The sequence below is a fragment of the Manihot esculenta genome, chromosome 13 (assembly GCF_001659605.2).
Source record: "Manihot esculenta cultivar AM560-2 chromosome 13, M.esculenta_v8, whole genome shotgun sequence".
Taxonomy (NCBI): Eukaryota; Viridiplantae; Streptophyta; class Magnoliopsida; order Malpighiales; family Euphorbiaceae; genus Manihot; species Manihot esculenta.
The window spans coordinates 7,079,005-7,221,628 of record NC_035173.2 but is presented as its reverse complement, the minus strand read 5'-3'; the positions used below and the strand labels follow the sequence as shown (position 1 = coordinate 7,221,628).

The 142,624-nt window shown below is 31.3% G+C and overlaps 15 protein-coding genes, 3 long non-coding RNA genes and 1 pseudogene across 25 annotated transcripts; 9 read left to right on the top strand and 10 right to left on the bottom strand.

The window, feature by feature from the left end:
* The first annotated feature begins 526 nt into the window (after positions 1-526).
* Positions 527-2,448, top strand: LOC110628961. Its single transcript, XM_021775778.2, has one exon. It carries the CDS (start codon positions 1,515-1,517, stop codon positions 2,229-2,231), a length of 717 nt encoding a protein of 238 aa, XP_021631470.1. The 5' UTR covers positions 527-1,514; the 3' UTR covers positions 2,232-2,448.
* A 6,282-nt stretch (positions 2,449-8,730) lies between these two features.
* Positions 8,731-10,006, bottom strand: LOC110629171 (annotated as a pseudogene).
* A 3,607-nt stretch (positions 10,007-13,613) lies between these two features.
* Positions 13,614-14,733, bottom strand: LOC110627444 (nuclear transcription factor Y subunit B-3). Its single transcript, XM_021773750.2, has one exon. The coding sequence runs from the start codon at positions 14,525-14,527 to the stop codon at positions 13,928-13,930; it is 600 nt and encodes a 199-aa protein (XP_021629442.2). The 5' UTR covers positions 14,528-14,733; the 3' UTR covers positions 13,614-13,927.
* A 7,751-nt stretch (positions 14,734-22,484) lies between these two features.
* On the bottom strand, positions 22,485-39,832 carry LOC122721616. The gene is made up of 3 exons (XR_006348309.1): positions 39,240-39,832; positions 38,121-38,122; positions 22,485-22,495 (listed from the first exon to the last, which is right to left on the bottom strand). It is a non-coding gene; the product is annotated as an uncharacterized LOC122721616 (long non-coding RNA).
* On the top strand, positions 36,027-37,575 carry LOC110629113 (fasciclin-like arabinogalactan protein 2). Its single transcript, XM_021776018.2, has 2 exons — positions 36,027-36,606; positions 36,715-37,575. Exons 1-2 carry the CDS (start codon positions 36,085-36,087, stop codon positions 37,378-37,380), a joined length of 1,188 nt encoding a protein of 395 aa, XP_021631710.2. The 5' UTR covers positions 36,027-36,084; the 3' UTR covers positions 37,381-37,575.
* An 11,517-nt stretch (positions 39,833-51,349) lies between the features above and the next one.
* LOC110629170 (probable jasmonic acid carboxyl methyltransferase 2) lies at positions 51,350-52,789 on the top strand. The gene is made up of 4 exons (XM_043949403.1): positions 51,350-51,503; positions 51,608-52,015; positions 52,090-52,344; positions 52,411-52,789. Exons 1-4 carry the CDS (start codon positions 51,429-51,431, stop codon positions 52,765-52,767), a joined length of 1,095 nt encoding a protein of 364 aa, XP_043805338.1. The 5' UTR covers positions 51,350-51,428; the 3' UTR covers positions 52,768-52,789.
* A 2,569-nt stretch (positions 52,790-55,358) lies between these two features.
* LOC110629650 (nudix hydrolase 2) lies at positions 55,359-60,112 on the bottom strand. Of its 3 annotated transcripts, none has more exons than XM_021776724.2 (10): positions 59,775-60,112; positions 59,513-59,554; positions 57,556-57,758; positions 57,230-57,295; positions 57,016-57,153; positions 56,857-56,934; positions 56,678-56,728; positions 56,564-56,598; positions 56,329-56,437; positions 55,359-55,659 (listed from the first exon to the last, which is right to left on the bottom strand). In XM_021776724.2, exons 1-10 carry the CDS (start codon positions 59,908-59,910, stop codon positions 55,483-55,485), a joined length of 1,035 nt encoding a protein of 344 aa, XP_021632416.1. In that variant the 5' UTR covers positions 59,911-60,112; the 3' UTR covers positions 55,359-55,482. The 3 variants fall into 3 exon arrangements, with proteins under 3 accessions (XP_021632416.1, XP_021632415.1, XP_043805397.1); XM_021776723.2 differs by having other exon boundaries at positions 55,363-55,674; positions 59,775-60,107; XM_043949462.1 differs by lacking the exons at positions 57,556-57,758; positions 59,513-59,554; positions 59,775-60,112 and having other exon boundaries at positions 55,365-55,674; positions 57,016-57,142.
* A 2,586-nt stretch (positions 60,113-62,698) lies between these two features.
* Positions 62,699-64,211, bottom strand: LOC110630089 (nitrile-specifier protein 5). Its single transcript, XM_021777405.2, has 2 exons — positions 64,051-64,211; positions 62,699-63,838 (listed from the first exon to the last, which is right to left on the bottom strand). The coding sequence occupies exons 1-2, from the start codon at positions 64,078-64,080 to the stop codon at positions 62,885-62,887; spliced, it is 984 nt and encodes a 327-aa protein (XP_021633097.1). The 5' UTR covers positions 64,081-64,211; the 3' UTR covers positions 62,699-62,884.
* On the top strand, positions 63,737-66,762 carry LOC122721575. Its single transcript, XR_006348272.1, has 3 exons — positions 63,737-63,873; positions 66,447-66,499; positions 66,579-66,762. It is a non-coding gene; the product is annotated as an uncharacterized LOC122721575 (long non-coding RNA).
* LOC110630090 (nudix hydrolase 7) lies at positions 65,849-68,966 on the bottom strand. Of its 2 annotated transcripts, none has more exons than XM_043949749.1 (8): positions 67,910-68,966; positions 67,739-67,804; positions 67,498-67,596; positions 67,171-67,248; positions 67,045-67,095; positions 66,893-66,927; positions 66,601-66,709; positions 65,849-66,352 (listed from the first exon to the last, which is right to left on the bottom strand). In XM_043949749.1, exons 1-8 carry the CDS (start codon positions 68,096-68,098, stop codon positions 66,164-66,166), a joined length of 816 nt encoding a protein of 271 aa, XP_043805684.1. In that variant the 5' UTR covers positions 68,099-68,966; the 3' UTR covers positions 65,849-66,163. The 2 variants fall into 2 exon arrangements, with proteins under 2 accessions (XP_043805684.1, XP_043805683.1); XM_043949748.1 differs by having other exon boundaries at positions 67,459-67,596; positions 67,910-68,954.
* A 5,970-nt stretch (positions 68,967-74,936) lies between these two features.
* Positions 74,937-77,986, top strand: LOC110629636 (disease resistance protein RPM1). The gene has a single exon (XM_021776704.2). It carries the CDS (start codon positions 75,029-75,031, stop codon positions 77,789-77,791), a length of 2,763 nt encoding a protein of 920 aa, XP_021632396.1. The 5' UTR covers positions 74,937-75,028; the 3' UTR covers positions 77,792-77,986.
* Positions 77,987-86,516: 8,530 nt separating this feature from the next.
* On the top strand, positions 86,517-93,494 carry LOC110630588 (acetyl-CoA acetyltransferase, cytosolic 1). The gene is made up of 15 exons (XM_021778134.2): positions 86,517-86,643; positions 87,315-87,357; positions 87,564-87,662; positions 87,766-87,939; positions 88,054-88,159; positions 88,247-88,385; positions 90,523-90,600; positions 90,683-90,748; positions 91,066-91,151; positions 91,688-91,787; positions 91,889-91,999; positions 92,084-92,125; positions 92,355-92,441; positions 92,598-92,702; positions 93,323-93,494. Exons 2-14 carry the CDS (start codon positions 87,321-87,323, stop codon positions 92,685-92,687), a joined length of 1,215 nt encoding a protein of 404 aa, XP_021633826.1. The 5' UTR covers positions 86,517-86,643; positions 87,315-87,320; the 3' UTR covers positions 92,688-92,702; positions 93,323-93,494.
* A 261-nt stretch (positions 93,495-93,755) lies between these two features.
* On the top strand, positions 93,756-94,815 carry LOC122721618. The gene is made up of 2 exons (XR_006348310.1): positions 93,756-94,021; positions 94,183-94,815. It is a non-coding gene; the product is annotated as an uncharacterized LOC122721618 (long non-coding RNA).
* A 1,552-nt stretch (positions 94,816-96,367) lies between these two features.
* LOC110630322 (protein NOI4) lies at positions 96,368-101,061 on the top strand. 4 transcript variants are annotated; one of them, XM_021777759.2, is made up of 3 exons: positions 96,368-96,434; positions 98,810-98,995; positions 100,309-100,564. In XM_021777759.2, the coding sequence occupies exons 1-3, from the start codon at positions 96,405-96,407 to the stop codon at positions 100,417-100,419; spliced, it is 327 nt and encodes a 108-aa protein (XP_021633451.1). In that variant the 5' UTR covers positions 96,368-96,404; the 3' UTR covers positions 100,420-100,564. The 4 variants fall into 4 exon arrangements, with proteins under 4 accessions (XP_021633451.1, XP_021633453.1, XP_021633452.1 ...); XM_021777761.2 differs by lacking the exon at positions 100,309-100,564 and adding an exon at positions 100,717-101,061 and having other exon boundaries at positions 96,390-96,434; XM_021777760.2 differs by lacking the exon at positions 96,368-96,434 and adding an exon at positions 96,900-97,085.
* Positions 101,062-101,943: 882 nt separating this feature from the next.
* LOC110630443 (transmembrane emp24 domain-containing protein p24beta2) lies at positions 101,944-103,506 on the bottom strand. The gene is made up of 4 exons (XM_021777949.2): positions 103,136-103,506; positions 102,790-102,976; positions 102,583-102,690; positions 101,944-102,474 (listed from the first exon to the last, which is right to left on the bottom strand). Exons 1-4 carry the CDS (start codon positions 103,349-103,351, stop codon positions 102,341-102,343), a joined length of 645 nt encoding a protein of 214 aa, XP_021633641.1. The 5' UTR covers positions 103,352-103,506; the 3' UTR covers positions 101,944-102,340.
* A 2,114-nt stretch (positions 103,507-105,620) lies between these two features.
* LOC110630527 (ribulose-1,5 bisphosphate carboxylase/oxygenase large subunit N-methyltransferase, chloroplastic) lies at positions 105,621-111,279 on the bottom strand. The gene is made up of 12 exons (XM_021778064.1): positions 110,816-111,279; positions 110,499-110,662; positions 110,311-110,394; positions 110,109-110,166; positions 109,651-109,704; positions 108,354-108,425; positions 108,169-108,249; positions 107,507-107,679; positions 107,145-107,247; positions 106,930-107,061; positions 106,439-106,561; positions 105,621-105,961 (listed from the first exon to the last, which is right to left on the bottom strand). Exons 1-12 carry the CDS (start codon positions 111,200-111,202, stop codon positions 105,875-105,877), a joined length of 1,518 nt encoding a protein of 505 aa, XP_021633756.1. The 5' UTR covers positions 111,203-111,279; the 3' UTR covers positions 105,621-105,874.
* A 591-nt stretch (positions 111,280-111,870) lies between these two features.
* Positions 111,871-114,851, top strand: LOC110629495. The gene is made up of 6 exons (XM_021776484.2): positions 111,871-112,334; positions 112,509-112,654; positions 113,077-113,245; positions 113,745-113,843; positions 114,164-114,246; positions 114,333-114,851. Exons 1-6 carry the CDS (start codon positions 111,954-111,956, stop codon positions 114,463-114,465), a joined length of 1,011 nt encoding a protein of 336 aa, XP_021632176.1. The 5' UTR covers positions 111,871-111,953; the 3' UTR covers positions 114,466-114,851.
* A 179-nt stretch (positions 114,852-115,030) lies between these two features.
* On the bottom strand, positions 115,031-122,536 carry LOC110629494 (long chain acyl-CoA synthetase 8). Of its 2 annotated transcripts, XM_021776483.2 has the most exons (13): positions 122,393-122,528; positions 122,018-122,120; positions 121,264-121,896; positions 121,079-121,159; positions 120,674-120,949; positions 120,099-120,230; positions 119,852-120,025; positions 119,453-119,682; positions 117,002-117,119; positions 116,558-116,689; positions 116,282-116,416; positions 115,996-116,202; positions 115,031-115,573 (listed from the first exon to the last, which is right to left on the bottom strand). In XM_021776483.2, the coding sequence occupies exons 3-13, from the start codon at positions 121,810-121,812 to the stop codon at positions 115,409-115,411; spliced, it is 2,199 nt and encodes a 732-aa protein (XP_021632175.1). In that variant the 5' UTR covers positions 121,813-121,896; positions 122,018-122,120; positions 122,393-122,528; the 3' UTR covers positions 115,031-115,408. The 2 variants fall into 2 exon arrangements, with proteins under 2 accessions (XP_021632175.1, XP_021632173.1); XM_021776481.2 differs by lacking the exon at positions 122,018-122,120 and having other exon boundaries at positions 122,393-122,536.
* Positions 122,537-130,116: 7,580 nt separating this feature from the next.
* On the bottom strand, positions 130,117-134,118 carry LOC110629413. The gene is made up of 3 exons (XM_021776377.2): positions 133,509-134,118; positions 133,070-133,258; positions 130,117-130,567 (listed from the first exon to the last, which is right to left on the bottom strand). Exons 1-3 carry the CDS (start codon positions 133,755-133,757, stop codon positions 130,487-130,489), a joined length of 519 nt encoding a protein of 172 aa, XP_021632069.1. The 5' UTR covers positions 133,758-134,118; the 3' UTR covers positions 130,117-130,486.
* Positions 134,119-142,624: the final 8,506 nt, after the last annotated feature.

Sequence of the window (142,624 nt, the reverse complement as noted above, 5' to 3'; positions counted from 1 at the left end):
TTTATAACAAATTAAATATGGATAAATTTAATCCAAAAATGCAAGAATAATATTTTTAAATTATTACTTACTTTTTGAAAAATTGAATTACTATATAATTCTCTTTACAAACTAAATTCAACTACAAAAGTGTAGTTTAAAAGATAGATTTTAATTAAGTCAAATGGAAAGCTTTGGATTCTATGATTTGGAGCAAGTACTCAAGAATATTCTACCTTTCTGTTATTTGCCTGTATTTTTTCTTTATTTTTCGTAGAATTTATTTTATAAGAAAAGAATTTAAATGAATTTTTAAAATTATATAAGAATTCAATCTCTTTCAAAATTAAAAATTCTTAAATTAAAAAAGTTAAATTTGTTAATATTTCAGTGATATTATAATTAGTTTCTGTTGTTACTCAAACTCTAAATTATTCTGTTTCATAAGTAGAACTTCTTCAACTGTAATCAGAAACGCTAGAAAATGGGATCCAACGGTCCAAGTCAAGTCTGTCTCAGGTTTCCAAGCCATAGCTAGGTCTCTAGGGTTTTGTGTATGACAGCAGAATCTGACATAGGTTTGTTATAACAAATGGTATACAGTGGACATGTGAATACTAGCTTTAGTCTTTTTGTGATTGTACAGCCTTTGCATTGCCACTGAAAAAGGTGACGAGGGAAACACAAGAAAAGAGTTTCTGAGTTTTGACTAGCCATGGATGATCTTGATTTGAGTTTTATTTTATTAATCCACAAACAGAAATTTTGAGGCTTCCAGAGATGAAACTGGAGTCATCTTCTTAAACTCTTTCAAATATTTTCCTTTCAAAGCCAGTTTCTTTTGATAGAAATGAGAAGAATTCATGTAGAGGGAAGAAATGTTAATGGGTAATGCTTGTTTCCCATCTTCATTAAAGCTTTGATTTAGGGTTAGTGGAGTGAAGCATGGAAATGGCTGAAGGGGAACAATTAATATAATATTTATCTCGTGTTCTCTGATTCTTTTTTTTAAATGTTTTTCCTCGTCGAAGTTGGAGGCAAACTGCCATGTGGTGAGCTCAGATGTGAGCACATGGCTTCTCTAATATCCAGGCTCTGAGAGTGTAAATCAATTGGGGAACACCTGGGGTTTTGGGCGTTTCAAGAGAATCACTGCAGAGGAAGAAGACCATCTGATTGCTGTTATATGAGCAAAAAACTAAGTTTCTTTTCATGTTTTATAACAAATGCTTCTTCTTGTTCATTCTTTCTTTGGTTCCTATTTCTCTCCTCTGCAAATTCTCTTTCTTGTTTGATTGTTTCATGTCCAGAAAGAACAAACTCACCAGTAGATCTTCCAGTTTCTGCATTCTTTTTTTGAATCTTACTTAGTTCTATCTTTCATAGATCTAACATTTCAAAAAAAAAAAAAAAGTAGAAAATCACCTTCTTTATACATTTTCTTTTATTTTTTATTTTTAAAGAATTGATCAGAAAGGAGGTGTTAACTCGTAAGTACATAATTAAGAGGAGATACAAAAGCTGATCAGGATCAAATGCCTTCTCTTTTTTGTTTCTTCAAAAACCCTTTATCATGGATATCTGTTCTTGTTCTAGTTCTTGCTGCTTTTCTTGGATTTGGGTTCTCATCATCCGTCCTTCTCACATCAGTATTAACTTTATCTCCTCTTTTCTTCAAGTTCTTCAAGCAAAAACCAAAGTTGGTAGGTAAATCAGTCACCCCTGATCAGGAAACTACACCGGAATCACCTCGCATAGAAGAAAAAGAAGAAGAAGAAGAAGAAGATATTGTCTGTAAAGAACGAATGCCTGAAGATGAATCCATCAAAGAAGAGAAAGAAGATCAGGAAGATGCAGATATTGGCCAGATTGATGAGCACATAGCCAGATCAGAGAGTGACTGCTGCCTCTACCGTTCATCAACTAGTGATCAGGATTCTGAAGCCGACTGGCCATTCCAAGACAAGACATTTCAGATCCCGGATGTCTTGTCTGATGGATCTATTTCTGATGAGGAAAGTCTCATTGAGATTGCGCTTCCTGGCGGACACTACATTTGTAATAAAGAAGAACCCAAGTTTAATCTGCAGAAGAAATTGCCAGATTTCACAACAGCAGGTTCATTCTTTAAGCAACATACTCTAATGGAGCTTTTAGCAGAACTAAATGAGATGAACGAGGAAGAAAACTTGATTGAGATTGATATATCAATGGGCTCCATCAAGTGTCCAAGGTTTGAGATTGAAGCTTAATTAAGCATAATTAGTTAGCCACTTTATTACAGTAACTATATATAATCAAGTTTTTGATCCTACTGGGATTTGGAATCAACAATCAATTAAGGGTAAATTATAATTTCAATTACATATTATGCTTGTATTTATGTTCTTAAAATCTGTGAAGTTTCTGAGCTTATGTTTGGTCTTCGATCTTTTACAAGAAACTTTGGATTCCCATTAAAGCTCTTATGCTATGACCTTTATTTTCTCTCAATGCTCAATAAAGTAGCAAAATGTTTTAGGGCCTTATGGCTAATTGATGGAACTCCATCCTTCTCTTTGTTGCTAAGTAAAATTATAGAGATATAATAGTAATTATCTCTCATTTCATTATGGCCATGCCAAGTTGGGATCATTATATTGCGAAAAAATAAAGATTTTGATAAACTTTTGGCTTATCTATTACGAAGTGTCAAGCTTCAGCTAGCAGAAGCTTTTTCACAAATTGAGAGAAGAATCATGCATAAATGAGGCAGCCTGATTACATCCTCTTTTAGCAAAGGAAAAAAAAACCTGGTTGATCGTAGGATTTGGCGATTTCCCATATAAATATCAAGGATGACATCTTGAATCTTAAACCTTGAAGAGCCTGGATCACTGTTTCAGAATCTCTTTCTACAATTACAGACTTGAAGCCTAACAGCTAGCTAGGAGGATAGCCACACGGCAGGCTATACATTCCAGAATCAAGATATCAGAATCGTGGCTCTCAATTCTCCCTGTCCAACGAGGCAGCAAAATCCCAAACAATTTCTCCAGGTAAATTCATATCTGGGCTCATAGATTCAAGATACATATAAAATATTCATATTATAATAAATTAATTTAATTTACTGAGCTATAAAATAAAAATCAAAATATTGTATTACAGAACTAATGAAATATAATTTTAAAAATTTTGAATTATACTTATTAGAATTATTATATATTTATTTTTAGCAATGCATAAAGGAGTGCAACTATATATCTTAGCAAAATTTATTAGGTAGGAGAAAGTTATATGAGAGGTTTGAGAGTTGTAAACATTTAAGTGTAAATTTTAATAAAATTAAAAAATAATTTAATCTAACAAATAAGCAATAAAAACAAGAGTATCTACTCCATGTGTCTCTGAATCGAAGCAACTTCATCAATGTAGTTTGACTATATTTTTTGCAATAAATTAGGTTTTTGGTTTTCCCCGAATCCATGCTCTCATTTATTTATTTTTGCCAAGGTAATTGATAATGTGTAAAACATACAACCTACCAAAGATCATAATACGTGAATATGTGATTTGAAAGAAGCGTGTAAATTTCTCTATTTAATTTTTCTATTTAATTAGATTGGATTATATAAAACTCGATTTATAGAGCACAAATGTCGGACTTTTAACATAATTGACTTTCCAACGCCTAAAACGAGTATACCAATTAATCCAATGCTCGTACCACACATAAAAACTTAATGTGGAGACCACCGACTTTTATAAAGACTATACAAACTAGAGACGACCTGATAGAACCAGTATGAGATATCGACCTCTTATATTATAAACAATAACTTTAGTTTTCTCTGAAACATTAAATAAGTGTGCAGAAAATCGAATTAACGTGATACGATAAATAAGATATAGATTAAACTTGTCTTTTATTAATGTACGGCTGCCGAAATATTAAATAAGTGTACAAAAAATGTCATTAATGTGATACGACAAATAAGATATGAATTAAACTTGTATTTTATTAATGTGCGGCGCGCAAGCCACAAGGGCTCACGTTAAATCTTGTAGGACTGAAAGCCAAACTAACCAATTAGTATATATATCATTGATCTAATTCAAAAAGAAAATTTTCACTGTGTTAGAGAACTAAGAGATTAGTTCTCTAAAAGTTAATCTCTCTCCCTCATATATTAATTTTTTTATAATTTAAATCTAATAATAAAATATGATAAATTTATTAATTCTCATCTTTATAATTTATAAATTAGATTAATCCTATTTTTATATTATAATAATATGTGTTAATATCATATCAATTCTATTATTATCTTTGCATATATTAATTTTTATTTTTATATTTCTTGTATATAAATATTCATATAATAATTTTTTTATAATTTTAGCATTTTAAGCCGTAAATTACAACGAAAATTGTGTCAGAGTTATAAATCTCTACGATCAAAAAGAGAAATTCGTCACTTATGAATAATTATAAGAGGAAAAAGTTATATATCACTATAAAATGGAGAAAAAATCGTGTATTATTATAAAATTAATAAGAATGTTTTATTTTTAAATCATCTGAATAGGTAATATTATATTTATTTTTTTAATAAATTATTTTTTTATTTATATATTTTTAATTTTTATTATTATAAATTGATTTATTATGTATAAATAATAAATTAAAAATTGATTGAGTTAATTTTATATTAATTTTTTATAAATAATATTACAATATTAATATTTCATCATGAAATGAAATGATAAAATATACCTTACCTAAAATAGACCGTAAAGTAAAATTAGTATAAAATTAATTTTTCTTAATAGCATGTGTTTTTTTTTATATATAATATATATTATGTATTTTATTTTATTTATTTTATAAATTAATTAATTTTTTCTCGTAAAATTAATTTTAATAATAATATTATTTTAATTAATAATATATAATATATATAAAAATGAGAAATAATGAGAATTTTTGAACTGCTCTTACTTATTTAATAATTACTAATTGCACTCTAATTTTGATTCGTTAAGAAATAATATAAAACTTTTGTTATTTTAAAAATTAATCTTTATTTAAATTTAAATTATATTTTTATGCATAATTTAATTTTAATTAGTTATTTAATTTTAAAATTTATATAAATTTAAAGTCTTTGTATTACTTATATTTAAATTCAACTTTAAAAAATTTTATTATATAATTTAAAATAAATTTTATAAAAAAAGCTAAAATTATTAAATATTTTTCTAAAAAAATATTATTTCATACTTATAGTTTGAAAATTTATTAATTTAAAAAAATCCTCGTTTTTTAAAAAAAAAATTAATGTCCATTAAAAAACGTATATTTGCAATAAAGCAGTAAATTTAATTGTTATTAAATTATTTTAATTTTTATCCTTATTTAAATTATTTAGTGAGTTTGTATAAGTTTTAACTTCTTATCATATTTATAATTTTTTAATTAAGTTTTTATTATAATTTAAATTGTTTTAAAAAAGTTAATACTTTTTTTTAAAATTTTAAAAATAAAATATTGAATTTCTGTAACTTAATTCTGTTTTAAACAACAACTAAAAACTTAAATATATAATCTTTATTATTAAATTAAGTAATTTTATAATATTTTTAAAATTAAAAATTTAATTTAATAAATTTAAAATAAAATATAATTTTATAATCTATGATATAAAAAGAAAAAAAAAGGAATAGTATAATTGTCAAAAATATCATAATACTTTTTAATTATTTAGAATTTATAATTTTGTTTAAATCTTAAATTTATTCATATATTTTATTATTTAAATAAATTTTATAATTAGATTAAAAAATATCAAATTTGGAGATATATATAATTATAAAAATATTAAATTTTAAGATATGAACTATTAATTAGAATATTATATCCAAATATTAAATAAAATAAAAAAATACTATAAAAAAAATTTTCAATTTTATATTAAGATAATAATTTTAAATTTTATTAATTTATAAAAATTATTAAAATAAAATATTTCTTTTGAAATAAATAAAATCTTCACAATCTTATAAAAAAGAACTGATATAAATGCATTATTCTTAATTTTTTAATTTTTTATAATTATATTTAAAGTGAATTGTAGTTTTATCAAATAAACTAATTGTAAAATTATCTGAAAATTTTAAATTTTAAAATATATATTCTATATTACGCTATATACAAAAATGTTAAAGGATGTGATAGTAATGAAAATGCTAAAAATTATTCATTAAATTATTTAATAATTATAAAAGAATATTTTAATTTATTTAACTAAAAAATTAATACTTTATTATTATTTAAATTTCATAATCCAATTGATTAAATAAATTTTCTCATTAAATCTAAATTGATTACACATTACCTACTTAACTATGCTATGATTTTAAACAATTACAGAAAAATTAATACTTTATTATTATTTAAATTTTTTAAACTAATTAATTAAATAATTTCATATTAAATAACCTTTTAAAAAATTTAGTGGTAAACATTTTATGATGAATAATAATGAAAATTTATGTAAAATCTTATCTTTATAAATAAATTTAATTGTTAATATTATTATAATTAATATTAAATAAAAATTAAAATTATTTTAATAATAATTCTAATTATACCAAAAAGCTCTATTATAATTTATAATTTAAAATTTAAATAATCTTATCATTTATCGAGATACCAACGGCTATCATACCCTTACTACGTCCTTCAAGGCATATGAATCCAGCATTCCATAATCTGAAAAGTCCATGCAAGCAAAGTAACAGAGAAAAAACTAACTAAACAATAACCTAAAAAAAACACAGAGAGAAATCCATGGCAGTCAAGAAAACCCTTTCAAGAAGCCTCATTGCCAACAAAAGACCATCCAAAATCTTTTATACACCCCAATCAGTGGTGTGGAGGAACAGGGGCGGAGGGAAGGTACAGCAAGGGGCACGTGCCGTACCGGTGACTGGAAAATGCTTTGAAGGGAATGAAGGTGCCGCAGCGGCGCAATCGGTGCCCTACCAAAGGAAGCGCCTGACTCCGTCACTGAGGAGGAAGACCCATAACCGGGTCAGGAGTAAGGACGGCTTTTCTTTGTCTAAAAAGGCAAGAAAGGCCACACAAAGTGGCAGATGGCAGGCTAAACCTCAGAAACTCAAGGCAAAAACGCAGAGAGAAAATTTTCTTTAAACAAGAGAGAAGCCTTTTTCCTACTCTCATTCAGCAGCCTAGACACCCAGATGATGGCCAAATCATTATTGGCTTTGCTCCCGGATTGTTGGGTTGGGGGGAGGGTCGGAAAGGATTTGAAAAGCCAATTCTCTAACTTGCATAGCATTAATTCCTTAAACTTATAATTAAAATATGAAAAAATTGCTTTTTCTTTCTTAATTTATGTTTAAATTAATGAATATAATTACCTTACCGGCATTTTGAGTTTCCCACTCACTCTCCGCCATGGTATTTAATTTGCAGCTGTAAAATTTCATCTTCTCTCCTTATCCGCTGCTTGCCTTGTCCTTTCTATCATACAATCTCATCCCATCCCTAGAACTAAGCAGAAGTCATCTCAGATTCCCTGTTCTCATTCTCAGGTTGCTTCTCCGCCCATTGCCGTAACGGTAGTCGAGTCTCGACTGTCATAGCACTTAACACTAATATAAATTCTCAGGTTATCAAAGGAGGTTTAAATTAGTCACAAGTTATAAATCTAAGCAGACATAATCCTTAATTAGGCATAAGCCAATTGACATAGAAAGTGTGAAATTATGTCCCAAATACCTGAATTGGTGATTTATTTAAAAAAAAAAAGTGTCAAATCATCATTTCCATACTTATTAGTTGGTGGTTTAATACGAGAATTGCTATTCCAAAGAGAAAAGTTCCAATCAATGATTAGTATGGATTGCTGATGATAGACAGCTCTGGAATTCTTGTACTTCTTAGCGGGAACAAGAATGTTTTTTCGTTCATCAAAATCATCGAAAGCAGCTCAGACACACGTATATGACAATAGGTTACAATGGATTTTAGGGAACTAGTCTCAGGGTTTTGTTCGAAATATCTCAGAACTGTCAGAGTGGAGATGAATTTACCAATTTCAGCTTGTTATTGAAATTGCCACATACTTCTACTCATTCATGCGTAAATGCATTTTAGAAAATTATACAACATATTTTAATAATAAAATAATAAATATTTTAATTTCTGGTAAATTAATTAATTTTTTTATTTATAACTGCAAAATAATGCTTAATTATTTGAATTTTTAAATTAATTAAAACTTAGTTATCCTTAAAACTATCTCCAACGCTACACACTATTTTTTACACTATTTTAATGCAAAACATTAAAATAGCGGAATATCATTTTTAATTTTCTACACTGTTTTTTAAAAAAAAAATATTTTATTTACATTTTTCTCTTTCTTTAATATTATATTATTTATTTAATTTTAATTTTATTTATTTATTTCATTAAAACAATTCGTATAATTTTATAGATCCACCCAAATATTTATATATTTTGCATTTTCATTCAATATTCAAATATTCAATTATATTATAGATAAATAAAAATATATTAATTATAAAAATGCATTAATTAAATATTAATTAAACATTAATTATAAACATACATTAATTAAACATTAATTAACAAATTAAAAATAAAATAGACTCATACATATTAAATTATCAATAAAAAAATACAAGCTAATTTAGATAATCATTTGAATTCGTATATTACTCCCATAAATGTTCTATTGATGCATTACGAAGTGCAAAATGGATATCTTTATCCTTAATTTTTTTGTGTCGAGCTAAAAATTGTTCAAATCGAATAATTTCATCGACAACCATTTCAAAAGTTGGAGTTGAAAATTCTGTACCATCTTCAATAGGTGCACTAAGGTCACATTCATCCTTGATTATCATATTATGCATGATAATATATGTAGTTAATATTATCATGCAATACTTTTTTTTTCCAAAAACGTGATGGCTCTGCAACTATTGCAAAACGTGACTGTAACACTCCGAAAGCACGTTCAATATCTTTTCGACATGATTCTTGTTTAATTGCAAAATATCTCTTCTTCCTTGTTTGTGGTTCACGAATAGTTTGCACAATAGTTGACCATTTTGGATATATACCATCAGCTAAATAATAACCTGTATTATATACTTTTCCTTAAATAACATAACGAGCGGGAGGAGCAATACCTTTAGCAAGGTCGAAAAATAAATATAATGACTCCAAAACATTAATATCGTTATTGGAGTCAGACATTTCAAAATATACATGCCATATCTAAAGGTCATAATCAGCTACAGCTTCTAAAATGATTGTTTGCGATCCACTACGACTTATATATTGGCAAGCCCATGCAGTAGGATAATTTTTCCATTTCCAATGCATGCAATCGAGACTATGTAACATTCCAGGAAAGTCACGTTGCTCACTAATATAAAGAAGTCTTGTAACAATCTCGGCAGTGGGTGATCTCAGATACTGCTCACCAAATACCTCAACGGTAGCTCGACAAAATCTCTTTAGACTTTCAATTGCAGTGGACTATCCAATTTTCATATATTCGTCGGTAACATCCACCGATAAACCATACGCTAATATTTGAAACACAACTGTGATTTTTTGAAGAGTAGATAATCCAATTTTACCCATTGCATCTCTTTGTTTTTCGAAGTGCATATCATGCGCTTTTATTGCATCCACAATACGAAGAAAAAAATTTCGAGACATTCTATATCGTCGATGAAACATTACATCGTTGAATCGTGGATTATCTGAAAAATAATTCAGAAATAAATTACGATCAGCCGCTTCACGATCTCGATTGATTATTAGATGACTTGGAACATCGCCACCTCTAGAAACTCGGTGTTGATCTTGTATTTGCTGCAAAACTATCTTATTTCTAAGAAATTGTTGATTAACTGCTTGTGCTTCCACTGCAAACTTACATCCTAGTGGTGCTTCAGAGCTAGATCTGGTGAGCATTTTTTTGGTAATTACTTTGTACATAAATCTTAGAATTTTCCTTAACATTTCTCAAATTATGTAGCTCAATCAAACGAAAACTTTACTTATGCAAGATCCAAGCTACAAAAAGGGATTCAAATTTGATCATGTTTCAAGCATGATAAAAGATGTTGAGAAGTTCAAAGATAGTTGCTCTAAAAAAAATAGTTTAAAATCAAAGTTCCTCTTGTGTGTCCTCAGAGTTGGACAATCTTACTCCTGACTCACCTATGGTACCATATTCAAACTTATCATCATTTTCAATTCATTTAAATGAGGATATTGCAAGAGAGTATACATCATCGGATCGACCTCTTGGTGTTAAAAAAGTAAAATTGAAGAAAAAACTTAATAAATCTTTTTCATCCGCTCTGAAATGCTTACATACTAATAATGAAAAGTTTGTGAAATTATTGGCGAATGCAACTGCAAAAAGGAAGAAGGGAAGGCTAATGAGAAATAGAGCTTTGGACTTAAAGAAATTTAAAGAAGAAAATAAAATTTTACTTTTCAAATTAAATTCTATTTCTGACTCAATTGCTCGTGAAACATTTCGCCAAGAAAAAATTTGAATATCAAATAAAAGAGCCCAATATCAATAACCACTACCGTCATCTGCCTCTGATGTATATAGTCAATATTTCAATGATACCGAACTTCCGGAATATTAAATATTTAGTGTGCTATTGTTGATTATATTTTTAATTAATATATATTATTTAATTATAATATATGTGTCACTCCACTTATTCTATATAATATATTATAAATAAATTAATTTATTATAGATATTATTTATAATTGAGAATATATTAATTTAAATTAAATTTTTATAATTATAAAAATATAATAAATTATGAAAGTGAAAAAATTAAGAATCTAATTAAAAAATTTTAAATACTCAAATAGTAAAAATGACTTTTATGAAAAAAAAATTATAAATTAGCACAGTATTAAAATTCCATTAAATTTTGGACCAGCGTTGAAGATAGCGTAGTATTGAGATGAGCTAAATTAATTATGCATTCACTTCAAAAAAAAAAAACTGTAAAGTTTATAATAACTATTAGCTTATATTTTAAAAGTTAAAATAGATTCATTATCTATAATACTTTTATCATTGTAAATATAAATAAATTCATTAAAATGAAAGAAATTATTTTTTTAATTTAATTAAATTTCAATTTAATTATTTTTTTATAAATAAATTATGCCAAATAAAAGATAAGTGATTAATAATTTAAAGTTAAATGATTTTAGATCAGGTAATTTTAAGGTTAATCTTGTATGGAATTTTGAAAAACTCACTTAATTGATTATATTTTTGAAAACATTTTTTTATTTTTTCATGAACTTTTTTTCTTTTGGCTTTTATATGTCCAAAAGCATAAAGTCACACTTAAAAAAGATGGTATTAAATGCAATTTTACCATGAAGAAATAAACAACTCATATAACCAATTTGGAAAAATAAAATCTTATTCATTAAAGTGTTATAATTTGGGGCGGAGTATTCGGTTCAAACTGAAAAAATCGATCGCACTGAATTAATTTTAAAATTCAGTTCGGTTTTTTATTCAATTTAATTCGGTTCGATTTTTAATTTTAAAAATTTTAATTATTTCGGTTCGATTTGATTTTGATCAGAAAAAATAAAAAAACCCGAACTGAATCGATTAGTGATAATAATATGATATTTTCAATAATATAGAGAAATTAAATTATATTAAGATTAAAATATTTTAATTAAATTTTAAAATATTAAAATAAAGTGTAAAAAATAAAAAAATTTATTAAAAATCGAAACCGATTAAATCGAACCGAATCAGACCAGTTCGATTCGATTCGGTTTCTGATCAAAATCAATTCGATTTGATTTTTATAAATATTAAAATTTTGATTTTCAGTTTATTCAGTTTGATTTGATTTTAAATTAAATCGACTGAATGTTCACCCTAGTTATAATATAATGGCCAAATATCTATTTTGTATAGAAAAATGTTATAATTCAAACTTTTGACACAAAAGAAAAATTCTAATATTTGCAATTATTTAAGCTCTTAATTTGAGTTAATTTTTTTGATTAATAGTAAATTATCTTATTAATAAAATATTTAGTATTAAAGAATAGAAATTAAATTTTTATTAAATCTTAAAAATTATATTGTAAATTATTTTTTCCAAAATTTACTTCTGTGGTTTCAAATTATTATTTATTGAATTCATCTATTCGCAACTAATGTTGAAATTATTATTCACAATTAGACTAATTTCAAAACACAGCTATTTTAAAATAATAATTTTTTGATGCTCGCAATTCATAAAAATAATTAAATAGGTATAAATTTTTTAAAATATAAAACTAAATAATAATTAAAAGACATGAGGTCAGTTTTGCTTTCATGTACGACTCTAGTCAATAGTCAATATATTTTAAGCTGGAGAGAGAGAGAGAGAGAGAGAAGTATAGAAGTCTGTCGTGGTACAGTGCAGGTGTTATATATCAGTGAAAAAGAGGCAGCTTTTGCGGAAAGGTCATGTGCTTCCATTTTCTCCCTGATGATAGCCCACATCACAAAACGACATCTTCCACTAACAAAACTTTATTAAATAGCTCATTATCCACTCAAAACGACACACCACTCTTTTAATTACCCCCCTTTTTTTTGGAACATTTCTACTTTATCAATGGCCTTTGACAAGTCTTCCACCACCCACACCAAGTCAATCTGACTCGTCCTTTGCTTCTTCTCTGGTGCGTTAAGTAGGTCCCAATCTTTTTCTCATCACTACTTCCTTTCATCTAGACTCAAGAATTCCAAAATACTTATTTAAACTGAATTCAAAAGTATCTATAACGTAAAATTACCACCATCAGAAGAAACTCCAACTACGGACAGTAGTAACCACTGTCCAGGTCGAAGTGTCCTTTGGAATGATGCTCTAATCAGGCCTGTAATTAAGCAGCCATGAAGGCTCCAAAGATACTTCTTTTCAGGGTAAAAGATTCCTGATCTCCAACAAAAGGAAGGAAAACGCTTCAGGTGGACACACAATGGGAGACAAGAATGACGTCCAAGGACTCGAGTAAATTTTGATAATTGAACCTGCTGGTGGCGGACTTTAACGTTTCTGCTTCCAATTTGAGTTGCTGCATCTTATAATGACTCTTAAATAATACATCACGTACAGGCTCCAGAAAACAAGAAACATAAATAAAATTTACTACTCTGGGTCAGATTTAAACAGCAAGCCGAAATTGAAAATCGTTGATGCCCTAAAAATGGAGTTACCAATAAAGGAACGTTGGTGAAATCTATGAAAGATTTTTCTGGATTTAGAACTGAATGGAAACATCTCTTGTTATGAGTACTGGGTTTCAAAACATAGACAACTGACAAATGGCAAGCTTACGACATGAACTCGTAATCTTTCCTCAGAAAGAAACGTGTCCATTGTCAAAACAAACAAACTTGTTAAAATTTTCCGTTCCTTTTCTTTACCAAGTCAGAAACAGAGAACTCAAAGCCTTTCACTTCAAACTATTTCCCAAATTTGCCCATCTGCCGTTTCAGGAAACAAAGAACAGCGCAAGAAACAACCTTTTTATTTCTTTTTTCTCCAAAATGTGAAAATTAATGCTTATCATACAAATAGGTTTTTGAAGTTCTACCTCCTCCAGCTCCCTCCTCAAATTAGAACTCTCTCTATCATTAGATGTTACGTACATATAGCAACTATCCAATATTACAGTAATTATATGAACTCTGGACATTCTCCCACCAAGAAAATTAACAGAAGACCTAACTAAAAACAGAAAGACCTAAACTAGTTAATCAATCCTTTCACAACAAGGAATTTATAGTAAATACTAAAAACGATCGATCATCGTCGCCAACACCTACCTTGAGTTGCCAGAGCCACCTTTTCCAACACCCATCTGATGATGATACCCACCGGCGCCGTACACGTGCCCTTGATGATGACCCATCATCATCATCCCTCCATACATCCCTTGACCGCCACCATTAAACCCTCCTGCACCGCCTGAACTAACCCCTCCACCAGACCCACCACCGCCAGCAGCGGCACCACCTCCACCAGACCCACCAGCACCATCCTTCTCTCCTTGCCTACCCATGGAGCTCTTCTCCCCCTCCATCTCCCTATATTTCTGCAAATAAATCTTCAAAGGCTCAACGTACTCCTCGAACCCTAGCGTGGTCATGGCCCAAAGTAGATCATCGCCGTTAATTGTCTTCCGCTTTTCGCGCTGGCACTTGTCCGAAGCCTCTCCGGTAATAAAGCTGATGAATTCAGAAACGCACTCCTGTACCGTCTCTTTGGCATCTTTGGAGATCTTAGCGTTGGCCGGGAGAGCTTTCTTCATTATTCTGCTAACGTTGGCGATGGGTAGGAACCTGTCTTGTTCGCGGGCCGACAGCTCACTGATTGCGTTGCTATTGTTGTGCCCTCCTGATTCATTGTCTGAATCCGCCATTAAAATCAAAATTCAAGCAAAAAAAGCCTAATTAGATCTCACTTTTACCAGGGTTTTACAGGATACAAGAGGTATAACTTAGCAGGAAAGGGGTAAATTGGGAAACGAAGAAAATCGCCGGCAAATTGGAGAAGACGACTGCAGGAGAGAAGAGAGAGAGAGAGATGCGCGTATCGGGAGAGAGAGAGACAGAGAAGGAGGAGGTGATGAGATCCGTTGGATTAGATAACTAATGAGATATTGTGTATGACACGTGGGTCATTATAGACCGTTTATTTGTCGATAAGAGTGGACGGACGTGGAGGTTGCGGGAGGGTTGGATGAGAAGTAGGCCCATGGAATTTGGACGGTGAAAGATACGACACGTGGTGAGAGGAGAATGTTGTTGTTGTGCTTATTAGAGATTCTTTAGGCGGGTTGGCGCGAGCCGAGTTTTGCTCGAGTTGCGTTGTCCTGTTGGATAATTGTCGGCATATTTAAACCGTTGATCCAGTAGAACTTTATTCAGATATTCAATTTTTTCAAAAAACAAATGTTTGATTTTGAGATTCTTTTTTAATCTAAAATATAAAATTATATTACATGATTGGCAAAGTTATTAATTAACTCATTATAGCTGATAAAACGATGTAGTTTTACTTGTATGGTGTTAATAATATATTAATATTCAGAGAACATGTGTACGCTATATAAAGCAAGATTATCCTGCTTCATCAATATACGAGATTTTTCTTCTTTTATTCACTCACATGGCATTAAAGCAGGAAAAGAATTAAAATAAATTATTATAAAATTATATAAGATTTATATTTTGTAAAATGAAAAGGAATTAAATTTTTTTATTTTAAGTTAAAAAAACAATTAAATTGAATTTTTTGTGTAATTAGATAATAATATTGTAATATAGATTTATTTGACAACCTTTTTATCATATTTTTTGGTAAAAGATTTCCATTGATGGTAAAGGCTTCAAGCCTAATACAGAGAGGCGCAAGACCCAAGCAGCTCAACCAGAAAAGAAATACATTCAACCTATCAAGGAAACCCAGCCCACCAAACTAAAGCCTAATTATCCGAAAGATGCAATCTGGATGAGAGAACACAACGGGAGCCTCCACTGTCCAAGTGTACAACGAAGCTCAAGAATGTTGTTGTATGGAGCCATTGAGACACTGGGGAAGCTCATCCAACAAGGGCACAGGTGGTGAAGGAGAATCAAAGAATAAAGCACAACAACGAAACAAGAGCCTAAGAAGCATCTACAATATCGACAAGAGGTTGGGCTAGCTTTCTCTAGTGAACCTTCGAACAAAAGTTATAGATTCCATAAACAGCATAAAAGATCACCAGATTTGATATGAAGCTGCCATGCAGGAGAGCCAAGGACACCATAAAAGAGCAGAGACAAATTATTTCATTACTAAAAAAGAAATAAAATAACATATACAAATTATTTATAATTTCTGCAAAATTAAGATTTCTCACATCCCTAAAAAAATAATATCAGAAATTAAATTAATTTAATTTTATAATTTGATAAATTATCCAACTCATTTTATTACTAACCGGTTACACATTTAAATTGGAAAATCTTTTAATATCTCTACATAAATTATTTGATTCTTTTTTCTAAATATATAAAATATAATTAAAGGTGAAAAGTAGAAATTAAGGTAAAAAAATAAGACGAACAGAGATGAATCATAAGCTTAGCAAGAGTGAGATAGAGTTTCTAGCCATCTCAAAAACTCTTAAGCTTTAAGGAACCAAATACCAATACTTGCGGCACCGCGAGCAACCCATAAATCAAAATCTCAACCCTTGGAAGACCCAGTAGCTTAAATCTGAACCACAGCTAAAGAAAGCAACTATCTTCAATCGCATGCAAATTTTGATTCAAATTTATATTGAATTACTCAAACCTGTCATAAATCCTGTTGTGGCCAACTGCTTTTATTTCCCACGTCGACAGATTAAGAAGGATATATAATTAGCTAATAAAAACTGTGTGCCACTCAATAAGAATAACAGTCTAAATTAAGATGTGTATAAAAATATAAAAATAAATATTAGAAAATAAAAATCAAACACAAATAGAGAACATTTATATATATATGGTCTAGCAACACAAGATTTATATAGAAAAATATTCAGTGTAGAAAAATAAATCACGGGCTAAACTCTAAATCAAAATTTACTATTAAAAAAGTCAATCTCTAAACAAGAAATACCCAAACTACTTTCCGCTCACAAAAAAAGATTGCACTTTCAATTTCCTTATAACCTTTACCTACCCTTTTACAAGTTCCAACGACACACTTTTCTATTTTTACTAGTTTCAATGGCACACTTGCACATGCACCTATTCACATTATTTTCTTTTTTTATTAATGAGCTGCACTCCACTTTATAATTAACAATCTCCCCTTTTAACTCATGGAAAAAATATTATGTATTTTAACAAGTGGAGGCAAGTTCTACTGCCTTGGAACAGAGCAGATGTTTGTCTCAAGTCACTACCTTAGTTAATATGTCAGCAACATTATTATCAGTGTGAATCTTCTTCAATTCATCACGAAGCCAGTGATATCTTATATCAATATGTTTGGTGCGACAATAATATGTGGCATTCTTGCTTAAATCCAAAGCACTTTGATTGTCACAATTAATCACATACTCATCTTATTTCAAACCCAACTCCTAGAGAAATCTTTTTTAACCATAATAACTCTTTTGTAGTTTTAGTAGTTGCAGTGTATTCTGCTTCAGTTGTAGACAAGGCAACACACTTCTACAATTTAGATTGCCACGATACAGCTCTTCCTACAAAAGTAAACACATATCTAGAAGTAGACTTTCTATCATCAAAATCACCTGCTATGTCTGCATCTGTAAATCCTTCCAAAACCGGTTTTGAACTGCCAAAACATAAATACATTTTTAAGCTGTCTCTCAAATATATGAAGATTCACGTTACAGCTTTCCAATGCTTTTTTCCTGAATTAGAAAGAAATCTACTGACTAAATCAACTGCGTATACAATATCTGGTCGAGCATAAACCATGGCATACATTAAACTCTCAACTGCAGAGGAGTAAGGAATAGTTGTCATCTTCTTCTTCTCTTCTTGAGTAGAAGGGCAACTCTTTCTATTAAGTTTGAAGTGATTAGCTAGAGGAGTGTTAACTGGCCTAGCATTCTTCATATTAAATCTGTTTAGGATCCTCTCAACATGTTTTTCCTGTGACAACCACAACTTCTTTATTTTTCTATCATGGACAATTTTTATACCCAAAATTTGTCGAGATTGGCTTAGATTTTTCATGTCAAGAGAACTAAATAATTCTTTTTTCAATCCACTAATCACTTTAGCATTTTGCTCTACTATCAACATATCATCCACATAGAGTAAAAGGATAATGAAGTTACCAGCAGGAAATAATTTAAAATATACACAGTGGTTTGTATCTGTCCTGGTGTATCCATGACTTACCATGAAAGAATCAAATTTCTTATACCATTACCTAGAAGTTTGTTTCAATCCATACAAACTCTTATTCAATATGCAAACCATGTGCTCCTTTCCTTTCACTTCAAATCCTTCTAGCTAAACCATGTAAATTTTCTCCTCTAAATCACCATGAAGAAAAGCAATTTTCACATCTAACTATTCAAGTTCAGGATTCAAACTTGCAATTAATCTAAGAATCATTCTAATAGAGTTCATCTTTACAACAGGAGAGAAAATTTCATTAAAATCAACTCCCTTCTTCTGATTAAAACCCTTCACAACTAGACGAGTTTTTATGCATAACAAGATTATCACCATCTTTTTTCAATTTAAACACCCATTTGTTTTTCAGTGGCTTATTGCCTTTTGGAAGTTCAACCAACTCATATGTATTATTCTTCTTCAAGGAATTCATCTCCTCTTATCTTGATTTCATCCAATGAACATTTTCCTTATGAGTTTGAACTTCTTAAAAGCTTTCTAGCTCTCCTTTTTTAGCACAAGTAATATACTCAGAATTGGGATATCTAATAGATGGATGATGCCCTCTAGAAGATCTTCTAAGTTGAGACCCTTCAACTTGTGGTGAATGTGGCTGCTCCCCCCTGCTCAACATTCTCTACATGTTCACCATCTACATTAATTTGTAATACCCAGCTAGACTCCGGTATCGAAATTCCTACCGTCCGATGGAATCTCGGATGTCGGAAACCTCTAGTAGGGTAAAAATCATGTTTTCATGAAATGTTTTAATGTATTTTATGGTTTTAAGCAAGAAAGAAAATGAGTTTTGTATGAAAATAGCCTTGGAGGAAGACCCAGGTTCGGCCGCCGAACATGCATGCATTTCGGGAGTGCTTTAGGCCCCCGAAGGCATTAGAGAGGGAAGTCCAGGTTCGGCCGCCGAACCTTATGTTCGACCGCCGAACATGGCATGCATGCGGAGGCACGTTAGACCCCCGAAAGTGGCCTGGCCAGCCACCTATAAAAGGGTCCCCATGTCCGAACGGGTGAGCTTTTTTCCCCGTTTTCGGCCAAGGTGAGTCCTCCGCCGTCCCTCATTGATTGTGAGCTTCTTCCTTCGAATCTTCATGATTTTCTTATGAGTTTTCACTTGGTTTGAAGATATTTGAGCAAAAGAGCAAGTTTTGAAGCTTGGAGACTAAAGAGTTAATTTCTCCCCATCTCCAAGCTAGGATCGTCTTTCCTCTCGATCTTCAAGAGGTAAGCTTAGATCCAACCTTCCTTGTATGTTTTAAACAAGTTTTATGAAGATCTATAGGGTAGAAATGCATGTTCAGGTTATTTTGAGTTTATGGGTTTTATGTTATGTTTATGAGCAATGTGAGTTGTATATGCATGTTTGATGTGTTGTAGTTGGGGTTTAGGATAGTTTGAAGCCCCTAGGAGCTTATGTATGTGTGTATGCATGTTGTAGAGTAAGGAAATGCATGTTTGAATGTTTTGGGAGGCTGCCGAACCTGCCTGTGGAGGCCAGCCTTTGGCTGCCGAACCCTGCCCCCGAAAGTGGACTTTCGGCTCTAGAGGGGAGATTCGGCCGCCGAAGGTGCCACCGAACATGCATGAGTTTCGTCTCTGGAGGGAACCTTCGGCCGCCGAAAGTGCCGCCGAAGGTGCATGACTTTCGGCTCTGGAGGGACTTTCGGCCGCCGAACCTGCCGCCGAAAGTGCCCTGTTCAGCCTTTTTTGCATGATTTATGTGATTGTTTCATGGTGTTTTAGGGGGTTTTTGGGGAGTATTTTAAAGTCATGTTCATGTATGTTTGGTCCCTCATTTGAATCCACCTGTGTAGGTTCGGACCCGAGGAACTGAGGACCCCAGCAGTGAGTCAGCTGCTTCAGAGTCTTGTCAGAGCTAGCCTAAGGTGAGTAGAATGACTCTTTATGTTTCAAAGTAAATAAATCAGTTTTAGAGTATGTTCATGCATCAAGAATGCTATGAGATATATTAGGTTGTTTGCACTAGAATTCACGAATATGTTGCATTGCATAATATGATGATGATGTGGATGGGTGTTGGATGACCCTTTAGTCCTCGTATGATATGATGTGATATGGTATGGTATGGAAGTCCAGGTCGAGGCCCATTCTACGCCCCTGGCACTATGTTAAGAGAAAGATCAGGTCGAGGCCCATTCTACGCCCCTGGCATTATAGAAATGTTATGTTATGTATGTTATGTTAAGAGAAAGACCAGGTCGAGGCCCATTCTACGCCCCTGGCACTATTGGATATGTTGAGGACTATTGGTGACAAAACCATCCTTGATGTGATTTGTCTGTGATGTGATTTGTCTGTGATGTGATGCATTCCATTATAGCATATGATTTAAATGTTTTATTATTCTGCTCACTGGGCTCTAGTAGCTCACCCCATTTCCCTAATCCCCCAGGTTTGCAGGTACGGGATAGATCAGGAGGTCAGCTAGAGTAAAGTCATGGTCATGTAATAGCTAGTGGTGGACATGATAAATATTGAAATGTAATGAATAGTATTAAATAGTTATGTAATGTGATGATGTTATTGAGGATTATAGTTGTGCTTGACTCTAGTATGTTGTTAATCACTTTGTTTACATGATCTTTCAAATGTAATGGTTTAATGATGTTTTAAGTAAGCCAAACTCACTATATGTTATGTTACCCCATTGGAGCATTTGATGAGGACTCCAGTGTGGGGTTGGTGATTATGTATATGATTAGTGCATGCACAGGTTGAGTTTGGTGAATGAATGGAAAGAAAAGTTCAAAAATTTTATGTATGTGTTGATCATGTATGAGATTAAACAGGTATTCAGGATGAATGTTTGGCTTGCTACGGGTCCCGGCGGCCTTAAGCCGATCTGGATCCTAGCGCCGGTAGCGGTCCGGTTTCCGGGTCGTTACAAATTGGTGTTGGCTCATCATCCATCACAAGTTCTTCATTCAATTCTCCTCCTACGGCATGAGTAGTTGAGGGAGATACTAGTGAATGAGCAATTATAATATACGCACTTGACTTCTTAATTGCCTCAGAATCTGGAAGGATATCATGCTTATGAAATACAACATCTCTTGATCTGACACTCTTCTTCTTAATAGGATCCCACAGCCTATTTTCGAACTCAGCATCTCTATAACCTAGAAAAATATACCAAGTAGCTTTATCATTAAGCTTTTGTCTCTACTCCTTTGGCACATGCATAAAGGATTTGCACCTGAACGCTTTCAAATGAGAATAGCATACCTCTTTTCCAGTTCACACTCTTTCAAGAATGTCATAATCCAACGAAACTAATGGAAATCGATTAAATAGATAACAGGCTGTGAGTAAAGCTTCTCCTTAAAATGGCTTAGGTAAATTTGCCATCTTCAGCATGCCTCTGACCTTCTCAATGATGGTTCTATTCATTCTTTCAGCCACACCATTATGCTGTGGGATGCCAGGAACCGTCTTCTCATGTCTAATGTCATGCTCAAAGCAATAGGCTTCAAACTCCTTTGAAGTGTATTCGCCTCTATTGGCACTGTGGAGACACTTCAAAGAGACACATTTTTCACTTTCAACTATGGCATGGAATTTCTTAAAGCAATGAAAAATCTAGTCTTCTATTTTTAAAACAAACACCCACAACTTTTGTGAAACATCATTAATAAAAGTCATAAAAAATCTACTACCTCCAATACTTTCAGTCTTAATGGGACCACATATATCAGAATATACCGAATCAAGTACTCTTTCTTTTCTTTTAGAAGTGCTACTACAAGAAACTCTATGTTATTTTCCTAATAAACAAATATCACAGGAGTTTAAATTTATACCTTTAGTAGAGGGAATGAAAGACTTCTCTGCCAAAATCTTCAACCCTAGGGAATGAAAGACTTATGTGCCAAAATCTTCAACCCTTTCTCATCAATATAAGCCAATCTTCTATGCCATATGTCTGGTGAAGTATCATCTTCAATTGTATTTAAATTTAGTATCAAGCAGCTTCAGTTGAGTCTTTAATAGTCTATTAAAAGACTTGCTTCTGGCCACCACTATAGAACCCTTGTTCAACTTCCATTTTTTATTGCCAATGTATGGTAACAATCTAAATCCAAAGAATGAGTAAACATCAAATTTAATCGCAGATCTGGTACATATCGCACATCTTTCAATTTCAATATGCAATCTAAATCAGTTTGGACACGCACATTACCAACTCCCACTATATCAGCATAGCTTGTATTGCCCGTCTTTAATCGGCCAATTTTTCTTGGTCTGTATTCAGAAAAAATATCCCTCATAGGTGTAGCATGATAACATGCTCCTGAGTCAATAATCCATTCAATGTAAGGATCTGCAATAATATTACATTGATCGTCTTTAAAGAAAAGCTCTATTAGTTCTGCATCTTCATCGCATACTCTGGTAGCTGTATTTTTATCATCTGACTTCTTTTGATTCTTCTCATTCTTCTGAGTCTTTTCATCATTTTGTTTCCTTTTGAAAACCTTACAATTTCTCTTGATATGACCCTCCTTGCCACAATGATAGCAACTAAAATTTTCTTTCGTCTGTCACTTGCTTGTGGATTTACTACGCCCCTTAGAACCTCTACTCTTACTTCGATCCCTGTTTTCTGTGACAAGAGCCTGTGAAGTATCTAAACCCATGTCTTTGCGCCTGATCTCTTCATTGTGCGTGCTGTCTTTGACCATCTGCAAAGTTAATACACCATTGGGAGCAGAGTTACTAAGTGACACTACCATAGTCTCCCAACTATCTGGCAAAGAACTCAAGAGAAGTAAAGCTTAGAGTTCATCATTAAGTTCTATCTTCATAGTAATTAACTGATTCACCAAATCTTGAAATCCACTCAAATGATTTGCAATAGAGTGCTTTTCTCTGAACCTTAAGTTCACTACCCTTCTGATTGTAAAGGCTTTATTTTAAGCATTTTTCCTCTTGTACATGTCTTTCAATTTCTTCCATAAAACCTGTGCATTAAATTCATTGCTGATGTGAGGATAAATACTAAATTCAACCTATTGTATGATATTTTCCCCAACCTTTCTGTGTAGTTTCTCCCAGTCATCATCAGATTTTCCATCAGGCCTATCAGCACCCAATTTAATGGGATCGAATAAATCCTTGCAATAAAGATAATCCTCCATCATTGGCTTCCAAATTTAATAATTTATAGCCGATAATTTGTTCATGGAACCTGTTGAGTGATCCATCTGAATTTACACAGCTATACCCACAGCCAAACAGTCAATTGGGCTTTGATACCACTTGTTAGAGGTCATTCAACAAGAATAACTATGTAAACTAAGATGCATATAAAAACACAAAAGAAAATGCAAAAAATAAAAGATTAAGAACAAATAGAGAACATAAGATTTACGTAAAAAGCCCTCCAGTGTAGAGGGAAAAACCACGGACCAAACTCCAAATTAAAATCCACTATTAAGAAAAGTCAGTACAATCATTCTCCTGTTGCTTACAAACAAGAGATCTCCAATACAAGGAATACCTAAACTATTTTCCCACCTACAACACAGTAGAAGAATATTTTTTCAAATATGCTTGAATACTTATACTTAGGGGTGAGCATTCGGTCGGTTCGGTTCAAAACTGAACCAAACCGAAATAATCGAAAATTGAATTACAGTATTTTACATAAACCGAATCGAACCGAATAAGAGAGATAACTGAATCAAACTGATTTGATTCGATTCGGTTCGGTTCGATCGGTTAAACCGATTTTCAAACTTTTCATTATTCTTTTTACTCTTTTTAGATTGATTTTTAGTGTTCTAAAATTCAATCTAAAAAGAGTAAAAAGAACAATCAACAGCACACAAATTCAACACACAAATTCAACAATCAAACATTCAACACACAAATTCAACAATCAAACGTACACAAATTCAACAATCAACAGCAAATAACACTTGCCAAAATAACACTTGCCGACTGAGGGCTGTGGAATAAGCACTTGCCGACTGTCCGACGACGCGTGGAGAGCCGATAGAGTGCAACGACCGACGCCGATGGTGAATCAGTTCAATCGAGAGGAGAGTGGAGGCACAGGTGCGAGAATCTCACGGCGAGATGAGAGATGGAGCAGAGCATAGAGATGAGAGATTGTCGACTGCCCGACGACGCGTGGAGAGCCGATAGAGAGCAACGGCTGACGCCAATGGTGAATCAGTCCAATCGAGAGGAGAGTGGAGGCACAGGCGCAAGAATCTCGCGGCGAGATGAGAGATGGAGCAGAGCACAGAGATGAGAGATGGAGCAGATGGAGCAGAGCACAGAGATGAGAGATGGAGCAGGAGCACTGGCGGCACGCACGAAGAGATAGAAATTTGTTTTAGATTTAGAGCAGGGAAGGGAAGGGAAGGGAAATAGGGAATTAGGGAATAGGGAACTATTAAAACGACGTAGTATAGGTGATTTCGGTTCGATTCGGTCTAATCGAAATTTTTACGTCTAAAACCGAACCGAACTGAAATCACCGATTTTTTAAAAATTTCAAACCGAACCGAACCGAAAAAAAATAAAACCGAACCAAATTTTTGAAATTAATCGGTTCGGTCAGTTATTTCAGTTTAAACCGAATATTGCTCACCCCTACTTATACTAGCTAAACTCAATAGTAACAAGAAAGATTACACTTTAAACCTTCCTTATAACCTTTATGCAAAAACTCTAGAGAATAAAATCCATTTAACCTTCCTTTTAACCTTCCTTATAACCTTTCTTGTACTAGCTAAACTATTTTCCCCTTTCAAAAGTTATGCACACTCTCTCTGAATGAAACAATTCGTCTCTGATTGAATCAATCTATGTTTGATTTTCTTCTCCATCGTTCAACATCCTCCTCTCTTATATAGATCTTATCTTGAAGCAAATAACTAAAAAACAAGGACTTATGGAGAAAAAGTCTACCACCTTCACAAGTCCCAATCGAACATTAATGCTTGCAATGAGTTTCAAAGGCACATTAATGCATTTTGCAAGTTTCAAGGCATGTTTACACACTTTTTTATTTTTATTAGTTTCAACAGTATGCTTGCATATTTATCTATATTCACTAGTTTCAAAACCACACTTGCATATGCACATCTTCACATTCAATTATTCTTTTATTAATAAGCTGGACCCCACTTTATAATCAATGAAAACTACTAAATAATTTAGAGTAAGCCAAATGAAAAGTGAGTTTCAAAAGTTATTTGGATTAGAGTCACCTTTGATCAGAGGTTAAATGTATACTTACACACCTGTATTTTAGTCGTGATCTATTCCATGGTTTTAAAGTGTATTTAAAATTAAATTTTTAAATCCATAATTTTAAAATTATATTTAAAACTATATATTTTTTTTAAAGTTTAGGTGTTTAAAATAATTTTTTTTTTTACAATTTACATGTTTAAAAATAATATTTTTAAAAATTTAGGTGTTTATTAAATTATCATTAAAATTGATATATCTAATAAAAAATACTAAAATATACGTGTACAAATATGCATTTGATCAAATAAATTTATGTCATTTAGTTTGGAACAGGATGTTGCAAATTGAATTACTATCACCTGAAAAATACTTGAACTAGTTTTATAATGTTTAACTTTATAATTTACATAAAATTTAATTTAAACATTAATTTATATTTTAAAATAAAATATTTAAATTTTATTTATTTCATACACAATATGTATAAAAAACATAATATTATAAAAATATATTTAATTATTTATTTATATAAATTAGTACTATCCCATGCATAAAATTCGAATCTATTATAAATATTATATATAAAATTCCAACCCCTTTCAAATCTGATTATATAGTATTGAAACTCTTTTTATTACGATTCGGTGGAATTAGATGTTTGTAAAACGCTAATCTTCGAACATGTTAGTTAAAAGAAAACTCATTTTGAAAATTAAAAATAGATAATTTTTATGTTGAATTTATATTTATTTTAATTGTATTAACCTAAATTTCAAATATATTATCGAGTTTATAACCTCCATAAATCGTCTGATGGATGTAATCATTCTTAATATCTGCGGTGCTACAATACTTTGTTTTTTTGACCTTAACTGAAATTGCATTATAAAATTGTATAAGGAGCATAAACTATTACATCATAACAAGAGAATGACTCATCAAAAGTGTTATGAAACTAAGAAGGGAGGAAAATTTTGTATCGAATAAACTCTCACAACTAAATTAAAATAAATATTTATAAAGCAGAAAATAAATCGAAAAGAGATTCGTTGAATACTCGAAAAATTGAAATCGCAATAATTTCTTAAAATAATAGTTAAAAATATTTATTATAATTAATTACAGTGGAAATTATACAAGATTTACCATAATTAATTATTGTAATAAAATCGTAGTATATACAACTATTGTATTGTAAAAATATGAAGTTGAAATAAAATTTTATCTCAATATAGTAATTTAAGTTTTGAATATAAATAGTTTGGAATGTGTTTCAATGAAATAGAGTTAAAAGAATAAAAATAAAAATAAAAATAAAAATATTTTATTAATATATTTTTAGATTGGATGTATTGGGATTTATTGTGAGTTTAGCTTAAAGTGGTTTTGTTATTTTTTTTTTGAATATTTTATTAATATAAAAAATACTCTTCTTTCAAATTCTATTAAGCTAGCTTCACAAAATGCATGATGAGAAATAATTTAATTTTATTGTATAGAATTTTCTATTCAACTATAGTAAAAATAATTATCAATTAATAAAAGGTAAATATAATTTGATAAATTATCCAGCTTAATTTTCTATCCAAATTGGTTTAATAAGTTTAACACCTAATCCAGCCCCAAATTTCAATTAAAATTTATATTGAATTACTCAAATCTGCCACAAATCTAATTACATTACTTGAAAAACACTTGAACCGTTTAGTTTTATAATGTTAATTCTATATAAAATATAATTTGAAAATTAATTTATATTTTAAAATTTTAGAAATTAAATTTATTTCATTACTATAAAAAATATAAATATTATTATAAATATATTTAATTATCTATTTATATAAATTGATACAAATAACAGATATTCAATATATAAATTCATTGAATTTAAATTTTATTTTTGTTAAATTTTTTTTATATATAATTACAGATTTTCAAATTAACATAAATTTTTTAAAAAAAATCTTTCTTATCATCCATTTTTTAATTTTTCTCTCTTTTTAGATTTTCAATTTTTTATTTATCTCAATTTAATTTAATTTTTAATTTCAAAAAATTCAATTATTTCAATTCAATTCAGTTTTAATCGAAAAAAAAAACGAATCGATTACGATAATAGTATATTATTTTTTATAATATAGAAATTAGATTATAATTAAAATTGAAATGTTTTAATTAAATTTTAAAATATTAAAAATAAGGTATAAAAAATAAAAAGTTTAGTAAAAAATCTAATCGATCAAATCGAATCGAATCAAACTGAATTAAATCGATTTAATTTTTATTTAAAATTAATTTAAATTTTATAAATACTGAAATTTTAATTTTTAATTTATTCGATTCGATCTAATTTTGAATTAATGTTAGATACTATTTCTCATTGTGCAGTCAAAGAAAATCAACTAACACTAATAAGTAAAAGGGGTTAATTTGAATGTGAGTTTAAACTATACATGTTTCTCAATAAAAACATTATTTTAATATTTATTTTACCACCTTGAAGTTACATCTCACAGTGTTATTGAGATAATGCTTATCAATTAATCATATTATTTTTATTTTATTATATTTAAATAAATAATTAAAAATTGACATAATAATTAAATTAAATTTAAAATATATATTTATCAACATAATTTAATTAAACATATAATTTTAAATTAAATTTATTTACTAAATTAATAAAATTAACATCAAAAGTAATATTTTTATCGAAATAATTAATAAATATATTAAAATAAATTATGAAAATACTAAAATAAAAAAAAATAACTACGTATACAAGACAAGATGCGTGGAAAAGAAATAATAAATCACATTAAAATTTTCAGTAATTGCAGAGTAACTTTTGTATATACTCAAACATATATACTCCATTAATCAATAAATTAAATATCATAAATACATGTTATATAAGCAAAACCATTTTATTGTGCTTAAATGGAGAGCAAGACATCAACGTGAGGAGTGCAGTGAGGCTTCACAGCCATATGATGTATTTTGTTGTACTACAAAGATGTAGGTGGAAGTTATGATCACTAGGTCAATGGCAGTTAGGCCGTAGTCGAGCTCTTGTAAAAAGGTTATACCCGAAATCCATTAGAGTTTACTATGCAAACTGACTTATTATCGCACAATCCAGTCCACAATCGAATAGACCGAATTGATCAAGGGTCCGGACTCATCAAAAAGAGATTCAGCTCATCTAACGTGACCAGGCAATAGAGGAACAGACTCAGCTATACCACGATCCTATCAGTACGAGTGCCGGAAGAGAATTTAATGGCTGCCTGACGATGATGAGAATGCAGGTACGTTCGTATATACAGTTTTGTACGATAGCAACAGGTGACACCGTAACAGAGTAGCGATTACGCGTCACTAGGCAACAAGAGAAGAAAAATTAAAAGAGAAAGTTCTAAATCATTCAGATTAAGTTCACTCACACAGAAAAAAATCTACTTTTAAAATAATAAAAAAATTCTAAATCATTCAAATTAAATTCACTCATACAGAAAAAAAACCCTACCTTCTTCTGAATCTGAGATGATCAGAAAGTAAACAAAATATATATATGAATTGGGTTCGAAGCATATGCTTTTTATCTGTACTCATTTTTCGTTTCTTGTTCTATATCATCAACACTTGCAAATGAGGTATTAGAGAACAAGGTTGGCGATCTCCGAGTACATAAACTTGGTGCGAGTGAGGCAGAGTGAGAAACAACTGCAGTAGAGACTGTAGGAGTTCACTCAGATAGATGAGCAGAGGACCATAGAGCTACAGGAGATGAGGAAGACGTTGCTTCGCATCATGGTCCAAAGTCATTCATCCCAACTTGCTACTTCAACAGATCAATTGAGCATCTTGAAAATATAGTCTATATCAAACCAAAACCAAATATTAAAGAGCCCAAAATTTTATTCATACAGGTAATCCTTTTCCATAAACTATATCAAAATTTTTTAGTGCACCATACCCTAGCTCCGTCGGTGGTAATAGTACATATATTAAGCAACGGAAAATGTGTCACTAATTTACAACAATCTAAAGTAGATATACCATAACAATAAGATTAATAACAACATTGGCCTTTGCCATAACAGCCTTAATCCAATTTTAAATGTTCGTCAAATTAAGTACAGAAGCTAGCATTTAGTCCCTGAGGAACAAAAGGAAAATGATACTGAAAAAGGAAAGAAAAATATGCTTGCAATTTGCTAAACTTTTTTCCATTTGAAATGAAATTCCCTAACCTACTAAGGCATAAAGCCTCTCATTCACCACAACATTAAGTAATGAAATTCCCAAAAAAGCGATCATCGGAATCCAAGACGATCTGGAAGCGGAAAGAACAAGATTGAATCATAAAATTTGGAAATTAATAATTAGCACTACATTCAATTTTCAGGACGTATATTATGACATATTGATGAAGACTGAGATATGCATAAACAGGATCCTGAAAATTGAATACAAAAACGAGGTTCACCAGGTTGCGTGCGGATAGGAGCTGGTTGCGAGATTGTAAGCCATTGCTGGTCGCGCGAGTCAATGGTCGCAACTCGTGCAAGTAGCTGGTTGCAACTGGTTGTGCCGGAGATGGTCACGCGCCTTGCTGCCCACCACTGGTCATCGCGCATCTCACCTCGGTGGTTGCCGCATCCATCGAGGGTTGGAGGAGAGGAGAGGAGCTTTGTGGATTTTGGCAAAAGGAAGTTGTTATGGAGAGAGAGGTTGTGAGAGGTGGCAGCACAAAATGGCTATCATCTTCTAGGGTGTTCTTATTTTCAAGGGCAAGTGGATTGGCGACAAAATAAGTTGTAAATTTTTTCTTTCAGACAGATTAAAATTTCGTCACAATTTTGTCGCAGATGTCATGTTTTTTTAGTAGTATTTAAGTTGATCCTTTCAATAAATTTTGGACCACATAAATTTATTTATATAAAATTTCAAACACATAATAATAGTAAATTAATTTATAGTCAACGTGTACGAATAAATTTCCTTCAGAATCGGACTATTTTCTCATAAATATGAAGTTGAAATGAAACTTTATGTTATTATAGTAATTGAAGTTTTGAATATAAATAGCTTGCAATGTTTTAATGAATAGAGCTAAAAAAATAAAAAAATAAAAAAAAAATAAAAAAATTCACTAAAATTATATTGTTGAAGATGAATATGATTTCCAAGAAATTAACATTTATTTGTTTGATTATTTTAGTATGGATGCTATTGGCAAGAGAAGCAAATGCAAAGCTAATCAGCAATGATGCTATGCGACGTAATATTATTCCTGGATGTAGTCCAAAGTATCCTCGTCAATGTCATAAGCAGCAGGTAAATCCTTATCAAAGAGGTTGTCCAGGCAATTTCAGATGTCGCAGCAGTAACTCTAAAACTCACAAGGTTAACTCTAATACTTATCAAGAAGAACATGAACTTACTGATCAATATGAACATGAACTTGAACAACAAAATCATGAAGATATGTGAGGAACGTGAATATCAATGATGAAGTCTTGCTTATACCTCACTATTGACAAAGGTACAAATACACCTCATTATATTATAAACCTTGAATCACGAATGGCCATGCAAGGTTATATTTCACATATCTCATATTGATAAAGCATTCATACAAATTATCACTTTATTTTATTATTTTATTTATTAAATAATGATATAGTCTTGGATTAAGAATCCTAATAGGAATTAAATTAAAATTAAAAAAAAAAGTTAATTAACAAAAACACAAGCATCCACAAATATGTCTCTATAGTTCTCTTTTTGTTTTTTAGTATATGTGGTCGATAAATTCCTTAAAATTGTCGACCGATTTAATTATTTTAAAAAATATCTGATTTTATTTCGTGATTGGTCAAACATTTCACTCTATTTCAGAATGTATATCAATTCTGATTGATTATTTTTGCTTCTTTGTCTTTGATTTAATTTACTTATACTTTATTTGATATTTTATGTTATTTAGGTTTTTTCGCTTAGACATCAGAATTTATTGTAAATTTAGGCTTTGTTATATTTATCCTGAATAATTTATTAATAAAATTTTTACTTATAAAAAAAATATTCTCGTTACTTCACAAAATGCAGGATGAGAAATAATTTAATAGTAAAATCTGCAAATTTTTTTTTTTAAAAAAATGTAAAAGGAAGAGTTTGCTTTCCATTTCTCCATGGGCTTGTACAGGAAATCGACTCTCTTAGGGCCAACTAAAAAGTATAAGAAAACTGGCAAAATTGATATTTCTTTTAAGCCTATTCTCTAAGCTATAATAAAGATTCTAAAATTTGTTTATTTATGTTTGATTTTTGTTAAGGCCCAGTTTTTCACTGTCCACCTTGTGCAGAAAACATGAAATCATATATTTATTTGTTAAAACTAAATAATTTTTCAAATTTTAAAAGTTCAAAATCATTTGTAAATCATTTTCATATTATAAGTATTTTTCGTATTAAAGAGTTCACAATTTAATTACCACTAAAAATATGAAATAAAATGACTATTTAATATTAAATAGAACAATATTAAAGAGTGTGGATGGAATCGAGTTTTTTTCGAATTAGATGTTGAGGTAATTGTGATGTCAGTTAATGGATGATTTATCGTATTTTGATCTTTTGATTCAAGATTGTAAACTATTTCTATCTAGTTATGAGGAAGCAAATTGTGTTTTTGTTCATAGATCCGCGAATGATGTCGCTCATTTTTTAACAACATCGGCTCATTCTAGTCAGGTCAAAGAGTTTGGATTGATGTCCCTTCTCCTCATATTATTTCTTTGTTTTCGAAATAGAACAATATAGGACCTATTTTCAGGATCAATTTCAATAAAAATTTTAAACTTTAAAAATATCAAATTTGAAATGAAAACAATATATTGCTATAATACTAACTAAAAACAAAAGAGTATGAAGCCGAGAGAGAAAGCGAAAGGGATCAGGAAAAGGTACAAGCTTGGTTTGCCGATTTGAAAGCTTTGCTCGGCTTGTTCATCGTAAGTGTTTTGGTGCTGTTGCGGTTGGGAAAGGTTTTGTACCTATTTTCTTTTTGTTTTGTTGTCGTCTCTTTTGGTTTCCATCACCATGGCTAGAGAAGGCAATTTGATTTTTGTGTGGTTGTCTTGTTTTTCTATTTTGCAGTTGTCTAGCGGTTATTAGAAAGGATTTTCTTTAGATTTGCTTTTGGAGATTGCTCTGATTCTGCTTTTTAAGGAGAGATCTCGCATGTGTGACCAGTGGCCAAAGTAAAATTTCAATTTAAGAGGCACAAATTTTAAAAGTCTCTATCTCATAATTACAAATTTACTTTAATTTCTCGTTTATTATAAATTTTTTGTAAAATGTCATTTATTAATATATTCTTATTTAAAAATAAAATTAATTAATTTTAATTTATATTAATACAAGTCTTTATTTTTTTAAGAGAAAATGAGTTTTTTAAAAATTAAAAAAAATGTGGGTAAATATTAATTTAAAATTTTAAAATTTTAAAAAATTAATAAAAATAAAAGAGGACATAAATACAGGCTGGAGTGGGACCGGGATCCATTGGTGTAGTGAGGAATAAGAGTGATATAAAATGGGAAACGTGAAATTACATGAATTGATGGAGATCGTCGGTGGGGGGTGGGAGGAATCTGCTGCTCAAGTGTCACTATTCAGCGTCGCTATCCACGTGGCCCAATTTTATACGCCAACTTAATTGCCAGTTTGGCTCTTGTCTTTGTACGTTGCTACCGACACGTGTGGCTCCCACTGCCTAACTACTTCTATAATTCGTCAATATTAATTGGTCATTTACAATATACTCCATCAAATTTAATAAAAATGATCATTTAGTCTTTATCTTTTTAATAATAAATAATTTTATTTCCGAGTTTTCATTATATTTACAAAATAATGTTTCTATTAAAATTTAAATCAATCATAAACAGAACAAGTGAATCTAAATTGAAAATATTAAAATTATAAAAATCAAATCACTGTAAGAAATTAAATTTTAAAAAGTAAATTTTTATATGTATTTATATATATAAACAAATTTGATAACTGTTATATTAAATATGTAGGGATGTAAACGGGTAGAGTACCCGCGAAAATTAAATTATCCGAATTCGAACTCGATTTATATTAGTAATATCCGAATCCGTTTCGAACTCAATTAAAAATTAATTTAAATTATCCGAATCCGTCCCAAATCCGATTATTATTATCCGAATAAAACCCGAATCCGTTTAATCTTATATATTTTAATTAATAATTTATATAAAAAATATTTTTCATTAATAATTTTTATTTAAAAAATCTAATATTTCTAAAGAATATTTAAATTTAAATTTTTAAATAAAAATATATAAAAAAATTTATAAATATTATTGTAAAATATATTTTTTATATTAAATTAATTATTTATATAAACGGGTTCAGTAGTGGGTATCCTGTACATAAAATCTGAATTCGATCCGAACCCGCAACGGATATTATTTTTAAAATCCGAACTCGTCCCAAACTTGATTATAACTATCTAAATCCGTTCTATTAGGGTTCGATCGGATCAGGTATCCGAAAATATCCGATCCGTTACCATCCCTATAAATATGTAATTAATATTTATATAGCACTAATTAATATATATATATATATATATATATATATATATACACACAAAAATCTATTTTTAAATATTTAATTTGATGGTTGTCAAAACTTCTGGTAAGTTGTGAAATTCTAAAGAACCTTTTTTTTTCATTTTTAATTCAACAATTAATTAATATTTATTATAAACAGCTGAGTTCTTCCCTTTTTCTTTTTTTTTTTTTAATGATATTTTCCCTTTTCTTATTGTCCCAAAGAACAACATATTTAGTTATATAGTTTAAAACAATTGAAACTATAAAAAAAATATTAAAACTATAATTTCTTATAATCGAGTTAAAAAAAATGTAGAGGTAGATGAGATGCCAACAAGCTTGCATAGAGTGTTTTTCTTTCAAAGAGCAGAGCGTTGAAAATATCTGAAAATGATATTTAAAAAAATAAAAAACAATTAAATTTATTTTTAAGTTATAAATTCAAGAAAAAGACACATATAACTCAGTTTTAAGATCTGAAGAAGAAGAAGAGATACCTCCAATTGACGCAAAAAAATCAAAAAGACTTGAAAAAAGAAAATCTCAAAAAATAAAGAAAACTTTTGTCTACTAGAAAAGAGAGAAATAATTGAAACTCAGTCTACTAAATTGGACAAGCATTTATTTAAATTGAGCATAAAAGTTGATGTTAGGTGTATATAAATTCAATTTATATAAAAATTTCTGTAGTCAAAGGAAAAAGACTTTTTTTAACTTGGCTATATGAATTTAAGACATAAATTTATGGTAGTGTTGCATAAAAATTATAAAAACCACATGTCTTATATTTTTTAAGTTTATAAAAATTTGGAGTAGAGAAAATTAAATATTCGAGTGTCTTTCCTTCCCTATATTAAAATCCTTAGTAAGAAAAAAAAAACTATATAGCAAAAAAAACTTTTGTTTAGTTTAAAAATAAATTATTAAGAAATTAAATAAAGAGAAGATTACTATATAATCTTATAGAGAAATTTATTAATTAATTTTTTTAATTTTAAATAATATATTAAAATATCATTAAAATTTTAAAAAATTCATTAATTATTTATTTTATTAATTTTAACCTTTAAATATTATAATACACTATAATTTTATAAAATTAAAATATCAATTAACGAGTTTTCTCGTACCATAATAATTAATAACTAAAATTAATCTAATAATTAATTAGTAAATTTTTTAAATTTTAAAAATATTTTAATATATTTTTAAAAATTAAAAAGTTAATTAATAATTTTTTGCATAACACAAAAATTAAATTATAAATTTCTCATAAATAAATCAAAATTATGCTATGAGACGTCAATTTGCATGCATAAATTGCAAAGTACTAAGAATTTAATAGATTTAAATTGAAAGAAAATAAATTGAAGAACTCTCTAGACAGAGGCGAATTATTATTATTAAAATAACAATAAAAGCAAGCATTACAGCTAACAGATAATATTTATTCCTGTTAAAAAATTTAAAAAAAAACATGATATTTGTTCACGATGGAGTCTACATTTGTCTTCTCTCTTACCTTTAATGAACCCAAATACAGAAAAAAAAAATTTTTAAAATACTAATTAAAGCTATTCACCCTATTCTTAAGGGGTGAGATGAAATGATATTGATTCTTTCCTTTTTTTAATTAAAAATATTAAGTTTGAATTTTAAATTTTTTATTTTTAAGGGATGAGATGAAATGATTTCAAGTATGAATTTTAAATATAGAGTAATTTTAATAAATTTAAAAAAGCATTTTAATATAAAATTAAATTTATTTTAATTATTTTTTTAAATACATCGTATAGAGTACTTTATGACAAATTACTTACCTAGCAATTTGAGACAAAGCACTTCATATACCTCATGTTCACATGGTATTACCAAGTTTTGATGCTACCTATTGTGATTAAGTTCTGCCCAAACAGCGGGATAACAATAAGAATGTATAGCTAAAGTGCAACGGGACAGTGGCTGCTCAAATGAAAAGGAAACTAAATAAAGTTGCCTTCGACGGGACCCACCATATGTGGGCTCCAATCTCCACCCACCTGGTGCCAATCTGGCATTGCACCAAAATTTCCCACTATGTTCCGCTTAAAAACAACCCTTTTCTTCATTGCTCGTCCCCATCACTCCACTCTCCTGCTCCTTCATTGCTCCACCGACACATGGCGACTCAAACGCCGCGGCTTACCACCGCCGTCGTTCTCACTCTCTCAATCCTCCTCCTTGCCTCCACCACCTCTTATGCCCACAACATCACTCGCATACTAGCCAAGCACCCTGCGTTCTCCACCTTCAACCACTATCTCACCGTCACCCACCTCGCCGCAGAAATCAACCGCCGCCAGACCATCACTGTTCTCGCTCTAGACAATGCTGCCATGTCGTCTTTATTAGACAAACAACTATCCGTCTACACTCTCAGGAACGTTTTGTCTTTCCATGTTCTTGTTGACTACTTCGGTGCCAAGAAACTTCACCAGATTACTAATGGTACTACCTTGACTGCCACCATGTTCCAATCCACCGGTGCAGCTACCGGCTCTTCAGGTTACGTCAATATTACCGATCTTAAAGCCGGAAAAGTGGCGTTTGGATCGGAAGAAAACGACGGGAAGCTTGATGCTGTTTATGTGAAGTCTCTGGTTGAGATTCCATATAACATTTCTGTTCTGCAAATCAGTCAGGTTAAGCTTACAGTTTCTTCTTTTTCGCCGGAATTTTCACAACTTAAAAAATCTCACAGTTCAGGAGAAATTCAATACTAATTTATGATCGAATTTTTAACTATGCAGCCTCTGAATTCTGCTGAAGCTGAAGCACCGACTGCGGCACCGACGTTGAATCTAACGGCAATCATGAATAAGCAAGGCTGCAAAGCCTTCTCCGACTTGTTGATAGCTTCCGGAGCTAAATCGACATTCGAGGAAACTCTTGACGGAGGGTTAACGGTGTTCTGCCCTCCGGACACCGTCGTCAACGGCTTCATGCCCAAGTACAAGAACTTAACAAAAGCTCAGAAAGTCTCGTTACTGTTATATCACGGCATTCCAGTGTACCAATCCTTACAGATGTTGAAATCCAATAACGGAATCACCAACACTCTGGCTACTGATGGCGCCAGTAAGTACGATTTCACCGTTCAAAGTGACGGAGAGGACGTAACTTTGGAAACCAAGGTTATGACGGCGAAGATAACAGGGACGGTAAAGGATGAAGAACCGTTAGTAATTTACAAAATTGACAAAATGTTGATGCCTAGAGAATTGTTTAAGCCTGCTCCAGCAGCGGCGCCTAAGGCAGCGAAGCAAGCAGCGGATGGACCAGAAGCAGATGCACCGACAGATGATTCGGAAGATCAGACGGCAGCCGATGATGAGAATGGTGCCATCAGGAAAATGGACGGTGGGAGATTGGTGATGATATTGTTAAGCTTGTTTCTAGGGTTGATATTTTTTTAATTTGATTACACAATCACAGCTTTGATTTGATACCACATAAGGTCTTTGGATAGCACATGGGACATTTTTAAAGAATGTAATAATGGGTGCCACGTGTTTTTGGGTGTTTTCTTTGTCTTGTGTAATTATTTTTGTGTATAATGTATAATTTGTTTGCTTATCTGTAAATCAACATTTCCCAACTTTTTTTTATTATATTTAGGTGGATACTAGATCTTATGTTTTGTGCATATTTAGTAATTTTAATTTTAGTATAAATTATTTATATTTTAAATAAAATAAAATAAATATAATGCATAAAAATGGTGTGAGTACAAGATATTATTTGCAGCTTTATAGTTATTTCTGGGCACTACTAGTTATTTAATGCTTTTAATATTATGTTTAATTTTATTTAATTTTAATATAATTAACGCCATCAATTTTTATATTTTTAAAATTAAATTTTTAATTTTTTTATAATTTTATTTTATTTTATTATATACTTCATTTAAAAAAATAATTTTTTGTCAAATTATGTAAAATTCTAAGAAAATCTTTTAAATTAAAAAAATAAATTCTTTCATTAAAAAATAATTATTTAAAAAAAATTACTTGAATTAAATTTTTATAAAATTTTTTATTCCAAACGAAAGATATACAAATTATAATTCTAAAATTTCTCCCCCATATGAGTCATCAGCAAATTCTCCCCAGTGAACACCGTGCTTAGCCCGCAAGATGGTGCACTCCAGCTGGACCACTGCTTCCATATGGGTAGAGCTCTGGGACAATCTTTTTCTCTTCTAATTCCTTCAGCAATGGTGTGAATACTCTCCAAGCTTCTCAAGCGCGGATCCATGCATGGCCAAGGGGCATTGGCCCTGGGAACTTTTTAAAAATTATATAGGATTATTATAGTAATTTTTTATTAACTTGAAATAGATAATTAAATTCTTATATTTTTTAAAAAATTCATTAATTCATTCCATTTCAAAGTTATTCAATTAAAATATTAAAATGATATTTTCATTTATTTTGAAGTTACTATTTTTAATATTAAAAAATTTTATTTAAGTCCGATCCATGTGAAGCAAGTATGTTAATCAATTTGAGGAAGATTTGAAAGCATTTTGAGTTGTCGCTCTCAAGAAATGATAGAAGGAGGCCTCATATTGTGTGATCACAATCTATGGGAGAGATGATGACTATGATTCATCTTCCGATGATTATACACCAAGTCCTTGGGAATTACTCGGGATTACACTAAATGATATGGTCTTGGAGGTAATGGATGATTTTATTCTTTTGCTTTTATTTGTCACTTTTTAAAAGTCGTTTTGTTTGAAATTATCTGTCGTTTTGAGATTAGTAGAGAGAATAATTAATATTAGATTAATTAGGTGAAATAAAATGTAATTTTGTCAAATAAGGAATTATTTTTCCATTTAGGTGATTTTTTAAGTACTGAGTAAAAACCTGAAAATGAAAAAATAAAAATGGACAAAATGAGTATCAATGATTCACTTTATTATATACAAACATTCACACATCAATTTGAATAATTAAGTTTTGATATTTTATTTGAGTACGGAAAATATTGTTAAGTTAATATTTATATTATTCTAAAAAATAGATGAAATAAAAGTATTTTTGAAATTTAAAAGTAATTAAGCACTTTACTTTTTAAATAAATTTATTTGAAGCGTCTGTTAGATTTGTGAATTTTGGACATGGAATAATTTAAATAAAAAATTATATATTTATATGAAAATTTATAGCCCATTGATCAAGCACAATTTAGCCACATTTTTATTATCCCTTTTATTGCTTATTTACACATTTTCTAGCTTAATTTATGGTTTTTATCTTGTTTTTACAGAAAAGGAAGAATCTGGAAAATGGAAGAAAAAGTGCAGAAAATTTGCAAAAGGATGATTTGCCCAGTGATTTGCCCAAAAATCTGCTCCAATCACTGCCCAGATCAAGCTAAAACAGATACCCAGAGGCAACTGACAGCAGTGACATGGGCAAGCGATTTGACCAAGACAATCGAGGATCACTGGCCAAATCACTCGCAGAGGCATAGAGGACTGACTCACAGAGAAGCGATTTGCCCAGTGATTTGCCCAAGAAACTGGTCAAATCGCCGGGCAAATCACTTTGACAGCAGAAAATTACAGCAGAGCGGGAAAATGGACAGCAAACAGAAATCCGAATTTTCAGAAGTCCAAATCCAATCCAATCACTTCCAGCACTTATCCAAGAGCCACGAAAGAGCTTCTCATCCAAGGAAATCCAATTGCAATTAAATTCAACATCAAAAGAGGAGTCCAACACCAAATCAAAGAGGGATTTCAAAACCCTAGATGGATAAAATTCTGCAACTATAAAAGGAGAGCCTCCAAGCCAGCAATCTTATCTTCTGATCAGCCTCATCCAGCATCTCTCCCTCGCCAGAAACTCTGCAGTTGTTCTTCCTTTCTTTCTCTTTTCATCTTTTTGTGTATTTAGTCCACTATGAGTGGCTAAACTCCTTATTTTCTAGTTGAAGTTGAGAATATTCAGATTTGTTATGAATTGGGAGGTTTAATACTCCATTGTTGAACTCTTATTTGTTTCAATATTTATGCAATCTGATCTTTTCTACAAGTATTACTTTGCTTTTAGAATCAATAAGGGCCCATTGCTTTTAAATTGCTTGAGTAATATTGTTTGAATGGTTTAGGTCCGTAATTGCTTGGATTGTTCAAATACACATTCAATCAGGTTGCATAATCTAAACTTGACCACGCGGTTGGCAAGGATAGAATTGGGTTTCTCTAAGTCTTAATGCAATCAACAGTTGTTCGATGCTACAATGCCCCAAGGACGTTCCTTGGCAACTTGTTGATTAGTGTTTGATTAGCGAACGTTTCCTAATCAAACTAGAACTAAGGAGGAATTTGGATTGTGAGAAGCGTCTTCCACAACCAAAACTAATTTATTGAAATCAAAAAGGAGTCTTCAAATAATCAATGATCAATTCTGAACAAACTGAATTAGACTCATACTTCAACTAGAAGCCTTTCTCTTATTGATTTATTCATCTTTAAATTACTGCTTTCTTTTACTATTTAGTGTTAATCCATCAACTCAAAACCCCCCTCTTTTATTTACTTGTTATTTACTTTACCTTGGTCATTATTAGGAAGGTCTTTAGTGTCAATTCCCTGTGGTTCGACCCTATTGCCACTATCTGCAAATTTATTTGTTGATCGTTTAATAGGTTTATTTTTGACGGCTTCGACAACCGCTTATCAAAAATTGGCGCCGTTGCCGGGGAATTGATTTAAACTAACGTATTTTCCCTTTATGACCAGGTCTGGCCGTAAAGACACTCTTCTTTACGACCCGGAGATTGAAAAGACTGCCAAGAGCTTAAGGAAGCAAGCAAATTTGAGGAACCAAGCCTCAAGACCATCTTCATCAACAACTCCACCTCACAGACCACCTACTGCCCCTGCTGAAGAAATTTCTGCACCAGCAGAAACTTCCATCACCGCACCTGCTACAGCAGAATTTTTACCAGAAACTGAATTCCTGGTCATGGCAGAAAATCCAGCAATGGCGGCACCACCTGCTGCACATGTACAAGCTGAAAATCAAGCCAGAAACGTGCCCATCCAAGCACCTCAGCCACGGGAAAGAACTCTTGGAGAGTTAGCTGAACCAGCAGGAGATCTAGCACCCTTATGCATTGCATATCCCCCATTGACAGCACCTTTTGAGCTTAAGACAGGTCTGATCCATCTCCTTCCCAAATTCAGAGGCTTAGAAAATGAAGATCCTCACAAGCATTTGAAGGCATTCCATGTGGTGTGCTCCACCTTGAGACCCCAAGGTATTCCAGAAGAGGATATCAAACTTAGAGCCTTCCCTTTTTCCCTTGAAGACTATGCCAAAGAATGGCTATTCTACTTGCCACCCGGATCCATCACATCATGGGCTGATATGGTGAGAGCATTCTTGAAAAAATTCTTCCCTACCTCAAAAGCCATTGGCATCCGTCGAGAGATAAGTGGCATAAGGCAAAAGCACTCTGAAGGCTTGTATGAGTATTGGGAGAGGTTCAAAAAGTTATGCACAAGCTGCCCTCAACATGATATTTCTGACCAATCTCTCATTGAGTACTTCTATGGAGGTCTACTACCCTCAGAAAGAAAGTTTATTGATGCAGCCTGTGGAGGATCAACTGAGAGAAAATCACCTCGAGAGATGAGGGACTTAATTTCCACCATGGCCGCAGCTTCTCAGCAATTTGGAGATCAAGAGCTGCCAACAAGGAATGTAAATGAGGTGAGTAATTCCACTTTATCATCCCAACTTTCTGAACTCACCAATGCTGTCCGTAGCCTTGTTGTGAGTCAAGCCCAACAAGTCCAGCAGATTCAGCAGCCCAAGACATGTGGAATATGTGCCAACAACCACCCAACTGATCTATGTCCTTCCCTTCAAGAGGACGACCAGCAAATCAATGCTATTGGAGGCTTCAATGGGCAAAGAAGGTATGATCCCTATTCTAATACTTATAATCCAGGCTGGAGGGACCATCCCAATTTCAGTTATGCAAGGGGACAGCAATATCCAAGCTACCAGCAAAGAAACCAAGCTCAAGTTGCACCTCAGAATTCTAATGCATCTCTTGAAGAGATTGTGAAAAATTTGGCACATACTGTGCAGAATCTTGAGAAACAAATGGGGCAAATGGCTTCATCCTTGAACAAAATTGAATCACAAGGAAAGCTACCTTCCCAAACTGAGATAAATCCAAGGCAAAATGCTAGTGCCATCACATTGAGGAGTGGAAAGGAGTTGCAAGACAATAGGGCTGAAAGGTTGCAAAAACAGGCCATGAATGAGAATCTGCCAGAAAGTGATCAGGGCAGTGATTTGCCCAGTTCACCAGTAGAAACTGACCCGATTGCTGGGCAAATTGAGCTGCCCAGCAGTGATTTGCCTAAATCACCAGAGAAGGCAGAAGGTGATCTGCCCAAATCAACAGACCAAGCAGAGTCAAGTCAAAGGCAGAAACAGCAAACTATGGAGAAATTCAAGGTACCTCCTCCCTTCCCAAAGAGATTTGCAAAGTCCCAAAAGGAGAAAGAGGAAAAAGAGATATTGGAGACACTCCGCAAGGTGGAAATCAACATTCCCCTACTTGATGCTGTAAAGCAAATTCCAAGGTATGCTAAGTTTCTCAAAGAGCTATGCACCAACCGAAGGAAACTTGCTGAACGTGAAAAGGTAAGTGTGGGGGAGTGTGTTTCAGCTGTCATCCAAAGAAAACTACCAGTCAAATGCAAGGATAGAGGAATGTTTGCGGTTTCATGCAAAATAGGCAATGTGGGAATAAAGAAGGCCATGTGTGACCTTGGAGCTTCAATCAATGTCATGCCTTTGTCTATTTTTAACTTGTTGAATGCAGGCACACTAAAGGGCACCAGCATTGTGATCCAATTAGCTGACCGGTCCATTGTCTACCCCAAGGGAGTACTTGAAGATGTGTTGGTGCAAGTGGACCAATTAGTCTTTCCAGCAGACTTTTATGTTATTGACATGGAGGAAGACAAGAGCAACACCACCTCTGATATCTTACTTGGGAGACCTTTCTTGAGCACAGCAAGAACAAAAATTGATGTGCATGATGGCACATTGACAATGGAGTTTGAAGGGGAAGTTATCAAATTTAATGTTTATGATGTCATGAAATTCCCCAATGATGTTTCTCCTGTTTATGGCCTTGATATTATTGATAATTTAAGTCAAGAAGTTTTTGATTTTGATCAGGAAAACTTACTTTATGAAGGTCTTTGCAGGAGAGAAGAAGTGGACAGCAACATCTCTGAAACAGACAAAACAGCAGACTGCTGTAACTTGCTGGATGTGGGCGATTTGCCCAGTGATTTGCCCAAAAATCTGCTCAAATCACAGCTCAAATCGGACAGCAGGCAGACAGAAAACCAGCAGACAGCAACTACACCAGAACTGAAACCATTGCCCAGCCACCTCAAATATGCCTACTTGGGAGCTGGAAATACACTTCCAGTAATTATTTCCAATCAGCTAAGCCAAGATGAAGAGGAAAAGCTCCTGGATGTGTTGAGGAAACACAAGAAGGCAATTGGGTGGACATTGGAGGACATAAAGGGTATCTCGCCATCAACATGCATGCATAGGATTCTCATGGAGGATGAATGCAAACCTGTTCGTGAGGCACAAAGAAGGCTGAATCCACCTATGATGGAGGTTGTAAAGAAGGAGATTGTGAAACTCCTAGACATTGGGGTAATCTACCCCATTTCTGACAGTAAGTGGGTGAGTCCCGTCCATGTGGTGCCAAAGAAGACTGGGATTACCATTGTCCCTAATTCTGAAGGAGAGCTAGTACCCACTCGTGTGCAAAATGGGTGGAGAGTTTGCATGGACTACAGGAAGCTCAACACAGCCACAAGGAAGGACCATTTTCCCTTGCCCTTCATGGACCAAATGCTTGAGAGACTTGCTGGAAAAAGCCACTACTGCCTCCTTGATGGATATTCTGGATTTTATCAAATCCCAGTTGCACCAGAAGATCAAGAAAAGACCACTTTCACATGCCCATTTGGCACATTCGCATTCAGGAGGATGCCCTTTGGTCTTTGCAATGCACCAGCCACTTTCCAAAGATGCATGATGAGCATTTTTTCTGACTATGTGGAGAGGATCATTGAAGTCTTCATGGATGACTTTACGGTGTATGGCAACTCATTCCATGAATGCCTAGCCAACTTGGAGAAGATACTTCAAAGGTGTCTGGAGACAAACTTGGTTCTCAACTATGAGAAATGCCACTTCATGGTCAGCCATGGCTTAATCTTAGGCCATATTGTTTCAGCAAAAGGGATTGAGGTGGACAAAGCCAAAGTTGACACCATCAAAAATCTGCCCTACCCAACCAGCATTAGGGAGATTCGATCATTCCTTGGACATGCTGGTTTTTACAGGAGGTTTATCAAAGATTTTTCTAAAATAACTCAGCCTCTTTGCAGATTGTTACAGCAGGATGTACCCTTCAACTTTGATGACAGCTGCAAATCAGCCTTTGATCTGATCAAATCACTCCTAATTTCTGCCCCAGTCATCCAGCCACCTGATTGGAACCTTCCATTTGAGATAATGTGTGATGCCAGCAACTTTGCTGTAGGTGCAGTATTGGGACAGCGTATAGGTAACTCTCCTCATGTTATTCACTATGCCTCACGCACCCTAGATGCTGCACAATGCAACTATTCCACCACAGAAAAAGAATTGCTGGCTGTTGTGTTTGCATTGGAGAAGTTTAGACCCTACCTACTTGGGACAAAGGTGATTATATACTCAGATCATGCTGCACTAAGGTACTTAATCAAGAAAAAGGAGTCCAAACCTAGGCTGGTGAGATGGATATTGCTGTTACAAGAGTTTGATTTGGAAATCCGTGACAAGAAAGGCAAGGAGAACCTTGTAGCTGATCACCTCAACAGAATTCTGACTGAGATGGAGACATGCCCCATCAATGAGACCTTCCCTGATGAGCACCTCTTTGCTGTCCAAGAAGAAGAACCATGGTATGCTGATATTGTCAATTTCCTTGCTATAGGTGATTTGCCTACTGATTTGCCCAAACACATAAGAGACAAGATCAAGAAAGAGGCAAGGTATTATGTGTGGGATGAGCCCTACCTATGGAAGCATTGTGCAGACCAAGTCATAAGGAGATGCATCCCAAACCATGAGATCACTTCTGTCCTAACTTTCTGCCACTCTTACAGCTGTGGAGGACACTTTGGGCCACGCAAGACAGCCTTGAAAGTCCTTGAAAGTGGATTATTTTGGCCTAACATCTTCAGAGATTCTTATTTATTTTGTAGGTCATGTGCAAGATGCCAACAAACAGGAAACCTTGGCAAAAGAAGTGAAATGCCTCAAGCACCCATCATGGTGTGTGAAATCTTTGACATATGGGGTATTGACTTCATGGGACCATTCCCACCTTCCTTCGGCAACACCTACATACTACTTGCTGTGGATTATGTGTCCAAGTGGATTGAGGCCAAAACAACAAGAGCTGATGATGCAAAAACAGTGTGTGATTTTGTAAAATCCCACATTTTCTCAAGATTTGGACTGCCCAAAGCCATAATCAGTGACCGAGGCACCCATTTTTGCAACAAGGTAGTATAAACTCTCCTCAAGAAGCACCATGTCATCCATAGAACATCTACTGCCTATCATCCTCAAACAAATGGGCTGGCTGAAGTATCAAACAGGGAGATCAAGTCCATCTTGGAAAAAACGGTCTGCCCAAATCGCAAGGACTGGAGTACACGCCTCAATGATGCATTATGGGCATATAGAACAGCATATAAGACTCCAATTGGGATGTCTCCATATAGGCTGATTTATGGGAAAGCATGCCACCTACCTGTGGAACTTGAACACAAAGCCTATTGGGCTGTGAAGAGCTGCAATCTTGATGTAAAAGAGGCTGGAGTTCACAGAAAATTACAGATTCAAGAGCTTGAAGAGATTAGGCATGATGCATATGAAGCTTCATGGGATTACAAAGCAAGGACCAAGGCCTTCCATGACAAAAACATCTCCAGAAAACAATTCCAGGTTGGTGATAAGGTTTTGCTTTTTGATTCAAGGTTCAAACTATTCCCTGGAAAGCTTAGGTCAAGGTGGATTGGACCATTCTTGGTTGAACATGTCTACCCACATGGAGCTGTTGACATTCGGAGCCCACAAACAAGCAAAGTTTTCAAAGTTAATGGGCATCGTTTGAAGAAATTCTATGAAGGATTTACTGTCCATGTTGTGGAGGAGGTTCCCTTGGATCCCCCCTCCCAAGATTGCTGAACAAGACACTGAAGTCCAGCCCAAGACAGAAAACAGGGCGCTACTGGGAGGCAGCCCAGAGGCAGTGATTTGCCCAGTGATTTGCCCACGTTTTGCTCAAATCGCCGGGCAAATCGACTGAATGTACCATAATCACAAGTGATAGGGGCAGTGATTTGCCCAATTGCCCAGATACAACTGACCAGATCACCGGTCCAATCGCAAGATCGAGCACGCCATCAGCAAAAGGCGTGAACAGTACCAGTACAGCAATTGCAAAAGGAGAGTGATCTGGCCCAGTGATTTGCCCACTGCTTGCCCAAATCACTGGGCAAACCACCATGTCAATAATCAAGAGGGCCAACATTAAATGATCAGGGCAGATTCACATACCCAAATCACTTTAAGTAGTCTTTTCTTTTATATTTTATTCTTTTACTTTTTACGCTAACTACTGTTTCCTCTTCTTCTTCTTCGAGCTTTCTCTTCTCCGACCACCACTCAGCCACCGGCAAACTCAAGACCACCATGGTAAGAATCAAGATGAGGGCCACCGGCGGACCATTCATGTGGAAGAAATTAGGGCTACCCAAACCACCCACTCCCTCTGACAGTGACGATGAAGCGTGGGACGCACCTCCACCAGCCACCGCCAGCGCCGAAACACCACCGGCCACAAGCACAGGAACAGGACGCACCGATTCACCGGCCGCCCAGATATATCGCAGGCAAAAGAAACGGCCAAGAACGCCGCCATCCACAATAGCCCCGACAGCAGACCCTGAGGGCAAAAAGTTCCCCGAAACCACCACTCCTACCGGCCACAGCCAGAAACGGCCAAGAACTCAGTCGCCACCGAGGTCCGAGACAGAACCGGAACTTACCATCGCCAAAGACACTGATGCGCCAACTGATTCCACCAGCGATGTGCCCAACGCTGTGCCCAACGCTGTGCCCAACGCTGTGCCCAGCCATATGCCAAGCAATATGCCCAGCGATGCGCCAACTGATTCCACCAGCGCTATGCCCAGCGATGCGCCCAGGGACTTACCAAGTGATGTGCCTAGCGATGTGCCCACAGACACACTCAGTGATATGCCCAGCAATTTGCCCAGCGATTTGCCCAGGCCAACACACCCAGATCACATCGTCAAAGCACTGACATTCAACAAAATTTCTGAACGCACCAGGCTGCTTAAAATTTCATCCCTACCATATCATCCAGGTAAGTATATCCATCATGCCACCCTTGGAGCACTGAGACTCCATTCCCAGGTACGTTCTCTAATTTCTGCAATTGGCTGGGACTCTTTCTTTTTCCTGCGCATGCCATCCTTCCTGGAACTTACACAAGAGTTTTTCACCACATTCTATTTTGATAAACCTGCCATGCACAACATACACACACCTGGCACCATTGGATTTAGATTGTTGGGGAAGCGATTTCGCTTATCCCTGCAGGAGTTCGGCATAGCCATGGGCTGTGCATGCCCACAGTCAACCTGGAACTTCCCTGCTGAGTTTGATCAAAACTCTGCGTACTTGGAACTCAGTGATAATCCCCCTGACTCATACTCACCCACTAGGTCCAAGGACCTATACCTCAGCAACCCCAGCCTGAAATACCTTCACAGATACCTGGCCTACACGTTCTCTGGGAGGAAGGATGCCTCCAACATCCTGACCAGAACTGAGTTGTATTTCCTTTGGTGCATGCACAGGGGCAGGAAAATACATCTTGGATATTGGGTTGCCACCCAACTCTCCAGCATTATACAATATAATAGGCCCTTGATTTTTGGTCCTTTGATCACTGCCATTGCAGTGAATCTCAAGCTATTGCACCCCGCATATACTGACCTCTCCCCCACCCCCAAAACAACCCCCTTGGACTTACGCACATTGGATGATATGGGGTTGCTTTGTAAGGTGGGGGACGTTTTTTCTATTGCACCTGCAGGTCCAGTAACGCCACGCCATGAGCGTGTTTTCAGAAGGAAGCAAGTCACCATAAGCACCAGCACACAACAGCCAGCCTCCACAGCAGAACCAGTAAATGGGGCAACCCAGGCAATAGGCCAGGGACTAGCAAATGAGCCACCACCAGCAGCCCCTCAGCAGGATGCTCCTCAGCCACGCGAAGACGAAGCCCCCAACCAGACAGTCGAGGCTCGTCTCAGTAGGATTGAGGACCAAATGCAGAGGATGGAGCACTTGTTGAACCTGCTGGTGGACCACTTTCTGCCCCAGCACCGTCACTGATAGCGATCTGCCCAGTAATTTGCCCAGTACTTGCTCAAGTCACTGGTCAAATCACCCCCAGGCCAGGAAATACCTTTCCCTTTTCTCCTTCATTTTTCTATATATTTATGCTTACACATTGAGGACAATGTCTAGAATAGGTGTGGGGGTGTTTAGAGAATATTTTGCACAGATTTCACCATATTTAGTTTTCTTTTACAGATTTCACCATATTTAGTTTTTTTTTTTTTTTTTTTCTCCAGAATTTTTGCTTTCCTTTTCTCTTCACACTTTCTGCACACACACAGAATTTTGTCTTAGCTTTTGCTCTACTCAACATAGATAACAAGGTTGAAAGAGTGCCCTTATCTCATGACCCCATTGATTATCCAACCCTTTAAACCTAAATTGAACCATGCACAGTGTGTAGCCTTTACTTAGGAAGTTTTTCTTCTTAAATTGAGTTCTTGAAACTGCTGTGGCCAATAGGAAAGGAAAATAAAATACATGCAATAAAAGTTAATGTAATTCTCTTTGAGTTGATTTGCCCAAATTGATATAAAAAGGAAAAAGAAAAAGAAAAACTCAGCAAATCAAAAAGCACAACCTGTTCCTATGATCTAAGGCTATGAACTGAGCTAATAGTCACTTGGACAAGTGACCAACTGAGTAACCGGAGGTGTATTACCCATGTGCACCGTCGCGTAAAAAGGTTGGTGACTTTTCAAGCATAAAATAAAGTTTCGATGGTCTAAGATTATGAACAGAGCTAGTAGCCACTTGGACAAGTGACCAACTGAGTAACCGGGGGTGTATCACCCATATGCACCATCGCGTAAAAAGGTTGGTGACTTTTTCAGGCAAGGATAAAAAGTGCTGGTAATTAAAAATGCTTAAAATAGGGCAAGTCACTCTTGAGGGATTGCATTAAACCTAATATAAATTAATAAGCATGATCAAATAAAAAACTTTCCCTTGGCCATGGTGAGCGATAGGAAACAAGGAAAGAAGGGGACAACCTTAGTACATGCATCCTACACTGTAGTGTTTCAATTTAGGAGTCTAGGGGGGCTGATTAAGTGGTGCTTAGGTTCTAAGGAAAAAGGGACTTGATTGGCTAAGTTATTTGTTGCTTGAGGACAAGCAAAAAGCTAGGTGTGGGGGTATTTGATCAAGCACAATTTAGCCACATTTTTATTATCCCTTTTATTGCTTATTTACACATTTTCTAGCTTAATTTATGGTTTTTATCTTGTTTTTACAGAAAAGGAAGAATCTGGAAAATGGAAGAAAAAGTGCAGAAAATTTGCAAAAGGATGATTTGCCCAGTGATTTGCCCAAAAATCTGCTCCAATCACTGCCCAGATCAAGCTAAAACAGATACCCAGAGGCAACTGACAGCAGTGACATGGGCAAGCGATTTGACCAAGACAATCGAGGATCACTGGCCAAATCACTCGCAGAGGCATAGAGGACTGACTCACAGAGAAGCGATTTGCCCAGTGATTTGCCCAAGAAACTGGTCAAATCGCCGGGCAAATCACTTTGACAGCAGAAAATTACAGCAGAGCGGGAAAATGGACAGCAAACAGAAATCCAAATTTTCAGAAGTCCAAATCCAATCCAATCACTTCCAGCACTTATCCAAGAGCCACGAAAGAGCTTCTCATCCAAGGAAATCCAATTGCAATTAAATTCAACATCAAAAGAGGAGTCCAACACCAAATCAAAGAGGGATTTCAAAACCCTAGATGGATAAAATTCTGCAACTATAAAAGGAGAGCCTCCAAGCCAGCAATCTTATCTTCTGATCAGCCTCATCCAGCATCTCTCCCTCGCCAGAAACTCTGCAGTTGTTCTTCCTTTCTTTCTCTTTTCATCTTTTTGTGTATTTAGTCCACTATGAGTGGCTAAACTCCTTATTTTCTAGTTGAAGTTGAGAATATTCAGATTTGTTATGAATTGGGAGGTTTAATACTCCATTGTTGAACTCTTATTTGTTTCAATATTTATGCAATCTGATCTTTTCTACAAGTATTACTTTGCTTTTAGAATCAATAAGGGCCCATTGCTTTTAAATTGCTTGAGTAATATTGTTTGAATGGTTTAGGTCCGTAATTGCTTGGATTGTTCAAATACACATTCAATCAGGTTGCATAATCTAAACTTGACAACGCGGTTGGCAAGGATAGAATTGGGTTTCTCTAAGTCTTAATGCAATCAACAGTTGTTCGATGCTACAATGCCCCAAGGACGTTCCTTGGCAACTTGTTGATTAGTGTTTGATTAGCGAACGTTTCCTAATCAAACTAGAACTAAGGAGGAATTTGGATTGTGAGAAGCGTCTTCCACAACCAAAACTAATTTATTGAAATCAAAAAGGAGTCTTCAAATAATCAATGATCAATTCTGAACAAACTGAATTAGACTCATACTTCAACTAGAAGCCTTTCTCTTATTGATTTATTCATCTTTAAATTACTGCTTTCTTTTACTATTTAGTGTTAATCCATCAACTCAAAAACCCCCCCTCTTTTATTTACTTGTTATTTACTTTACCTTGGTCATTATTAGGAAGGTCTTTAGTGTCAATTCCCTGTGGTTCGACCCTATTGCCACTATCTGCAAATTTATTTGTTGATCGTTTAATAGGTTTATTTTTGACGGCTTCGACAACCGCTTATCACCCATCCTAATTTAACACAAAATAATTTTTTTGAAAAAGAAAAATCCAGATCTGTATTTTTTATATATATAATAATAAAACTTAAACGGCTCAGATCTGTATTCTGTTGGTGTGGGCGGAGATAAAATAATATTAAAATATGTTTAATTTAGCCCATAAATAAAGCCTGAAACTTAACTATCTATGGGGGGACGAACAATTTTGTTTTATTAGGCATAAATCAAAAGATCACAAAAAAGCCATGGAAGTTCCACAAGTTCTTCACATGAATGGAGGAGATGGAGAAGTCAGCTACTTCCAGAACTCATCATTTCAAGTCTCTCCCTCTCTGAAACATGTCACATTATTTTCACCATAAATTTCTCTATGCACTTTATTCCGTGAAGAATCTCATGATATTGCTTCGTTTTGTTGATGCAGAAGAAAGGAATTTTAGCAGCCAAGCCAATATTACAAGAACGCATAGCAGAGCTATTGCGAGCAAACGCGCTGGAATGTCTAAAAATGGCAGACATGGGATGCTCTTCAGGGCCCAATACTCTGCTCCCACTGTGGGAAATCATCGAAACAATCGATTCAACTTGCAGTAGATTGAATCAGAAATCACCCATTTTGCAGGTTTTCTTAAATGATCTTCAAGGGAATGATTTCAACACCATTTTCAGATCACTGATACCCAAATTCCATAAGAAACTTGAGAAAGAGAAGGGCAGCAAATTTGGACCTTGTTACATAGCTGCAGTCCCTGGAAGTTTCTATGGCAGACTCTTTCCACCACATTCCCTGCATTTTATTCACTCTTCTTACAGCCTGCACTGGCTTTCTCAGGTCCAACTTCTTGAAAATCATTCAATCTCGCAGAACAATCAGATCCATGCTAATATATTCAGCACCTGAATCAGGTACCTCAAGGGATTCAACTGAACAAAGGAACTATTTGCCTGGACAAAACAAGCCCCCCAAGTGTTCATCAAGCATATAAGGATCAATTTGAAAGAGATTTCACAATATTTATGAGATTACGATCAGAGGAGATGATCTCAGGAGGTCACATGGTTCTTACGTTTCTCTTACAGAGCAACAACAATCCTCACTGCAAATATGGCATCGAGATTTGGCAATTACTAGGTTTATGTCTGAAGGAGATGGTTGACGAGGTATATTTTATGTCCCTTGATTTTGTTCTTTAGGATTTGATTTGAATTCATGAAAATTTGATGCAGGGTTTAGTTGAAGAATCAGCATTAGAGACTTGCAATCTTCCATTGTATGCTCCTTGTGAAGAAGAAGTAAGGTGGTTGACTCAAAGGGAAGGTTCCTTCAAGATTTCAAGATTAGAACAGTTCGAGCTGAGTTGGGACGTTGAAGATGGCGACGAAGAATTGGGTGGTGATAAATGGGAGAGAGGTAAGATTGTAGGAAGCCGCATGAGAGCTGTTGCAGAATCCATAGTAGCTAGTCATTTTGGAGATGCCATTATTGACGATTTATTTATTAGATTATCTTTAAAGGTGTTAGATTGCCTTGAAAAACGGACTGGTTTGTGCAACAATGTAGTCGTTTCCATGATAAAGAAATGAAATTGGATCTTGAATAATGTTATATTGTTTGTGTGGATCACCAATAAATAATATATAATTTTAAAATAATTTACTCTCTTAATACAAAATTAAAAAAGCAACATAATTATGAGAGTGTTGCACTTATATATTTAATTTAATAATAAATATATTTAAATAAATTTAAAAAATTCGGTCTTCGATTTCTATTTTAAAAAAAAAATCTATGAAAGAATTTGTATACAGACATAATATGACATGAATCTTGAGGTAAAATTATATATCATCAAGAGTTTTATTAAAATGATTTTTTACTTGAATTAAATTTTTTTTTTTTGAAATGGTTGAATTCAATACTTATAATTTGTATATATACGTGTTTGTCTTTCTATTAAAAGAATAATTTACATATATTTGCTTTTTTATATAATTTTTTAAATAAAATAATTAATTATAAATTTAGAATGTTGTTCATATTATTTTTTTATCAGATATAAACCTGTAAAATAAAATATAATAATGAGTAGATTGATTTGATAATGTCTCTAATACTTAAATTAGTATGAGTATTAAATATATGATTAAGTTAAATTAGTATGAGTATTAAATATATGATTAAGTTAACTATTACGAAAATAATATAAATATAGCGACCGTGAATTTATTATATAGTGTATTAAATAGAATTTAAATATAATTAAAAGTATATGAAATGAAAAAATTATATATAATAGAAATATGAAATTCTACAACATAGGATTGAATCTAAATAAATTTATTCCTTCTGCAATATGCATAAATCTTTAAAATATTTTTTTATATATAAGATATATATATTAGAATCTAGAAAAAATTTAATATGGCACATCCCACTAATTCAGAAATCTAAAAACACCTACATTTAGGCGTTTGCATATTAAGTGAAAAATTTTGGAAAACACTAAAATACAGATTCAAAAGCCACAATCTTAATTAGTCAAAATAAAATAAACGATTAGAAGAGAACATGATACAGAGCAATTAATTTTGAACTTTACGGCAGAGTTAGATCGGATCTAATTTTTATTGTCGACATCTAATAAAGATCCATGATAACTTTTCGAAAAGAAAATTTCGAGATGTACATCTTTCAGTAATTTGACAAGGGCTATAGACCTATCACAAAGTTCGAAATAAAAATTTTACCGTTTAAAAAGTTAATTTTACATTTTAATTATTTTTTCAGATATTTTTATAATTTTATATATTAGGATTTATTCTATTATAAATATTTAAGACTCATTTTTTAATTTTTTAAAAATTTTAATAAAATTTTTTAATTTTTTAATTTTTATTTTTATATCGTCTTAATTAAACGATATTAGTTAAAATTTTTTACGGAATCTGATAGCCTTTACTGAACAAAAGAATAAAAAATATAACAAAAACACGAAAAACATCTTCTTGGTCTGCATATTATTCTAGAATCAGATTAAAAAATTACTAAAAATTCTGCAGGAGAAAATAGCAGGGTATTGGTGGTAGGGGTGAGCATTCGGTCGGTTCGGTTCAAAACCGAATCGAATTGAATAAACCGAAAACTGAAATTTTAATTTTTATAAAAACCGAATCGAACCGATTTTGATCAGAAACCGAATCGAACCGAACCGATTTGATTCGGTTCGATTTGATTCGGTTCGATTCGATTCGCTTTAATCAGTTTCGATTTTTAATAATTTTTTTATTTTTTACACTTTATTTTGAGTATTTTAAAATTTAATTAAAATATTTTAATTTTAATATGATTTAATTTCTCTATATTATTAAAAAAATATATTATTTTTACTAATCGGTTCGGTTCGGTTTTTTCGATTTTTTTTTATTAAAATCAAACCGAACCGAAATAACCGAAATTTCTGAAATTAAAAACCAAACTAAATCGAACCGAAATATATAAAAAATCAAACTAAAATTTCAAATCAATTCGGTTCGATCGATTTTTTCGATTTAAACCGAATACTGCCCACCCTTGATTGGTGGTGTACTGCTGCGAAATTATAATCTTAACTAGCCTATCATGCTTCCACTGATAAAGATTCACACCACTTATAACAGCAAGGAGTTGGGCAAAGAGCTGCAATTCCCAATCCCACATACTTCTACGCCAAACAAATTCCCACATTCATTTCCTATCTTCTCAATAGCCAAAATCACAAATCAAACCATCTTAATTTGTATTTAAAAATTTTTAAAAAATTCATAAAAATATCTTTTAATAAAATAATTTATTTTTAATATTTAATTTTTAATTTAAAAATAAAAATATATTAATTTATATGTGGAAGTATTAATAAGGGTTTCAAATTAAGAAAATTACTTTTTCTTTCAAAAATATAAAATTTATTTTCTTGATTAAAATTTTCTTTTCATTAAAAAAATATTTATTAACTAATTAAACTGAGGGTCTCAAACACTAAAAAGCATAAAACATATTTTCTGTGGAACGAATAGAGCTTAATTCATTTAAACTATTAAACTTTTAAAAATTATAAAATATAACTATTTAATTCATAATTTATTTGTAATTATTAAACCCTTAAAAATGTATTTATATACAAACATTTTTCCGTCAACAATATTTAACTCTGAATTTTTAAAATATAATTACAGCAATTTATAAAAAAATTCAAAATTGAAAAAAAAAAAAAAAAACTTTGTTTTTGAAGTAGGAGCACAAGGATTTACGTAAGGAAGGTCTTATAATTTGTTAAAATTGAGGTTGTTGAAATACAAGTAGGTATTTTTAGCAGAAGAAGATGTGGATATAGGCATGGCAGAGAATCCAACATATGCTCCCTCTGACTTATTTTTGCATATTTCAGCAACATATTTGAAGGCCTGGTGTTCTTTATTATAAGCTTGATCCACATACTCCTGTATTGGCATCCACTGGTGCAAATTCAGAAACAAGTTTATTAAATAAATATTAAATAATAATTCTAATAAAACTGCTATGATCATCATGGGTTTAATCATCAAATAGAAAATCATGCATTAAGACATCGAATATAAAAACATGCATTAAAACATCAAACCACACAAGTTATTATGGACTCATTATTCTTTAATATGAAGATTCGTGTTCGAATATAAAAATAATAATTTAAAAGGAAGCGTTTTACCCTTAGTTTGGCATAAATCTAGATTAGATAAGTATATGGTATATATTAAAAGTGAGCAGTATTCAGTTCAAATAAAAAAAACTGATCGAACTGAATTAATTTAAAAATTTAGTTCAATTTTTTATTTATTTTGTTTCAGTTCAATTTTTAATTTCTAAAATTTTGGTTATTTGGATTCGATTGGTTTTGATAAAAAAATCAAAATATCAAATCAAACCAATTAATGAAAATAATATATTATTTTTAATAATACATAGACGAGATCATATTAAAGTTAAAATATTTTAATTAAATTTTAAAATATTAAAAATTTTAATTTTCGGTTTATTCAGTTCGATTCGATTTAAAATCAAATTCACCCAATGATGCACCCTAGTATATACCAAAAGAAAAAGAAAAAGAAAAAGGAAGAAACAAAAACCTGAGCAGCTTGGATCTCTGAATCTTGCTTTTGAATGTCGAAAGAGCGTGGTCGTAGCATGCAAATGAAAAATAAATCTGATTTGCGAAAGAAGGATTGATGGGTTTGCCTGTTTATGAATAATAAAAGTGAAATTTTAAAGTGGACACAGAGAACAGAGTTCAGAAGCAAATGAATTCTTAGAATGCAAGAAGGTCTTTTTTTTTTTGGGTGTTTTGTAAAGACAAGTTCTTACCTGAAAGCTAAAACTTCTCCAAAGTCTGTTTCAATCTGATACAAGATAAAACCCAAATCAACTTAATTTTTCTTGGCATGTCTATGACTTTATGATCTATGAATTTATACTCACACCTGTCTCTTCTTTAACTTCTCTTACTGCAGCTGCACAAATATCTTCACCCTGTGGATTGAACACTTCAAAATCATGATAATCAAAAGTTTCATAAAAGATAGGGAGAATTCCATAACGTAGAGACTAAATGGTAATTTTTCCTACGTTACCAAAGTTCATAATTGCAATGCACTCACCTCATGAACTACCCCAGTGGGTAATTTCCAAACACCAGTACCTCTAAATCCACCATTCTTCTCCTTAACTACAAGTACCTAATTAACAAATAAAAAGAGTTGGACTTGAAATTTAAAAAAAAAACAATTTGGGAGGAAAATGTAATATAAAATCAGTACCTCTCTATTATTATTAATTACAAAAGCCCCAATTCCAACTCTATGAGAGGCATTTTCTGGAAGAGTATCAGGAGTATTGGGTATCCAATGCACCAGCATCAAGTAATCTGATTCTGCATGATGATACCTGAATCCTTCCTGCATGATTTCCTTTTCATTTTTCCCAGAAATTCTTTATCAATACTAATTTTCTTGTTTAAATATTGTATTTTACCTGAACCACAGGTTCTACAAGGCTGGAAAGTTGAATGGGTAACTTGATCCAGACACCCTTCTTCCCCTAAAAAAATTTCGGAGAATAAAAAAGTAACATAATTTGAATTAGACATGAAAAGAAATAGATACAAGAAATTTACGTGCATGGGTAAAACAGATTGCAGAACTTCCATTTTTTTTTTCTCTAATTCAGGTGACATGCAGAACTTTTCGGATCGAATCACAATCCGCTCATAAAAAAACATATCCAAAATTCAAGTTGAGCTTAAAGTTTGCAGGATCATAAAAAATGGGTGAGGGAGGGATATGGTATAAAGAAAGTACCTGTTGCCTCCATTTTGACATGGAAGCTCTGAGTAACGAAACAAAAACTTCAGATTCCATAGGCTCTTTCATTTCTACAGTAACTCCATCATATAAATCTTCTGTTGCATTGAGTAATCCAATCTCCTTAGCTCTGTTAACAGTCAATGATGCTGTTGAAGCTGAAAAATTCTTGATCAAGGATGAACCACTGTCGCTGCAACCTGATAGACCCATCGTTCTATCATTATATTACTAATATTATGGTAGTACATATTTATAATGAAAAATCTAATGAGACTTTGACTTTTTAAAAAAAAAAAAAAATTCTCGTCTCACTCTTAATCCTAAAATATGGAATTAAGTGAATTTTAAGATCCTAGCCAACATCAAAATTGAAGGAAAAATAGGAATAGTTGAGGGTGCTATTTGTCAGGGGCTTACAGTTTTAGAAACTAAAATTATAATTTTTCTAATTTTGGAGTGTTTATGTATTTATTTGAGCATGTTATCTAAAACATATTAATTTCTCCTCTTATCAGAAATTATTTTATTTTTAAAATTTTTTAAAAAGAGTGACCAGTTCGCCATTAGTGAAAACTGTGCCCAGGTATCATCATTGGTTTGAAGTGTTTCCGAGTTGTGCCTCTACTCCTTGTAGCCATCCCTTATATACAATTGATATGAGAATTATTATAACGATTGTATTGATGTAAATATATACTTACGATCTTACTTCCGAAATAAAATAAATAATATATTTATGAGTTTTCTTAATTAGTTTTTTTTCTCTTATGATTTTTGTGAGGCTTATGAATGTATATCGTCTAAGAGTTCTATTTTTTGCTTATTTAATCTTGACTATCAAAATCGTCTCAAATCATTAATTATAGAGTGATTCTTAAAATTGGTTTGATTTAAAGACGTTTAAATCAAATATTATACGGTTTCAAACCTAAACACTATTATACTTTTTTTTATAAAAGTTAAAAGATTAAATTTACATAATCGATTTACTTAAATTTATTAAATTACATATACTAACACATTTCAAATAATAAATAAATCATTTAATTGATAAATTTTATTATTATTTTTTATTTTATTATCGTAAAGTTCAACCGTGAAATAGAGTGATTATGAAATTAAGGATGCATTAGACTTTTTTTTTCTGATAAAATTCAGATTAATTTATATATTCAGCGTATTCTCAACTCTTCTTTCTCTTCAAGTTTATATCTAAAAGTTAATAATTTAAGTTTTTGAATTTATTTTAGCCATAAAAAAAAAAACCCTTCTTTTCTTGTTTACTAGGAATATATCAATTTATACTTAAAAATTTAACTAATTCATTAATAAAAACAATTAATAAAAATATAAGAATATTAAATAATAATAATAATTTATACTTGCATATATGGTTGCCAAAACTGGAGTAGACTGGGTCAGGCAAGATTTTGATAAAAAAAAAAAACCCAATTAGCAGCAGTTCAGTTTAGACTTAACACCATAACACCCTAGTTTTCTAGCTATTGGAATTGACTTGGTCACCTTAGCTAGAAAGTTAACGGACCAATCAACTGAGCTGAAGTGTAATTAGGTGTATATATTTAATAAATTAACTACTTTTATTTTAGCTAAATTGCAATGCTGATCAATATGAAAATATATAGAGAGAGATATTAATTAATTGGGTGTTTATATAATCTTGATCAGACCTTGTTTTAGTTTCCATTTTTGTTGGGTGTTTTGGTCAAGTTTTGATTTTTTTTTTAGCTCATGTAATTTTTGTTCAATTGTGAGGTGAATTCTCTAAATAATTTCGCCATATTTGATTCTTTAGAATGATTCAATAATCAAGATTCAAGATTTTATTTATTGTATAATTGGCTCTGATCGAAATTTAAATTCCAGAAATCTTATTCCTATTAACTATAAGTAAAAAAGAGAAAAAGCAGCAGAAGTAAAAAGATCTCACTCCTCATCATGGAGAGCAAGAGAGAGGCCAGAAGAAGTGTGCCTGCATTTAACCCATCAAGCCATTTCCATTATTGGATAAAATGTTTAAATATGCAGCAACTCAAAAAAACGTATCTCAATTCTTCTTCCTCTTTTCTTTTTTCCAATAATTTCACCACCAATTTTCCGATAGAAATAACCCAAAAACAAAATTCTGATGGAAGGCAACACCAAACACAACACAAAGCTGAAATCTCTGGAATTTTATATCAAATTCATACCTGTTGAAAAGGCAAGACAGGAAGATACAGGAGAGAGACATCTCCTCATTCTTGGAAGATGAGTGAATGAAGAAGATGGTGGTAGAGATGTGTTACTTGCAAGACGACGCAGTTTTATATTTCTAAGCGTCTGCATGCCCAAACAAATGAATATAACACTGCTGCTGTTTTCTTTCTTTTTTTTTCTCGGAAAAGGGAAGAGCTTGTGTGGTTAAAACTTGTTGAAGTTCTTTGAATTTATAGAGCTTTTGTTTGCATCCAGCTTGCAAATTCCTAGCAGTTGAGGAGCTGAAGACTTGGAAATCTTGACTCGTTCAAGTTTCCAGGCAAAAGAAGAAGATTTTAAATTTTCATTGTCAAGAAAGTGGAACACCCAAAAATAATTTGACCCAATAAAATAAATATATGGTAATCAATGGAGATGGAAGGGGAAAAGGAAACTTCCTATGAATTGTTTTTCTTGTGTAAAATGAAGAAATAATGCACAAGTTACTTTTTCTTTATAGTTACTTTCTACTGAATCAAACTAAACCTACTTCATTTTTCTATAAAAAATAAAAATACCATGCAATTTTATTAATTTTTTACTTCAAGATTTATAGGTCAATTTGTATTAACAAGAGCAAGTCGTATTTAATTCAAACTATAAAAACTAATTGAATTGAATTAATTTGAAATTTTGATTTAATTTTTTATTTATTTTAATTTCATCGATTTTTAATTTTAAAATTTTTATTATTTCAATTTGATTTAATTTTAATTAAAAAATTAAAAAAATAGAACCGAATATATTAATAAAACTAGTATATTATCTTTTATAATATACAGAAATTAAATCATAATGAAAGGTAAAATATTTTAATTAAATTTTAAAATATTAAAAATAAAATATAAAAAATTAAAAATTTAATCCATCAAATCAAATCGAGTCATATCTATTCGATTCAAATATTTTTTTTAAAATTAATTTAATTTTTATAAATACTAAAATTTTAATTTTCTATTTATTTTGTTTGGTTCGGTTGAACCAAACCGATCGAATGCCTATCCATAATGTTGATATGAAAATCAATACTAATTTAACAGAAATTAAATCCCGTATTTTAAAATAAAAATGGATGAAATAGGATGGTATTTTTTATATTTTTATTTTTTAATTAATAATTATATTTTATTTGAATTGTCATATTTATTAACTACAATATTATTATAAATACTATTTTGATATAAATTAAATTATTAAATTAAAAAAATGAAAATCAATGAAATTAATTAATATTTTTATATTTTTTCTTTTATTTTAATCCTCAATGACATATGGATAAACTTGTTTTAATATTATTAGTATACAATTAAATTTAATATTGCAGGTTTTTTTTATCTAGAGGAAATAGTAAAATAATTAAAGCAATATTAAAATTATATACATCCATATATACTTTAATTATGTTAAATTGTCAAAGTTTTTGCAACCTTGTAATTTTTTTTCTATAAATTTAATTTTTTTAATTAAAATTGCACCCTTTAATGTGGAATATTCCATAACTATATCCCATTTAATAATTTTCTTAGTTATTTTCTTAATTTATTACAAAATATTATATATGTGTTTATTTACAGTAAAAGACTGAAAAGGCAATTAATGAAATGTTATTTATGTATTTTCAGCAAATCTTTGCACTGACCTTACATGTTTTGGGAGATAAAAGAGGCTTCCTTTCTGCGACGCCTCCTTCCCTTCTTCTTCAGCCCTCTTAGTCTACATGCACCTCAGAACAATTCTAATCTACTTTGACCGTAGAAGGGTGTGTTCTTTATGTTAATGTTGAAATTCTTGAGAATCTATAGCCGTTTTTGCATTTTCAAATGAATGATCTTAAAGCCCAAAATTACCGACGAGCTCTCTCTGCATCCCCTTTCATAGCTCAAATGAAGGCTTGACCATGTTTTGTATGTTTCTTACTTCTGTGGTCCTTGATATAGCTGGGAGCAGCTTCTAGTTGGTCTTATGCTTCATTAGGTGTTCTTCTCATCTTCTCTAGCGACCTCAGCAGCCCCTGCTCATTGGCATCTATCTTGTGGGCGGCTGTGAAGAGCCCTCTCATTCTCAGCAAGCTAAGATTATCTAGTGGGTTAAGCTTTTGATCTCTTTTGGGCTTTGGGCCTATTTTCTTGGGTTTGAATTTTTTTGATTTTAACTTTTTATTTCTTACACTTAGAAGCCTTTATTTTGGTCTGGTGCTATGTTCTAGGTCTAGGACCCTTTTCCTTAACAGTGTTTAGATTTTATTATTATTACTAACAAATCACTTTCTATATTTTTAAAAATTTATTAAAAAAATTTTATTTTTTCTCTCCATCAATAAAATAATTATTTCATCTATATTTATTTCATTTATATTTACTATTAAAAATATAACAAAAATTTAAATTACCACATTCTTTTTCTCCTCCTCTTTTTCTTTCTCTTTTTCTTTTTCCTCTTTTTTTTCCTTTTTTCCTTTTTTTTCATCCTCTTTAATTCTTCATCAAACTTTTCTTCCTCTTCTTTTTTCTCTTCTTTTTTTCCTTTTTTTTCTTCCACTTTAATTCTTCTTCGAACTTTTTTTCTTCTTAGAAGAGGAGCAAAATGCAGCAATTTTTTTTCTTTTTCTTTTTCATTATCTTCTTTCTTTCTTTTTATTTTTATATTTTTTAAGAAAATTATTGACTATTTCGTTGAAAAAAATAATAATAATAATATTTTAATAAATATAAAAAATAAAAATATTTTAATAAAATTTTTAAAATATAAAAACTGATTTGTTAATAATAATAATATTTAAAAACTAAATAAAAAATTTTATTTAAGAAAAAAAACTAAATAACAAAAACATTTCATTAAAAAAATATATTAATAATAATAATATTTAAAAACTAAATAATTACCTTAAAAAAAAAAAACTCAATGTCATTTCATTTTTACAATATAATTTATTATTCACTTGCAGACAAACACTCCCCTGTTAATAAAACAGGGAGATCACATACTCTTAACAAACCTCACATTACCAAATAAAAAATTAAAAAAAGCACACACAGATAATTACCAAAATACTCCTTTAGTTCTTTTAATTTGCATCTAGGCGACAACTGAGGAAGAAAATATCATCCAGCCGGTCATTGCTCGGAGAGTTTCCTCCGAGCACCAAAAGCCCCTCTTTTCCATTCAACCTACCCGAACCAAATGCACACCACCCTCTTGCCCCTGGATGGTTCGCTTCTCCCACCGCATCATCTATCCTCTGCCACCTTAAAGCCTCCGTGTCCAGCGCCCACACCTCGCCGGTGAACTTCCCGGCGCCCAGGTGTCCCAAGTCACTGGGGTCCACTTCCCCACCATATATTATTATATATTTTCCAATCCCAACTGTTGAAAATACACTTCTCGCCGTTGGTTTCTCCCTACTTATCTCCACTTGCTCCCACTTCCCCTCCGCCGGATCAAAGCAATGAATATCATCCGTCTCTCTTCCGGCGAACCCATAAACAACCCATATTTTTCCTTGGGCTACGACCAGCCCCGGCCCACCTCTTCCCTTGCAGTTTTCTCCTGCTGTTGGATGCTTGATCCATTTTTCTTCCACCACATCATAGGCCCATAGATCATTTAATCGACCCGAAACACCACATCCACCAAAGATATACACGTGTCGATCATCGGAGGTGGTTGAATGGTAGCTCCGGTGAGGAGGGCCGATGTCGCTAGCAGATAGTAGAGTCCACTTGTTTGAAAATGTGTCAAAAGAGTAGAGCTCGTTCAGCTCTTTGTGTGTAGCGTCCCTGCCACCAAACACATAGATAGTTTTGCCGACAGCGGCCATTGTGACACCAACCCTCGGTGGAGGAATATCGCCGGTGACTACGGGGATGGACCATGTCTGGGTCTGGAGATCGAAGACGTAAAGGTTGTTGTCGACGGGGACACGAGGAGTGAATTCGCCACCAAATGCATAGGCCTTGTCACCTACGAGAGTAATTGCATGTGAGCTTCTGGCTCCAGGACCAGCTCCATTTTGATCAAGCTGAAACACGCAGAGAACACAACCATCAATCTAAGGTAAGATAATTTAGACATGAATTTCTTCTACCAAATTGGAAACCTCAAACCCATTTCAAGAATTTCAGGTTTTTTGAAAAAAATTTCAAGAAAATCACCAAATTGAATGAAATAACAAGAAATTGAATTCCCAAAAAGCGTGTTCATGATAAGAACAGAGAGAAAGAAAGGAGGAACCTTGAGCCACTCCGCTCTCACTACAGCCATCGGAAACTGGACAATGACGCCAGGAGCCTCTGTGGAACCCTCAGTGCTGTATAGCCGAAGATTTTAAAGGAACCCCACTCCATCGATAACTGAGGGAGGTTCAATTATAAAATAACTTGGGGAGGTTGGAATCTCTTAAATAAATTACTATAATTTTGTTGAAATTAATTAGTCGGTTTATTTCAAAATCATTCCATTGTTTATAAATAATTTTTAATTCTCATGTTAAAAATATCGTTATCGTGTTGAATTATTTATATTATTTTATCTTTATTTAATTTTTATAATTTTAAATATTTATAATAATTATTTTATTTAATTAATATTAAAATAAATTAATTAATAATTTTTATAAAAAATAAATAAAAAATTTAATTTTATAAAACATATAAATATTTTAATTGAATGATTTTAAAATAAAAATTAATTAATTAATTTTTAAAAATTTATAAATTTGATAGTAATTCTCTTTTACATTTTAATGTTTAAAAAAATTAAAATTATTTTTTTATTCACTTTTAAAAATTTGAACATTTCTCAGAATTAAAGAGTCATTAATGCACTTAAATCGAAGATCGTCAGTTTTTCATGCTTTCCCATATCGGACACTTTCCAATTATTAAGCTTCCATTTATTTTATCGAAATTAATTTTCGAAAAATTTTTATAAATTTTTTGATATTTAAAATATTTAAAAATTTTAATTAATAGAATATTTAAAAAAATTAAATTTATCATAATTTTTATATATAAATAAATATAAATTATATTTTTTAATGTTTTGAATTTATTGTATAACAGATTGATTCTTTGATTTTATATTTTACAATAACAGAATTTATTAATATTTTTTTAATTAAAAATATTTTAATATATTTTTTAAAATTGAGAGATTTATTAGTTGTTTTTTTATATTATAAAGATTAAGTAATTATTTTTTTAATATATATAAAAAATAAAATAAATAAAAATTATAAAATAAGTAATATTTTTTAATTGAGCAGAAGGATAATACAATACAATGACGGTTATAAATATAATAAAAATACTGAAAATATCTCTCCATAAACAAAACTACGAGGTGGTTGTTTTGGTGGCATGAAACGTGCCATGCTGACATCACATGTTTATCTATCCTATTTAATATTAGTGTTACTGATTTAATGATAAAATTAATTAATCTTCAGCATGTTATTTTATTTAAAATTACTGTAATTTTATTATTTATTTTATATTTTATAAATAATATTTCAACTTGGCTTATTGTCAATTTTAAGTTTGGTTCCTCCGTTCTAAAACGTCATTGTGTGTAAAATAAACTCTCATGCTATTAGGAATATAATTGACACAACCTCATTTTTTTCTCGATATAACTACAGATATTATTTTATTTATAGTGGCTTGGTCCACTAAAAAATAAAATATTTTTAATAAATATTTATTTTATTTAGTGTCAAATTCTTAATTCGACAAGTTTATAATGTATTATTGATTTTATGGATTATATTCTAGTTTAGAATTTTTTTTTTATCTTCTATATAATCCATTTATTGGGAATTTGACTTTAGGGGCTTTTCCATGAGAACTCGAAAGTACATTTTACCTTTTTTTCCCCAAATTTCCTCTTTTTCTTTTTGACATGGTCTTTTATTTTTTAGATATGAAAATGACAGAAAGGAGAAAATTTCAACAAGAAGAATAACTCAGCAGCTCTATTTCTTAAAGGCCCTTTGCCCTTATTCTCTTAACTTTTAAATTAAAAGAAAGTCTCTTTAAACTCCATACTTCATAATTCACATACAAAATACTGGAGAAATATGCGTCCGAGTCCCTGAGTAACAGTAAAACTAGGTATAATATGTCTATTTCAACACATCAAAACAAAAGTGTCTCAATCAGATACTAAACTATGTTATCATGGATAATTTATTACAACAATAGCTAAAATTACATATTTTTGTTTTCTTCTAGAGGCTCTTTCATCATCTCTCAATTATCCGTCCACTAATGAACGTTACTACTGACCTCAGAATCTCAACCACCACATTTCATTGTAAGACTCACAAAATTCCACGGTAAAGGCCTTAGAGTTTGCTAAAATCACTACTGTTGAAGTATAAGTAAGTCTTTTTACCAGAAGCTGTGGTTGTAGGAAATGCAGAAAACCCAACATAGTTGCTCTCTGACTTAGTTTTGCATATTTCTGCAATAAGCTTGAAGAGCTGGTGTTTTTGATTATATGGTTGATTCACATAGTCCTCCATTGGCATCCACTATGTAAAACAAAGATAAGAAATAAACAAATTACTATGATGTAAAGTAAAGAGTCCTATTTTTTCTTTGATACATCTTTGGTTTGTGATATAGGATGTAACCTAACTAGAAGATATATTATTACAAGGTTACAGCCAAGCAAGCAGGTAATCGTAAATTCATAGATAACATAATAGTTTTTTTTTTCATTCATCACAGGAACTAATACAGTATTGTGATCAGCAGGTGATTTATTAAGAAATGGTACCTGTGCAGCCTCAACTTCTGATTCTTGCTTCTGGATGTCAAAGGAGAGTGGTCGTAACATACAAATGAAAAATAAATCTGATTTGCCAAAAAATGAACGGTGGCTTTGTCTGTGGATAAACAATAAAATGAGATTATGAATGAATCAGCCTTTAAGGGAACACTATAGGAGGAGCTAGAGTTTTTATATTCTTTGACAGAAAAATCTCAATAGCAGAAAGTACTAAATGATTTATATACAGCACAAGAATCTAGAGATCGATGAAGTAGGAGTTCAATAACAAATTTCTTACCTGAACGCTAAAATTTCTACAAATTCTGCCTCAATCTGATACGAAATAAAGATTAAAGACATCAGATTTACTATAGCTCCTAAGGATTTAAAGATACATTCCAAGTCATGTTACTTCTTCTAGTCTATACAAACTATAAACTTATTACTTACTCCAGTTTCTTCTTTAACCTCCCGAATTGCAGCTTCACAAATATCCTCGCCCTGTAGATAGAAATATTCAATTTATTATGGAAAATATCTTAAAACCAGCAAATCGACAGTCCTAATAAAACTCACCTCGTTGACTACCCCAGTAGGCAACTTCCATAACCCAGTACCTTTGAATCCACCACTCTTTTCTTGAACTACAAGCACCTATCGGAAAAATTTAATGCCAAAATAAGAAGCAGTAGCTACCAAGCCGCTAGGTTTCACAAATTACAAACAACAATAGGAATTCAAAAATAGAACCCGGATAAGCTTAATCCTTCCGGTTAAGAAAAAGAGGAATTTTCCTCCATGAGAAAACTTGATTAAAGAAACCTTAGAATGGAGAATCTAAGTTAAACAAGAAGATGTGAATACCTCTCCATTATTATTCACTATAAATGCTCCAATACCCACCCGATGTGTTGCATTTACTGGAAGAGTATCAGGAGTATAAGGTAGCCAATTCACTAACATCAAGTAATCTGGTTCAGCATGGTGGTATCTAAACCCTTCCTGCAAAATTAACAGAACATGGTTACATGATATATAGGTTGATAAGAAAATTAAAAAATTTTCTAACTAATTAGTCCTAATACTCTAATATGCGTAGCAAAATCCAGCAGCTTACAATATGCCATTTTTCTGATTTATTTACCTGAACTACAGGATTGACGAGATGAGAAAATTCAATTGGCAATTTGATCCAAACACCCCTCTTCCCCTAGCAAATAATACATAATAAAAATTAGCAAAACAAAAATAATGATTAAATTGCAGCACAATCAAGCGGGTATAGGACAAACAAATTTATATGATTAAGAAGTACCTGTTGCTTCCATTGTGAAAGTGAAGCTCTAAGTAAAGGAATAAAAATACTGGAGTCGATATATTCCTTTATTTCTACAACAACTCCTTGGTACAAATCCTCAACTCCATTGAGCAATTGAACCTGCTGAACTTCATTTTCGGGAACCGTCTGCTTCTTCATGGGCACCGAACTTGTTGAAGATGACATGTTTCTAATGAAGAACGAAACCTCACTCCTATAACCTGAAGGAATTAGGCATCAACTGCATAATAAGCAAAAACAAACACCAAAACATATGCCAACTTCACTCGATCAAATCTAAGCAACTCATGTCAGAGATAACAAACATCAAAGCATAGGCCAAGTTCCGCCGATCAAATCGAAGCAACTTATTTCAGAGGATAGTTGACCAAAAGAAATCTGGGAAATATCGCAGATACTCCAAATTTGGAGGATAGGTGGCCAACATTATGGCTAGACTTAATTCTCGAGGAAAGCAACTCATTTCTTTACCATTCAACCAAAGACTGAGCACCCAACAAGTCTGCTACCTAATAAATCGATTATCAGAACCAATAACCAGTTCAAACAATAACCCTTAAACGAACAGACGTCAATCTATCAAAGCAGCCAAATCACAAGCACGTGTATATACCTTGCGGCAGACAAAAGAAAAGGAAATCATGCACAACCAAGAGAAGCGCTTTTTGAAAGCGATGGCCCGGCGAAATAAAATAAGGGTCGAGATCTTCTGTTTGGGAGAAAATGTATGAAAAGCTTAGTGGAGCTGAATCTGCGATTCTTCATGAAACAGGAATCACTAGAGACAGATTTCTGCAAATATTCCTAGGGAAAATTAAATAAAGAATCTGCTCTGCGGGACTGACAGGCTGTGGTTTTCTATGAGCTTATGGTGTTCGACAAAATTTTCAAATGGAAGGGAGGGGAGAGTAGGAGTAGCACGGGTACTCTGTGATCGACTTCCACAAACAAGCTTTGACAAATCCATCATCCAGCAACCACATGAGCCCGCTTAAATTACTTTTTCATCCTCAACTTATCTAAATTTAACATATCTATTCTTTGAAAAATTACTATCAAATCCTTTTTTTCATGAAAAAAATTTTTATTTTATAATAAAAAATAAAAAATAAAATATTTATTTTATAATTTTACACTACAAATTTATATAAATATTCAAATAAAAAATTTTTCCCCATACATAAATTTAAATGTATGTAAGCTTTGACGCCGACCGGCCTGAGATTGGCACAGGGATTCCTTTTATATAGAGGGAGAGTTGATTATAGGGATGTCGCCGAACGACCGCCGATTTTGATTCAATTTTACGAATAATACCTACGAAAAGTGACATTTCGATGTTTTGTCGCTGTCTCTTTTGGCGACATAAATACTCTATCCTTTTTATCATTTTTGTTTATTTTATTTTTATATATATTAAAAAATATATTTTTTATTAATTTTAAATTTTATTAAATATTAAAAAATATTTTTTAAATATAAAATAAAATTAAGTAAGTTATAATAATTAATTTATATATTATTATAATCTAAAAAAAATAAAATTAACAATAATTTAATAATAATTAAAAATAAAATAAAAATTATAAAACAGATTGAGTATTATTTAAATTTATTTATTTCACATGAAATATAAAAAATATTTTTTATATTTTTTAATATTTAAGGCACTTTATAAAATTAATTAATAAAAAATATTATTATATTAAAAAAAATCATTTTAAGCAAAATAACTTTCTCTTTTTTAAAAAGAAATCATATTTTAAATTTTAAAAATTCTATTAAAATTTTTATAAATATAAAATTAAAATTAAATAATGAAAACAAATTATTTTGTAAGGAATTTTTTACATGAAAAAATATTTTTTAAATATAAATTATTTTTTCAAAAATAAACAGAGTTTTATAATAAGTTTATTACAATTTATAATTTTTTATTATTTAAGGAAAAAAATAATTTTAAAATATTTTAGAGTTTGAAAAAAATATTTTAAATTTACTAATTCGATGAATTGAAAATAAAGGTTTCCCACTTTAAAAAACTTCATACACTCCCATATACATGTAAAGATTTTTAATCTTTAAAAAGTTGAAAACTCCAACTTAATAAGGAATATAAAAAGATAAAAAGAAATATTGATTAGAATATATATTTTTAAGATTTCATTTGAAAACTGAGGAAAAAAAAATCAAATTAATACTTACAAAATTATACATATTTTAATTTCTTTTAAATAATAAATTTTTAAATTAAAAAATTCTCTTATTTCAAAAAATAAAATTAATAAAATTTAATTTTTATAAAATTCTTAATTCCCATAAAAAATAAGTGATATAAAATTTTATAATTTATCAAAGTATTTTATGATAAATATAGACATTCAAATATTAAATATTTTTTTAATATTATTAAACAGATTTAAAATTTAATAAAAATATGAGATTGAAAAAATAAAATTTGAGATTTCTCATATTTATTCAAATACATTTATCACCAGATTAAATATGTGCATATATACAATATTTATATCATAAAATTTTTTGTAAACACATAAATTCATTCGAATAAGAAGTAAATTATGGATATAATATTAAAAAGTGAAAAAAATATTAAATAAAAGAAATAATTTGCATGGAAGGATACCTTATATTTCCTTACGGGTTTTGGAGAGGAAGAATGCTTTCCTTAGTGAAGAGATTATGCACAATGATATATATATATATATATACACAATCACCATTCAATATTGTTCCAAAAAGAAAAGAATGGGATGGGGAGTACGACGTAGTTTCGGGGCATGGATGTACGTAGTTTCGTTAGGGTTGTTAAATTTTATATTTAGCAGAACTTCATAGTACTGAAATGATTGATAGCTGAAAAGGCGAAATAGATCTGCAAGGTAAATGTGGTTCGGCGTGTAAAAAGTTTTACTTTGACTTTCTGGGTTTTTCTGCGCACTGTGGTCTCGTTTTCCTCTCTACTTCTCTAAGTCTTCTTTTATTATTATTTCATTTCACTTTCAAAGGACTCATGATAAATTCGGACAAAGCCCAGTCAACGAGAAAAACGACCGAGGAAAATAAAAAAGAGAAAAATGACAAAAAAAATTTTGTATTTATATTTAACTCTTCTTATTCTAATCTATAATTTAAATTTTAACCAATTTAATTTATGGTATATGATTAATTAGAAGTAAAAAATTATTTAAATGGATTTAATTAATATTTGAAAATAATAAATAAATAAATAAAATATAATAAAATAAATACATTAATTTAAATTTAATTAAAATTAATTATAAATAAAAATTAAAAAAATTTAAATTTAATATTTAAAATTTTAACTAAATATAAAGTATTAGACTTTTGTATTAAATTAAATATATCATGTCAAAAGTTGTGAACTCTAATGTATAAATTAATTCAGCAGCAAAAATGTTTGAACAGCACAACATGTGACGAGGGTTTGACAGCCGCATAATTAAAGGCTAACGTCATGGTAAACGTGGAATTTGCTGTAGGCGAGGCATGTAGGGGAAGCGTAGAACACTATCCAGGAAAACGAAGAAAATGATATATGAAAAATATTTATTTAAATATTATGAATGATAACAAAGAGATTTTTAAAATATAAATAAATGAATTTTATATAAATCAAAAGTAAAAATTTATTTTATTATTTTTGAAATTCATAACGTAACAAGTCCATGAATAATTCACCTCCACACATTCCTCATTTTCCGCACATTCCTCATTTTCTAGTAAATTTTCGACCATATCAATGCTTTACACTCTGTTTAATTACTTTTGTTATTATTAGCGATGAACGTCGGAATTCATGCATTTTAAAAGAAAGTTGACTTATAAAAACAGTATTGATTCAAAATTTATAAAGGTTTTTTGGCGAATTGGTCCAACGCCTCTGATCTTGATCTGAGTCCACGGAACAAATCGAATCACTCGCAAGTTCGGATTTATCAGGAGGAAGTTCAGTCCGATGAGGTGACAAAAAAAAAAAAAGACAACAGATTCAGTCACTTTTTAGTCCTGTCCACATGCACGCCGAGAGAATTAAATGGCCTACTGACGTGGAGAGAGCATCTGACATTTTTGTACGTACGGACCTGCGTGATAAATACAGGTGGCACTGTAGTAGAAAGTCAGTTAGATATCACTAACATATAGAGAAAAAAGAATAAAATGAGAGAAATACCATCCAATCCAGATGAGTTTACATAACTACTCTAAACCTATTCTTTACATCTAAAAACATCAATAAAACAGTTTTTTCTGATTTTATAATTTATTTATTTTTTATATTTTTACCTTACAATGGATAATTGCATTTAATATGCTCAATGGGCTGCATCACAAGTCCATAAAAAGCAAAAGAAAAAAATAATTGATAAAAGAAAAGCAAAGAAAAAATAAATTGAAAAGAAAGATTATTCCATACAACTATTTTATATATTTCAAGAAAATTTATTTTTTGAAAATAGAATATAAATATATTTAGTATATAAACTAACTTTTTAAATAATATATATTTACTAAATTATAAAAGATAATAATATCTAATATCATTTAAAATTAACAAAATAAAGGATAAAATTATTTTTAAATTTCATTACATTAATTAAAGAAGTAAATTTGGTTTGATGATATAAACCAAAGCAAAGTGTTTTTTTTACATTTTTTGGGAATTATACTTCCTTAATTTAATATAGGTGGAAAATATTTTCTATAAAGTTTTTTTAAAAACTTTTATTATTTAATAACAATATTAAAAAATGATAAATATAAATTTATAAGTTCAAAATTTAATAATATTAATTAAATTCTCAAAAATAAGGAAAAATACCTTTTTTATAAAGTTATTTTTTAAAAAATAATTTAATTTTATACCGAAAAAGACTCAATAATTACATCATTTTATATTTTAATCTAAAAATTCTAATTTTATATAAATTAGACCAATATTTATATTTGAAATATAATTTTAATCAAATTTCAAAATTAAAATTAAAAGATAAGCAATATTAAATATGAATTGTCTTAAAAATTAAATATATCAATAAATATGAATTAATATTATTTTATATGTGAAATTAATTTATATTTAAAAAATAATAAAATATATGTTGGCTTATCTCCTAACCTCTCTCACTTTGATTTTTTAAAATTGACAAAAATTATAATTAAATGTTGAACCAACTCATTTAAAATTTAAATATTTGAATCTTTTTCAATATATTGGCTTTTAATTTTCCAATTACATATAAAAAAGATTCAAACAGATTCGCTTTTAATTTTCCAATTACATATGAAAATATTTTCATTGATCAGATCCTTTGAATGTTCAAAAATAACATAAACACAAAAAAGATTTTTTGAAAAATAATTTCTCCTAAATAAGAATATTATTCCTTTTTCATTGATTCATAGCTATAGTACAAGGAAAAGCATCAATAGCATTATTTCATACAATTGAAACCTCTAATATAATTCATCTAAATTCTAAATCTTAATTTTAAATATTTATTATTTTACTATTTAGTCTATATAATATGAAAATTTTCATTAATTGATTTTTTAATTTTATAAAAATATAAATTAAGAATATCTCAGACTTTTTTCATTATTTAATAATTAAATTAATAGAAAAACTATTAGACTCCTTTCCCTATAAAGTTGAGCTTATATTAGACTCACTCTAAAGTAAAAGATTTTCTATTAAATTGAAATGGAACTTTACGAATTAAACTATTATTAAATTATTCAACAATCGGAAGTTAATAATGCAAGTATGAACATCTAGTAAATTCAAGGGCATGAGAGTGGGCTAATGAAATTTCAACATCCAACCTAGCATAAAGTAGAAGATGAGATTGTGAATATCACGACTTCATATGAGAATGAGGTTTACCGACTATTAATTGAATATTTATATATAGATTTTATACATAAACTATATATAATTTAATTAAATATACATAAATCTCGATATAAAATATTTAATTTAATGATTATTAAACTCGTTTGCATGAGATCGAACTTATGTTGGACTCACCCATTGACATGGAACTCTAAGAATTAAGTGATTATTAAAGTATCCAACAACAAGAAGTTAATAAATTTTGAGTTTATCATATGAGTTGAACTGACCAAGCTAATGAACTCCCAATGCAATCCCTCTTCCTCCATTATGAAACAATACTAAAATATAGGAACTTTCCTGGAAACCCTTTTAACAGGAAGAAAAGCTTGACCACTTAATATCCAACCAACCAAAGAGGACTTGTCAAGGGACCACAGTAAGCAACTGCCAAGAAGCACAAAGCAATTGAACAAGTCATATACGCAACTTAATCACAAAATTTCCAATGTGAACCAAGAAATCAATCATAATTACCTGTGTGATTAACCTTAAAGAAAGTTATACTGCATGTATGTGAAATATTTAACAAAATTCAAACACATTGCTGAGAAGCTTTACCTCTGTCAAGCCAATATTTAATTTGACAGCAAAATGAGATACATTGCTCTCAATGCACACATCTGCCTATGTCATAGACTAAACTATATGAGAAATAATTACATGCATAGAATTGGCCTTTATAATTTTCAACTTGCACAATTCATCACCTGCAATGTTTACATGGGGGGATATTCACTACATGTACTGAAAAATAGTGCATTCTCCATTATATTTATGTAGGATTCTTTTCTTACAGTTTCCAGTAAACTCTGTTTGTGTGTAAGATGTCCTTTGTTCTAACAAATTGCTCAATCATTATGAAGATCAGGCAAGTTGCGTTTTTCATTTATGTTGTTGAGTAGGCAGCCAGGCAATAAAAATCATCGGCCATGCTACAATTTTGTGTTGCATTTTCAGCCGCTTAAAGTCTTCCTCAAGTCAACTTGGCTCAGTCAAAACTATTAAATGAAACCTAATTGCTTCAACTTTTGTTTCCAGCTTCCTCTCTCCTTAGAAAACTTAAAAAAAAAAAAAAAAAAGAAAAAAGAAAAAAAGGAACGGAGATGAGATGCAGAGCAGAAGAGTAAGGGGGATAAGGAAAAATTTGCAAAGTAAATATGGCAGATGGTGCTGTGAACTTCTTACTTGATAAACTAACCACTGTTCTAATGCAAAAAGCATCATTACTTGGAGATGCTAGCGATGAAATTGAAGAAATAAAGCTTGAGTTAGAAAGCATGAGATCATTCTTAAGAGATGCAGAACGAAGAAAGGAAAGGAGTGAGTCAGTAGAAACATGGGTGAGTCAAGTGAGAGAAGTTGCATATGAGGCTGAGGATATAATAGACGAGTTCATTCATCTCAAAAACAGAAAGCGGATTAAAAATGGATTCAAGGTTGTACTCCAAGATGTGGTCAACTTCCCCAAGAACATGACCACAAGGCATCAGATTTCTTCTAAGCTACAAAAGATCAAAGCTAAGGTTCATGAGGTTTCTGAGAGAAGCAAGCGGTATGATTTTGATCAGCATGAGGAGGGGAGGACTAGAAATGTGGCTAGTGGTAGGTGGAAACACTATGCAGAATCATCATCTTTTGTAGATGAAGATGAGATAGTGGGGATGGAAGAGAATTCTGAACAGTTATTTGGATGGTTGACAGAGGAGGAACCACGCCGAACAGTTATTTCAATCGTGGGAATGGGTGGCCTGGGTAAGACCACTTTAGTCACAAGGGTCTTCAACAATCAGGTAATCAAGAGACATTTTGATTGTGGAGCATGGATATCTGTGTCCCAAATATATGGAATTGATGAGCTATTGAGAAGCATGATCAAAGAAATTTTTCATACAGCACAAGTTCCAATACCAAGCAACCTGGGTTCAATGAGTTACAGATATCTTATCGGATTGCTCATTGATTACTTGCATCAGAAGAGGTATGTTATTGTCTTAGATGATGTGTGGAGCATAGATCTTTGGAGCAAAATAAGAGGTGCATTTCCCAATAATAGATATGGAAGCAGAATTGTGCTCACAACAAGGGATGGGAATGTGGCTGCCTCCATCGGTATTGGAAGCCATGTGCATCACCTTCAGCCTCTTCAAGAGAAAGATGCTTGGGCTCTCTTCTGCAAAAAAGCATTTTGGGATGACCCAGAGCATAAGTGTCCTAGAGAACTTCAACCTTTAGCTGAGGCTATTGTGAAGAAATGTGAAGGCTTGCCTCTAGCAATAGTGGCAGTTGGAGGTCTAATGTGTTCAAGAAGCAAGAGAATTGGTGAATGGAAGACTGTTTTTGAAAGTCTCAATTGGCAACTCAGTTACAATCCAATGCTTGAACGAGTGAAAGGCATCTTGCTGTTGAGTTTCAATGATTTACCATTCTACTTGAAGCATTGTTTCTTATATTGCTGCGTTTTCCATGATGGTTACCCAATCAAGAGAAAGAAGCTAATTCGGCTGTGGGTGGCAGAAGGATTCATTAAGGAAAGAAAAGGAATGACAATGGAGGAGATAGCAGAAGAGTACCTCATGGAACTCATTCTTCGAAGCATGATTCAGGTCACTGAGACAAATGATGCTGGGAGGGTGAAGACATGCCGAGTCCACGATGTTATGCGCGAACTTGCATTGACAACATCTGAAAAAGAGAACTTTTGTGCAGCATATGATGGAAGTCAATCAAAGTTAGAAGGAAGAATCCACCGTCTATCAATCTATAATACTGGTGAAACCATCCAGTTGAGCAGTACAATGTTGCGCCATCTTCGCTCTTTCTTCGTGTTTCCAACTGATATGTACTCATCATTTTCCCTGAATGCTTTTTCATCAAAGTTCAAGTTACTGAGGGTACTTAATCTAGAGGGAGTTCCTGTTGAAACCATACCAACGACATTGGTTGAGTTGTTCAATTTAAGGTACTTGAACTTGAGGGACACCAAGATTAAGGAGCTTCCCAAGTCAATGGAAAGGCTAAACAATCTGCAGATGCTGGATGTCTGGAAAACCAATTTGAAAAGAATGCCAAATGGGATATCAAAGTTATCAAATTTACGACATCTATTTACGTGCAGCAAACAAGACCCAGATTCTGAGTCAATAAATGTTCTCAGTGGCATGCAGGCTCCAAATGGTATATGGAATATTCGGACCTTACAGACATTAGCATGCATTGAAGCAGAGACAGAGCTGCTGCAACAAATTGCGAACTTGGCTAATCTCAAAAGGTTGGAAATTACAAAGTTGAGAGCGGTTGATGGGCCAAAGTTATGCTCCTCAATTGAAAGGATGACAGGCCTAATCAGATTAGGTGTGACGGCAACTAAAACAGAAGAACAACTTCAGTTAGAAGCATTAACTACGCCTCCATCGTTTCTTCAGAAACTGAAATTGGTGGGAAGATTGAATAGGTTGCCTCCCTGGCTTGGGTCCCTAGCTAATCTAACTCATTTATATTTGGGATTTTCAAGTCTAGAAGAAGATATACTTTCTTCTCTCCATGTTCTTTCAGGTCTAGTGTTCCTGGAACTCAAGAACGCTTATGATGGGAAATTCTTGCACTTCAAGGCAGGATGGTTTCCCAGACTCAACAAACTGACTTTTCTACAACTCGCACGGTTGAATAGCATGAAACTAGAGAAGGGTTCACTACCAAGCATCCGGGATTTGTATCTAGTTCGCTGTCAGGAGCTAAAGGTGTTGCCTCACGGCATTGAGCATCTCACTAGCCTTCATAAGCTGCATTTGGAAGAAATGACAGAAGAATTCATAGAGAGGCTAGAAAATGGTGACAGTGAATATCAAGAAAAGGTAAGGCATATACCCCTAATCAAACTTGTATATCTAACAGGAGAAACCCGAGTGGTTGAAACACTTTGAGGATGGTTCTCCAATTACTTGATTTTTTATTTAATTTTTTTTTTTTTTTGTCAAGCTCCAATTACTTGATTCTTGTATCACTTTGCTGTTTTGCTCATGCAAAACCATATCTAACAATGGCAGTTCAGTTTGAATAACCCATACAAGCCAAGTACATAACCAGTTAAATCAGCTAAATAAACTAATACCTGAGAGGCTAGAAGATTAGGAAATGCTCATTCCTCGAGTATTTTGTCGGTTGTCTGTATCTGTATCGCCATGATAGATTATGGGTCCGCATTATTTGTCTATAAAAAATAAGTGAATAACAAATCTTTTGGGCATTTTTACAAACACCTAAAAGGGCCTTAAGTCAAGTGCCTTCATATGGTGGTGAGATCCATGTAGCCTGTTCAAGTATAAGATCTTCCAGCAATTCAGGCCATTAAATTTTGGATGGAGCCTATGACTCTTTGTTCATGTAAAATAATAAATTAAAAAAGAAAAAATTATTGTTTCATCCTAAAATTTATTAATTAATTTATTAATTTTATAAAATATTTTAAAAATTTATTAATTAATAATTTTATTAATTTTAACCGTTAAATATTGTAATAAAATTTAAAATATTTTCTTACAAAAATTAATTAATAAATTTATTTTATAAAATTGAGATATCAATTTATTTTTTTAAAATATAAGGACTAAGCTTCTATTAAATTCACAAGAAAATATTTTTTTAAAAAAATATTTTTATTTTTTAATATTTAAAATACTTTAAAAGAAAAATATTTTTCAATAAAAAAATTAAGTTATTTTTCATATATTATATTCTTATTAAAATTTCTATATATAAATTTATTAAAAAAATTATTTTTTAAATTAAAATTAAGTATAAAATTAAATTATTTCGTTCAAAAATATATTCTACACAAAATATTTTTCAATACAAGATATTTCTGCAAATAACAGAGTTTAAATAATAAAATATTTAACGGTTAAAACTAACAAAATAATTAATTAATAATTTTTAAAATTATATATATATATATTTTTTAAAATAAAAAAATTAATTAATAAATTTTTTTCATAATATATAAATTAAATAATAAATTTTAATAAACACAGCTCCCGACTAAGGTATAATTTATTAAGTTATTATTTATTCATTAATTATATTAATTTATATATATAAACATATACCAAAAATTAGTCGAAAATGAGATGGGAAAAGATTTTAAAAAGGAAAAAAAGGCGTGCAGGTGGTGGTAAATAACAATTTATTACAATATATAATTTCATTCATTTATTTTTTTTTTGAAAGATAATTTCATTTATTTAAATACGTAACATCATTCAATATTATATGATATTCTTTTATATTGTATTGCTTTTGTATACATTATTAAGTTTAAAAATTAAAATTACGTTAATTATCTAAAAATAAATAGGACGAATTCATAAATGTTTATTTTATTAACCAATTTAACTGAATAATTTGGTTGAAAAAAATATGCTTTAAATTTTTTTTAAAAAAATTCTTTGCTAATGTGTAAGTTAAAATTTTATTTTTTGGTCATAAAATAAAATGCTCTTAGTGTACCTTAATCATAAAATTAAAGATAATAAAAATTAAAATTTTAGTTTAATTTATTAAGTATTTACTCGATAATAAATATTTTAGTTTAAATTACTAATTTATTAAAAATATAAATTATATTATATTACCAATATAATTTATTTATACCATTCAACATAATAAAATAAATAAAAATAATAAATAAATAAATTATATTATTAAAAATAAATTAATGACAATATTTAGAAGAGAGTTGTGCTGTGGATAGCTAGACTTGTAAGAAAAAGAAGGTGAAGTAGTAAATTGAATTATAATATATTAAATACTTAAATTTATAAATACAAATTAATCATATATTTTAAAGAAATATAAAAATAAATATTCTATTTATTGCTTATTATACTTTAAATTTTATTTATTATATTCTAATTTTTATAAAATAAAAAATTTACCCTCAATAAGTTTAAAGAGATTAATTAATAAATTTTTTAATATTTTAAAGACTTTTTAATTTTTTGAAAATATTTTAATATATTTTTTAAATTAAAAATTATTAATAAATTTTTAATATTAAAGTAATTAAATATTAATTTTTGCTATTAAAAAATGTATTTGTATTAGGAGTGAGCAGTATTTGGTTCAGACCGAAAAAATCAATCGAACCGAATTAATTTTAAAATTCAGTTCGATTTTTTATTCAATTCTGTTCAGTTCGATTTTTAATTTTAAAAATTTCTGTTATTTCGATTCGATTTGATTTTGATCAAAAAAAATTAAAAAAATCGAACCGAATCGATTAGTGATAATAATATGTTATTTTCAATAATATAGAGAAATTAAATTATATTAAAATTAAAATATTTTAATTAAATTTTAAAATATTAAAAATAAAGTGTAAAAAATAAAAAATTTATTAAAAATTAAAATCGATCAAACCGAACTGAATCAAACTGAATCAGATCGATTCGATTCGGTTTCTAATAAAAATCGGTTCGATTTAATTTTTATAAATACTAAAATTTTAATTTTCAATTTATTCGGTTCGATTCGATTTTAAACCAAACCGACCGAATACTCACCCCAAATTCCTATTCTACCCAGAAGTCAAAATGCCCCGAGATTTCTCCCAAATAATAAATAAAAAATAAAATAAGCAATATCAGAGTCGCTTTGCCCATGGCTTCTTCTACTTAATCAAATAAAATAGGCAATATACAATAGTGTTATTATATATTTGTATAATAAAAAAAATTTATTTTTAATTCAAACAAAATTATCCTAATTTTTTTTAAAAAATTTAAACAGTTAATCGGTTACTCATACATATTTATCTGAAATAGTATTTATTCAAAAAAGTCTTTATAATACATATATTCAAATATATTTATTTTAAAAAGTGTGTGTTACGGTTATAAATCGATACTTCAAAATTCATTTATTTTTTATTTTATCACTTTAATCTTGAATCTGAATTTTTTTAAAAAAAATTATAAAATTATTTTATTTTTTTAAATTTTATTATATTCTGAAAAAATATTATTACATTGTGAGACAATTAACTCGTAAAAAAAAATATTATATTTCATATTTTAAAATCAGTTTATATGTAATATTCTAATAGAATTGAATATAATATTTTTTATTCCAAACTCGAATACGAAATATTTATAATCAAATATTTTTATAGTTAAATATATTAAAAGATTAATTTTTTACTAAATTTTAAAATTAATTTATTTTCCTATATATTATGATTGAGCAATAAAAAAATATCTTTTAAAAATAAATTATTTTTGAACATAATAAATTATTTTATCTAAAAGTTTTTTTCATAAATATAATTGTTATTTTGGATGGGAAGAAAGTAAAGTATTTTATTAAAACAAAATATTTTCATAAAAATAACTATTGAGAGCGCAAGAGAGAGAGGTCAAAGAGTCAGACTTCAACCTAACACCTCACGAGCAGTTGAATCACGAGACGAGATTTTATGAGATTCAGAATTGTAGGTGGTTGGTATAGAAGTCTATGCTATTTTTTTAAAAAAAAATCAATAAAAAAATAAAATATTGAATAAATAGCAATTTAATTAAATAAATTTATGAAAATTTTAACATATTAATTGAATTTTACCTCAGCCAACCTAAGACTTAAAAGTTAAATTTAATATTTTCTTTTTTCTATTATTAATTATTATAATATTATGTAATTTTATTTTATTTTCAAAATATTTTTTATTAATTATTATTTTTTAAAATAAATATTTATATTTTTTATACCTTTTATACAAAATCAATAATTAATAACAATATTTAATGAATTTTAATAAGTATAGGGTTGTATTTATTATAAAAACTATAAGTGTTTTACTATTAATAATAAAAAAATAATAATAAAAGGTTCCTTGTGAGTTGTCGTCAATCTTATTTAAGTCAAGCAGTGAGTTCGTTGAGAATAATTAATAACCAAAAAAGGACAATATCATTATTTTTTTCACCAAATTTTGGTAGGTAAGAGGAAAGAGTTGCACAGTTAAGCATTAAGTGGTATTTTAATAAATATGCAATATTTATTATCTATTAATTTTTTATTTAATAGTAAAATATTATAGTTAAATACTGTATGATAATTTTTCTTAAAAAAAAAATACTGTATGATAATTAAAAAAAATTAAATTTCCCCTTTAATTTTTTTTTTAAAATTCAAGATAAGAATATGTAAAAATTTTTGTCTGCATTGACACCGGTGACGAAGCCAAAGGAGGGGCCCTGAAAAGTTTCATAGAAGTATTTAGATAATTTTAAATATGGGAGAAAAAATTATTATCAAATTTTTATATTTTAAAAAAAATTATTAGTTAATTTTTATTTTAATATTATTTAATTAAATATTTCATATTTTTTAAAATTATTTTTTAAAATTTTTTATTAAATAAATTTTTATTCACTTTCAATACTATTTAATTTTGATTATTATTTTGAGAAAATTACTTTTTAATCCCTGAACTTTAACGTAATTAACACTTCTGTCACTCTATTTTGGCGATCCAATACTTAAGTCCCTCACTTTCTCTTCCGTCCAAATTCGTAGTCCTTCCGTCAATTTAAACCGTTTGGTCAAAGAGTCAAAGGTGAGAGGTGATAATTTTTTCCAAAAATATCCCTCTCAATGTGAAGTTTCTATTTTTTTCTCTTTCATATTTTCTCCGGTTGCAGAAAGGGTAGGAAGAAGAATGTTTTCTCCAGTTGCAGAAAGGGTAGAAAGAAGAAGAAGAAGAAGAAGAAGAAGAAGAAGCTGCAGAAAGGGTAGGAAGAAGAAGAAAGAAGAGGAATAATAATAATAAATTGCAAAAAGGGTAGGAGAAGAAGAAGAAGAATAAGAGGCATTTGGGTTTGCGTTTTGTTATTTTGAAATAGCGGGATTTTTAGTGAGGGTTAATTTTGTCAATTCACGTGTCCCAAACGGCTATTTTAGATGGAAGGACTACGAATTTGGACAGAAAAAAAAGTGAGGGACTTAAGTGTAGGAAGAAGAAGAAAGAAGAAGAATAATAATAATAAATTGCAAAAAGGGTAGGAGAAGAAGAAGAAGAAGAAGAGGCATTTGAGTTTGTGTTTTGTTATTTTGAAATAGCGGGATTTTTAGTGAGGGTTAATTTTGTCAATTCACGTGTCCCAAACGGCTATTTTAGATGGAAGGACTACGAATTTGGACAGAAAAAAAAGTGAGGGACTTAAGTGTTTGGTCGCCAAAATAAAGGGATAAAAGTGTTAATTACGTTAAATCTCAGGGACTAAAAAGTAATTTTTCCTATTATTGTATTTTATTTTTCTCATTCTCTATTTTTTAATCTAAAAAATTTATTTTTCATCTTTAAAATTTCTAACTCCAATATATATTTTTTTAAAAATTATATATAATTTAATTTTATACACTATTTTTATTATTAAAAAGTAATTATTTCACTTAATTAATTTCTAATTTATTTATATAATTAAAATTATTTATTAAACTATTTAAATTTAGATAAATAAATTTAAATTTTTTATAAATAAAAATATTGTATGTGTAATGTTTTATTAATTAATGAGTTTTATGGACTATTTAAATTTAAAAAATAATTTAATTTTAAAAAATATAAATTTAATGAATAATAGGTTATATGATTTAAATTTAAAAATATTTAAATAGAAATCAAATATTATTTTCATAGATAATAGGTTATTATTTAAATTTAAAAAAATGAAATGAAAATATTATTTTTATAACTAATGAGTTAAATAATTTAATTTAAAAAATAAATAAATTTTATAATAAATATTATATTAAATTAGTATATTACTTTAATATTATTATTTTTTATAAGTTTGCATGTTATAATTATAATAAAAAATATTTTTCTATAATAAATATTATTAAAAGTAAATGATAAATGAATTATTGATCGATGGTTGGAAAGCTATATTTACAAAAGTTGTTATTAATATATTTTAATCAATAAAAAATAAATAAATTATAATTTAATTATAATATTTTATAAATTTTTTAATATATACTTATTTTATATATTTTATTTTACATATTTTATTTTTATTAATATTCATTATATTTTATACTTTATTTACGCATAATTTTTAATAATTATTTAGATTAATTTTATAAAATTACAAAAAAATTTATATTTTTTGAATTTTTGATGTGACTGAACAAAGTTTTATTGCCATTAATTTGCAGAATATAATAAAAGTTGATTTACATTTACGGCAACGTTTGAATTAGTAAATTGAAAAGAATAATTATAATATAATATTTTGAATTTAAAAATAATTATTTAAAAATTATATACTTTAATTTTTATTATTATTCGGTTTTATATTATTAAAAGATAGAGTTAATTATTATATTTTAAATGATTGAATAGCAAATTTAAATTTTATTCTAATTAATTATTACAATATTTATTTATTTTTCACATGAATTAAAAATTATAATTAATAAAATTAAAAAACAATGAATTTTATTGTATTTACTAATTTATCCTCTATTCATATTATTCATTACTAAATAATTTATAAATTAATAAAATTTTTTTTTTAATATGTATTAAATAGAGATATATTAAAATTTTAATTAATAAATTACTATAAAAATAGATAAAGTAAATAAATCTATTTTTTGTGATGGAGGTATTAATATTTAAACTGTTTGCGCCCGTGGAAGTTTGGTTGTTGAATTCAACTAAATCTCAATAAATTCTGATGTACCATTTCGTCCAATTAAAATAAAAATTTTTAATTTAACTAATTAAATTAATTTCATTAAACATGACTCTCCTAATTATTTTTTTACTAGATTTTTCACTAATTCGATTCGATTAATTTAGAGTTAAATTATTATTAAATTTAAATGAATAAAATTTTTTAATTAATTTTTATTTTTTTCATTCAGAAGCTTATTGAATTAAGAAAGTTGGATTAACTAAATAATAATATTTATATTATTTATTTTCTAAATATATAGTTAAAATCATACCATCTAAAAAAGTATAATACAATATTTAAGTTAAAAATTTTTAATTATTGAATATTTAATATTTAATATTTTATGATATTATATCGTTAATAAATAGTATAAATATTTTTTTTAATTAGAAATAGTATAAACATTAAAATTTAAAAAATAAAATTATTATAAAAGTATAATTAAAATAAATAAATTATTATATTCTAATGCTTAAAATTTAATAAAAAATTATTTTATTAACAGAATAAATTGTTAGAAACTCATTTATTTAACATTAAGAAAATAAGGAGTAAATTATATTTTTTCAAAAAAATAAATCTCACCCTAAAATTAAACTAAAAACAGTCTATCATATTGTTAGGTGTGCAGTTATTACAAAACTGATTTTTTTATAAATATATTTTGCTATTATTTATTCAAATATGACACTTAAAATTTTATATATTGTAGTAATTTTATATAATTAAAATACAAAAATTAAAAAATATTTTCTCATAAAGCTCAATTTATAGTTATATACAAGTGATTTAATATAAGGCTGGATTTCTGTTAAACAAAATAATAATATTACTTAAATAATTATATTAAAAATTAATAAAATATCTCGTAAAAAATTTATTTATTCATTTATATTTTGTAAATTCATTTTTTTTATTTTTTAAAATAAATTATTTATTAATTTATTTAAAACTTTATAAGATCAAAACAATATATATATAATTAAAACTATAGAAACCGAATATTATAAAAATTTAAAGGTGAGTAACAGCTTTTTTTTTAAAATAGAAGAATGAACAAATTTGATTTTACAGCAATGAGTTGATTTTGAAATTGAAATAAATTAATAAGTTTCTAAAAAATTAAACGTCTCATATTAATTTTCTAAATAATTTATATAAAATTAACTAAAATATATAATACATATAAATATTTATAAATATAATAATATTTAGTTTAACTTATAAAAATGAATTTATAAGTAATTAATATTTATAAATTATTTTTTTTGAAGTCAATATTTATAAATTATTTAAAATTTTTAATTTTTTAAATGTGTTTAATTAAAATATTAATAAATAAAAGATATACTTTCAAACATCTAATAATGAGGATATTAAATAATTAATAATCGATGATACTGTACAGTCACATAATAAAAATATAATAATAAAAAATATAATATAAATTAAAAAAAATTTAAATATTTTAATATTCAATTTATTTTAAAATTTTATTTTTATAAAATTATCGTTATTAAATATAATTTAATATATTTTTATTACGTTAGTAACAGTTTCGTAAATAATATTATATATATATATATATAATTTTATTTAAAAAAATTATAAAAATAAAAATACGGTGTATTGATTTGAGCATTAGCTGTACACCGCATAATTTTTTTACGTTTATATTATAAATTTAATCTTTTTATAAATATTAATAATTAATTGTTAAAAATAAATAAAAATAATACTGTAATTTATTTAATTAAATAAATTTATAAATTTAGCACGTATGAAAATTAAAATAAAAATTGACCACTACCACTATTTGTTTAATTTATAAACTGAATTTATAACCAGGTAAAATGAAAACAAATCGATAAATTAACTTATAAATTTTGAAGTAAATTTAAAACGCCCCCAAATATATTTAGAGCTGCAGCACGATGTTCCGATTTATATAGACGCTCTAGCTCTGCTTAGTAGCCAAAAGAACATCCGTCACATCTCTCTCCGCCATTGTTGCTACCTGCTCTTCTTCCCAGGTACTTTCTAATTTTCCTTCTTCGCCATTTTCCCTGCATTTTCTTTCTCCTTTGTGTTGTGTGTGCTGTTGCTGTGCTTTTGATATCAGATTCCTCACCTATCATCGATTCTTGATCCCTATCTTTTCTCTTATATTTTACAACCTTCACTGGCACTGTCATTCTTTTCAGATTTCTTTTTTCTTTTTTTTGCTTTTTACCTGTTTGGTTGCTGAGAAAATAAGGCTGCAATTTCAATCTTTGTGGTTTCTCTTTCACTCTCCCGCTCTTCTTTTTCTCATAATCTTACAGCAACCTCATCTTAAAATGCAAGACTAGGGAAGTAATAGGTCTTTTTTTTTTTATGTGGCAGTTGAACTTCAATTTTTTTAATTCAGTAGAAAAAAATCCTTGAAGTTAGTCTTGCTATTTGTCCAAGAGCGTGAAACAGAGGCTTAATCTATGGAGAGTTGAAGCAGGGGATCATAATATCTTAATTGCTAATTAAATATCTAATATCACGCTTTTGCTGTGCATTAGTAGACGATGAGCACCCATTCCTTTTCGACGGGGAGCTCTTAGAGCTTGTGTTATGCTCACTTATTGGGGAGCTCCTCCATGCTCTCATTTTCATTCTTATTTTAATTGGCTTAGCAAACGCTAATTCGTTTTGTAATATTTCGTATTTGCAGTAATTCATGGCCCCAGCAGCACCAGCAGAAATAAAGCCTCGAGGTGCTCTAGTTCTCTCTCTTTTTTTTTTTGATAAGTGTGGTAAATATTAATCAGGTGAACATGGATTACTGAGTTATTTCTGGTGTGATAGTGTTGGGGTTGGGTGGGTGAGTTATGGAATATTTTAGAGATCTATCAACAAATCTATTTTATGAACCTGGTCGAAAATTTCATATTTTCTATGCTAACTAGATTGTTGAATACAGATGTCTGCATTGTTGGTGTTGCCCGCACACCCATGGGTGGATTTCTTGGTTCACTATCTACTTTATCTGCCACCAAGTTGGGATCTGTAGCCATTGAAGGTTAGAACACAAACTGTGGCGTCTTTTGTTATGTTTGGGTGAGTTCTTTTTCAACAATATTTATTTTTATTTTTCCTAAATGTTCTTTTTGGTCAACTTGTAGCTGCTCTTAAAAGGGCTAATGTTGATCCATCACTTGTACAAGAAGTTTTCTTTGGAAATGTTCTCAGCGCTAATTTAGGGCAGGCTCCTGCTAGACAGGCTGCATTAGGTGCGGGAATTCCTAATTCAGTGGTCTGTACCACTGTTAATAAAGTTTGTGCTTCAGGGATGAAAGGTGCAGAACTGATTGTTAATGTTATTTTCTTGATTGTTCTTATTATTTTTCAAGAATCATGATAAAAACATGTTGCGTCTCTCTCTCTCTTTTTTTTTTTTCTGGAAATTGCAGCAACTATGCTTGCAGCCCAGAGTATCCAGTTAGGCATCAATGATGTTGTTGTTGCTGGAGGAATGGAGAGCATGTCTAATGCACCTAAATACCTAGCTGAATTGAGGTAAGTGTCAGTCTTCCTGACATTTCTGTTCTGTGCTTTTCTTTTGAAAAAAAAAAATAATTGGATGTGTTTTGATTCAATAATCAGAAAGGGATCTCGACTTGGACATGATTCCCTAGTTGATGGAATGCTGAAAGATGGGTTGTGGGATGTTTATAATGATGTTGGCATGGGAAGTTGTGCTGAAATATGTGCAGATAATCATTCAATAACGAGGGAGGATCAGGTATGCATTACGTCAATCCATTCCATTAATCTCATTGTTTCATGTGGTGTTTTGGTTCCTATTCTCCTCATCTTAAAAATATGTGCATATATTAATTCCAACAGGACTAGAACTCTTTAGTGCCTAATATTATCTAAATACTAATATATTCATCTTTTCTATAATATTCTGTGAATTTTCACTTGGGATAATTCCCAGTTTTGGTTGGAAATTGTCATGCAGCTTGTTTGCTGCCTTGTTTTCTGCTTCCTTTCTATAAACTTCTATGAAAATACAGTTTTGGCAAAAGGCTTTTTAAGCTCTTGAGAAATTGGCCAAAAATCACTTAAACGGTTAAACCTTGATTAAACAAAATGGTCTATTTAGACTCTTGAACATTTTATAATAGCTATTTGAGCACTTAAATTCTATAAATAGCTCGAAAAAAAGATCCAAAACCTAACACAGTTAAGTCTCCATCACAAAACAATGGACATTAACGCCTCAACAAATATCCTGATGGTCATTTAAGTCCCTTGAATAAATAAATTTAATATTACACTTTAATAATTAAGGTTATAAATAAATTATATTAATTTATATTGTTAATAATGTATATTACTAATTTTATAAAATCCATTAAACGAATAAAATATTATTTAAAAGTTTTATGAAAAATTAAATTAAAATTTGTTCAGAAGTGAATTAAAAGATCCTTTATTTGAACTAAAACCGTAAATAATTCAGATTTTCTTTTTTTATTAATAAACATCAATATTTAAACTCAAAACATCCTTTAAAAAATTTTAAAATATCTTTAAAAATACAACTATTATGATATATGTAACAACTACAAGAAAAGTCCTGAATATTAAAAATTCTCAATTTAATTTTATTATGTAGATATAGGATTTAAATTATGCTATAAATTGAGAAAATCTCTTATAGTTTTTTATTAGCATTTATAATTTCAATGTATTTTTATGGTTTTTGTTATTTCCCTTACATATATAATGTTATGTATAATTTTAGTAAAATTTATTTATTTTTAGTGACACTTTACAAGTTTTAAAATAAGATGTTAAGATTAAAATTTGGTCTTTGGTTGATGGAAAAAAAAATTAAATTCTTTTTTTAAGCGAATTAATTTTTTTATACTTTGTATTAAAATTTGAATTTAAATACTTGTAAATTTTCTTATAATATTCTATTTATTTCATAAAATTATTATTATTTATTTTTAACAATATAAATAAGTATAATTTATTTATAAACTTAATACTGAAGTTTTAAAATTAAATTTATTTATCCAATGAGAGCTTAAACGGCTATTGGCTATTTTTTAAGGGCTTAAATATCCAATTTTTTCAATTCACAAATGGAGGCTTAACAGTGTTTTTGGGCTTAAGTGGCTGTTTTAAAAAGTTTCTGAATTTAAATGACTATTATAAAATGTTCAAGGGCCTAATTGGACCATTTTATTTGACTAGAGCTTAAGTGGTTTTTTGCCAAATTCTCAAAGGCTTGAAAGAGCTTTTGCCTACAATTTTCACAATGCTAGTTTTCCTACCACCGCTAGTTAGGTGTAGGTGGTGCAATCTTAGGATAATAAGGTGTAAAGAATTAATTAAGATAATCTCCACCATAAAAATATGAACATGTTTGTGGGTTCATGTTTCATGTATGGATAAAAGGAGAGCAGCCCAAAAACATGAGCTGAAGTGGTAAGAATTGTAAAGACAGCTCAAAAATGTTTTAATTCTAAAAGGTTCCATGTATCTCCAACTAGTTTGAGATCGAGTTGAGTTGAATGCTACTTGTGCCCTATATCATTGGCTAGCAGTCCATTCATATGAGGACAACCTAGAGGGCTCATTTATAGTTATGGAGGATGTAAAAAATTAGAAGTTGTGGATAAAATTGAAAACCGCGCAAACTTGTTTGGCTCTCTGGTCATTCAGCCTAAAATTAATGTATCGCCTCAGAACTGCATTAGAGTAAGCACTAACAAGTAGTCTCGCCGTTGATCATTTTCTTTTACTGATAAATTCCACAGATCAGTATTTTCCTCCTCCAACTTTAAATCCCAATTACATAGACTACATAGTTGTTTGTTTATTTATTTTTCATTTTAACAGTATATTCGTGATTCTGGCAGGACAACTATGCTGTTCGGAGTTTTGAACAGGGTATTGCTGCACGAGACAGTGGTGCCTTTGCATGGGAAATTGTTCCGGTTGGACATCTACTTTCAAGTTAATTTAAAGTACCTTTGCATTTGTTGTGAATATTGTTTATCTCCATTTGGTACCTTGCAGGTTGAAGTTTCTGGTGGAAGGGGAAAACCTTCAACAATTGTTGATAAGGATGAAGGCATAGGGAAGGTATAAACCTCCCACAATGTCAAACAGCCTTCTCTCTCTTTCTCTCTCCCCCCCCCCCCCCCCATACGTTGTGGTGCTTTGAATATTCAAAAACTTTCTCCCATATTGCTTAAGAATGAGTTTTCTTGGGAGAAGTAGAATCTTTTTATTGCGCTTGTAAAAACCAAGTAGAAGAGCTAGACTCGCGTGTGCAAGGTTGGACCAAAAATTCTAAATTGTGCACATATTGATTGATTCCCACCCCTGTGCGTGAGAAAAAGTATATGCCTCTGATTTTCCCTGCTGTTGCATTCTATCTTGCTGTCATGTTTTGCCAGTTTGACCCTGTAAAATTGAGGAAGCTCCGACCCAGTTTCAAAGAGAATGGAGGCACGGTCACTGCTGGCAATGCCTCTAGCATAAGGTGTATTATTTTGTACTCTCAATTTCCTTAATGTTCTTTGTTTACTCGTATAAACACGATAAAATACCATAGAAGATCTAACTGTATATTGTAATCATTTTAGTAGAGTTCTACCTCATAAATGTCCTTAAAAATTTGTCCGTTTGGCATTATTGTTGAGCTCTGTTGAGGGAAAAAAAACATCTTCTTAAATAGGTTAGTTAGAAGGTATTGAAAACCGGTTTAGTTAAATTGACATGTTTTAGTATTAAGAACCAAGGAAACTTGGGGCTAATGAGGTGATTGCTTATTTGGATAGCAATCCTTCACCAATTTTGCCAAGTCGGCAAAAGTGGATTCAACGCTAAAGTTTAGCAATTCAGTATAAAATGATTTCATTATCACTTGGAGGGTTTAATAGCTAAGCTACCAAGTTCAGGGGTGAAATATGGGTTATTCCTAACTATAAGTGGTCCATTTCGTGTAAGTCTATTGAGTGGTTTTCATGAAGACATGGGCCTAAGATTTTTTGAATGTGAAATTGCCCTAATCAACAGTGATGGTGCTGCTGCTTTAGTTCTCGTGAGCGGAGAGACTGCTCTTAAGCTTGGATTGCAAGTGATTGCAAAGATCACAGGATATGCTGATGCTGCACAGGTTATTCTTGAATATATGTATTTGATATCGTGTAATTTAATTCCTGTCTTTTGAGTGTCAAGCATCATGCTGCTCGGTGATCATTTACATTCACTGTTCAGGCACCAGAGTTGTTTACAACTGCTCCAGCACTGGCGATACCTAAAGCTGTAACAAATGCTGGCTTGGCTGCCTCTCAAATTGATTACTATGAAATAAATGAAGCATTTGCTGTAAGCTCTTGTACTTATTAATCATTTGATTTGCTCATCAGTATAGGGATAAAAAATCTCAATTTATGATGCTTTTACATGCAGGTCGTAGCTCTGGCCAATCAGAAACTGCTTGGAGTTAATCCAGTGAGCACTGCAATTTAGACTTCTTCTGTCTGTGCTAATATGTGCAACTAAATGTGCATTTTTCAGATTTTGGCTTATGAATTATATGAATTAAATGCTCAGGATGAGATGCATTTATCTTTTCATTCATTCTTTCTGCCTCTTCGCTTTCCACTTCAGTTACTGTTGGTAGCATAAGTAGTGCGTTTCAATTTTTGATGTTGAAGCACTTCTTTTGAACTGGTTACAGGAAAAGGTTAATGTACATGGTGGAGCCGTATCCCTGGGTCATCCATTAGGTTGTAGTGGAGCTCGTATCTTGGTCACACTTTTGGGGGTAATCTTTTTTCTTTGAAACTTTATTTTGTTTCTGTGCAATATTTGCTGAATATCCCAGTATTTCTGTCAATATGTTGCGTTCCATCATGAGAATACGTGAATGCGCATAAGCAAGTCTTTCTTTTTCTTACCAAAAAGTGTAAGGGTATTATAGGTACTGAGGCAAAAAAATGGGAAGTATGGTGTTGGTGGTGTTTGCAATGGTGGAGGAGGTGCATCTGCTCTTGTCGTGGAGCTTCTGTAAGCATTTTGATATTTGGTAAGTCATAAATTACACATGCACATAATAGTCATGAATCATGATCCACTCGCCTAGTGACATGTCACTCGTTAGATCTACTTGCACAAAAAATTTTTTACATGAGTAATTGCTACACCAGTACCTTTGCTTCCATCTACTTGCTAATTTGGATAAGAACATGGGCATCATTTGATTTACGAAGTAATACGGAATATGACGAGGATATAATAGTTATATTAACTTTGCTTCAAATTTGAGTAATTGAAAAAATCTCAACTTTGGCTGAAAATTCATAATAATTATTATATAAAATTGATTCAAAGAATACTAATTCTACAAGTAAGTGAAGAAATAAGTTATTCCATTTCCATTCCATGCCCATTTTTGTTCTATTCTGCAAACCAAAATGAAGCAGTGTGGTGAACCAGAGAATGAATAGGAAAAACATTACTTACTGCTATTGCCAAAATTTGTGCTGGTGTAATCATGAGAATTAAATTCTTCACTCAACCTTGATGACTCTTTCTTGATTGCTGGGTATGGGATTAACTTGGGATTTCTAGTTTACAATAGCAACATATTGAACATATCTAGTTTACTATCTACATGAATATGACAGTTTGCTCTGTTTCCTTCAGGCTAAACACGATGGGGTGACCTCTTGTGCACATGATAAAACCACCTGTGATGTCCAATTTCAATGTTGTGAAAAATTTACTTTGTTTCCTTTTAATTTTTTGCTTTCTTATCTAATGAACTAGAATTGTATTTAGCTTTGGAAGGAAAATATATCCTCAATTTTATGCGCTCTCCTCCCCTCCCTCCTCTTTTTTGGCCTACGAGAATCGTTAGATCCGGATGTATATGAGACTATTATGTTTGTTGAGATGGTTGGGGGCTCTAAGGTAATCAGAATACTATATTTAAAGAAAGAACTTTGCAATTCCATCAAGATCCCTTTCAAAATTCCTAGCTACGACTACAATTACTGCTGCTCGGTGGTGTTGCCTTGTTTCCATGCATTTGAATTTGATTGAACCTTTACGTACAGGAGGTATTTTTAAGGTGATAAAAAGTATAGGTTTTGAAAACCTTCAAATATTTTAAGAAATTTTATTTTCTTTCTAAATAAAAAAATAATTAAAATTTAAAATTATAAAAAAAAATTATATTATAAAACTATATCTTAAAAAATCTTATTTTACTCAGGCTATGCATTTCCCTCGAGAGAGTTGATTTATATTCAATCTTGGAGGCATTGTTTGGCTCAATTCTTTTATGCTCCTGGAAATACTCAAGGCTCTTGGTAGTGGGTCTGGAGGAAGAATTCATATTAGGTCATTGGAGTTTTTACTACTTAGTCATTTTAAATTTGATTCGTTTGATTACTGATATAAATATTTAAAATTACAAATGATGAATTTGTAAATCAAACATAAACATAAGGTTTGGGCTTGCATGTTGAACCGTAGAATCATATTCTGCCTTTTTGTGCTAGGTCCCTGAACATTTGTTCTCTAGATTGTCTACACGGATGCGTCATGCAAAACTTCTCGTGCTTCGGCTTGTTCCATTCTCTGTCCTCCTTTAAGCTTTAGCTATCAATGGCACAAATGTTGAAGATTGCTCTCACAAAAGGAATACGATAATGGGTTTGAAGACTTCTAATGTCAAAGAAACACAGATGAAGATAAAGGAAATCCCACATCATACATGCAACAGATTTAGCCATCATAGAGAGTATAAAGGAGAAACCATGCTTTGAAGGAAGAAGAAGAAGATTTAGGGTTAGGGAATTATAGAAAAATATTTTCTTCCAACTCCTATAAAAATAAATCATCTATAAATTACTAACCTTTCAACGTATTTATTAAAGAGCAACCAAGTGGAACACATGTCTCACCAAGACACGTGACACTTGGACGAGAGAAGAGACTATTGTCTCCGAACTTTGTACACCTCCTATTAAGGATTTGTTTGGTTTGAAGAAATTTAGTCAAGGTTTGAAGAAACTTAGCTTAGAAATTTTTTGAAAGTGTTTACCAACATTTTGAAAAATTTAATTACTTCATTATAGAGAAAATTCATTAGTATTACCCTAGAATTTTAAATAAAAATTTCTTTAGCTTTTCATTTTGTCTTTACTATTTTTATGCCTTTTCTCCTTTTTCCATACTCCTTGATATGCTCGATAGTATACAAGCTTTTTTCTTCTTTAAGCATCCATCTCTGCTGACATTTTTTAATTATTATTTTGAACTATTAAATTTGAATTTAATTTTTTTTTGTTTTGTGATTTTATTTTAATTTTAATTTGATTTGATTTTATTTATAATTTAAAAGTATTTTAAGTAAATGTAAAAATTTTAATTTTAATAATATTTTATTGAAATAGATAATGAAAAAATTTTATATTAATTATCATATAATTTAAAAATTGAACATCATAGAATATATTATATTAAATTAATAAATTTTTAATTTAAAATAAAAATATTAATATCATTTTTATTATTATCTTTTATTCACACCGTTATTATCATAAAATTTAACATATCAACCAAATAAATTAGATCATGTTTCTCAAAAAAATAACTTTCTCGTAAATACACTTTTCGAAAAATGAACTTTCTAAAAGATACGAGGCCGTAATCACATGGCTTCTCAAACTTTACCAAGAAGAAGCCTAATTTCTCTTAGGTCCATAACCAATTCCTAATTAGGCTAGGACCACCTTTTAAAGGAATAAGGAAAATGAAAATTCCACTATTTCCTCTTAGTTTTTTTTTTTTTTTTTTTAATTTTATATCCAACATAAAATAGTTCCATTTAATACTTAAATGGTTGGGCTTAATATTTATCCCATGAAATTAATTCTCCTCTTTAATTAAGAATTATTCTCCATTCATTTTATAATTTTTATTCGCTTTATTTTTTTTATACATATTAAAAAAATAATTTTTATAATTTTTAATTATATTTATTTAAATACTCATTTAAAAATAATAATAAATAAAAAATTATTTTAAAAATATAATAAAATTAAATAAAATTATAATAGTTAATTTATATGTTATTATATATAATATAAAAAAGTAAATAATAATTTTAAAATAATTTAAAAAATAAAAATAAATAAAAATTATAAGGCGGAATATCTCGCACATAAACATATAAATTTATTATTGAATTTAATTTTAAATTATACTATAAATTTAATTTTAAACTAAATTTATTAATTTAATTATTTTTTTCATTTTATAATTTTTATTTTTTTTATTATTTCAAAATTATCATTATATTAATATATAAATTTATTATTATAATACTATTTAATTTTATTTTATTTAAAAAAATTTTAAATTATTTTTTAATATTAAATTTTTTAATATTTAATAAAATTTAATATTTTTAAAATAAATATAATTAGAAGTTTATAAAATTATTTTTAATATATTTTAAAAAAATAAAATTAAAAAAAATTATAGAATGAAAAGAGTAATTAATTACAAATTAAATTTATTACTTTATAATTGTCATTAAACAACGTGTAACATTGAGTTTTTCGCCTTATTAAATTGCAATGTATAATTAATAAATCGGAAAAAAATATGTATAATTAATGAATGGACATTGGACGCCACGTGGTCATTTAGGCCATGTTTTTCAACAAATACCCAATTTTTGTATATGCCCACTTTCACTTGCAACTTTTCATAGATGCTCTGCCACCATCCGCCCTGTCTTCAGGTGAGGTCCCCATTTCGTGCTTACAACTCATGTGCTTGATACCTACACTGCCCAACTGCATTCAAAAGCCGATCTTTTGTTAAATCAATTCAATCATATTTCTAGTTGGTAAGCCTAAGTACTGTTTACCATTTCAGTAATTGTCTCACCCACCAACTAGATTGACCCATAAACAGAAGAGATAAAAGCCCAACAGGATGATGTTACATTGTTAAGAAGCATAAGAAAGTAGATGTGTTGTTTGGTTGATAATATGAACAAGAACAAGAAGTAGAAAATGGCCTTTGGGGTTGGTTGGGGACTTTTGTCAAACACCTATAGGCTATAGCTCTAGCTACAGGTTACAAAAGTGGGAAACTGTTGGGGTCTTTGCCAAGCTGGAAGAAAAAAGCAAACACCGTCTTTAGCCGTTCAAACTTGTGGGCCCTCTACAACCTACCTTCTTTTAATAACTAGGTTCCTCTTTCTTCGTGGCCCAATTGGCCCCGTTTACCTCTCTCTCCTCTTTTTATCTTCCATCGAGTCTATTTTCAGATTCATCACCTCCTTCTCTTTCTCTTTCTCTTCCTCTTCCTCTTCCTCTTCCTCCTCCTACGCGATAATCACTAGCTAAGGAGGAGAGACGATTTTTTTTCTCTTCTAATCATGGCGGTAGGGTCTCCTTCTCCTGTGTTGATATTATGTTTGTATGTGTTTGTTTTTGTGTTTGTGTTTGTGTTTGATTTGAGATTGGACCGATATGAATGATTGCTTTTTTTCTTTTGGGTTTTGTGTTAGGTTAAAATTTGCGTTGGTTTGGTTCTCAGAGGCTTGATATTTATATGATTTTTAATTGTATAGATTTTGATACAAAGCTTGTTCACTTATCCATCTCCTTTGCTATTAAATGATAAATTTTGCTATGTTTTTGGGAATTCTTATCTTTCTTTCTTTGCAATTGGGTTCTTTTATAAGCGGATTGTTTTAGCTCTTTTTATATAATTATTCGTGGGCTTGATTTTAATTTATTGCCATGATGCTGATACCATCTTTCCGTTTCTGGTTCTCCCCGATTTTTTGCGGAGTATAATCGGTAGAGTTTCATTTACGTAAGGATTCAATATTTCTATTTGAAATCACTTTACTGTGAAAGGAGGTTTCTAAGCACATGAATACATGATATTAGAACTCTAACATTATCATGTGATTGTAATTTCAATTTTCTTTGGAATGTACAGTTCTTGGTTAGATTATGAGAAAGTAAAATGAAGTGTCATAGATCACCACAATACCTCTTGTCTAGATGTATTTTATGAATATAAATAAATGCATATATTAAACAATGAAGTTCATCATGATAGTCATGCTAACATAAAATGTAATTATTGTTCCGGAACACACAAGTTGATCTGTAATTTTCCTAATATTATTATTATTCTGCAGTAATATTGAACCAAAATGGATTGGGAATGTTGATCTGTTCAATTTGAAGTCAGATGTATTTCTTACCCTCTTACTTTTCCTCATTGTCACACAAGTGTGGAAGTTGATTGAAACTACATGATATGTTGATAGGCTACGTTCTATTTGTCAAATTTGCCATAAGAAACCACTAAGCACTGTGCTTAAATCAGCTCGCTCTTTCTTCACCAATATATTTTATTTACTTAGGTCTATTATTAACATGTTAAAATTTTCTTCTGTGTCATCGTTTGAAGATGCATGTAATAGGTTTAAACTTGTAATTTGCTTTGTGAATAATTGAATATGGTGTTATCAAATAACAGACCCTAGCTTTATACTGGGAAGCATAGATAGACGAGATTTTATTGTTGCTGAAGATCTGAGTGACTATTCTATCCTCGGACAATAGTTAATGATGAGGTTTTGACCATAAAGTCTTTATTTATCAGTTTCTCTCAAATGCATAACACCTTTGTTGAAGCCTCAGCAAAAGTGTTTTTTTCTTTTAATTTTTGTGGGTTGGGAGAAGAAGAAGGGGGTGGTGGTGGTGATGGGGTTACAGATTGTCAAGGCTATTTGTTTCTGTTAGCCCTGATTGTAGTAAATTTATGTTCAATACCACAACTATGGTAATTTTAGGTGGTCTTTTTTATGCAGGTCTATGGTATCAATAGGTACTAGCTATAGTTTGATGCCAGCTTGATCTAAAAAGCTAGAATATATAAGTAAATTGATCAAATTTCACTTGGTAGACTAATGTTCATAATATGTGGCTGTGAGCATAACAAATCCTTGGAACATCAATTGGGACACTGCCTGTAGCTTGTTTGGAATGCATGTTACAGCGTTTGCCATGTCAAGTGCCACATCAGTCTGTGGATGTCTTCTTCTGAGATTACTGTCTTTTGAAGAAAAGTTTTTATTCTTTCCAGGAAAAGGGTCAACCATTGCCAAAGTTTGGTGAATGGGATGTCAATGATCCAGCATCAGCTGAGGGATTCACTGTCATCTTCAACAAGGCTAGGAATGAGAAAAAAACTGGTGGAAAGCCTGACTCACCAACAAGGGATAGCTCTGGTTTCAAGCCTGACACTACTACACTTGGGAAGCCTCAGTCTGTAAGTTGAAACTCTTGCTTAAACCTCCATGAGCAGCCTTTATATTCCTTGCCAGCATTTTCTTGCAAGTACGTTTTTTTCACACTGTCCGTTTCATGCCGTGATGTGAGGAGGTAGATAGGTTTCTTTTGCTGAATATTACTTTTTACCTTGATTATCCCTTTTTTCAAATAAATGTACAACTCTTATAATGTGTGCCTTGCTATTTCTTTATTATTCTAATGATTGATGATTTATAAAATTCAAATTTTGCTCTTTCATTATCTGTCGACTCTTTTTGTTTGGTGATAAATTGGGGTTGTTTTGATCATTTAAAAATTGTTGGAATGACCTCATTTTCTGTCAGTGAAGTTTTATCCCATTTGCTTGGCATATGCTAATTCAGTCCTTTTTTTTTATTCTAAGCTATGTTTTGTTTTTTCTAACAAAAGATTCTTTGCAATTTTATCTTCCTCTGATGCTCTCGGCTTTTTTGTTGTGGTCTTAGATCATTTTTTATGGAGGATGTTTTGTGCATTTCCCATATAGTAGGATGCCAATTGGCAATCCCTTTATGCTCTTTCTCTCTGTTTAGGAGCAGGTATGATAAGGTAACGTTTTACAAGTTTTTGAAATCTTTTAACCCTGTTTGGGAGAAAGGTGCCCTGTATTTGGAGATTTCAACTCTATCCTGTAAAACCTCCAAATATCCCAAATTCTCTACCCACTAATTTGTTGGGTTGGGATGGTCAGTTTTTTTATTTTAAATATATATATGTATATATATTCTTTCATAAGAGTATTTTATCCTTGCTTTTATACTATTCTTCCAAAATTGCCCAATTTCTGTAGCCAATAATTTTTCACCATGTCTGGGCAATATTTCTTTCTCTAAGCTTGACCCTTTGTAATATGCTTTCATGAATTCTTTTATATATCTTTGAATTTCATTTTTCAATAAATAAATTATGTGAATTAAATAAGTTTTGGTAATTTTGACAAAATGCAGTGTTTCAGCTATATTATCACATGTTTTATCTTTATTTTATTTTAATATGCATCTTATTTATTTCTTAAATTTTTTTATTTTATAGTTTCATCAAATCTTTTAAAATTGTAAAATTTATATTCAATACAAAATAGTAAACAGCTATAGAATTCAACAGTTTTTGAATATGTACATTTAAAAAAAAAAATATTCAGGGGAATTGAGAAGGCTTGGTCATATATATATGTACACGCGCATGATGCAGGGATTACTAATCCTTCATTTACCGTTACTAGTTTCCAAGAACGTGAAGGTTCTTACATTAGAAAACCTTGCTTTATCATAGGATCACCTTCTCCAAATAGAGGCTCAAGGTATCACTATGGACTGGAGAAAAGGGAAGAAGGAAAACCATTCTGCGTCTGTCCACATCTTTTGTACTGTTTTTTTTTTTTAAAAAAATTTATAGATGCTGTGTTTTTGTATATCTACAAATTCAGAAGGGCAATAGCATTCTTGTTTGGCTGCATCATATCATGAAAAGAACAATCCTTGAGCTACTGTTATTGGTTATGGAAAATGTGATTCCACTTTCTGTGACACTTTTATGATTGGTCTTGTATCATCTTCTAAGTTGCCGGGATCAAGGAGGCTATGGACTAAAAGCACATGGATGAGAAACAATATAAGTAATTTAGAAGTTAATAGATTTTGCTGTATCTGACTTTTTGAAAATGTGTTATTTGGTATGCAGAAGAAATGGTTTTGCTGCATGCAAGCTGCTAAAGCAGAATAAAGAGGTGGCTCTTGTCTTGTAAGAGCAATCATTAATTGGAGTATTATTTATATACACATGACCCTAGCATATAAATCCAGAAAACTGGAACCGTGTTCAGAAGCTATGATGGGTCGTGGTAGAATGCGTTGATTGTGATTGATGTGGGGGTTGGGAAAGAATGTGATTAAAGAACAATGTGGTTTTCTGTTTATGTAGACTACCAGGAGTCATGGCATTCTGCTTTCTGTTGTTTCTAGAGTGTATGTGATTTTCTATGTGTATCCATTTGCCTATATGTAATGAAGCTCTCCCTTTCTCCTATATGATTCAAAAGCCAAATGTGTGGTGTCTTATTTTTATATAGGTTCTACTTCACATTAGGGAAAATTTCACTTTCACCCATGGAAAAATTTGCCATATTGAGGGATATGCACGAAGTGGAGACAAAATGCAGTAGTACTTCCATAGGCCTCCTTGTCATTTTCAAATTTTAACCCAAATGAAATTACTTCATCACAAACCTATCATGAAATATTGAGGAAGCAGCACAAACATGTATAAAATTCATATGATGAAATAGGCTTAATGGATTGATGAGAAGGCGTAACAGAAAGACAACAAAATTTGTTATTTTTAATATATTAAATATAATTTCTTTAATTCACATTTTGTGGGTCAAGAGTCATTATGAAGTAAAATTACATATTATTTCTTCTAAAAAAATAAGATTATAAATAAATTATTTTTATTTTTAAAATGTATCTCATATAAATTACAATAATTAATCTCAAAATTTTAATTTAATACTGAATAATTTTTATTTTCAAATGAAAAAAAGCTGGGAAGTGTGCTACTTTCAACTAGTGTTTTAAATAGGAGGACCATATCAGATAATTGAATATATTCTTCATTCTTGCTATGTCGTTGCTGGTTTACCTTGGTGTATGCCAATTTCCTTGTACAAGGGATGCTTGTCAACAATAAACACAGAAAACCTTTTAGATCAATGCAAATTGTTTACGCACCTGGGCGTATAAATAACTAATTATATATTCAATCAATTAAAATAAAAATAAAAAAAATATTTTAATATATGAAATTTATCATATTTTAATACGTTTTTTTCATATTTTAATAATATATTGATTTTATATTGAATGGGTAATAAAAATACACCTCCAACACGAGATAATATGTATGCTTTAATTTACCCAAGTCCTACGTATGTGAAATTTACAATCCTTTACAAATTTTATGGTTTAAATTCATAATAATTTGAGTTCAATTTTTTTTTTTTTAAAAAAAAAACTCCCTTACCTGTGTATTTATTAGTTATAGACACCATGGATCTCAGCTAAATATAGGTTGATTTTTGTCATTAAAAAGGAAACTTCAAAATATATATATAGCTAAACAAAATAATTAATAACTTAATAAAAGAGCAAAAAATTAGTAAGCTCTTATAGTGTAAAGATAAAAGGGAGGGTCAAACAAAACTTAGAGGCCATGAGCTACCAGTCCCCCTTCTCTTCGTCAGTGAAAGCTATCAAACTCTCAAATATATGATGCTTCTGCCTTGGCCAACAGCTTCTTTGAGAGATTAAACTCTAGATATGTGGAACTTTTGATCAAACAAACGTCGTAGAAGGTAGACCTGAAGAACACTGGCCCCAATTAGTGCAGCTGATTCAAACATTGCCTTGTGCAATGCCCTTCTGCTCATTTTATCATTCACTGCAAATTCATTCACACAACTTGAGTATCAACATGAAAACAACAAGAAGCAGATGCTTAATTTCAAAGATTTTCAAAATTCAAGAAACTTGGGCTTTAAAATAGTACCCATTGCCTGGCGATCAGTCTGAGCTTCCAGCCAATGTTGTTCAAACTGGATATTGTAAAGAGCTTCCTCCAACTTTGATATCTGCTCTATCAAAGGGGCTAAATGCTCTGCATAAATCACCAAAATAATCATACCATCAACTGAGAAAAGTTGAGAAAATGGGGTTTTGAAAAAACCAACATCAAATTTGAAAAATGGGATCTTACCATCTTTTGCATGCTGATCATGGTAGGAGAAGTGTCCAAGATGCACGTCAAAGTCCACAGTTACAAGATATGGAGACTTGTTTGTGAAACAGAAGTGGTAAACCCCTTTCTTATACACCACAAACTCATACTTTTCACTGGTTTTATCTACAAATTCATGAAGCATATCGCCAGAAGGTCCCTTTATCTGATAACTCAAACAGTCAATAATACAAACAACTAAGATACAATCAGAAGAAATCGCAACTAGATAGTTTCCATTATCATCAATCTCTTTTCCCCATCAGTGCCCTTAGTTTTCCAGAATTTTTTGATCTAAAAATGGATAGAGAAGATGCATAATTACCTGGAGATCAACACCTTGATCGGAATCGGTGAAATGCCAAGAATCATCAGTCTCGATGACGACGAAAGAGATATGAAGGGTGTCACCTTCCTTATCAACTTTGTGAGAGACGCATTCTTCTTTGTCTATGACAAATCTAATCCCACTTGCCATTTTAATACTACATAGCAACCCCATCATCGCCATTGCTATGTATCTCAACACCCACTTCTCCATCTCCTGCAACACCAACTCTTCTGTTGATATCTCTGATGGGTATTTACTGATAATTGAAATTTTGAGTTCAGATCTTGAACACGAAATCAGAAAATCTGTGTTGTTTTTTTTTTTCCTTTTTCGTTGGGAAAGAAATCAGATTTCACTAAAATTTTTAAAAGTTCGTTTTAGTGCGGTATTTAACTGGTCAGACGGATCTTATTTCACCTCCGAACGACGCCGCTTTTGTAGATTACTGGAAGTTGCGTCAATCCATCCTATATTCATACATTTTTTACAAAAGAAAAAAATTTTAATTTTTTTTAAATAATTTTTTTATTAAAAAAATATAAATCGCTTCCATTTACTGGATATTTTAAATTTAGAAAGATTTATAATTTAATGCATGAAAATTATCATTATTAATAAATCAGTCCCTACATTATCAGAAATTTATTAAAACGTTCTTATCTTTTATATTTGTTAATAAAATAGTATTTTCGTTTATTTCTGTTGTTAAAAATATAGTAAAAGACTAAATTACTGCATCCTCCTGTTTTTCTTTATTGATTCTTCTTTCTCCTCTTCTTGATTCTTCCTCCTCCTCTTCTTTGATTTTTTTTCGATTTTTCTTTTTTTCTTCTTCTTTAAAGAGGAGGAGATTTTTCTTCTTTTTCTTCTTTTTTCTTCATCATCCTCATCTTCTCCTTCTCCTTCTTTTTCTCCTCCTTCTTCTCCTTCATCATCATCTTCTTCCTCTTCTTATTTTTCTTCTTTTTTAAGGAGGAGGAGGAGGAGCGACTATTTCGTTGATGGAAATAAATGATAAAGACGTTTTAATAAATATAAGAAAAAATAAGAATATTTAATAAATATGAGAAAAGATAATGGCGTTTTAATAGATTTCTGAGAATGTAAAGACTGATTTGTTAATAATAGCAATATCCAATGACTAAATAAGGAGTTTTATTTGAAGGTAAAATTGAATTTTAAAATTTTTCTCCCTCATTCTTTATCTATTTTTAACGGAAAAGGGAACAGAAGTACTATTTCGTTAAAAGAAAGAAACGATAAGAACGTTTTAGTAAATTTTTAAAAATGCAAGAACTGACTTGTTAATAATGATAATACTCAGACACTAAATTATAAATCTCCCTTAAATTTATTCAAAGTATCCAAAGCTTATAATTTATAATAGGTTATTCATATACAGAATAAGGGAGATAATCAAAATTATTAAAAATATTAAATATGTATTTTTATGCATTTATTTTGGTTTCAGTTATTTATAGTGTATTTATTTTAGTTGTAATTAATTAAAATTATAATGTTATAAATTGAAAGATTTTTATGGCTATTTTTAAGTTAAAAGAATGTCCAACATAATTTTGTTGTTGAGTTTGAAAAAACAAATTCGTTAAACTTTGAATAGAAAAATTTGCCAAAAGTTTTGGCTATTTTTAGTTGAAGAACTGCTGATCAATTCAAAAGAAAAATTATAACTTCAGACTATATAGGAAAGGTTTTATCGAATAAATCAATTTACTTTTAAGTAATAAGTATTCTTTATCAAAACAAATTATAAAATTAATATTATTAAGTGGATAATTTAAATTACGTTTGAATTGTATCGCGCGATTATTTAGTTCGGAATAAAACTCTCAACCTCATTTTATTTAAAATAAAATTTAAAATACTTTCAGCAAATATTTACTTTAAAATGAAGCTCTCAATCCCATTCAAAGGAAAAATACCTATATAAAACTCTCAATCTCGCTTCGTTACTCATCCGGTCTAAATCAATCACTAAAAGTAAAAACTAAATCTATAATATTCTTATTATTTTAGAAACCACATTTATATTATATAATAGAAAGATATACTCTTATCTTCTTTTTTTCTCTTTTTTACTATACAAATTGTAGTTAAAATTTTATCAAGAGCAACCCGATATATAGATCTCAGCCATTTGCCAGCACGCTATGTGAGACTATCCAGGTTTTATCATCTGTTTTCCTTATTTTTGTTCATGCATGGGAAATCATTTTTCACAAATGGAGCTTAGTAATATAACCTTTTCTTATATTGATATTTGGTAACATCAATTTTTATGTGAACTACTGAGAGTTTACAACTAAAAATCTTATGAGTAGACTATTAAGTCGATCATTAATTTAAACATCGATTATATATTCTTAGCCTTCAACATCTGTACTCTTGTGGTGCTTGCACTTCAAGAATGTCATTCATCATCAGTGATAGTGAATGTGGAGATGATAACAATGCAGGATAATTTCCAAACATAATTTCAATATCCCATAAATTAAATAGCTATTTTGTTGTCTAATCATATTGTCTGTAAACAATTTCACTCAAATTTACTTTACAAGCAGAACCATATCTGCAAATCCACTACTTCCACTTGACAAGCTCCTGCCTGAATTCCCAAGAAAGAGCATACTGGATATGAATTCAGCTATACTTGGTCGCTCAGTTAGCTAAACGTATGAAACACAAACCGCGAATCAATGTGCCAACGAGAACTTATTTAAAAAGATTTCTGAACCCATCAAATATTCTTAAAGCTCTCAGTTCACCACTTCTTATATCCCTCAGTCTTCTTCTTAATACCTGTAGAAGTGACCGCAAGGTATAATAAGAAAGAACAATGAATCAGTGATACACCATATCAAGAAAGATATTGAGAGGCATAACATTTTTCTTATCAGAAAACACAGGAGTTATCATCCAATGTTGATCATGCACGAACCAAAATATTGTGTAGAGTGTATCTTCATAAAGTATAATGCAGATAGATAATATGCTATTTGAATCGGTGGCTACTGCAAATGCACCGTTGCATACCTATTTTTGAACGGTGAATATTAACACCAAGATGTTACATAACAAAAAGCATGATAGAATAAATCCCGAAAAGTGGAGCACAGTATGCCTCCACATTTCTGTGAAAGTAATGAAATAAGCGGACTTCAAAATTGAGAAGCGTCAGAAGAGTGATATATTTAATGCAGAAAACCCTGAGCTAAACAAATATGTTTATATTACAATTTGCAAATATCAGGAAAGGTAAGAGTGACAGAATCTTACACTTTGAGCTCGGAATAGTATTCTCCGCTCACTGTTACACAAGTCTACTGCTAGCTGTTTCAGGAACAATCTTCTGTTAAGTTGCTTTGGAGATGTTACATCCAAATCCATTGATCCACTTGCCTATCAGGAGAGAATGATGAAAACCATTTTAGACAATCTAACCCAAAAGCTCAAGATTGTTCGCAAAGAAGCCAACATGCATCATTCAGCCATATAGTATTTCATATCAAATATATATGGTATACCAATTTCCAATGGCTCTAAATTAGCAATACTTGCCAATAAAGATAGAACGATGAACTGTAATACTAGATCATATCCAAACCCAAAACTCAACATCATAGGTTATAAGGGCAATATACTTATGGGAAACCAAATTTCAAGTATGCTAATATTAACATTTCCCAATGGAAAGGTGGGCTAAGCCCCAGTAGCAACCTGCAAGTATTCTATTCAAGCCATGATGCCAGAAAAAAAAAATCCGTCACCTGCAAGAATTTGGTGTACTTTGATATGCTCATTTCACAACTATCCAATATGAACTGTAATGCCTGTTCCTCAATTTCTGGGTATCTTATATCCTTCCTAATGGTTGTTGCATTTGATGCTGCTGCGGCCATCTGGAGCCAAAAAAAAGAGGAAATTTTAGATATATCACCAAATTAGAGAACAACTTCATAATTAAGAAAATAAAACCACAAACCTCTTCAAACTGTCTACTCATACTTGGAGGGCTGACTGCTAAAAAGGAGTATGCCATTAGTTCCACTGGCCAACCGGTGATTCGCAAAGGAAAACATTGAGATCTGATAATTGAACAAAAAGATAAAGAGTAATTTACTGATTCTTTACAATTTTCAAAGAAATGAGGACTTAGAGAATGAGGAAGCATGAAGACTCTTGTCTGACTTTTGAACTACAACTTAAATAAAGTTCTGAGGCCCTCAGAGAACAAATTGAGCATGCTAAGATGTGAGAGACTGAAATTTGGGAAATTTATAACTAAAAGTAACAAAAAGAAAAGGGATGATGGAGATTGAAGTTGATTCAAATGATTATACTCACGCTGATAAACCATGCTTCCTTAAAGCTTCTAACTTCTCCTTGTAACATTTGTCAGATTTCTTCAAAGACAATGACAGCTCTACTGAATCACTCGGGTTGGTACCTTCCCTTGGAACAAATCCATATGATAGCAACAGCTCTCCATTAGATTTCTTGCCATATGATATGAAAACCTGCATCAAGTGGCATCCATATTAGTTGATAGGAATGGTTGCTTTGACTTTCTATTCTTTAATATTTACATTTTCTAGGTTATTAAATCTTGGCACAATAAAAAATGTTGAAGTTATATGATCTAATTTGATAATCTTAGGCAGCATTCCATTGTTGAGAGTGGACGGGTTGTGAATGGAAGACCAATTTGCTTTTTCTCTTTTTTCAAGCCATTATCTTTGGTGAGTCGTGACCATACATTTCTGTAAATATACATTCAGATTTTCAAATCAAGAATTCCTTGTCCAGCAAACATTTACTTCCCATAAGAGTTTCTTAATATTTACATATGTACATAAAAACTAATAATGAAATACTTCTATAATAACTTCCTCCCTTCTAATGCGGTCATTCTAGAAGTAGTTTTCAACTACAAGTGGCTCCGACCAATTTTTCTAGCACTACTACCAGTAAACATGGACTTCAATTATCAATGGAAAATTGTTTACCTGCTCACCTGGCTCGTACTGTCGATCTGTTGTAAAGACAACTCCCTTAGACGATTTATCATAATCCAGAAAGGTCTCAACCTGGATCAACAAAATGCAAGAGCACCTATTAAAATATTGCATCTTGTACCCAACCAACGGAAACTTCTAAGCAAAATATTCCACAGTGACGCAAGTCAACATGCCTCACAACTATGATTAAGCATATCTGCCCAGGGAACCAAGGCAACTCTTCCATCCATTGAGGGCAAGCGAACCTATATACAAGAGAAAAATCAAAATCTATATGTAAGAGAAAAATCAATTCTAACACAGAACACTATTGGAATTCTCATATAATGAACTTAAAAAATATTTGATGCATGCATAAAAGGGCAATAATTTTCAATAATTTGAAATGCATTGGAACTGTTGTAGTATTTAAATATTCAATCCGTAAAGCTTCAAATTCTGAGAAATCAAGTTACCATCAAAGAGATGAGAACTATATTTAAAAAGTATGGGAAAATAAGAAAACAAGCAACGCTCTCTTCAACAAATATGGACACAACACAAGTTCAGCTTGTGTAATGCAGGTATGGGCGAAACAAATTAAAACTTATTTTGTTATTTTGATATTTTAGTATTTTAGTAGACTATTTTAATTTAATTATACCCATTTTAGGTAGCCAAATTCATGCAATCCATAAAGAGAAAAAAATTCTCATAATTCACCTAGGAAAAGGATCTTTGTTGTAATACATATTAAGGAAGATTTGATTGTTTGACCAATAGTCTTTTCTACATTGAAATTAATCCTTTCACCACTAGAAATAGGGTTTAGAAGGTTATAAAAATCACTTTAAGTGGTGATCACAAATTTCACTCTTGTTCGTGAACAATTATTTTCTTTAGTTAATACAATTTTAGCAAGAATTTTGTTTTACTTTGTATTGTATCAAGAATTGACATCTTATTAAGGTCAATAACTTTGTAGCGATTCTATTCTTATTTTCTTATTCAATTATCTACGGTCATATTTATTCATTATTCAAGAATGTAGTAGAATACTTGAAAATTAATCTTGACATGTGATTTGTTATTATTGTGTGTTGGAGTTTTAGACTGCATTGTTAATTTGGAGTTCTACATCAATATTATTGTTCTAATTACTACACATAATTGTAGGAAGTCCTATAACTAATTGTCATTCCATTTCCTGGTAGCAACATATGAGGTATGCCTGTATATTCCCAGTAACATCAATATAGCTAGCAGATTGAATGTGTAATCAAAGCAAAGAAAACAAGCTTTCCTTGTTTAGTAATTAAGGACAAAACAGAGAAGAGGAACAGAATCAAAAGACTTAGAATTTCAATGCTTGATTTCTATTATGCCCAAGCTGGTGATGACGTCATATTACATAACAAATAATAAATTTTCTATATTCTATTGCCATCAGGTAGTTAGTTTATAGAAACAATATTGAAAGGGTTTAATTACCAAGCGAGAGAAGAGAATGCCAAATGACCACTTGAAAGTCTCCATATTGAATACCTATAACTCATATATAATGCAAAGTCAAACAAAAGTTAGTTTACAGTAACCGTACACAGCATTCATGCAAACCATTAGACAAATTATAGAGGCTCTTACATCACAACAAATGTAGAAGGGCAAGTTAATAAGAAACCAAGGTGTTTGGAAGAAGACCAAGAATACCCAGGTATTATCAGATCATTTTAAAAAGATAAAAAATAAATACTCAACAACATTTATGGCTAAGAAAAATGAAGGAAAGAGAAATATATCTCAAGAAATACATATGAAAGAACTAGCAGGCCTTATCTGCAACCATGGAAGAATAGAGACAGAAGCTTTCAGTAAACTAATAGCAGATCATAGAATATACTTGCAAACTCCAATTCATTTTATAGAAAAAGCAATCTAAGACAAAGTACCTCTTCAGGAAATAGGTCAGGATACTTGGAAAATATCCTAAGCCTTAAATCATCATATCTGCAAAAGACATGGGAACAAATGTTCAAGAGCGAATCATTAAATAGAACAATGAGCATGATATGCAGCTGAAATGACAATACAGACCAAATCAAGCATATCAAAATAAAGCTCAAATAGATCTTTGAAATAAAAATTGCCTACGTTCCAATAACATTGGTAATCCTTTCAATTGCACGCTCCCTGATCTGTGAAGCTTCCAGGAACCTATCTAGTTCGGCCCGAGTCCTGAAATGATATAGAGAGGCTGTAGGGGAAGAAACTGAGACTAGACCCTTTCTGTATACAAGAAAAACTCTAATGTGAACCAGTATAATAGAACAAGAAGTTACCAGTACAAAAGTGAATATGGTTGTCGAGGAAGCGCTGAGATGTAATTGCTCCATCTTGAAGATTGCTGAAGACTCGCTTCACTAATAAGATAGGTCGCAAGTAAAGGCCAATCTGGGACAGAGTACTGTTTCAACACTTCACCAGCCTCTGGGCAGCTCCATTCCTACGCATTTCACAAATACAAACCCATATCAATGACAATTATATATTCTTCACCAAACATCAAAATGATCAAATACATTGCATATCTGAAAAACCTACAAATGGTTAAAAGCCAAAATTGAATAAATTACCCAATTCTATCAACCAAACTCACCGAATCAGCGGTGATGACAAGCGAGGGAGGCACAAAGAGCAACTTCTCACCCTTCCTAATATTCTTCAAAGCAACCAAACCTCTCTCTCCCACTTCCACCTTTTGTATGGCCATTTTCTGAGGAGGTAGGCCAGAGTCAGACAGCCATCTCTGGAGGGCCTCCGCATTCTGCAAAGAATCGATTTCGCAGCCCCACGGCACCTTCGGGGTCACCGATGCCGCTTTCTCCGTGGCGCTGTCGCTTGTTGAAACTGATGATGAGCAGTGAATTGTTGTTGAGTATTTTTTGCGTAAGAAACTTGGTGACTGAGTGAGTGTGCATGACTTGTGGAGTATAGAGAAGGAAGGGAAGAGTGTAGTCTGGAAGATTCTAGAAGCTTCAACCATGGCTGTGCACCTGAAAGAGTGAGAAGAGGAGGGAGAAAGACCTTATCCTTACGGACTACTGGCCTATCTGGATTTAGGTAGTTTTTACTGTTATTAAACGGCGCCGACTTGCTCAAACTAAACGTTGACGTTTTATCCCGATAATGGAAAACTCGCCGCGATAATAAAACTGTTGGCCAGAGGTAATCGGTATTTGTTTGAAATCGAAATAAGGGATTAAATTGAATTAATTTTAAAAAAATTTTATTTTGATTTAATTTTAATTTTTTAAAAATTTAATTATTTAAATATAATTCAATTTTAATTAAAAAAAATTTAAGAATTATTTATACACTATGTTATTTTAATAATATAAAAAATCACATCTTAATAATATTTATTTTTATAATATATATTAAAATATTTTAATTAAATTATAAAATATATAAAATAATGCATAAAATAAAAAATTTATTAAAATATTTAATCTATTAAATTAAATTGAATTAAATTAAATTAAATTAGTTTGATTTAAATTAAATTTTTTTATAGTTCAGTTTGGTTCCAATCTCACAAATACCGAATGCTCAAATGGACGATGAATTAAATGGTGCCGTTCGTCTTCTCTTGTCTAGTTGTCTTGTAACGTAGAAAGCACCTTGATCGAACGATACCATTAGCGTTAAAACGGCGTCGTGCACCTCTACTTGGCTTCTTGAAAAGCTCAGTCAGTGTACTGAAAAAACAAAAGAAGTTGAGAATATCTTGAAAGATGATGGCCAACTCCAGCCTCATCTCCTGCAACTTCTCTTCTCTTCCTCTCAAAGCTCCAAGAGACAGAGCTCATCTCCAAACTCGAACCCCTAACAACGGACTCTTATATTTGCGTCCCAGAAGTGGAACCACTTTGAAAGTTTCCAATTTTCTCAAACCCCGCATCTGTAAGACCTCAAATTTCCCATTTCAGAAGAAGGGTCTGCTTCAAGTGTGCCATAGCGTATTGGACTCCAAGGATTCAGAGAAAGACCCAGTTTTGGAGAATGAAACTAATAATGAGAAAGAGGGGCGGGATTGGACAACCTCCATCTTGCTTTTTGTGTTGTGGGGTGTTCTTATGTACTATGTTTTCAATCTCGCTCCTAACCAGACCCCGGTATTTGACTCCTTTCCACTCTCTTTCTTTTTCATATTATAATTTTTTAATGGGTTGTGTTCGCTTCTTCTTTTATGCCTTGCAATTTAGAGTATTTTTAAATCGAAGCTACTGATTTGTCTGCTTCCCTTCTCCTTTCTCTTAAAAGTTTTAATGAGTATTTCTTCTTTGCAGGCAACAGACGAGTATTTTTTGAAGAAACTCCTTAATTTGAAGGGAGATGATGGCTTTGAGATGAATCAAGTACTTGTGTCTTTATGGTATATCATGGGTTTGTGGCCTCTGGTTTACAGTATGCTTCTACTCCCAACCGGCAGAAGGTGAATTGACGTTTCTTATCCTTATTTGTTGTGTAATTTTATGAATTTATGATCTCCAGCCAGTTCTTTTCCTCTATTTTGTAAGATTAAGTTTGATTTATACAAGGATTATGTTGCTGGGACTTTCAGAGGACAAGCCATATATATCATTTCTGTTGATTTTTTTCCAAGTGAAAGTAATGGATTTGGATGGTGGCTTATTATTATTATGTGCAGTTGGTGATTATAATAGATTAAGCATGTGATGATGGCATTGATGGGAGCTAAACTCCCATTGTGGAATGAAATTTTAGCCTTTAGGCGTGCATGCTACAATGGTTAGAACTAGATCAAAGAGGATTGGCAACCCATTGTTTAATTTTTTGCAATATTCCAATCAGAGTACTTGATTAATCTGATATATCTAATTCCTATATTTGCAGCTCAAAAAGCAAAATTCCAGTTTGGCCATTCCTTATACTTTCATGCTTTGGTGGTGCATATGCTCTTCTTCCCTATTTTGTTCTTTGGAGACCACCACCGCCACCTGTTGAAGAAAGTGAGCTTGGCAAATGGCCTCTCAATTTTCTGGAATCAAAGTTGACAGCTGGGGTAAAAAATTTTTTCCTTGACGAATATTTGATTGAACTGAGAAATGTGTATTGCTTAAAGCTGAGGATGATTTCACTCTTTAGTTGGTTAACATAGTCAAAACCTTTATGGTGCTAAACAACTCAGATTGTTCTCTTAAACAAGGAAATGTGGAGGATAAACTGATGAATGTAGACTACAATTTTTTATAATTGAGACAATGAGCAAGTACTGAATCAAGTTCATTATGAAGTTTCTGGTCAGTTTCCTGTCAGACTGACTGGATTCGTACTTCTGTCTGTCACATTTTGGATGTCAAATTGGTTAGGATTCAGTTGGTAGGTTAAGAAAGAAGCTTCAATATCTCTCCAATGATATTTTCGTAATGAAGGATGAAAAAGCTTCATGTTCTTTTCTATTCCATGAAGTGTCTTTTTCTAAAAATTATGTCAAATAATTGAAGTTCTGATCTGGACTTATTTATCTATTTTGTATGGAAAAGTAACTTTGTCATGCATAGATATCATTTGCTGTAGGAATAGGCCTATTCCTTTACGCAGGCTTGGCAAATGGTGATGTCTGGAAAGAGTTCTACCAGTACTTCAGGGAAAGCAAATTCGTAAGTGGTTGCTAAATGTTTTTGTTTCCATTTATGCAAATGCTTACACGTGTGCCACCAGCAAAATTTAGAAGACTGCAAAGTCCAAGATAATTTATTTATCTTCCATTTGGAATGATTCAGTTTGCAAGAAAATAAATTCTGGTAAACTTATACAAGATTTTAACTTCTCTTAAAATGAAAATTTTTTAAGTGAAAAATAATTGAATTATTTTATTCTAAACAAGATATTTATTAGAAAAGAAATCAATTGAATTGAATTGAAATTCTTGATTCACAAATGAAGTGTTAATATACCTTGTTCATGATTTCAACTGCAGATTCACATCATGTCCCTTGATTTCACTCTACTATCAGCATTTGCCCCTTTCTGGGTTTACAATGATATGACTGCAAGGAAATGGTGAGACTTTGGAACCAATGATGCCCTTCTTCCCCATTTGTTTGAATTTGAAATTCTCTCAAGGAAGATTTATCCTGTTTGTACAGGTTCAATAAAGGTTCATGGCTTCTTCCTATATCATTGGTTCCGCTCTTGGGTCCTGCATTATATCTGGTTCTACGGCCATCACTGTCACAAATGCCTGTTTCACTGGGTCCAGCTTCATCAGAACAGAAGTAGTATCTGTAATTCTCATTCATCTCCTCATCATAGAAGCTGGCAAATTTCGGCAACATCCACAAGATTGAAAGAAACAAGTTTGAAGAAACCATCTTTCCTGTGCACAGGGAAATATTTAACCACTGCTACTCTGTGCGAGTCACAGAGCAATACAGTCAATTATGCACAAATATACCAGGAGGATGCAGTGGACAACTATCTTCATGAAAAGGTTTTGTCCTTGCTTGTATTCAGTAAAATATACTACACAAGTAATGCGAGAAAAGAAACGACGGCGTAATCTCTTATATGGTGTAATCTCTTATCGTACAATTGTTGTAAGTGGACTTGACTGTTAGTTCCTAACTCCGTTGATATTTCTAAATATGAAGAATCACATTTGCAAATTCCTTGGGTCTGTAAATAACGAAGCTGTTATTTGATTCCAGGATATCATCATTGTACCATTTTCCATTCTTTTTCCAGATTGATGCTTCATGCACAAATAACTCCAGTTTATAGGTTGAAGGTTAAATTTCCTTCTAGGAAAAAAAAACAGAGAAAAAGAGAGAACCTATAGGAGCCCTCATTGTAAAGTGCTTATTTATTGCTTAAGATCGAAATCATACAGCGTACTCCCGTCACCCAACCCTGCTGGGGAGACAAGTATACAGCTGAAATTGAGCAAGTTGTTTTAGCAACAGAGTTCCCTATAGAACATGTAAGCGATTTTTAGGAAGCAAGATACATTATCTAATAATTTAGGTTTCAAGGTTTCATGTTCAAAGAGCAATCTAATCTCCACCTCATGTGTTGAACCCTGAAGATCTAAAATCACAGGCACCATAATAAATATCCAGCTACGAGCATTTCTACCAGTTTTCTGAGTAAGTGTCTTCCCTGGAGAACCCAGGATAGAGGAATACATACAAAACGCAAGCGAGGAGATCCACCAAACATCATATCAGTCGTAGAGCTTTTGGAGCTCATCTTTAAATTTGGACTTCAGTTGTTCCCTCTTGATCTTGAGAGCAGCAGTAACTAAGCCAGATTCAGGTGTCCACGGATCTGGTAACAGCTTGATCTTTTCAGGAATTTCAAACTTGTCTAGTTTTGCAGCTTTTCCTACCTGCTTGCAAAAGAATGCTTTCAGACATGTATTGCAGAATCTAGTCATTTTTAAGTTCAACTTTCATCCTACATAGGAATCTTTCAACTTTTCATCTCACTTGAGGAAATGATCAAGATGCATGCCAACATGGATAAATGCACAAGCAAATGGTGAACATCAGATAATCCAAACAATAGATGCTTCCATCGCGTAGGAAATGGATTGTGACAAAGCAAGTAGAACTGGAGTCATATAATTACTGGGCAGCACAAAGAGCAGGGGTCAGAAAAACAGAAGAAATCTAACCAATGCATGAAACCTCAGGGACTGTGTATATGTAAGCAATAGAAGTAATAGCCCTCATGTATGTCATGGGCGGTGCTAACTAAACAATATTGTTTTCTATAACCTTCCAGTAGACAAGCAGAAAATAGACTAACCTTGGACAGTGACTGTTGAACCTCAGCAATTGTTTCATCTTTGTTACAGAGCTCTGCAAAGTCCCGGTACTTGATGCCAACTTGCTGGGCCCATTTCTCTAAGGCTTGATGTGATGGAACAACAAGAGCTACACAATAGTTTTTGAAGGAATCTGCATATGCCATGATATTATCCACGTAGTTACTTGACATCAGCGCTGCCTCAACCTGCATTAATGGTGTCAAGCATGGAAAGAAGAAAATTACAGCAAAAGGTTAAAACATCCAACAAGGATATATAAATGACCTTTCCGAGGGAGATGTACTCTCCATGTTGAAGTTTGACAATATCCTTCTTTCTGTCTATAATTTCAAGGCATCCATCGGGGTGAAAACGTCCAATATCACCAGTATAAAACCAGCGCATGCCTTTTTCATCTACCTGTAACATGTTTAGAGGAACTGAGGTCCATTTTTCCTAGACTATGAGATCAAGCCTCTGATGTTCAAATTTCAGCATACATCCAAAAGGAATGCACATCACATGCAAGCAAAATCATGTGGTGCACAAACAAAAGTTTACCTTGTAGACCTCATCCGTTTTTTCTTTGTTGTTAAAGTAACCCCTAGTTACACAGAATCCTCCAACAACAATTTCTCCTCGGGGCATTGGCTTGTCAGATATCTTGTACCCACCTTCTTCCCAAGAAACAAGCTGCAACACCAAAATGAAGAAAATTCTCTTGAACCAATCTTCTAAATCTCAAATGTGACATTGCACCTTACATCTGCTGCCATTGAATTTCACCAGAAGGTACAGCATTGTCTTTGAAAGTGAATTAGCAAAACGTTATAATTTCAAATCCAGCTGTTTTATTTGTTGTTCACTGGAAATACTTGCCAAGCATACGGCTAGTAGAAGTTAAAATGAGGTGCTGTAAAGTTCATATAACCATCTCTAGATAGAAAGTCTGGTTCTGGATTGTGAAACTCAACAATTTTTTCATTGTGTAGAAGAATGGCAGACCTTAATATAGCAGCATGGAAGAGGAGGTCCAACACGGCCCACAGATGTGTCATCCCACCCAGAAAAGGCAGCTCCAGCACATGTTTCTGTCAAGCCATAACCCTGAGCTATCGGAGCCCTGAAGATAAACATTGCATACACAATATACCTAAAGTATTAATACTTAACACAAGAAATGTTGGATGGAATATTGAGAAAGAATGATAGGGATAGTAGCCAAAGATCATGAAAAACAACAACAATAACAACAAAAAGTCCCCGTCTGCCTTTCACTTGTATTGTTTGAGGTAATGGCCATAACCATTAGTAAATAACAGCATCACTTAAACAGGTAATTCCCAGCATTCAAATATCAATAGTAAAAATAATTTAAAAAAATCTTTATATCTAGAACCAATGATCTAGAGATAATAACAATTTGTCATCATGATTCAATTGGTGTGATGCGTAAGTAGTCTCAATCCACATGTTTATGTCCTCATCAGTACTCAATATTGTTTCAATCATGCGTTATGATTCTATCTACTGAGCTATAAAAAATATGAATATGTTATCTCCACTTTCTTTTTAATGAATATCATATCTAAGAGAACCATTAATTGTTTCAAAGTATCAAGATTACTAGAATAGTCTAAGCCCAACTCTAACAAATTCAATTTGTTTCTTTAATTAACTCATCAAAGAACAAGAATAAACTCTAAGCTCTTAAAAATTCTGATATAAAAATATCCATCAAATTTATCGTATAATTCACTACTCCTCCCCCCCTCCCCAACAACCACAAAAAAAAAGCTGGCACATGCATCCAAAACACAATTGTCCAGCATATGCTTGGGTATGCGTCCTGGTTTCATGTCATTTGGTTCCAAAAAAAAAGAGCTACAAGCAGCTTGCAATAACACAAAAAATTAAATTTACAAAAAAAAAAAAACTCAAAAAAAGAGAAAGAACGAAGACAGGGTGCATGAGTTCAAAGTTGGCGCTACTCTTCTCTTCTTATTTTAGTGGAGCCAGGTGGCAGTAGGATAGGGTTATGTGTTTAGGACTGCTCTATTTCTTGTCATATTAACGGGCTAGGTAGTCGAAGGTTGTGCAGAAAAATGTTACATGAACACTTAGCCTTGAGATGGCTATTTTATTTCTCTATAACCAATGGGTTCTAGCTCATCGATACCGGAGTTGTCTTTGGTTGCTGAGAGTTCTTGTGTTGAAACCCCAATAAGAGCTAATTGTACCAAAATATAAATATATACATTATTATTTTTAATTATTTAAAATTATATTACTTCATTGAATATTAAATAATATTTATGTTATAATTAAAATTAACATATTAATAAATTTTTAATTTTTCATAAACCAAAACTTATAAATATAATTAGCATACATGAATCAAATCAAAATACCAATTAAGCCTGCCTTGACATATCCTATATTTCATTAACTGACATACTCGTACCACAATCCAAAGCTATCATATTCCAGGTACATGTGATCCATTATACAAGCAAAAGATGCAGCCGATAAAAATAAAAATGAAAGTAGTAGATGTCAAGTGCAAGCACCTATAAACAAGTTGAACAAAAATTACCAATCATGAATTTCAAGGATGACATCACCATTATCATTGTATATTTTGATCAAATATCCACTTTGCATCAAACCAGAAAAGCAATCTTTTTGGCCAATTTGATTTTTCACCAATGCAAAATATTGTATGAGATAGACAATAGCTCAATTTTTTGCATGAACTTCTTCATCCACTTAACTGTTTGGCCAATTACATAGTTATTGAGAAGTTCCTTATTTTTAGAACTGTAGGACTCAATTAACAAAATGATATGACAGCCATGTGACACTAAAAGAACATAAAATATCAACAGTAATCAATGTGAAATTCAAGATTGTATAAGGCTAGAGTCAAAAACAAAAATATGACAACTAATACATGTCATATTACCTTAAAAAAAATATTGATACTGCTTTATACTTAAATCATCACTATCACCCACAGGATAACAGTAACTTTTCTATGCTAAGTATTTAGCACCAACATTGACAAAAATAGAAAGGAAAACATTACTTAAATTCATTGAGGCTTGGCCCAACATGCAGTTCAGCCCTTCAACTCTAATTTTCACGTTGATGTATAAGACAAGAATTTTGAATTGCACTTTATTTCCTAATATCTTTAATTTGACCACATTTTACTCCCTAAAATTTTATGCTTTGTTAAAATCTAATCCTAAATCGTTATATTAGAAAGATTTTTAACCCCTCATATACATTTTTTATAATGGTAGTGTGAAGACCAAAGTAACCAACTCTGAAATAATGACAATGAAAGAGTATACTAAGCCAATTCTCATGGGATTTTAGTAATTTGCCCCGAGTAAATTAAAAATGTTCTTCCTTTCATGTATTAGTATCTAAAGATGAGTGATTCATTACCCCATGCAAATATTGACGAATCGTTGTGATTCCGCAGATAATGGAGCACCACCACATAGTATAAATCGGATACGGCCTCCAAGTACATCACGTATTGATTTGAAGACAATAGCATCCCACAACATTCTTTCCAGTCCCCAAGCACCAAACCAGCTTCCTTCTATGGCTGCTAATCGCCGCTTATATACAATGTTGAAAAGCTTCTTTGCAAATCCGCCTTTCTCCTGAACCTGCAGTACACAATGATAGTCGAGGAAAAAGGAGCTAAGTATTAACCTAATACAGGAAAAAAAAAGGAACACAGATATTACCAGACATACTCAAACAGACACAAACATACCAATCACTATGCAGAAAAATTTTATATATGGTAGATAATAGAGAGGATATAGTTCACACCTTTTTTAGAACTCCATCCCGAACACGATCTAGTATAGCAGGAACCGCTGCCATAAGAGTGGGATTCAACACAGAAGCATCACCTTTGGTTCCTTTTTTTATTTTATTAGCTGTGTCTGTTAAAGTCAATGCGGAACCATAGCCAATTGCACACCCTGCAGTTAACATTATAGACTGGACAACCACAGAAATGCAATTATTATCTTTCAAAGTGATGTAGAAAATAAGAATGCAGCTGTGAAGGTACCTCAGCAGCAAGTTCGAGAACATGAGCTAATGGCAAGTATGCCAAATAAACATCATTACTACCCAGATTAGGAATCACTGTCATGACAGCTGCAGCAGTGGCTATAATGTTGCTATGAGTAATCATGACTCCCTATTGTGTTAAACATGACACAAATGTTAGCACAGCATAGCATGTAATATTAGAGATTAATGTAACAAACTTCAATTTCAATCTTAGAGAAGGGGATAAAAAAGAGTGATGAAAAGAACTGTTTAATTGCTCCCATAGTACTTGTCCATGTATGAACATGTAGAATCTACATTGTAGACATGTCAATTTACAATTAGCCTTTAGACCCTTTAAGAAAAGTTTATCAAAGTTAACAGATTTTTGTGCAAGATGGTTCAAGACTGCATTCAATTTGGATGTGTAGGAGAAAGCAAGAGAGAAAGAGAGAGGGATATCTTTCAACTTATCTCCCTTCCAGTGAGGTCAATTGGCTAAATTTACATTCAAGGATTTGGATTTGGCATTTGTTAGAATATGCAGTAACAAATTTAAAAATTAAGAAGAGAAAATAGAAGAAAATAAACCTTTGGTAGGCCTGTGCTGCCACTTGTATACATGATAACAGCAATTCCATTCCTGGAAGGCAGGTTTGGAGGAAGAGGACTGTGTTTGCCCAGTTTCTCAACTTCAGAAAAAGATGAAACTGTCCAATGGCTCATACTCCCAGAGATACTATCATCTGCAGTTGCAGTTCCATCATCTTCAAAGTAAATCACATTCTTGATGGTTGTTAGTCTTGTGCTTATAGCAGCCAACCTTTTCAATTGCTTGGAATCACAAATCAGGGTTGATACTTGTGTCTGTCAACATTGTGAAAACTCTGATTGAGGATATCAATTATCTAGCAATTTAAGATTTGCTCTGGAAATTAACCTGAAATATCCTTGCTAGAATAATCCAATAAAGCAAGCATAAGACAAATCCCCTACCTCATTGAGTGAATGGATCAGAGCATCCTCACCAAGAGATGCATAAATAGTAACAACAGTGATATTCTGCCGCATGCATCCCTGAATTCCAGAAATAACTAATTCAAAATCCTTTGCCATTAGCATAGCTGTAAACACAGAAGAAGAGAAGCAGATGAAGAAAATAAGTATACGAAAACAAATACCTGGAAGGCAATGAACCACTCTGCTCGTGTTTCAGAAAAAATTGCAGCACGAGTATCCTCATTATGACCTAACCTAATAAGCCCAGAAGCAAAGTTGCAAGCACGATCAAAAACTTGTCCATAAGTTTGCCATTCATAATCCCCCAAGTGCAGCTTCTCAAACTTTCTACCATCACTAGCTGTGACAAATTCTCTGCTAATTAGCTTCCTTGTTCCAAGAAATCGATATTGTGAATGCTTTTTGCAAGATTGCTCAAAAAGCGAGGCCATGGTATTTGCCCCCTCCCAAGGGACTTCAATCAAATGAGAGCTTTGGCCACTGCGAATTGCATAACCTGCCTCGCCACCAACTTCTACAGGAACTCCTCTTTGCTTCACCTTTTTCTTCCCCATGAACACAATGGAGAGCAACATAGGTAAAACAATCGCAACAATGGCAGCACCCACAATGCCATATGTTCCATAGCCTTTCTCTTGTGACAAGTGATCGCTAGAACCTAAATTTTCCACAGCTGGTGAGCTCGAAAAGGTTGCCTCAGAATCCGCCATTATATATGAATGCTCATACGACGATCTACAAAATTACTTGCCAAAACATACCAATAATTGGCTATAATAGAACACAAGAATCACCTGCAAAATCATCCACCTTTCAGCTATGCAAATTAAATAAACAAGGGAGAATCAACAGACAACCATAAGGACAGTGACCAGCCAGAAAGAGATCAAAACAAAATATACATGTATTCTAAACCTTTTGTTAGTGTCTTCAGTTCTTGCTGTATCAAATCTTAATACAACTTCAAATAACACGGTAGTAACCATAACCAAGTTCCTTCACCTACAACAACAAAAGACTAGATACCACAAAACCTCAAAACTATAAGATTATAGCTAGATTAGCCAAAAAGCATCCTTAATTTACTCAAATATGTAAGAAATTTGGTCTCAACTTACAAAATTAGTAAAATAAACAATAACGATAAGCTAAACTAAAGTAAATAAACAAAATCAAAGATCAAGCAGTAATATCAACCAGAAAACGAATGAGAAAACGCTGAAAGATTCAGTTTTAAAATCCGATAACGATGAATTATGAATCAAAGCAATGAAATCAAAACAGATTTACCTTTGGAAGCAAAAGCCAAAAAGCAGCTTACAGTGCAAAGAAACGAAGATACGCAACAAAGAAGCTCGCGAGAGCTTGTATGCGATTGTCTTTATTCGCACTAACACATGCCTTTATACGAAACCGTTAGCCTTCGGCAAAAGAAAATTTAAAAGAATTGTTAGCCGAGAGTAAATATACAAAATACTCCTTCAAGATTACAGGATAATTATCAACTTTGGTGAGAGAACGAAGGGGTAGTTTCGGTATTAAAAAATTGTCCGAGTGTCTGAGCACCTGGCATTAGAATTTATGTAGCACGTGGCGAAGGATGAGAGTGAGAGGAATGGCGTTTTAACGAAGCATTTAAGTCACGTGCGTCACGGGTGACCTATATACTGTTTGGAGAAAAAAATTTTGGTAAATGTAACAAGAAAGGCACGCACCTCGATGAGTAGAAATCGTAATCAGAGTTTTGAGATTGAGGAATGGGCGAAGATACGAACCGGTTCAAACTATGAACCGATCAGAATTGGTTTTGAGTCAAACTCATATTCAAATCAAACTCACCATTTTATTTCAACATAGGTTTCAAATGGAGATATAGAGTGAATTTTTCATTTTCTCTCTTGAACTGAATCTAAATCAGCTCGAAACATTTGGTTTGAGTTGATGTTGTAAATTGAAACCAATCTGATTATAAATTATTTTTTCAGTTTTAAAAAATGATATTAATTTTCATTAATATTTTTTAACTCAAAACTAAAAAAATTAAAATCTTACAAACTTATCTTAAATAAAATCAAATCAAAATTAAAATCGATTTGAATTCAAAATATTTCTAATCAAATCATTTTGAACTGTAAAGCTAACCAAACCATTAACGAGTCGGTAATTGAAGGGGTTAAACGACATCGTTGAAAAAATATAACAGTGATAAATGATGACGTTTGGGTCCAACCTCGAAGGTTCAGCGTTACAAAGATAGAAAGACGTAATAGTGGTCTGACAGGGGAAAGATTTGGGGCATGGCAGGGGAGGGAGACTCACATGGAAACAAATTAATTTTCAAGCCTGATGACAGGGGGTAAGATTTTAGTATGTGCAAGGAAATTTAGTTCTGATTTTTCGCTCTCTTTTTATTCTATATCTCTTTTTTTATTTTTTAATAATGTGTTATTATTACGTAGAATCGTACATACAGACACTTATTATCTATAATCCTATTAATCCATTAAAATAAGTACTCTGAATTTTAACTTTTAAAATTATTAAAATGAGTAATCTAAATTTTAATTTTTTAAACTTTGACCATATTAGGTCAGACATATTGATAGGTCCCAGTCAAAACTTAAAAAAAGATTAAAGAAAAAAATTGGAAATAAAATGAGTTTTTTGTAATTCATTGATAATTTTAGTAGCAGATACATTAAAAATTAAATAGGAATAAAATGCAACAGCAAGTCCTATTTTCAAGCGACTAACAGAAAATATCCTCAAAAGAATAATTAAGAGTAAGCTTAGTCAGTCAAGATAACAAGCTGACTTATTCTATCAAAATATGACTTATTCAAAAATATGCAACATAGCAGCAGAGAAAAAATAATTAATTCAGCAGCAATTGTCAACTGCAAAAGTCAACCAAAATACTTCTTGTTTGGAACAGGCACTCTTTTGGATCTTCGAGTCTTATCAATACTCCCCCATTCAGTTTAACCTTGTCCTCAAGGTTCGAAGGAGAGAACCTTTCAAACAAAGCAGCTGTACTCACCCAGGAAGCATCTTCAACTGGTAAGTCTTTCCATTGAACAAGGCTCTCTTCCACCAAACGGGATCCCTGCTTGACCCACCTAGTGTCCAGAATTTCCTGTGGTTCCAAAAGGACAGCACCCTCGTCATTAAAAGGAGGCAAAGCTGTAGGAACTGGAACGCCCCCCTCACAACCAACATGTTTTTTAAGCAAGGAAATGTGAAAAACTGGATGGATTTTATAACCATTTGGCAGCTGCAGCCGATAAGCAACCTTCCCAATCTTTTCCAATATTTGGAAAGGACCGTAGTAGCGGCTGGACAGCTTCTGAAATGCCCTTCGAGCAACTGTTTGTTGACGATACGGCTGTAATTTCAAGTAAACCCACTCCCCAGTTTGAAATTCAATATCTTTGCACTTGGCATCTGCCTTTTGCTTCATGTGATTAATGGAACGGGAGAGATTGACTTTAAGTTGCTGGAGGATTTCATCTCGGCTGGCCAACATCTGATCTGCCTCTTGAATTGCAGATGCCTCTGTATCATAATGTGGAATACTGGGTGGGGGCCTGCCATATAAGGCCAAGAAGGGTGTCATGCCGATAGAAACATGGAATGTCGTATTATACCAGAATTCTGCCCAAGGAAGATAAAGACTCCACTTTCGAGGTTGCTGTGAGGCAAAGCAACGAAGATACTGTTCAAGGCATCGGTTAACGACTTCGGATTGGCCATCTGTTTCCGGATGATAAGAAGAGCTCATGTGGAGCTTGGTGCCAGACAATTTGAAGAACTCCCGCCAAAAATGGCTAATAAAAATAGGGTCACGATCACTAATAATTGTTTTTGGCAGTCCATGAAGTTTGACAACTCCTTCAACAAATTTTTCAGCAATTGTTTTGGCAGTAAAAGGATGCGTCAAAGCTAAAAAATGGGCATACTTGCTGAGACGATCCACAACCACCAAAATGGCATTCTTGCCGCCAGAAAAAGGAAGGCCTTCGATGAAATCCATAGTTATATCATCCCACACTTGATGAGGAATTGACAAAGGTTGTAGGAGACCGGCCGGAGAAGGCGTAGATATCTTATTCCTCTGGCAAATCGAACAAGAAGCAACATAATCACGAACTGATTTTGGCAAAGAAGGCCAATAAAATTGTGCAGCCAACCGTTTACAGGTTCTTAAAACTCCGGAATGGCCGCCACTTGGTGAATCATGGAATTCCTGTAAAAGCTAAGAATTAAATCAGAGCCAGGAGGAATGATAACACGATTTTTATATAGAAGCACACCAGCCCGCCATAAATATGGATTTCCTGGATTTTTGTTGGCCAATTTCCCAATTCGAATCATATAAGGATCGGATGTTGCTGCTGCCCGAAGTATATCCCACAAATTGGTTTGGGGACTGAAGAGAGCAACAAGGCTAGGACTCCCTGCAACCCTTGACAAGGCATCGGCTGCAATATTTTCTTTTCCCGACTTGTATCTGATTTCATAATCATATCCCAGCAGTTTGGAGACCCACTTTTGTTGTTCGGGAGTAACAATTTGTTGCTCCAATAAGTACTTAAGGCTTCTCTGATCAGTTTGGATTATGAACCGCCTGCCAAGTAAATACGGCCTCCATGTGCGGATTGCATGAACAATTGCAAACATCTCCTTAGCATAGGTGGACCATGATCGCTTAGTAATTCCCAAGGTCTTGCTCATAAATGCGATGGGTTTATCCTGTTGAGTTAGGACAGCCCCAATGCCATCGTGTGAAGCATCAGTAGTGATGACAAACTCTTCATTAAAGTTGGGCATTGCAAGTGTTGGAGTAGAGGTCATAGTAGCTTTTAATTCTGCAAAAGCAAGTTCTGCCTCTTCCGACCAAGAGAACTTTCCCTTCTTAAGCAAATCTGTCAAAGGCCGAGCAATCATCCCATAGTTTCGAACAAATTTTCTGTAATAACCTGTAAGTCCTAAGAAACCATGTAAATCAGAAACATTAGTGGGTTTGGGCCAATCAAGCATTGCCCGAATTTTTCCTTGATCCACCAGAACCCCTTCATGAGAAACAATGTGACCCAAATATTCAATCTGTTTTTGCCCAAATGCACATTTACTGAGCTTGATGAAAAGTGTATGCTGACGCAATATTTCAAAAGCTAATTTAACATGTTCAAGATGCATAGACCAAGTGGGGCTATAGATTAAGATATCGTCAAAAAATACTAGCACAAATTTACGTAAATATGGACGAAATATGGAATTCATTAGAGACTGGAAAGTAGAGGGGGCATTACACAAGCCACAAGGCATGACTAGATACTCGTAATAACCATTATGGGTTCGGAAAGCTGTTTTATGAATGTCAGCTGGATGTATTCGTACCTGATGGAACCCTGCCCGAAGGTCAATTTTAGTAAAGAAGGCAGCCCCATGGAGTTCATCTAACATATCGTCCACTGTGGGAATGGGAAATCTGTATTTGACAGTGATGCTATTTAAAGCTCTATAATCAGTACAAAATCGCCAAGACCCATCTTTTTTCTTTACTAGTAAAACAGGAGAAGAAAAAGGACTTGTGCTAGTTCGGATTTGCCCCAATTTTAGCATATCATGAACTTGTTTTTCAATTTCAGCTTTTTGAAAATATGCGTACCTGTATGGGCGGACATTAACAGGATCTGACCCTTCTTTCAAGATAATGCGGTGGTTAATTTCCCTTTCTGGAGGTAACTCAGTCGGCTGTTGGTAGATATCAGCATACTGGTTGAGTAATTGCAGCATATCCGAATGGATTTCTTCTGGTGGTGATTCCTGCTGTAATTGGAAACAAGCCGCAAATATAGAGCTGCCATGTCTCAACTCCTTCGCCATCTCCTTTGAGGAACATGATTGAATGGGTTTACTGTTAATCCCCTTAAGAATGCGAAGCTGACCATCCCAGTGAAATTTCATAGTTAAATTCTTCCAGTTGCAATTCACATCTCCCAGCTCTTTAAGCCACTGAACGCCCAACACCATGTCCAAACCCATTAGAGGCAAAGAATATAATGTAACAGCAAAGGATATACCTTGCACCAGAAGGGGCACATGCTCAAATTTTCCACTGCATTGCAAATGTCCTCCATTAGCAACTCTCACGTTACTTGGCTTTATCTGTGTTGCGGGTAATTTGAGGATTTCTGCGAACTTGTCACTGACAAAGTTATGGGTAAAGCCACTGTCTACAAGAGCAATCACCTCCATCGTCCCAATTTTTACCAGAACTCTCATGGTTTGAGCAGCGGACCATCCTGTGAGCGCGTGAAGGGAAATTTCAAGATCATCCTCATCCTCCGCATCGTCCTCGTCAACGCCACCATCCAATAAGAGCAGCTGCGGCTTGACACACCTGTGCCCAGGAGTGAATTTTGCATCACAGTTAAAACAAAGCCCAGCAGATCGTCGTTTCTGCATCTCTTCCCACGAAAGACGCTTAACTGGTGTTGCCGCCTTATCTTTTGTTGGTGAAAGTGGGTTTGTCGGATTGAATGTTCAAACTGCCTTTTTCTGCCTCTGCAATTGCTCATCCCGCATCCTAGCATAATTGATGGCCTCCTTCAGCGTTTTAGGCTTAAACATTCTAATACCGTCTGAAATTTCTATTTTAAGACCGCCCATGAATGTCCTTACTAGGGCCTTCTGGGTCCACCCCTTCACCTTATTCCCTAACCGTTCAAACTCACGTTGGTAATCTCTCAGTGGTCCCACTTGTCGAATTTTGGATAGGGATTCGTCAAAGTCCTCACATTCTGTAGGTCCAAAACGCGACCACAGTTCATCGACAACGATTTTCCAAGAAATCTCTTTGCCTTCTTCATGATATGTACGCTTAAGCCATCTCCACCACTGATTTGCTTCCCCCTAAAGATGATAAGAAGCTAAATATACCTTTTCAGAATCGTCAGTTTTCTGGTAATCGAAAAACTGATCGACTTTAGTCATCCACTCTGTCGGGTCGTCGCCTGAAAATCTGGGGAATTCAATTTTTGCGAGTTTGGAAGCAAAGATAGGCTTTCCTCCCTCTGTTGAATCCTCCTTAGTGGATCGACTTTGGCTTTGGTCTCCCACACTGCTAGTACCATCCTTGTTAGAAGCTGTTATCTCAGAGAATTTGGTGATAGCCGCTTCAATCTGTTGTAATTTGGCATTAAGTCCATGGTCCATATGACTAACAGAGTTTTGAAGCTGACCAACGGTGTTTTGAAGTTGGCCAACCGCAGCCTCCAGATTCTCAATACGTTCTTTGTTTGTTGCCATTAGAAAGGGAAAAGAAGAGAAGAAAAGAAGGAAAAAGGTAAACTCTGATACCAATTGATAGGTCCCAGTCAAAGTTTAAAAAAAGATTAAAAAAAGAAATTGAAAATAAAATGAGTTTTCTGTAATTCATTGATAATCTTAGCAGCAGATACATTGAAAATTAAATAGGAATAGAATGCAACAGCAAGTCCTATTTCCAAGCGACTAACAGAAAATATTCTCAAAAGAATAGTTAAGAGTAAGCTTAGTCAGTTAAGATAACAAGCTGACTTATTCTACCAAAATATGACTTATTCAAAAATATGCAATATAGCAGTAGAGAAAAAATAATTAATTCAGCAGCAATTGTCAATTGCAAAATTCAACCAAAATACTTCTTGTTTGGAACAGGCACTCTTTTGGATCTTCGAGTCTTATCACATATTAGTATGAAATTCAGACCACATTTAAAAAAAATATACCGGTATATTGGATCGTTATGAAAGTCTAACCTAATCGTTTTTATGAGTTTAGCAACAATCGGATGAACTTGGCCAACCGTTATCATATCCAAACAATCTATCAGTGCATGAGTTTTAACCCATTTGTAATTGATTTTCACCTTTGAAATTTTAATTTCTAAGGGTGAATAGATTGGACATGAATGTGTTTTAAAATGCTAAATTTTATTTTTTTTTATATATTTAAAATTATGTTTAAATTATTATTAAAATATTAAATAAAATTAAATAAACTAAGAAAAATATAGTTTATATTTTAAAATTTTGATAAATAATAGTTTAGAAATAATTTTAAATTAAAAAATAAAATTTGATATTTTTTATCGAAGTGTATAGTTAAAAAGTAAAATTTACAGTTTTAACTAAATTTAAAATATTAATTTTATTTATTAAATATATATTTTAGCCCACTGAATGTATATACTATGTCAATCTAACTTGTCTCTAAACATATGAAAAATGTTTCTTTTATAAAATTATAAAAATAAGAGATTGGGGATCCATCTCTTCAATATGTATCATAAGAGAAAAGGTGCTAGGGGCTTCCGAAAACGAAGATGTTAGTTCCCTGATTTACAGAAGGAATTACCATTTAATTTTTAGAGTGCGAGAAAATTTATTAGAAGTTTTTTTGAAATTTCATAAAATTTTAATGTATTTTTAAAAATTGAAAAATTTAATAATAAAATTTTTCCTCCACATAATAAACGGGAGGGGATTAGGTTTATTGACCCAATTGACTTGGTAAAATAAAAAGTTTTATCAAAATTTCTTAATGATCCAACTCAGAAATTACAATAAACGAATAACAGTTTATTCTTTTTTTTTATTTTTTATTTCAAAATAACGGTATACAATTTGAATTAACATCAAATGAAAAAAAAAAAAGGAGGGAAATTAAAAAATTTACTTCATACATTTTCGTGGAATGTTAATTTAACTAACAATTTTTCTTAATATTATATTTTAAGAAAGTCTTAGTTCTTCTCTTTAAATGCTACTTTTCTTTTTTTATATAATAATCATTTGCTATTAGTCTATAATGTGTGATGTAAACCGACAGATTACACATTATATATAAAACGATAATAACTAACACTTAAAAATTATAACTAATTAAGAATTTTGTCACTAACAGCATTTTACAGTATAGTTTTCAAATATAAAATATAAAAAATATATATATATTGTACTAAGAAATAATATAATAAACAAATTGCACAATAAGTTGATTAAAATAACAAGATTCACACAGCTCATGCATTCTACAAGGTAATTGATTGAAAAAAAAAAAAATCTTACCTAGACCCAGTCACCATATGCCCAAAACACAAAAATGTAAAAGAGATCGACGTGTGAGTGTCTTGTCTATAATAGACCGAGTCTAGACAAAATACCATAGTGGATTTAAAGTAAAACTTGCCTTGGCTGTTGGCTCCCACGCATAAAAACTTGTCAAGGGACGCCATACAATTTATTATATTCTTTACTCACAGTAGAGAAACCATTTCCTTTAGAGATCAAAATAGTTGAAGGGATTTGATAGGCCTTCACCCACCAGCACAAGTAGTCATGAATTGCTTTTAACACTTTCTTCAACGCGCGTGACTGCATCTGTAAGCACGTCAATTGTCCAATCCTTCAAATCTTGCTGCAGATAAGAAGTGAAAAATGCAACAAACATAAGCATTGGTGGGCTGTATGCTAAAAGTTACTATTTAATTCCTCAATTTTATCCAAACTAACTACTTAATCCTCCCAATTTGACTAATACATTAGTTAGTCCTAGTATTTTTATATTGATTATTGTAATTTGGGAAACAGAACCATATAGTTTCTATTTTCTAAATGTCAAACTACTTAGTCCCTAAAACAGTAATTTCCCTATTCTTTGAATACACTAACTAATAGAGAACTTCATTTAAACTGCACAACGGGACAAGAGAGTAGATGAAATATATATATATATATATATATATATATATATAGGGACTAACTAATGTACTTATCAAAATAGGAGGACTAAATAGTTATGTTTCATTAAAATAGAGGGACCAAATGATAAATTTCTCTACAACCCTAAGGAAAAGTATCCCGTTCGTTCTTTTTTTACCTGAACAAAATGAAGTTGATAAGAATTCTTCTTTTGAGAAAAAGGATGGCAGTATAAATTGTCAGGTTAACAAGATGAAACATTGTTTACTGAACTGATTCCGGGATGTAAACCTCTGTTGGGATATCGACATAGCAAAATGGCACTTGGTAATTCCAAAAGAAAGCATGATAAAGAAGCGGTCACCACGATTAACTAGTCAAGCCAGGACACTTATGGGCAATTCTTGTCTAGATCGGGTCTACATGGACCCAAAGCATAAATGAATAGAATTTCATGTGAGGCCTACTATCAGTTTACATTATGGCTATGTTTCCTGCTCAAGATCTAGATAAGAATGAGATTGATTTATCCTATCAATAATCCTCAAAGCTAGCTACAGGGCGTTCGAAGGCCAGAAGAGAGACACTGTAGGTCTTGAACAACTCAAAGGGAAAAGACCAAGACAATCGGTATATAAAAAACATGGGAATGGTTACCATTTGTAAATGTTACACCTATGACCTTTCAACAAACTAGATTGCCTTATTTGATTATTGCATCTGGTGTCAACTTAAAATGACAGTGACTTGACATAACTATTGCAAACAAAATGAGTTAAAATTCCAAATCTACAAATACATGGTACTATACTGTATTGCTGGTTAAAGTGGGGGATAGGGGAAAGAGAAAGAGATGGAATTTCAACAAAATTTAGGGGGCAAAACTCCTCTTCAAAAAGCTTACATGCTATGCAATATAAAAGTAGGCACTAATTTTAATTACTCGTATAGCATCTCAAAAAGCAATATTTAAAGCAATACATGCCACTATTCAATCCCACATAGAACTCATGAAGCCAAACACAAAGGCAAACTTCAAACTAACATATCAAATGGTAAATAAATCACAGAAAACAAACTAGTTGAGCAATATGCCATAGTTTAGGCAACTAGAATCCAAATGCGTTCTACTACTCCTACATAGTGAGTGAAATTGACATCCTGATCTAAAGGCTGCATCTTTCTTCAAAGAAATAGTGTAACTTAGGACAAGCAACCAACCTCCCAAGTACTAGAGAGTTTGGCTAAACAATAAAACTCAGTTGTGAGGATTTAAAATCCAGTTTTTGGTAAAGAATCTAAACTGAAGATCTTTTTCAAACCCACCTTTTGAGAATGACAGGGCAACAGCTGCTCAATTTTTTGACTTAAAAGATGCCGTTAATAATTTATTAGAATTATAGTCATGCCACTATAAGAGGCCCGTCTTACTTCTGTTCATTCTCTGTTTCTCCCACATCCAGTATCTGCTTTCATTCTCTATCATCCACAACTCATACTTAACAATAACTTTTGCCTAAATAATTAGCAGTAGCTATTGTTTTCTGCCACCATCTTTCAATACACACGATCCTCCTCAGATTGTTGTCAGAATCACTGACCTGTGGCCATCCTTTCTGCCGCAACTTGCACTTTCATATAGCAATCTGACTCTCTTTTGATGGGCAATTGCAGCATTTCTGCTAGTCTTTGGCCTATGATTCTGGCTTTATTTTCTTTCATATTTTTGTGATTTTATTTGATAATCTTCTACCATCAATGCATGTTGAATTAAAGTCTACAGTTGAAAAACTGCCCAAGTTTCAATATGGGTTTGCGTACTACTCTAAAGGCATGATTTCAGTATTGATAGTTTCTATGCTTCTTGAACTGTTGTTTAGCAAACTACTTTAGTTTCTCATTCAGCGGTTTTTGAAACAACAATAGAACCTAATAACAATGCAAAATGGGCCCTAAGTAACACTTAAAGATATATCAAAATTTAGATTCTCTAACAAGAAGGAAAAAGATAAAGAAATGAAGAACGTAACTACACACCAATTTTTACCACCATTCCTCGATTAGCTACCGTCACTAGGATACTCCTTTTTGGTTGAATCAATAATTCATTTGATAATGAAAATGGTGCAGACACTGAACTTCCACAGAATTTTTGAAAGTGCTTATAGCTTTTAAATAATAAAACCTCAAAAAAATCAATTAAAAGAAAGTGCCTTACCATGCGCAATGGTTCTCCAGTTCTTATTCGTGCATTTGGACGAGCAAGCTTGGATTCAAAAGGAGTCCTTGGCCTGACCTCTCGAATTTCCTCCCATTCCTCACGTGAAAGCATCCTAACTGTGCCTTGACCAGGGGGGGCATTCTTTATTTTGCGCTCAATCATTTCTTGGGATTTTGAGTCATCATACTGCAGTTACACAAAATTAAGTCTTGCAAATCACTAGATGGTATATAAAACTCTGAAAACAACAAAATAAGAAAGAAGAAATATCATTTTCTTTTGACATGACATAAAAACTTGAGTGGTGCGCAATTTTTGTGTAAGGGGGCAAACCAGACGAAATCAACATGAATTTGACGTAGATTATTGTCTAAAGACATAGGAGAAAAGAAGCCAATAAGAAGCATGCATGATTTGACGTCAGGAAGAGTAATACCATCATGAGGAGCTTCGCAAGGAGGGCGGTACCAACAACAGTGAGAATCATTGGCATAGTTGCTGTGTCAAGAAACGATTTTGATTCAGGAACCTCCACAAACACATCGTCCTTCTTGTGATTCTTCTTCTTCATCTTCATCTTCTCCAACTCTGCAATCCTTCTCTTCAAGGTTTCCGAAGGGCCATCACGAGACAAACGATGCAACCCTCTACGACATAGGAAAAGCGTCTCTCTTGCCCCATACATGATGAGTTCAAAGAAAAAGCTCAAAGTTCTCTTCAGCTTGAAAATAGTTCCGATCACCAAATGCGGATGTTGATAATGATATTTCGTACAGTAATTTTAACAAACACTAGGTGCGCAGCGATTCCAGAAAACCCAAGAACCACAACTTCACCCCCTAACGTATGCAAATGAAAGAGAATTTACCAGCGAAGGAGATTTATCGAATCACTGAGCGATAGAATTGGCTGTCAAGTTTAAACAGAGTCCTTTTATATCACCGCAGCAGATCAGGGCTCGCAGGTGGCAGCCGAGCTTCCCGGAGGTCCAGAGGACACGATGGGTCTTGGACTTCACACGCTATAAGCCTATAACCACACATAGGAAATAATTTATTTTTTTCATCAAGTACCATTAATTGCAGGCTTATTTGATTAATTTTTTAAATATTTAATTATATAATAAAAAATAACACACATAGGAAATATTTTTGTAATTTTATTGATGAAATTATTTTAATAATTTTATTAGATAAATAATTTAAAATTTTTTAAAAAATTAAATTAATTTAATTTAAATTTTATTAATTAAATTCATTATTGAATTTATATAAATTTTAAATTCTTAATCTCTTTTTGTTTATTCTTATAATTATTTTTATTATAATTCAAAAATTTTCAAGAAAAAGTGATTCTGAAGTAAAAATATAATGGTTTTATAGAAAACAAAAAACTAATGGATTTTATAAAAAGTATTAAAATATTTATAATAATGCTAATAAAAAGTAACATATAATATACTAAAAAAAATAAAATTTTATAATATATTATATTTAAAAATAAAATAAAAATTATTTAATCAATTATTAATTTATTATTAAAACTATTAATTAGTAGTAATCTTGACATATATAAAAAATATTTATATATTTTTTATAAATTATGTGTTCTTTTAACATATTTTAAATTTTAACTTTCAATTTATTTTTATTTTTATTTTAATATACACAAAATTTACTCATCCTTCTTGTATTTATTATATTATAATAATTTTTTGCACTAAATTAGAAATTAATTATTTGCTTTAGCTTTAATATAAATCAAATGAAGATAACTATAAAGTATTTATAAATAAAATATATATTTTTATAATATATAAAGTTCGTAATATTGTTTAAATTTTAATATAAATAAGAATAAATTTATATTTAACTTCTCCATATAGCATAAATTGAAAGAACAAATTTTAAATATTTGATATTAAACATTTTCTTGAAATTATTTGAACAATTAGTAATTATTTCAGTTCAATTAACTTAAAATAAATTTAAAAATATACTTATTGTAAATTTTCTATAAAAAATTAATTAATATAAGTTAAATTTTAATAATAATTTTTTATTGCAAACTAATTTTGTATTTATATAAAGTTATTACAGTACAATTATAATTCTTTATTAAAATATTACTTAAATGATTTATCAGTATCTTTTTTAATTATCTGCACATTATGAAGAAATTCATTTAATTTAATAATAATAACAAAAATAAAAAAACATGCAGTTTTAACAATTTTTCACTTTAATTTATATAGTTTAATTCGTGTAAAAATAATATTTATAATATTTTACAGTAATTTTTTAATGATGTCAAAAATATTAATATGAAAAAACATATCTGAAAATATTAATTTAATATAAATTAAATTTTAAATTTTAAATTAAAAATAAATAAAATCATATGATATTTTTTTATATTTTTTAATTAATAATTATATTTTATTAAAAACAATTACTTTAAAAAATTATCACCGTTTATTAATGATATAACATTATATATATTAGTTATAAAAAAAAGTGAAATTATATGATACTATTTTGTAATTTTTTCATAATAATATTATTATTGTTACTGGGAGAAGGGAATATATACATAATTTATTTTAAATAAAAAGTATATTTTAATTTTTAAAATATTATCAAATAATTAAATAAACTCTTAATATTTTTCTTAAATTTAAATATAATTTTCAATTATTAAAATAGATAAAATAAATTTTTTAAATAGATTAAATATACTTAAAAATGCATAAATATCCTTTAAATTTTAAAATAGGATAATAAATCTTACTATGTAGGACGTAGCAGTGCACTGCTGCGGCACTACCGGCTGCGCTGCTGCGGCACCTTCATACCTCTTCAAAGTATTTTTCGATCGCCGGTACGGCACGTGCCTCTTACCGTACTCTCCCTCCACCCTGATTTAAAATAAATAAAAAGAGAATATAATATAATTTACTTTAATTTAATTTCGGTAAAGTTATGCATGAAAATTTTCTAATTAAAATTTATATCAGTTATTTTATGTATTCAATATATAACGTCATGATAAATATTTATATATATTAGAGCAAATTGATAATTTACTCGTTAAAAAAACTTATTTACAAATTTATTACTTTTCACGAGGTCATCGTTATTAATTTTATAGAAAAAAATTATTTTTTAATTTCGATGGTATAATAAAATTCACTCATTTGATGATTTGAAAAATATACGATAACGTTTTTAAAATTTTAAATATTTTATTATTTAATTTATATAATTTTAAAAAAATTTTAATTAAACTTTTAATTTTTTTAAAAATTATTAATTAATCATTACATATTAATGGTATTTTAAAATTTTTTACTCCTGATTAAAATTAATAAAAAATTAATTAATAAATTTTTAAAATGTTAAAAATATTTTAATATATTTTTTTAAAATAAAAAAATTAACCAATAAATTTTATAATATTACAGGAACTAAATAATTAATTTTTCAATTTTACAGATCTAATAAAACTTATTTATTAGTTATAAAACATAATTATCGATTATTTTGTTGAGAGATTAGTCGACAGTCATAAACCCACAAATATAAATATAGAAAAATAAAGTAAAATGGGAGAAAAAGGTATATGAATTATAAATAAGGGCTTTTATTATATATTTTAAAATCTTAAAAGCTTTTATTCTATCTATTTTGAAATTTGAAAGATTAATATGTTCTTAATAGCATATTTGATATATTTTAATAGTTGAAGGATTTAATTTTAAAAAAAATTAAAAATTTATTTGACTATTAATTTATAAATTAAAGAATAAAATAGTTTTTTTTTTGTCTTTATTTTTTTGAACAAATACAATTAATACTTTAATTTATGTCTTGAATTTTAAATAAATATTTTTTTTTGAAATTGAGATCAAATACTTAATTATTTATCATTATTATTATTAAATGTAATTGTTGACTACATAAATAGTAATTCAATATATTAAAATAAGAATCAAAGCATCAAATACATTTTCTTAAAAATTGATGGATTATATATATATATATATATTGTCTTTCTAATACATATACGTAAAGAATTGATCGTCCATTCATCTTATTTGTTGATTTTTTATTTATTTATTGAACAATGAAATTTTATTAGCTACAAATGGCATTTTCTTTTTTTAAATATTTTATTTTGATTAAAAAAATTATTAATTATTCACATTCTAATAAATATATTTAAAATTATAAAAATTAACTAATAAACACTATATTAATCATTTAAATTTATTTATATTTTACAGTTAATAATACACTTAAATTTATTTATATTCTACCATTAATTTGAATTGATAAATCTAACAGAAATGTCACCTCAATATTTTAGTTAGCATTCTACTTAATATTTTATATAAGATAATTGTAAAAAAACATTATCAATTTCAATAATTGTACTTATTTTTATAAATAAATATACTTAAATTAGTTTTATTTTTATTTGATTTTTAATTTTAATTTAGTTTATAAATCATGTAAAATAATAAATTTTTAAGAGTCAATAACTATTTTTTTTTTTATTTTTTTGTATCGACTCGTTATATGGCACAAGTGTTATAGTAACATTATGTTTAAAAAATTAAAAATCATGATTCTCTATTTGTAGAAATTATACATATTATTTTCATTTCCATAGAGTTAAAAATCAACAAAGTTAATTGAAAATGGCTAAATTCAGTATAATTTATAGCTACAATTTAATTGTCTAATGAATTTATAGCTACAATTTATTATAATTTTAATAAAATTTAATAGTTCATATATTAAAATTATATGGAAAATAAAGTTTCAGAAATTGAAATTTCATTTTGATAAATTTTTAAAAATTAAATTATATTTAATTGTTCTATTTAAAATCTATATTTTATTATATTAAAATTTAATGAATAGAAGTATACATGTATTACAAATTGTTAGATGATTATTTTATGAGGTAAGATTGTAGTAGTTGAAATTTGACCATATTAACAAAATATAATTAAAAATAACTTATTTTTAATAATAATAATAATAATTTTTTCTATAAAATAACATTTAAAAATAAAGAAAAATAATTTAAAGTGAAATCGGACAGAAATAAATGAAAAAATAATCAATGAAAGAAAAAAAAGTAATAAAAGTAGAGTAAATATTTTTTATGATTTAAATTAATAAATATTATATTTTTATTATATAATTATTTGATTAATAAAAATAATATAAATTTTTTAGACTGGCATTAAGAGTATTTAAAAAACATATGATAGATAAAATTTAATGTTATTTAAGTCACAAATGTGTACGTACAATGCACGTTGAGATAACTACTTTTTGTAAAAGAGTCAATTGTGCCGGCTATTTGAATTTATTTATTTTTTAATAAATGCTATTAATAATTATTTTTTAAATAATTATTTAAAAAAACTAATAATTAAAGAAATAAAAAATATATTTCTTTTATTTTATAATTTTTATTCATGTTATTTTTTTCATATATAATTTTTTATTAACTTTTTATTATACTCATTTTAGCTATATTAAATTTTATTAAATGTTAAAAAATATTTTAAATATATAATTAAAAATAATAATGATTAATAATAAATTATTTTAAAAATAAAATAAAAATTATAAAATAAAATAATTAATAAATACTTTTTCAAAAAAACAACTGTTTAAAAATAACTGTATTTAGTATTTTTAAAGCAGAAGACTAAAGTTTATTTATTGGATTTGAAATCAGTAATTATATTAATTTTATATATTTATAAATTTAGTTTAATAATAAATATATTTAAATAAAGTAGAGAGATTTTAGATTTTATTTTTATAATTTTATTAAAAAAAAAAAAGCGTTATCCTAAACTTAAATTTCTGGCATAAAATAATAAAAAGTGTTTATTACTTCTGCCGTTGTCCTTCTAGGTGCTCACATGACATAAGTTTTAAAAGAAAAAAGCTTTAAATTACTATTTTACCCTCATCATCTTTCACTTTATTCCTGGTTCTTTCACCATCTTCCATTGTCTCCATCAATCTCTCTCTAATTTATATAAACCCAAACAAAACAAGGACAGAAGAAAGAAATCATAAAAACTGCAATTCATCAACAAATTTAAAGAAAATTTTTAATTGAACAATTTCTCAATTATTCGATCAACAAAAGGACCATCTTGTTTGGTTCTGCATTAGAGTTCATTAATCATAATGCTCCAAGTAAAAAAATCACGACAAGGCATTTTATCAAACACCAAACGTGCCACTAAAAATCCTTCCAATGCAGCATACATTTTCAACAAACGCATTGCAGAATGAATATTTATCAAAACCCAAATTTGCTGCAGCTGCATGAATCTCCAACCCTTCATTCAATAAAGGCAAACGACAAAGCAACTCAATTTAATTAAAACACACCTAGAAAACATTGAACTTGCAACTTGATTGAATCTGCCGAAATAGGTCTGATCCTATGTGAATCTAAGTCACGAAGCAAGCGGACAATGAAGCTCAGCCTTGCCACAGCCAGCGAATAGCCGGCATAGCAAACTAATGCCTACCTTAAAAGAAATAGAGCCCCGCAGCATCAAGTGGTCTTGGTTCTACGAAGAAGGAAATGCAGGAGGAAGAAGACTCCTCACAAAATTTCCTTATTATCTTGCAGGTTTGGTAACCGCTGTGTAAAAAATGAAAGTCAAAATTTTATTTTAATAATATTGAATTATATGTAATTTGTTACTTAATTTAGTAACGATATTTTAAAAATTATCATGTGAAACATTAATTAATTTAAAAAAATAATATATTAAAAAATAATGAATTGTTTATATTTTAATAAATATATCAAAACTAATATAATTTATATCAACCATTTAAATTTATTTATACCATATTATTAAATTAGATCAATAAATTTAAGAGAAATTCATATTATTTAGTCAACATTTTAATTTGATATTTTAATATAATAAAAAATAATTGTAAAAAAACTTAATTTTACTATTTTGAATATTTACATTCTAAACTGTTTTTAAATAAATATACTCAAAATTAATTTTTATTAATTTACTTATAGTTTTGAACAATACATTTTTTAAAATTAATAACTTATTTTCGATATTTTTTTATGTTAATAAGTATAATTTTTTTACCATAGTTATAAATTATAAGTTGTGTGATAATATTAATATTAAAAATTTAAAAAGTACAAATTATTTATACTTAGAAAATTTAGTCATATTTGTTATATTCATTTTTATTAGGTCAAAAGGTAATAATTAATTTAATAAATAAAAAATAATTAATTAAATTGATCATTGATTTTTTAATTTTATTATAATAAATATAATTAATTTTTTAATTGAAAAAAATAATTTTTAATTTTTAATTTTTTAAAACTAATATCACCATAATACTTATGTCATATAATTATGCATAAATTACATTGATTGATGAAAAAAAAAACAGTTTACTCTTAAAAGTGTGTCTGATTGAAGTAATAAGTAGACTAAATTAAAATTATAAATTAAATAAAAAATTTAATTTTTGAATATATTTAAAAAAATAAAAATGTAACTAATTTTAATAGTTTTTTATTATTATTTCTTTGAAGTGATATTTCAATACTTATGACCTCTGGACTCATCTCACCCAAGTCTAGGGTCAGACCCATGACTTTAGCCCATTACCTAGAGATCCTCAAGCCACTCACGCCAACTGGGTCTAGTCCGCTCAGCCTCACCGCCAGGCCGGCCTCGTCTTCACTGTACCTCGAGCTGATCCTGTTTGGGCCCAGCCTTGTTCCTATCCTCCGGCCCAACCCGGAACCCGAAGAAGGATCCATCCATCCGCCTCGTAGACCCGCCTACACGCGCACAGGGAGAATCAGAGGTCGTTACGCATGGAGCAGAGATATGATTCCCTCGTACGTCCGTATCAGCATAGCAGGGACAGATGGCCTAATGATACTCGTTCTGTTGGCACGTCACTAACAGACAAAAGGAAACATATAAAAGGGAAAATGCTCCTCTCTATGTTTAAGCTTTTTCTAAGTTTTACAGAGCCCATTGTAAAAACCCTATTTCTCTGGATCTCAGATCATCAATTGGCGCCGTCTGTGGGAAACGAAGTTACGAAGGAGATCTTTTTATCACCGGAGTTCCACTCTTAACAAAACCCACTGAGATCCACGATGGCTAATCACAACGAAAACAACCTTAACATCCCAAATGACCTAAGCTCTGCCCAAGAGGGGCAGCAGTTCTCCTTTTCTAGCCCTACAACACTAAACAACCAAACACCCATTCCTCTCAATCCCTCGCCAAGTTTAGCAGGGAATGCTCCCACAGCTACCTTATCTGGCCTCCGCACCCCGATAAATACACTCCCAGTGGTAGAAGAATCCCAAACCAATGAGCCCCAACCTACCCTTGATCTCCTTCAAACCAGCAGCCGTGGCACCGGGGAAAGGGAGAGAAGAGCCGGAGAAGAGGAAGAGCCGGAGGCCCGAGTCCACGGAAGAAGGGTGAGGGAGATGATAGAAAATGAGGAGGCTGACAACTATTCCACCAGGACAACCAGGTGGACCAGGAGTGAAGCAGAGGAGGAGGAATATCGCCTGGAGAAAAAGCCCAGGCCGGAAGATGGGGATGTGGACCAAAAACTGCAGAAGTTGAGAGAGCAGCTTTTGGTCGAGCTGGGAAAGAAAGATCAAAGCCAAACCTTCTTGCCCACTTCTTCGCCTTTCTCGAAGTGGGTGCAGCAGGAAATTGTCCCTAAGAAGTTTATGATGCCATCAATGGCAGCCTACGATGGAGCTGGTAACCCGAGGGAGCACGTCATGAATTACAAGACCTTCATGGAATTGCAAACTTTATCGGATGCCTTGATGTGTAAGGTATTCCCAACGACGCTCTCGGGGCCAGCGCGAGCGTGGTTCAACAGCCTGGAGACCGGAAGCATTGGAAGTTTTGGAGATCTGGCCACTCGTTTCATTAGCCGATTCATTGCCGGGGTGCCAGCGGATAGGAAGACGAGCTATCTGGAAACAGTAAGGCAGAGAAGGGAAGAATCACTTAGAGAGTATGTAGCTCGTTTCAATACGGAAGCCCTGCAGATTCCCGAGTTCGATGAGGGAAGGGCGGTGGAGGCCATGCAGAAGGGGACGACCTCCGCCGAGTTTTTCGACTCATTAAGCAGGAAGCCTCCGACCTCACTGGCCGAGCTGATGAAGAGGGTTGAGAAGTATATAAGACAGGATGATGCTCTGGTGACGAGCTGATTCGCCAAGGGAGTGGCAGGCAAGGAGAAAGCCCCGGAGGAAAGGAGGCCAGAGAAGCATGGCAAAAGGTCTGAGCCTTATAGACAGCCCTGGGAGCGAAGGGACCAAAGATCTCTTCCCCCTTGGGCCTCAGAGCAAAGGCTACTCCCCTTATGGGTTCTGGAGAAGCCGACCCCACTTAATGCCTCCAGAGCCGAAGTGCTCGTAGCTGTCCAAGACAAGGAATTCTTACAATGGCCCAAGCCCCTGAAATCGGAA

Excerpts from the sequence above, each read along its gene's own strand:
- LOC110628961 (XM_021775778.2), top strand. The coding sequence starts at position 1,515 with ATGCCTTCTCTTTTTTGTTTCTTCAAAAACCCTTTATCATGGATATCT.
- LOC110627444 (XM_021773750.2), bottom strand. The coding sequence starts at position 14,527 with ATGGCGGATTCAGACAATGAATCAGGAGGGCACAACAATAGCAACGCA.
- LOC110629113 (XM_021776018.2), top strand. The coding sequence starts at position 36,085 with ATGGCGACTCAAACGCCGCGGCTTACCACCGCCGTCGTTCTCACTCTC. Across the intron at positions 36,607-36,714 it reads CTGTTCTGCAAATCAGTCAG|CCTCTGAATTCTGCTGAAGC; the intron begins GTTAAGCTTACA and ends TTAACTATGCAG.
- LOC110629170 (XM_043949403.1), top strand. The coding sequence starts at position 51,429 with ATGGAAGTTCCACAAGTTCTTCACATGAATGGAGGAGATGGAGAAGTC. Across the intron at positions 51,504-51,607 it reads TCCAGAACTCATCATTTCAA|AAGAAAGGAATTTTAGCAGC; the intron begins GTCTCTCCCTCT and ends TTGTTGATGCAG. Across the intron at positions 52,345-52,410 it reads TGAAGGAGATGGTTGACGAG|GGTTTAGTTGAAGAATCAGC; the intron begins GTATATTTTATG and ends AATTTGATGCAG.
- LOC110629650 (XM_021776723.2), bottom strand. The coding sequence starts at position 59,910 with ATGCAGACGCTTAGAAATATAAAACTGCGTCGTCTTGCAAGTAACACA. Across the intron at positions 59,555-59,774 it reads CTGTCTTGCCTTTTCAACAG|GCACACTTCTTCTGGCCTCT; the intron begins GTATGAATTTGA and ends GGTTAAATGCAG. Across the intron at positions 57,296-57,555 it reads TGTCAAAATGGAGGCAACAG|GGGAAGAAGGGTGTCTGGAT; the intron begins GTACTTTCTTTA and ends AAATTTTTTTAG.
- LOC110630089 (XM_021777405.2), bottom strand. The coding sequence starts at position 64,080 with ATGGCTGTAGTGAGAGCGGAGTGGCTCAAG. Across the intron at positions 63,839-64,050 it reads TGAGAGCGGAGTGGCTCAAG|CTTGATCAAAATGGAGCTGG; the intron begins GTTCCTCCTTTC and ends TGCGTGTTTCAG.
- LOC110630090 (XM_043949748.1), bottom strand. The coding sequence starts at position 68,098 with ATGTCATCTTCAACAAGTTCGGTGCCCATGAAGAAGCAGACGGTTCCC. Across the intron at positions 67,805-67,909 it reads TTTCACAATGGAAGCAACAG|GGGAAGAGGGGTGTTTGGAT; the intron begins GTACTTCTTAAT and ends ATTATTTGCTAG. Across the intron at positions 66,928-67,044 it reads AGGTTAAAGAAGAAACTGGA|ATTGAGGCAGAATTTGTAGA; the intron begins GTAAGTAATAAG and ends ATTTCGTATCAG.
- LOC110629636 (XM_021776704.2), top strand. The coding sequence starts at position 75,029 with ATGGCAGATGGTGCTGTGAACTTCTTACTTGATAAACTAACCACTGTT.
- LOC110630588 (XM_021778134.2), top strand. The coding sequence starts at position 87,321 with ATGGCCCCAGCAGCACCAGCAGAAATAAAGCCTCGAG. Across the intron at positions 87,663-87,765 it reads GGGATCTGTAGCCATTGAAG|CTGCTCTTAAAAGGGCTAAT; the intron begins GTTAGAACACAA and ends GTCAACTTGTAG. Across the intron at positions 92,126-92,354 it reads AACTGCTTGGAGTTAATCCA|GAAAAGGTTAATGTACATGG; the intron begins GTGAGCACTGCA and ends AACTGGTTACAG.
- LOC110630322 (XM_021777759.2), top strand. The coding sequence starts at position 96,405 with ATGCTCTGCCACCATCCGCCCTGTCTTCAG. Across the intron at positions 96,435-98,809 it reads ACCATCCGCCCTGTCTTCAG|GAAAAGGGTCAACCATTGCC; the intron begins GTGAGGTCCCCA and ends TATTCTTTCCAG. Across the intron at positions 98,996-100,308 it reads CACTTGGGAAGCCTCAGTCT|GATCACCTTCTCCAAATAGA; the intron begins GTAAGTTGAAAC and ends GCTTTATCATAG.
- LOC110630443 (XM_021777949.2), bottom strand. The coding sequence starts at position 103,351 with ATGGAGAAGTGGGTGTTGAGATACATAGCAATGGCGATGATGGGGTTG. Across the intron at positions 102,977-103,135 it reads ATCAAGGTGTTGATCTCCAG|ATAAAGGGACCTTCTGGCGA; the intron begins GTAATTATGCAT and ends TTGAGTTATCAG. Across the intron at positions 102,475-102,582 it reads GACTGATCGCCAGGCAATGG|TGAATGATAAAATGAGCAGA; the intron begins GTACTATTTTAA and ends ATGAATTTGCAG.
- LOC110630527 (XM_021778064.1), bottom strand. The coding sequence starts at position 111,202 with ATGGTTGAAGCTTCTAGAATCTTCCAGACTACACTCTTCCCTTCCTTC. Across the intron at positions 110,395-110,498 it reads CCATATTCACTTTTGTACTG|GACTCGGGCCGAACTAGATA; the intron begins GTAACTTCTTGT and ends ATATCATTTCAG. Across the intron at positions 108,426-109,650 it reads GCATTCTCTTCTCTCGCTTG|GTTCGCTTGCCCTCAATGGA; the intron begins GTAATTAAACCC and ends TCTTGTATATAG.
- LOC110629495 (XM_021776484.2), top strand. The coding sequence starts at position 111,954 with ATGATGGCCAACTCCAGCCTCATCTCCTGCAACTTCTCTTCTCTTCCT. Across the intron at positions 113,246-113,744 it reads AATCAAAGTTGACAGCTGGG|ATATCATTTGCTGTAGGAAT; the intron begins GTAAAAAATTTT and ends TGTCATGCATAG. Across the intron at positions 113,844-114,163 it reads ACTTCAGGGAAAGCAAATTC|ATTCACATCATGTCCCTTGA; the intron begins GTAAGTGGTTGC and ends TTTCAACTGCAG.
- LOC110629494 (XM_021776481.2), bottom strand. The coding sequence starts at position 121,812 with ATGGCGGATTCTGAGGCAACCTTTTCGAGCTCACCAGCTGTGGAAAAT. Across the intron at positions 116,690-117,001 it reads TTCCATGCTGCTATATTAAG|CTTGTTTCTTGGGAAGAAGG; the intron begins GTCTGCCATTCT and ends TTGGTGTTGCAG. Across the intron at positions 116,203-116,281 it reads AGTACATCTCCCTCGGAAAG|GTTGAGGCAGCGCTGATGTC; the intron begins GTCATTTATATA and ends CCATTAATGCAG.
- LOC110629413 (XM_021776377.2), bottom strand. The coding sequence starts at position 133,757 with ATGTATGGGGCAAGAGAGACGCTTTTCCTATGTCGTAGAGGGTTGCAT. Across the intron at positions 133,259-133,508 it reads TTGCGAAGCTCCTCATGATG|TATGATGACTCAAAATCCCA; the intron begins GTATTACTCTTC and ends GTGTAACTGCAG. Across the intron at positions 130,568-133,069 it reads CTGGAGAACCATTGCGCATG|CAAGATTTGAAGGATTGGAC; the intron begins GTAAGGCACTTT and ends TCTTATCTGCAG.